The sequence below is a fragment of the Parasteatoda tepidariorum genome, chromosome 8, assembly GCF_982258835.1.
Source record: "Parasteatoda tepidariorum strain Cologne lab strain chromosome 8, Ptep-v5.0, whole genome shotgun sequence".
Lineage (NCBI taxonomy): Eukaryota > Metazoa > Arthropoda > Arachnida > Araneae > Theridiidae > Parasteatoda > Parasteatoda tepidariorum.
In genome coordinates this window covers 53,305,524-53,449,702 of record NC_141762.1, presented here as the reverse complement: position 1 = coordinate 53,449,702, position 144,179 = coordinate 53,305,524, and the positions used below count along the sequence as shown (strand labels likewise).

General features: G+C 31.8%; 3 protein-coding genes and 3 long non-coding RNA genes across 7 annotated transcripts; 2 read left to right on the top strand and 4 right to left on the bottom strand.

Moving 5' to 3' along the window:
- Positions 1 to 1,029: 1,029 nt before the first annotated feature.
- Positions 1,030 to 11,297, bottom strand: LOC147806162 (uncharacterized). Its single transcript, XR_015428741.1, has 3 exons — positions 11,083 to 11,297; positions 6,725 to 6,739; positions 1,030 to 1,165 (listed from the first exon to the last, which is right to left on the bottom strand). It is a non-coding gene; the product is annotated as an uncharacterized LOC147806162 (long non-coding RNA).
- Positions 11,298 to 27,086: 15,789 nt separating this feature from the next.
- LOC107440202 (uncharacterized) lies at positions 27,087 to 29,836 on the top strand. Its single transcript, XM_043057127.2, has 2 exons — positions 27,087 to 27,511; positions 28,225 to 29,836. The coding sequence occupies exons 1-2, from the start codon at positions 27,087 to 27,089 to the stop codon at positions 29,834 to 29,836; spliced, it is 2,037 nt and encodes a 678-aa protein (XP_042913061.2).
- Positions 29,837 to 29,885: 49 nt separating this feature from the next.
- Positions 29,886 to 30,478, top strand: LOC139427317 (uncharacterized). Its single transcript, XM_087149566.1, has 2 exons — positions 29,886 to 30,393; positions 30,459 to 30,478. Exons 1-2 carry the CDS (start codon positions 29,886 to 29,888, stop codon positions 30,476 to 30,478), a joined length of 528 nt encoding a protein of 175 aa, XP_087005692.1.
- A 31,939-nt stretch (positions 30,479 to 62,417) lies between these two features.
- Positions 62,418 to 68,741, bottom strand: LOC147806161 (uncharacterized). Its single transcript, XR_015428740.1, has 4 exons — positions 68,601 to 68,741; positions 68,432 to 68,449; positions 64,823 to 64,928; positions 62,418 to 62,541 (listed from the first exon to the last, which is right to left on the bottom strand). It is a non-coding gene; the product is annotated as an uncharacterized LOC147806161 (long non-coding RNA).
- An 8,712-nt stretch (positions 68,742 to 77,453) lies between these two features.
- On the bottom strand, positions 77,454 to 103,211 carry LOC147806160 (uncharacterized). 2 transcript variants are annotated; one of them, XR_015428738.1, is made up of 5 exons: positions 103,028 to 103,211; positions 84,649 to 84,663; positions 81,761 to 81,775; positions 79,808 to 79,822; positions 77,454 to 77,602 (listed from the first exon to the last, which is right to left on the bottom strand). It is a non-coding gene; the product is annotated as an uncharacterized LOC147806160 (long non-coding RNA). The 2 variants fall into 2 exon arrangements; XR_015428739.1 differs by lacking the exon at positions 81,761 to 81,775 and having other exon boundaries at positions 103,028 to 103,210.
- A 37,590-nt stretch (positions 103,212 to 140,801) lies between these two features.
- LOC147806159 (protein FAM200A-like) lies at positions 140,802 to 141,629 on the bottom strand. The gene has a single exon (XM_087149565.1). It carries the CDS (start codon positions 141,627 to 141,629, stop codon positions 140,802 to 140,804), a length of 828 nt encoding a protein of 275 aa, XP_087005691.1.
- Positions 141,630 to 144,179: the final 2,550 nt, after the last annotated feature.

Here is a 144,179-nt window from a genome sequence, read left to right as displayed (position 1 = left end):
AAACTATATGAACCGTAACTGCAACATATATTCAGAAACGTTTCAGATTTTTTTAAAATTTTTTTGCGGTGTATCTTTTATTGCATAGACTAGATACAGCCCAAAACCGCGAATTTAACTGTCGGACATAAAACCAAATTTAAAATCCTAATAAATATATTAAATGTTTTCAAAAAAGTCTTTTAATCATCAATACCTTCAAATTTTTTTATATACTTTATTTATAAAGTCGAGTTTCCTCCAAAAAAAAAGGTTGATTTTTTCCCCGTTCCACTGCCGAAAAAAATTGAGAACCGCTGGAGTATTTCTCGGAAACTTTGACGAGACAGACTGCACCGCTATTTTTAACATTGACAAATGAATAACAATCTGATACCAACTAAAATTATTTTCTTGCCAATCGAATATTTATTTGCTTTGATATTGGATGGTTTTTCAAGCATAAATCCATCCACCTGAGAGACCTATTATAGTCAACTGGAATATATGTGAGTTAGATATATTTATTTATTTCCAATGGCAGGCCAATTTAAATGAACAAAAAGGATAAAATAACAAGAAAAACAAGGTAAAAAGAGATAAATAGAATAGAATGCATAGTGACATGCTTAGCCCATACGGGCCCTAGCCTCCCAGTAGCGTCCACACACAGTAGTGGAGATGAGTGCGGGACAGACGGAAATATGGGGCAAATCCATGTCTTCCCCAAGGCGACAGCATTTAGGACAGTCAAAAATGTCGAGTTGGAAATATTGATTTATATTTTATTATTATTTAGTATAACAGTTTCACAATAATTAAATAATTTCAACAGGAATAGTTTTTAACTTATAAGTCATAAAAATAACTGATAAAAGGCACCATTTGGCAACGCTAGAAAATTTTATAAGCAGGCGGTCGTAGCCTTGATAATTTTTAGCTTTGCAGCGAGTATATGTAGATAGATAAGGAAACATACTTATTTTAAATAACTTTGCTTTACTGGATTTCTTTCAAACTTTGACTTAATACTAAGTTATAAAAACTTTAAGTTAAACTAAACATTTAATAGAAATAAAATATAGATAAACACTATCACAATATTAATAGAAAAATGGCATGTAGAAAAATACATAAAAAATAATTATATTTAATGTATAACAACAGCTGATATACTTACCATCGCCTGTAAAAAGGAAAACAATTAATTAAAAAAGTGAATAATAATAAAAATATTTCTATTATAATAACGAACGAAAACAATTATTATATAATACATTATGAGCTTATATTCAAAAAATTTTATGGACATTGTGTATATATTTAAATAAATTCATAAATTCATTATTATTAAACATTAACGCAGCATTAGAAAAAATAAGACAAATTTTTAAATAGTGCATTCATAAAAAAGTTCACTTCAAATATAATAATCAGGCTTTCTCGTGTTTTTAAGGAGTTCGTACACAACAAGAAAAGTTAAAAAATTGGTCCTGATTTAATTGATTTAAAAATATTAAATTTTATTAAGTTTGAAATTACCAGAATATTTTATTTTAATGCTAAGTAAATATATGTTATTCCAAAGATCACAATATAATAGCACTAACGGCAAATAATTAAAATGAATAGGTAGGTGCCAACAAGCAGAAACTTAATAAATAACAATCTCATTAAATCATCACAATATGAATTTCAAATTTACAATGAAGGCTAATAGATCAGTGTTTTAGAGCAGTGGTGCGCAAACTTTTTTCGACTGCGACCCCTTTTGTAGAGAGAAAATTTTTGGTGACCCCTAGAGATGAATGTTCACAAATGCGATGTATATTTCGCGCATTTCTTTCGTTTCATCGAATAAAAACGTCATCATATTTGACTCATATTAATTTTATTTATAATTTTAATAAAATACTTTTTGTATAACACAAAAATCAGTAAATTGCCCTTTAATGAGATGTAGGCTACAAGTTTCTAATTATCTCATCGATGTTTGGATGTATGTTGCTAATTGCAATTCGCATATCATCTTCAGGGTTTAAACGCGAGCGGTATTTAGTTTTTATTGAAATTAGTTGGCTAAATCCAGTTTCACATAAATACGTTGATGCAAATTGTATTAACACTCTGATGGCATTCTTGCATAAAACGGCATATTGTTTTTCCACGGATAGCCAACATTTTTGGCAAGACTGAGTCTTAAATTGATTTCGAAGAGTATGATCACTAATTAGATCTATCAATTGCTCTTTCTCACTAATTTGAAGAGTTGAACTGCATATGTCAAAGGATCACGAATCCAACCAAGATCGTTTTCAAGAAAATCTTCGAATCTTCTCGAAAAGAAATTTTTTAACTTTTCAATGTGATTGGAAAGGATGTTTTTAAATGTAAATATATCTATATTATTTTCCTTGATAAAATCGTTAAGGCAAGGGAACATGTCGGTGTTGTTTTTATTCAGTTCAGTTTGCCAAAGACTAAGCTTATTCTTAAAACTTGAATTTTACTGGCTGCAGTTATGATAGTTGAATTCTCACCCCGCAAGCTCAAATTCAAGTCGTTAAGTTTTTCGAAAATATCAACTAAATAGCTCAGCTTCCCTAGCCAAACTTCATTGATATAATAACTTGCCAATCTATGTTTCTTTTCGATTAAAAACATGTACACTTCATTTCGCAAATCAAATATCCGTCGTAGTATTTTCCCACGTGAAAGCCATCTGACTTCGGTGTGTAACAGTAATCTCTCATACGTTGAGCCCATCTCATTGCAAAGTATTGAAAAGAGACGGCTGTTGCATTTAATGTAGTTAATTGAACTAACAGCGTCTTGTAATACGTTGTGCAACTCTTCATCCATATCTTTTGCAACAAGAGCTTGTCGATGAATCATACAGTGATTAAATGCCATATGAGGAGCCACTTTCTGAATTAAGCCTCTGAGCCCTTTATTCGAACCTGTTAATGCTGCAGCACCATCGGTACAAACCGCAACACAGTTTGCCCAGGTAAGGGACTTTGTTTCAAAATATTCATTTATTACTTCGAATATTTTTTCTCCAGTTGTTTTTCCTTCCAAACTTTTGCAACATAAAAACGTTTCTGTTATATCTTCATTAAAAATAAACCTAACGTAAAAAATTAGTTGTGACATTTTAGTAATATCGGTAGTCTCGTCTAGTTGTAAAGCAAATACAGATGAATTTTGTATGCGTTTTATGACTTCTGACTCGATATTTCGGAAATCCGCCGAGACACGGTATCTCTTGATAATGGTAGGGGAGAGTGGGGTCAATTGTAACATTTTTTACTTAACTATTTTTAACTAACAAAATATTCAATATATTATTAGTATTAATTGACAGACGAGTAAAGTAGACTATCTTCTACTAGAAAAAAAAATAAATACCTTATTTTAAATGTTATTATATTAGTTATTAACAATTTTCGACAGTCGTGCACTTGTTATGATTGTCCCCACTTACGAGGTCAATTGTAACAGTTCATAAATTTAACTAAAACATAGTTAATTATACATATTATCATATTTGTGACATATTTTTTTATTGATCAAAATAGTAGTGATATTTTAGGAGTAAAAATAATAATGAGCAGAGACCTAAAGGGTTAAACTTCTAACTTTAAGGGGTTAAAAATTTTAATTTATGCTGCGGAAGGTAACAAATAAAATAATGCACATGCAACATTATATAAATGCTATAGGAAACTATTGGTGCTTCTTAAAGAGTTAAGTAATGGTTTGTAAACATAAGATTATTTATTTTCAGCTGTTACAATCGTCCCTTTACTTATTGTTACAATCGTCCCCAAAACGCCATTTCAGCTTCATTTGTTAAAAACAATGCAAGTTAATTAACAAAACTAATCTTTTTTTTGTTGAAATGTTAATTAAGATGTCCACTTACATATTCGGTTAATAATTTTTATTTGTTTAAACAAAATTACTTTGTTACAATATAATATTCTAATACCAAAAAAAGTACTTACGTAGCGTGAAAATATCTTTTGTGATGTAACTCTTTCAAAAGTACATAAAAATGGTTGCCAGCAGGGGTTTACATGTAGATTTATTAAATACACCATGTGAGTCACCTAAGAACCAAATTTAGAACCCGGCACTCGAAATTTTTGCTCTGTTACAATCGTACCCTGTTACAATTGACCCCACTCTCCCCTACTGTTTTTTGTTCATTTCCATATTTATCGCCATGCATAATTGATGTCATCTTAGTTGCTGCAGGAAGGATAAGGGATTCTCCAATTGTATGGGGTTTCATTGTTTTTCCTATTAGATAAGAAACTTCTAAAGAAGCTCGTAATACTTCTTGAGGTATTGTTGTAAATTTCTTTAAATGTGCACTTTGAATTTTCAGATTTTCAGCTCGTCTTAGAAAAAAATCGGCATATTTATTTTGAAGTTCTTTATGTTTAGTTTCCAGGTGCCTTTTTAATTTAGCTGGTTTCATGGTCTCATTTGCTAATTTTTTGTTTCAAATGACGCATATCGGGCGTTCTTCATCATCAACAACACAAAATGTAAAACCATACTTAATAAATTCCTCATTGTATTTTCTTATTTTTTTAGATCGGGCATTTAGTTCAGTATTTTGCGACTCTTCATCAATATTTGTTCGCTCATTGTATTTTCTTATTTTTTTAGATCGGGCATTTAGTTCAGTATTTTGCGACTCTTCATCAGTATTTGTTCGTTTGTTAGCTGAAGATGTACCTGGTGTACGTATTACCCATTTATCCATTATGAAGATAGGGGTTAAATTATTTAAAGTAAAACAAATAATGTATAAAATTTTATAATTTTTTTTCGTGAAATTCAATAAAATTAACAGAGATCTTTCTCTAATGATAGTACATACCTGATAACAAAGAGTAGCAAAGCCCGATAAAAATATAAAAAATCAAAATTACACATCGTCACATGATAAAACTCGAGGATAAACTAAAACAATTGCAGGCCAACTGCTACATGCTACAACTTCATACGAACACTTCACGTCTTCACTCTGACTATCAGATACACCGCGTACCTCGCCATCTGATTGGCTGATCACGGAAGCGAATTTTTGTCCTTTCCCTGCGGTTAACGTCTAGTCAAATAGGCGCTTTTCAGTAAAACTGGCGAATTACCGCGAAGACCGGAGTAAAAAACTTGCGTCTTCACACTTTACATACATTACGCATTACGGTCAAAGAAAGAGTGGACAGCATGAAATTGCAATTAAACAGTGAGTGACGGCGCTTCACTCATTATATGTACACTGTATGGTATGCAGCATGCAGGGATTTCATAAAAATTTGGCGACCCCCAAAAAAAATTCTGGCGACCCCTAGTCTGCGCACCACTTTTTTAGAGAACAAATAATCACTTTGTCCAACAAAAATTAGCTAAATTTAGAAGAGAAAGAAGAAGCTATGTTTAATGTTAAAATCAAAATCTTGGCTGACTTCAATGTTCTGTTGGATGCTGTCCGTCATTGCCGTCGTTCAAACTTAGCGTTCGATGACTTATGCTGTCTAACTCACAAATTGACCAATCAGGGGTTAGAGCTCGCTTCAAGCTGACGTTTTGTAACGCCGATCTGTCACAAGAAAACAGGCCTTAAAGCGTCATCTTTGACGTCAAACTCAAAATTTGCATACAGCGAAGTTCGAAAATAATAGAAATTCGCATTTGTGACCCCCTTCTTCCATTTTATGCAACAACAAACAATGTCGCTTATACTATTAATTTGTACAATAATTCAAATGTTTTATCTTTTAAATGTTTTATCTTACATATCTTTTAAATGTTTTGAGCAGTGTATTGAGAAACGTTTTTGAAAACTATATAAACCGTAACTGCAACACCTATTTAGAAACGTTTCGGATTTTTTTCTTCTTTTTAACAGTGTATGTTTTATTGGATAGACTAGTTACAGCTTCTGAACCGCGAATTTAACTGTCGGACATAAAACCAAACTTAAAATCCTTATAAATATATTAAATATCTTCAAAAAAAACTTTTAATCTTCAATACCTTCGAATACTTTATTTATAAAGTCGAGGTTCCGTAAAAAAAAAAAAAAAAGATTTTTTTAGCGTTCCACTGCCGAAAAAAATTGAGAGCCGCTGGAGTATTTCTCAAAAACTTTGAAGAAACAAACTGCCCCCCTATTTTAAACATTGACAATTGAATAACAATCTGGTTCTAATAAAATTACTTTCTTGCTAACAAAATATTCTTTTGTTTTGATATTGGCTGGTGATTCACGCATAAATTCATCCACCTCAGAAATCTAATAAAGTCAACTGGAACATATGTGAATTGGAAATATTGATTTATATTTTTATATTATTTAGTACAACAGTTTCGCACTAATTGAATAATTTCAACAAGTAAAAAGCACCATAAAACTAGTAAAAAGCACCATAAGATAAAAAGCACCATTTGGCAACACTGGAAAATCTTATAAGCAGGCTGTCGTAGCCTTGATAATTTTTAGCTTTGCAGCGAGTATAGGTACATCGTTAAAGAAACATACTTATTTTAAATAATTTTCTTTCAAATTTTGACTCAATACTAACTTATTAAAACTCTAAGTTAAACGAAACGTTTAATTGAAATAAAAGAAAAAAATTATCACAATATCAATAGATAAATGGCATGTAGAAAAATACATAAAAAATAGTTACATTTAATATATAAAAACAGTTGATATACTTACCATCGGCAGGCTTGCCTGTAATAAGGAAAAAAACTAATTAAAAAACTGAATAATAATGAAAATATTTTAATTATGCTAACAAAAGAGAAAAATTGTTATACGTTACATTATGAGTGGAAATTCAAACAATTTTATGGACATTATGTTTACATTTGAATAAATTCATAAATTCAATATTATTAAACATTAACATCGCATTAGAAAAAATAAGACAAATTTTTAAATAGTGCATTCATAAAAAAGTTCACTTCAAATAAAATAATCAGGCTTTCTCGCGTTATTAAGGAGTTCGTACACAACAAGAAGATTAAAAAAAACTGGTCCTGATTTAATTGATTTAAAAATATTAAATTTTAAAGTTTGAAATTACCAGAATATTTTATTTTAATGCTAAGTATATATATGTAAATCCAAAGATTACAATATAATAGCAATAACGGCAAATAATTAAAATGAATAGGCAGGCTCCGAAAAGCAGAAACTTAATAAGTCTCAATTAAGTCTCAATAAAGCGTCACAATATGAATTTTCAATTTACAATGAAAACTAATACTACGAAATTTTCAACTTCTCTCTTAAAAAGATTGATACCAGTTTTTAATCTTTCAAGGCGTTTGCGAATCCTTGGTCTTTATGTTTTCAGATACAATCTTTATAGTATGAGGCAATAATTTTAGATATGCCACTTATTTTGAATTAATTTATTGATTAGGTTACCACGAACAATAAACTTATATTTAAACGTATGCTTAGGACTATTTACTCTGACGTCATCATAATGCTTTTTTTTTTTTTTTTTTTTTAAAGTTTTGCGAGACCTTACGGGCCCCCCACCGTTCTCTAGCAACACTTAAAAGAAACAGTTCATTGATACAGTAAACAGTAGTTGACACTCTACGATAAGTTATGTACATTTTTTTATTCATTTCTGTACGATTATATTTGTATCATGACTAAATAATAAATCTTTGTGATTATAATCATAATTATTTGTTTTAGAGATCAGTATTTGTGCTTTTGAGATTTTTTCACTAGTACATTGATATCGAAACATAAAATTTTTGAATTTATTCTAAATCTTTTATTTTAGATTTTAAATCCATTATACGTAAAAAGTGAATTTTTTCATGTTTGTATTTTACTCCAATATGTTTTTATTTTGTATCGTTAAATTCCAGAAAGAGAAAATCTACATTAGTCACGATTTTTCGTTTTTATTCTTCCATTAGTTTAAAATAATTAATGGTGCCTGTCATCCATGTTATTAAGTATTAAATTCAAAATTAAAATAAATGTAAAAAAATGACAAATGATTAAAATTTTAAATCGTCATTTACTTCAGAAAATGTGTTTATCTTACAAAACACCCTATATTCTTTAAAAAGAATTAACGTTTAAGCACTTCTTAGAACTAAAATAGAGCAAATAACCAAACGATTACAAAGAAATTCATAAATTTAAGTAAAATATAAAATATTAAAAAATTATAACTCATCTATCTAATTAATTGTTAAGCTTATTGCTGTAGCATGGCGATAAAGGCGCTACGACAGAGTGTTGCTTTTTTGTGCGCCTTAATTTTACAAAAAAAAGATAGAAAAAAAAACGCGTAGCCTTTATATATGCTCTAGCATTGGAGTGGAAACTATTTCTCTGTATAAGTTATTCATAAAGGTGAAAATATACGGTTACTGTTATTTACGGATTTTTTTTTTTAACGAAAAGTTTACTATGTATCGACGGGAAACAATTTATGTTGGCGTTACTTATGAATGAAAATCGTTTACATGTATATATTTGTTGCTGTTTTGAGGCGTCTTCTGTCAAACTTTCTATTCAAACCATTGTTTATTAGACTTATTTAGATGTATTTCTTCACGTCAATACTAACAATTCACTTCATAATTGCTCCAACTAATATTTTTTATGTGATTGTAGGCTTCATTAGTTTTTAGATCTTTGCCCTTCCCGGCATATTTTTTTTTCTTTACTTACATAAATTGTTGCTCTAAACATTACTTTTAGAGAACTGTTCAACTTCCAACCGATTTCTCTAAGTTACCATAATTACTATTAAACACTTATTTATTGTTTTGGCTGATGTCTTCGTGTCTTGGTGCCACTTCTAATTCATTCCACTGCCGATTTAGGTATCGAAACTCAATAAATGTTATTCTTCTTTTCCCTCTACAGACCTTTATATCAATCTTTTAATTGTTTATTTAATTATTAATTGTTTTAATCAATAAATGTAAGCCTGCTGCATTGCACTCCTCTTCAAATTAAATAACTTTTTTAGATGTTTTTTTAATATTTTTTTATATCATTTAAAATTAAATAAACAACTCATATCTTTTTAAAGGAAAAACGAGGTTCAGGATTGGCTATAGGGAATCCGAGTAAAGCAGCGATTTCGTTAGTGAAACCCAATTTTTGAGAGCAGTGTAGTTAATGCACTGTATGCTGATATGCTGATAATGCATAATATGCTAAGTATAGTTGCATAATATGCTGATTGATGAGGTTAAAGCAACCTATCTCCGATTCGGTAATTTTTCAAATGTAGTTTTCTATATAATATTTATTAGGTGAGCAGAATCACTTAAAAGGTTGTATTGTTACAGTTAGAATAAAATTAATCACTGCAGCCGAAAGAACTATTTTTTTTTCAGCGCAAAATCAACTAGAAAAACTCCGAGAGAAAAGAAAGCAAGGATTGTTCTTGCTTTTTTAAATTAAAAAACGAATAAATTCTTGGCAAACTTTGAATTTTAAATGCAGTTTAAATTACTGTCATTATTATTAACTTTAAATCAATGGTACAGGATTAGTATATTTTTTTAAATATAATTAAGTGTGAAAACCATTATACAGTACACTACGTTCCTCCAATAACTGTTAGGTAAGAACATCGGATTATAATTAATTCTCACATTCTCTAAAATTATCATGTTAGTTAACTTTAAATCAATAGAGCAGGATTGGTATAGCTGTTATTATGTAATTTAGTGTAAATACCATTATACCGTTCCTCCAATAGCTGTGTAAAAAAAGCATGAATAAAGAATGAGTGTTTTACTTGTTATTAATATAAATTGTAAAGTTATTAATGCGCGAAATATTTTGTATTTTAAGGAAGTTCAATATGAAAAAGTTATAACACTTCTCGTATATAATAATTTAAGGAATAGTTTGTCTGCTTGTCTGTGTAAGCGTCTCTACTATGACTCTACTCCTGTAGTAAATGGTGATTGGTGCACATTAAATATGTCGGTCACAAAGTCCTCCATGTTCCTATCATAATAACAAAACAAAAAAATATGTATATATATATACCTCGGGGGTACTGAATTGAAGATTGACATTAGAAACAACAACAATAACACTACGACTCCAAGCTCGTTTGTGCTATAGTCATTACTAATAGCAAGTGCAAGAAACAATTTTAACACCAATCTGAAATATCGTTCAAAAATTTCAATGAGCTCGTTCGGGATGGATGTTAGAAAAGGCAGTTTTTCTCTTTGCTTTTTAATATTAGATATTGTTACAAATAAAACTGTCGACTATTCCGTTTCATTTTCTCTCTTTTTCAAATATTTAAAAAATATCATTAGCTGTATTTGTTAGCTTATTACTCTGTCTAATCACGCGACACGGTAGTTTATTACCCATTCTTAAATAATTAATTATTATTTATAGTTTATGTCGGGTGAGCTCAAAAATCAATGTGGATGGCATGTGAGAATTACGTCACTGAACAATTGTATCTAAGCACATGCTTATACTGTTCACAGTTATGCTTTTGAAACGTGTTTATATAATACTAAATAGTTTAATAGTTAATTTGAATGAAAATAAAATTAAATTAGTTACAAAAAGAGCAGAATTAATGATGAAATTTGCTTGATAGCGAAAAATTTTGATTAGTTGTTCAATAGCATCATTTTCAGAATCGATTAATACTGAGTTAGACTTTATTAAAATGAGGTTTACCTCTAGTGTAAAAACGTGTTTTACTAAATCTAATAAAGTTAAGGCACCAGGAAGAATAACAAATAATAGTGAATAAATAAATTCTTATTATTATAGCTTTATCAACGGTATTAGTACAGTTTTTCTGCGTTTTTTTCTTTTTTAATGATTTCGTAATGTTGATTAATATCGATTGATTGATTATTTCCTTTTTCTTTTCTCTGTAAGTACCGTTAAAAGCTGAAAAACGGAAAATAAAAATGAGAGCTAAAGTGTTAGAAGTATGAAATGTAAAAACTGCTACTATTTAATAGAAAATAGAAATTGAACTCACAAACACTAAAGTTTCTTAGAAAGTATAAAGTAAATAGATTTTAACTTACATTCAGTTAGACATACAACGGTGCACACAACCAAGAAAATCAGAACAAATCTAGACATATTGAGGTTATATTTAAAGACTAATCGTACCTGATACAGTACTACTAAAGCAGCTGTTTTAAATCGCAGTGAAATTTACCACCTAAATTTTCTCTTTTATTCTATAAGTTATGAGTCATTTATAATCTTTTAGTTTGCTTTGAAACAGCTCATTTTTAAAAAGTTTATCATTAATTTCGAGACTTAGAGATTTTTGAACGAGAAATTTTAAATCCATTTTTCAGTCAGCTGCTCTTATATCAATGCAATATCAATAAGACTTCTACATAAGCGCTGTTATAATCTGCACCAAGAATAATTCCTACGACTTATTTAATGCGTGCATCATTTTGAGATAAGGACCAATTTTTCTTTTATTATTTCAGATAAAATCTCTCAAGGTCATGGAAGCGGGATTGAATATATGTGCCAACAATTGTTTAAAATTGTTTTTAATGTAATTTGCAATTACCTTGTTTCATGATTTCAGAATAATCACTAACATTTCTATTAATTTCTTATAAAAATTAAATTAAAAATGTTAGAAATTATTTTAAAATCATGAAAGTAAGTAATATCAAACTTTTTTTTTATGAGATTCAAATACTTTAACATAGACTAGTTAGTTTTGCCCTTAGCGCTAACGCTGGTAAACCCCCCCCCCCGTTGCAACCAGTGTCTCAGTCTAATGGATGGGGCTTTAGTGTTTAAATACCCCCATAAGTCACCCTTAAGAATTCAATCAGTTAACTTAAGTAAAAAGTAGCGTGAAAAAAGCTCAAATGTACATAAATGGACATACTATAGTTTCAGTTCTGTAGATAAGTAACCTTCCTCAGTGTGAACTTTCTAACACTGAGAAAGGTTCATGTTTACAGAGCTAAAACTATAGCATGTCCATTTATATACTTTCATTTGTGCTTTATTCTCGTTGTGTTTTGCTTTATACAAAGCACAAATATCCCTTAGGAAAATTTGCCATAGAGAAGCCTATGGTAATCTATGGCAACCTATGATTACCATAGAAATTTGTATGGCAAGATACCATACGCCTATGGTTACCATAGAGATTTGTATGGCACAACCCCATAAGCCTATGGATACCATAGAAATTTGTATGGCAAGATACCATACGCCTATGGTTTCCATAGAAATTTGTATGGCAAAACCCCATTAGCCTATGGCTACCATAGAAATTTGTATGGCCAGATACCATAGGCCAATGGTAACCTTAGAGACCAGTATGGCATTTATATGGCACGTCACCATTCTCCTACGGCAACCATAAAAATTTGTATGGCAGTATACCATAGGCCAATGGTAACCATAAGGATTTGTATGGCAGTATACCATAGGGATGATGGGATCTAGTTCCCACACAAGCAACATCTCTATTCGGAGCTCCAAAAAATCGCTAATAAAAGCGTCAAATATCTATTTGTTCTACCCAATTCTTAATAAAAACAGCATGTAACACCCCAAGGCATCCCTGGTGAGTCTTTTCCGGCCTCTGGGAGGCCCCCTTTTCCGTTTTCAAGTTTTAGATTTCCGATGTTCCATTGATTTAGGCTTAGAGTGTCAGATCGCATACCTGCCAACTTTCACTCTTTTCGAGAATGAATTTTCAGAGTGGTTGTAAAACAATAAACGAAAAACAATCTGACTCAAAAATATATTTATATTTTGATCCCGTTGAAATTCGCTTGCGCAAGTATATTTATGCTTCGATATATTTATTGTAATTATTTATATGCAGTGGTGGTCAACCTCATTTATAATTATCATTATAATTCAAAAAGTTAATTGGAATAACCTGAGTATTGCTACCACTTTAAATATGAAAATAAAATCTTCCGGAAAATCCGGAAGAGTTGGCAGGTATGAGATCGCCATTTTAACATGTCATCCACTGCAAGTGGTAATCATTGCTATCTTTGGCTTAAATTTTCATTAACTTATGGACTCTTTTCAAATTTAAAGCATTTCATTTCAATCCTCCATGCGATTCTCTGTTCAAATATATTAACTTTTTATTTTCCAGTGGTCTGGTACTCTAATTATCAGTATCTTTAAATTTTTTGACGCTCCTAAGTATAGGCTATCGCTATGTTAAAATTAGTATTTTGTAAACTCTGACTTTGGACCACTCAAATTTTTATCTTAGCGTTTTTATTTCTATCTAAATTTTTTATATGTTGTTCCCCCAAATGTTTTCAATTGTCCGCCACCCTGTTCTTAATTTTTCATCCATCCTTTGACTTTATATTAAATTTCAAAGAGACATCACTTTCCCATGTTAATGGTGTTCTATTCCCCATAACAAAATGTAAACAATTTCCATGATCGCAAACACAGTTAAGTTCTTTAAATTACACCATATTCATAATTCTTTAATCAATTAAATTTATAATCGACATTATTCATTTTAATAGCTTTTCCTATTCCATGCTGTTTTTAAGTTAATACCAGAGTCATTGTTTACAAACCTTTATTATATTGATTCTATCATACATTGTTGTCTTAGTTCATTTTTTATTTCTTTTTACATAGATTAGGGCCATTTTTTTTTATCTTTAAGTGTTTTTTTTAATTATGTATCATTATATTATTGTCTCCGAGTGCTTTATTTTGATTTTTCTTTGCATTTTTACAATGTTTTTTCTCAAACAACAAAGCTCAAGTTAGATTTACATACTCATATATAGCTTAAGGTCATCTAGCAATATTTTGCATCAGCCTACCAGAAGATTTTGGATACTACCAACCAATGGAATACCCAGGTCAACTCATCAACAGTAGTACTCATTAATACTTCGGTTTGTTTACTCTCACCACTTTTAAGCACTTAGAAATTGTTTGTTAACATAGCGATGGCCTATCCTCTCTTTATTAGTACATTTATTGATATAACTTTTACCGGCCTAGTACCAGTTGTTATCTACTGTTGCATCTTATCTTTTTAGCACTAAATTTGATATATAGTTAACTGTCTTAAATTATCGCATGTTTCTAGTTAAATTTTCATTAGGCAACTTTTAGTACTTGTATGCCATCGCCATTGTATCCATTAATGACTGATCATTCTGCTTCAACCAATTAAGTTTCCTCACTCTGTCTAGAGCCGCCTTCATTGTTTCCTGCATTCTATCAGGTTTTCAGCACATCTAATACGCATTTATCCTCCCACACCTCTTTTCTCTGGCGGTGACATACCTTATCAATGGAGCATCGGTTCTCAATTGACTTCTACTCTGGGTTTTCTCAGGGGCCAGGCTTTGACTCACTTTGCCACTCTTTTTAATTTGTATTTTTACATTAACTAACGTTTTTAAAGAGCTCTATTTACCCTTTCTGCTTACATGTTGACTACCTTCTTTCATGGCTAATTCACAAGTTACAGACAATTTTCAAAATCCTGCAAGATCAGCAGAGTTACACAAAACTTTCAAAGAGTTGACTATAATATCTCACTCACAGAAACTCCTTCCAGATCAAAAAATTCTCATCGAAAAGATAATAAAACCATACAATGTCCTGATACTAATACATCACCTTCAGTAATCTTTGATCTCACTTCTGTCTATGAACATACTTCTCCGGTAACCAACGACTGCATCATCAGTGATACTCCAACTTCTACCAACAAAAATGCCTCCATCATGTCACAGACTACAACGGATATAGAACGCCTTCTACATATAATAGAGAAAAACATCAACTACAGCAATCATAAGAAAATATTCCTTCCGCAAGAACCACGATCTGCTTGTATCAATGCAATTCAACAAATAAGGAAGATAACTTCGGAACAAGAAGCTCATAACTTGATAAATTCTAGAAACTTCCAAACATCTTTGGACAAGAAAATTGACTATATGCGAATAAAATTTGATGACTTTTCATTAAATGTTCACTCCTCAAACCCACTAAATCAAATTGAAGAGAATCTAAAGACCATCAACGCAAGACTCGAAAAATTAGAAAATACCACCTCTATCAATGTTGATGTTCCACGAGTAATAATACCACCAAAACCAATAATAATAAAACCACAAGAAGACTGCTCCACAACTGATATTGTGGAAAGGCTGATTCAGGAAGAACCTAAACTGCCCGTTAAAAAAGTCTATAGAAGCAGCAAGATGCTAGAACTAAAGTTTCATAACAATCAACGTAAGGAAACGGTCCTCTCAACCTTACAAAAGACAGGCATCCAATATCACGACAAAGACGTAAAGTTGTTCTCTCTAATTCTTCTTAACACACCTGTCACATTCACAGAAACTGAGATTATTAACTTGATAAAAATCAATGGTAATTTCAACCCTGCCTATGATATCATCAAACTGACTAAAGAAATCCCACATAAAAGAGATAATTCTAAGAGACACATCATCATAAGAGTCAACAGAAATTTCTCCATCAAGCTTTTGAATCTTAATTATTTCTACGCTGGTCTACAACGTTGCACAATTAAAAAAAGACTGGTTTTATTAAGGTGCAGAAAATGCCAGACAATAGGTCATCACCAAAACACATGTATTGAGTCATACTGTTATTGTGAGAAGTGCGGATACAAGGGTCATAGTATCGAAAATTGCACAGAAAAAGTAGAATTCTGCATAAACTGTCACTCATCCAACCAAGACTCCAATTTAAATCTGAACTGTAATCACAGAGCCTCCTCACCTTCCTGCCCAACTTACTTGCACGATCTAAAAGAGCTACGTCAATCCAATCAAGTCTATACACATCCCTACTAAAAAGACATATATATATATATATATATTTGTTTATTAAGATTTCTCTATATCTAGTAATACTTTCATCTTTATTAGTTTTTTTAACGCTATATTTTTTTTTCTCTTTCTTTTTTATTAATTTATTTTATTCATTTCTTTTTACTAATTTCCATTTCACATATATATTTTTTTTGTCTTATTTCTTCCTTAATTCCACACTTTAAGTAAAAAAAATATATATATACATATTTTTTTTAAATATCATGTTATGTAGGCTGGAGTGGAGCTGGATTAGTGGCCAAGTCTTGGGCTATATGGTTAAGGGTTTTTCATAACCTAGGTACATGCCCAAGGCTTGGAGGAAAGAAAAGAAGAAAGAAAGTATACCATTGGGAAAAGCTGATCTAGATCCCCACCAACGAAACAACATCTCCTATGGAGCCCTCAAAAATATCTTCTAAAAGAAATAAATATCCATTTTTTCACCCCGAAGTTAATTAAATTCAACATGTAATCCCACAAGGCATTCCTGGTGAGTGTTTTCCGACCTCCGGGGGGCCAAATTTTTCCATTTTTGAGTGTTTGAAATCCGATGTTCCATTGATCTAGGCTTAGAGTATCAGACCGCAATATTAACGTGTAGTCCAATACAAGTGGAAACTTTCGCTAACTTTGGCTACTTATTTTTAATATTTTTTCAATCTCATTCTTGGTCAAAAACATTTTATTGCAAACGCGTATGCGATTATTTATCTGAATTTATTAAGTTTTTAATTTCCGGCGGTCTGGTACTTTTATTATCTGTATCTTTTCAAAATATGTCGCGATTGGGTATAGTTTTTAGCTATGCTAAATTTTGCCATTTGTTAACGCTGACTTTGTACACTTTAATTAATATCTTGCTGTTTATATTTTTATCTAAAATTTTTATATTTCTTTCTCCCAACTATTTCTGTTTAAACGACATCCTTCTTTTTATTTCATCCCCTCCCTCTGATTTTATATAAATTTTTAAGTCACATCACTTTTCCCTTATTAATAGTGTTCTATTCCCCATTGCAATTTGTAAACAGTCTTTATGATGAAAAACGCAGTTACGTGCTTATCATCATGCCAGATCGAACATTTCTCTAATAATTAAAATTGTTTCATTCTTTTAACTTGTTCGGTGACAATTTCATATTATTGCTGTCATGTATCAATATCTAAGTCAGTGTTTACATTCTCATTAGTTTTTGATTTTAATTCCACTTAGGTTGTTGCAATGCTGCTTTACATTATCTTACATATGTTAGGGCTTTATATTTTTATTTTGTGTTTAATTTTTGATTGCTATTAAATTTTTTTTATCATGTCTCTGTGTTTTACTATCTTACAACGAATATTTCTTTAGTATCCACATATAGTTGTACAATGTTCTGTTACAAATTTATACATATCTTAGGGTCATCACTTAACTAGATTTGCTGTATTACTGGTTGATTGAGAAAAAACAATATTTTTATTACATATTCATTATTATATTCATTACTATAGATTTTATTGTGCTATTACTTTAACCATATCACATTTTTCATTTGATTGTAAAAAACACAACAAGATTTAAAAAGATATCTTTTTTCCATACGTATATGGTAATTTTTGCTATACGCGTATGGCAAATTTTTGATATACGCGTAAAAAATAGGCAAAACCCCAAAGGAATATCCTATGACATTTTTTATTCCAAAACTATGGCAAATTTTCCAAAAGGATTACATAAAAATGAAACTTTGGAGCCTATTCACAATTTAATAAATGTCTTTCCAAACACAGGTCCTTCATTCTCAAAACTTGAAACTATACACATTCCTTGCTTGTAAGGTGTTCTTGAAACTAGTACTTTTCAAGTGTGAAAAAACTGTTTATAACCTTCTGGAATTCTGGTAATTTCGGCAGAATAAATATTTTTACCAATAGGTTCGGCACTGATTATAACAATATTTTTTCCTAAGTCTCTTTCTTAATTAAAAACATTGAAGTTGTTGGTGTCGTAGTGCTAATAATTATGTAATATATGCTAATAAATTATACAGAAGAAACAAAATAAAAACATAGAACGATCAATCAAAGAAAGTCATATTTTATAGTTACTATTTCTAAAATACAATTTTTTTTAAAAATTGAGAAATTGTAGCTCTCATGTAAAAAAAAATGTTAAAACATTTCACTACCTAAGAAAAAAAATTTTCGAGATCAACTATTTACACGGGGGAGGGGGTAAGCCTCTTTTCACCCACAAAGATCCCGGAAAGGAAAGAAAGATTGACAATGTGACAACTTGCATAAAATGATAGCAAGCTTCAACAACGAAATCGTGCATCTTGTCAACAGCTACAAAGTAAGTTATCGGTCAAGGTTAAAGCTCGTGCCTCTCATAGTACGAAAGTTTGGTGCAATCGATTGCGCAATAAACTCATTTCATGATCATATTTACCAATTTATGGCGCAACCTAAATAAAATAATTTTTCATTTATCCAATTTATGGTACAATTAGAAACTTTGCACCAAATACTGGTTAAACATTAACCGAAATTTTTTACACTGTAGTTTTCTCATTTTTGTGTCATTGGTAATACAAATTGGTGGTAAAGGCCATGTTTTTTTAATATTGTGAAAAACAATATGTTGTGAAGCCTGTTATAGTTCTTTTTGTCAAATAAAATTATTGTTTTCGTTGCACCAAATCGCTGTCGATGCGATTTTCTGTGGTCCAGTTTTTTTTTTTTTTTTTTTTTTTTTTGAATTTACAGATCCTTAACGTTATTGGGTAAATAACTAAATTATTTAATTTCTTCCTTTTTATTCCTGATCAGAATTTCATGATGTAAATTTTTTTATGAGTTAAGGGGATGCATATGTACAGTCCGTAAAAAAAAAAAACGAATCACCCTGAATAACTTTCGTTCTAATGATCGGATTTTCACGAACTAAGCGTCAATCTTAATGGTTCCTGGGATTGACCTCAAATATGCTAATTAATTAATGCTAACTACTAATTAATATATGAAACCAGACACAAAAACGTACTTACTCTGAATTAACATATAATTTTTTTTACATATTTGGAATCTAGACACTTGAATTTTGGGGGGTAGACAAAATTTAAAAAAAATTGGATCGTAAATTGGGTTGAAATAAAGGTTTATATATTTGGTGATAGTCCAGAAAACTGCCAAAAAAAGTCGCCTGCGCAAATGAATATTTTAAGATAACCCATTGACTAATTCAAAAGAGGAATGCTTAATTTTACTAGGTTGCTAGGCAACCATGCTATGACTGTAAAAAAATTGAAATAATGTTTTGTGATTGCTCAGAGAGGTTTAATTCAATGTTAATAGAAAATATCTCGAAGTTTCTAGGCAATGGACAATTTTTAAACTGATTTCTGTCTAAAAAGCAAAAAGAAAATTTATTTTAATGTCCTTTGAAAAGAAAATTTGAATCGATTTATAAATTATTTATGATTTTCTAAGTTTTTAGAATTTAAATACATGAACTTTTTATCTGATATTGTTTAGATTATGCTGTTTTTGCTAAATTTATTCGAGGATTTCATACTAAAATCAAATTAACATAACTTATTACAGCCATATACAAAATTTTAGGGATGATCATTTTTACAGCTTTGACCCCTTGGGGACGGATGATTCATGAAAGCATTCGTACAAAATCAGAATCATTAAGTAAATAAATAAAAAACGGTAGCTTAAATGCAGGCGTTGCTAATTTCCCAGACTTACTTTGCCTTGAATTTAATTATTGTTAGTTTAATCATATATATAATCAATGTTAGTTCAAAGTATAACTAAATAATTTTATTTTAAACTAAGTAATGGTGAATTAAATAAATCAAACAATTATAACCCCGCCCACAAATAAACTTCTAAAGAATTACTTTGATTACCAGTTTTATCTTTTCACCCTGGTTGATACTGTTTTATGCTGTTACGTATTTGTGACAGTCGGCGCGAAAGGGTTAATCGAGTCTTCTAGGCAAGAAAGTTTGAAGAAAAAAAAAGTGCTTGAAAAATAAAATGTAGATTGTATAGTAATTCTAATGCACATTCACAAGGCTTTCTGTAATTTACGATATTTCTTTTTTCTATAACTCAAGGAATTGCTGAATGTTTAGTGGCATTTTAAAGACATTGAAATGTGTTATGTTTAAGAATAAGATATTGAAATAATATGTTGCATATTGTATTAATTTACGATATTTCTTTTTTCTATAACTCAAGGAATTGCTGAATGTTTAGTGGCATTTTAAAGACATTGAAATGTGTTATGTTTAAGAATAAGATATTGAAATAATATGTTGCATATTGTATGATTCGTTGTTTATAAAATCCCTTCATTCTGCTAGATATTTAGGTTACATGGTTTTCTTTGGATGCAGATGATTAGCAAATAGAATCCTCGTGTTTCGATGCATTCTGAAACTTACGTTCGCAAATTCACCATACAATGTCGCACAGCATATTCTTCAATTACGATAAGCTACATTTACCACCAAATACTGCTACTATGATTATTTATGTTTTCTTATATATATCTGATACTCTCTTTTTAAACAGAGTTCGTAAGATCCTTAAGATACTGAAATGGGGGCACAAAAATTTAAAAGATAAAATATTTAATTTCATTAACTCAAAATATCCGGTCTCAAAATTTTAATTTTTAAGTTAAATATAACTTTTACAATATTAATGCTCTTACGTTTTTAAAGACCACATGAATCCTGTTAAGATATTAAAATGCATATGTTTACTTTAACGAGTGTAAAATCCTTATCAAAATAATGATCAAGACCCAAATGTAAAACAGTATAATTGAGGATAAAAAATCAACTGGCTTCAAAACATATGAAGAGGGAAGTAAAAGTCGACATGCTTCCAGCGTTCAAATATAATCGTCCATTCTCAAGACTTGTCAGGCTTGAATAACTTGTGACTTTCATTATTGGACGCTCAAAACATGCCTACTTTTATTATCATCTATTATTTTTTTAAATCAATGAAGTTTTTATATTTTCGATTCAGTTTCTTGGGATTATCCATTTAGTTACACAACATATTAAATTATTTCACTCGATATTAAAATAAGTTTTGAAAAGGTATTTTTTATATATCGATGCCAAAGTTTATTCTACATATATTTTAGGGTATACTTTCGGAGTATTTTGATCGAGTTTATTTTTACACCCTTCTTTACTTAAAATTATTGAATAATTTGCTTAAAATAAATTATTCAAGCTACATGATTTAATGCATTTATAGTATAATAGTAAACGGGGCTTCCATCGCATATTCTTAACCTTAATACCGCTATCATTAAATAAATGGAATAAGCTTAGATAAATAATAAAAGCTAATTTTTTCCTCGTTTTAATTTTCAAGGAATAATATGTTTCGATCAAACAGATTTCATTCTGGAAATAGCGAAATTATTGAGTAGGTTCCTTGGAGCAATATCATTCTTATCCTCTTTTGACGAAATATAGGAAAAATTAGTTTTTACAGTTTCTGTAAGAAGTATGTTAACCTTCTTGCCACGTTTTTTTATTTCTTTTTAGTAAAATAATTTCGGAAATTGCGTATTTCTTATAGCATTTTTTTAAAATCAGATGACTCTAAAATTGGCACGGTTTCGGAATCTTCTTACAAATTTCACTTTTTAGTATTTCCTGCTTAACAAGATAAGGCATTTTCCTGATAACAAATTATACTACTATAAGATGTTGGGAATCATGCTAAAGTAAAAAATTAAACAAAATAGTTTAGTATATTATCAGGAAAAAAATCTACTTGGTATCATAAAGAAAGAGTAAAAGATATAATGAAATGATTAGTGAATCACACGTGGTCAGATAATTGAAAATTTTATTTCACAACTAAGATGTTAGGACTACATTTAAGATACTGAGATATTTTAAAACGCTTAAAAATTTGGCTACGTATTCGACAGCTTTTTATGTTCTGCATCTTTATATTCTTTGTAGTGACTTATAAAGCATCAAAACTACTTTAGATAATCTATGTTGAAGTCACGAGAAACAAAGAAAAAGACAATCAATAATTTATACTCTTTTTTTCAAAAAAAATAGTATGCTTAGTAAATAATCAGCTGTTTTGCATTAAATAATTTTAAACAGTGGAATGTTTTTAATTTCTTAACAAGGTTTTATTCTTAGCTAGCAGACAATAATTCTTTTTAAGAAAACTTGACTATAATTTAGGAAGGAACTTTACTTTAAAGAAAACATAAGTTAAAGAACTGAAAAAATTGATTAATATATTAATGAAGAAATAATAAACGTAAAAGGGTAAAGAATAAGATTTTTAAAAATTTTAAAATTTAATTAAATAGTTGGTAAAATAGTTCAGAGAAACACAGCGTTGAGAAATTTGCGATGATGTGAGAGATGCTTAAAAATTTTAACTACTTATTTTTATTAATATTTATAAAAAATATATTCAAGAAATTGACAAATATTTTATTCCAAATCTATTCATACGTATGTATATTATTGAAATTCGCGATCGCAACGAACTATAGGGGGCGTTGTTGTATGAGGCTAATACCTGCGATTTCTATATGAACAGTCATTCAGTTACTCTGGAGACGTCGTTAATGTAGCACGTAGCATTGCAACGTTCCTTCTTTATTGTGGCTAATTAAATTTAAAAAAGAAAAATGCTTGATATTCTTTCTTATGCAAACGAAAACAAAATGGTATCTCTTTTTATTAGAGAAGGAATATCCAAAACACATCGGAAAAATATTTGTACATTATAAAGGAAAAATATTTGTATTGTATTTTATGAAATTTAATTTTGTAAACAAAGTTTTTTGACAACAATTTTTATCAAAAAATTTCAAGTTTCAATAAAAATCATTATTTAGAAACTAAGAAACGTAAAATAAAGAATGCTGACGAAACAAAAACAATTCTTTTTTGTCGCCATTTTTAGTGCTACGAAAATTCGTCTTTGGGATTTGCCAAAAACAAAACAAGATGCAATTTTATTTTTTCAGGAAGGAAATATTTTACCGAAAAAACGAAAATGTACCAATTCCCACAACATGAAACTTTATCTTGGTAAACGTATGTTTTGGAAATGTTATTTCATTTGGAATCTTATTTATCAGAGTTCATATGGCGATATGATTGTTTGGAATCTATGCTAAACTCTATATCGGCTCATTTTCCACCGAAATCCGATTGACTATTTTGATTTTAAATAAAGTGTTTTATTTTATGAATTGTCGCAAAAATTTTAAGTGTAGATTGACAGCACTTAAAAACCGCCAAATCTGTAGCGGCGGTGGCGTTAATACGTAAGTACTGAGTTTTTATTCCATACTTTTCTGAATCATATTACTTCAAACATTGGAATATACAAGAAGTATACCTAAACACATAATGTTATACCATTTAATTTTTCAAAAAAAGTATTTTGAGAACAGTTTTTATCAAAAAATTAAAAACAAAAAAAATTTGAAAATAAAGAATTCTTAGGATAAAAAAACGATTTTAAGAATTCTTTACATTGAAATAAAAACTTTCATATTGTTTCTTTTTTTATTATTCTTATAGTTCTTAATCAGACGTAAAAAACCATTCTGTAGAGAACCATCATCAAATGAAAAAAAAAATTTACAAGCAAATTTTTTATTGTAAAAATCATTGCACTTACCTGATTTATAATTCCCGGAGAATTCCAAAATGATAAGTTCCTTGTTTGAAAACTTTATTCTCAAATAATAGATACATAGTTTATCCCTTCATTACTTTTAGATAACATACTACACAGCAAAATTTTATAATTGATATGAATTTGAATATGTAGCTAAAAACAGAATAGCTGAATTCTAGTTGAACTTATTCTTTCAAAACTAAAAAATACTTACCAAGAAAACAATTAAAATTAATTAAGAATCAGCACAAATGGCACTATTTCAAGTAACTTGGATAATTTTTTATTGTTGTTTTCCGAATTATATGGATACAGAAATATATACTATTCTATAACGAAGAAAAATATGCTATAACTATTACAATTCTGTATGTTCTGAATTGGGTATAATATGAAAAAAACACAACTACTTCGATTTAGTAGGAACAACATATGACGCAATGCTAAACGAATGGAATTTAGTTGTTGTTTATTTAGTTATTGTTATTAGTAGTTGTTGTTATTTGTTTTAGCTGTTGTTGTTTATTTAGTTGTATTTAGTTTCAATAACTTTTCTTTATAATGCAATAAAATCTGGCGAGCAGCTATTTAAACGATCGAACACTTCGTTTGTTTATTTGTGGCTTGAAGTTAGGCTCGCAGAAAATGCCGTTCATGGGTTAAATTTAGTAGGAACAACACAACCTGTGACGTAGGCTATATTATACCCAATTCATATTTATTCACTGGAATGACGAAAGCAATGTTGACTTCACTTTAATTCGTAATGAGTTGAAGACAGAAGAAATGCATTTTACCTTAATACACACATCTGTAATACTATCCGAAATCGGAAGTCATCAGTTGCAAGTTTGTTGATAATAGAAATTAAAAATTATTGAGGAATTTCTCTTCAAATGTTTGGCGTGTTCTGTTCCTGAAAGATTTACTAATATTCTGGAGATTTTTTTCAAGTTCTTCGGCCTTTTCCTTAGGGAAATTTTGTTTCTTATTTGCTGCTAAAAAGGGCGTCTGATTCTGTCAATGATTTTGGTGGAACTAAATGAAAACGTGATAAATTAATGTCTGATATTTACAGGCTCCCGCTAGACGGCGTACTCGAGCGTTGCGATCGCGAATTGTATCAGTTATTGAGAAGAAAAAACTAAAAAATAAAATAATAATCGCTTTAAATAAGCACAATCTGGTGTACAAGTATAATCATATTCAATCAGAAGCATGCTTCTATAAAACTCGACATTCGTTGAATAAAATGTTTTTCATTCAATAAAATGTTCTATTCAAATTTCTTTACTAAATTGAAAACAGAATTTTAGACGACTAAAAAAGAAACATCGTATTTTATAGTTTTAAAAAAATAAAAATAAAAAGATTAGCAAACGATTATTAGGGGAAAAAATATGAATGAAATTTTACGCTACGCGCGCTAAGTCAAGTTCCTCGTAAGTTTATCACATTTTAATATTAATTGCCTCATTTAATCATTTCTTTATTGTCGCCAAATAATTTTTTTAAAAATAACTCATTTTAATTTTTCTCAGCTTCTAATAAATAAAAACAGTTGAAACTTTAGATTTTTCAATTGAAAAATATGTAGATTAATATGGTATGAAAAAAATTCATACCTTATAATTCAAAATTTTTTCATCCTCAATTTAATTAAATAATAAAAAATAATTAATAATTATAAAAAATTATTTTTTTTCTTGAAATTATCTTTGAGTAAATTAGTTTTATGAGTGGGTGCAATTTTCTTTAAATTGCTTTATTAGTTTTGAAAATATGACTAAAAACGTAAAAAGTGAGATTAACATTAAGGGGTACGAACTTTGGATCGCTTTCCTGACCAAACTATGGGGACCATATTTCCCAGATTGCGGCTAAGGTTAAGAATCCAAATATGTAAAAAAAAATTATGTTTATTCAGAGAAAGTACGTTTTTGTGTCTGATTTCGTAACTTAATTACTAGTTAGCACTAATTAATTAGCATATTTGAAGTCACCCCCATGAATTATTAAGACTGACACTTAGTTCGTGAAAATCCGATCATTAGAACGAAAGTTATTCAGGGTGATTCGTTTTTTTTTTTTTTTTGCGGACTGTACATCCACGCGTCAGTACCTATTTCTTTTGATTTCATATTCTCCTTTTGGTTTTAAGCTTATTATCTTTTTATTAATTATTGTTCAACATTTCACCGTTTTTCTTATTTCTTTTATACTCTAATTATTATTGTCTTCCTTTTACTTCACCCTAAAATTGACCGGCAAAAGAGTATCACGGTAATTGCTCCATGACTCTCTGTACCTTCCTTAAAATTCATTATTTACGGACACGAGTTGATCTTATAACTATCTGTACAACCACTTCTCTTAGCTCTGTACCTTCCCTTTGAAACACTAATTAATTAATATAATTTCTTTCTCAATAAAACACGCTAATTATTTTAAATTTTAAAATCATTTTCTTACTGTAGCAACAGGTATGCATAATTTAGGTCTGCAGTTTCAAAATGAATTTTAATTCAAAGTATACAAAACAAGTTCAAAATAATGTTTTGCAAATATTTTAGTAAATTTGTAGATACTGTTCATACTAGGTCTATCACCTATACATCAATTTTTGACATCAATTTAACCCAGCTTAAAAAAATTCATATATTGAGAGAAATGATAACAAGTTCCTACAAAAATGGATAAATAGTCAAAATTTAAAGCAGATAAGTAGCAACAGAGGACGCAATGTTTACACACAAAAGCGTCCGCAGAGGACCTAGTGGTGTTTTTAGCTACAACTGTAAGATTTAGTAATTCTCTAACTAATAATCGAGTGTTTGATTTTTCTCTTCCTTCATTCACATTACTTTTATGTTCAATCGTAATTTCAAGTTTTATCTTAAACTTTTTAGTCAACGGAACAAAAGAAAAGTTTTACATCCATAAAACTAACAGCGGAATCACTTGCGGTTTTTTTTATTTCGAGATATTATATAGGCGTGCAAATCTTCGAAAACTTGAGAACCAATTTCAAATCAATTAACCATTTGATTTTTAATATAGTACTTGTACAACTTTAGATACGAGTTAATGATTTTTTAGGGGGGGAAATATAAATATTGCCACTTTGCTTCAATATCGTCAACTGGACAGTCCCTGGCCATATCATCTGCTGCTGTTACCAAAAATGCTTTTAACAATTTAATCTTTCCTTAGGTTTACAACTTTTTCGTCATAGTGACTCCCTATACCCAATTAATTTTTATTTACTATCCTTGACCAAGTGTCAATTTGTACATAACAATTATTAATTTTACCATTTTTAATCATGTCTTAAGCATATTTTGTATTTACCAATGTTTCTATATTACGTTCACTTTTCTAACTGTGCATAACACAACACAACATAAATTTTCTGAGTTTTATATCCCTCACTAGTAGGGGATCAACTAATTTAGCCTGTTTTCTATTCTTAGCTTTTCATAGTAATGGAACAATTAGATGGTCTATTGAGGCAAATTAACCCTTTTGCTGCATCATATCTTCAGATGCATCAGTTTATTCAATTAAACCCTGCAACAGATGTAAAATTAGTTTTTATGGAAGATCCCTCTTCAGATTTGAGACGGTATAATGCTCCCACATCAAAGACAGAAGTTGCTGCCATATTCGTTGGAGACAATGGGGAACCTCCATCTAATCGAGATTTGTGCATCTGTCCTGTTGCAGACTCTTACAAAATTATTTCTCCTATGAATCCATGCATTGATCCAATGGTCTATCCACTTCTCTTTCCACAACGAGATTGTGGTTGGCATGCTGAAATGGAGAGTGGATGTACAAGAGCGGCGTACTGCCAAGCGTATCCGTGTAACCCAATTACAGTATTATGCTTACAGACTTGCTATCCGCAGTGAGTTCAGCCTTCTTCATAGCAGTGGAAAGCTCTTTCAGCAGTTCATCGTTGATGTTTATGTCAGAACAGAAGGTTCAAGATTGAACTATTTAAGATTGAACCAGAAAGATTTACGTGTTGAGTTATATCAAGGTCTTTTGGACGCTCTTCAAAGTGAAGCTCACTCAAACAATGTAAAGTTAGGGAAGTTGATCATTTTGCCATCACCTTTCAAGGATCTCCTCGCTCCATGCAACAAAATTATCAAGATGCCATGGCAATTGTTAGAAAATTTGGGAGACCAGATATTTTTCTAACTTTTACATGCAATCCAGCATGACCAGAAATAGTGAGTGCTCTACAAAGACACCATCGTCCTGAAAATAGAACCGATATCATTGTTCATGTCCTTAAATTGGAATTGACGGAACTTTTGGATGATATTTTGAAACGTCATGTATTTGGTAAGGATATTTCATTTATTTATGTTATTGAATTCCAAAAACGGGGTTTACTACATGCCCATATGCTGTTGACATTGGATTCTGCTGCTAAAATTCGAACTAAAGATGATATCGACAAATTTGTGAGTGCAAAACTGCCCAATAAAACTCTTAACCCTAGACTTTATGATATTATTACAAAATATATGATTTATGGTCCCTGTGGCATACTTAATCCAAATTCTCCTTGCATGAAGGAGGGTTTGTGTTCTAAAAATTTTCCGAAAGATTTTCAAGAGACGACTCAAGAAAATGTGAACGGTTATCAGTTTACCAGAGAAGTATTACAGAACCTATCAAGGTAGGTAAATATGATATTGATAATCTTTGGGTTGTGCCTTATAACCCTTGGTTATCTAAGAAATTTAATGCTCACATCAATGTTGAGATTTGTGCTTCGGTCAAAAGTGTGAAATATCTTTACAAGTATGTTTACAAAGGCCATGATGCTGTATCTATTAAATTGCAGCTAAACGATGATGTAAATCACGATGAGATTATGACATTTCTAGAAGGACGCTATGTCAGTGCTCCTGAGGCAATGTGGCGGCTAAATGAATTTCATACGTCTGAAAAATCCCACACTGCTATGAGGTTAGCTGTTCACTTACCAAATCAACAACAAGTAATTTATCAGAGTGGTCATGAAGTTGAAGCTGTTGCTCGAGCCTCCGCCAGATATACGACTTTAACAGCATGGTTTCAATTAAACCAAACTGATGTTGATGCCTGCAGATATTATTATTCTGATATGCCTCATTATTATGTTTTTGATCGTAGTAATAATCGGCGGAAAAGACGTCAAAGGGGTGGGGATCAAATAATAGGCAGGATGCCCGTTGTCAGCATTCAAGATAGCAAACGTTATTTTTTGCGAATGTTGCTGCTGCGGAAACCTGGTGCCATTAGTTTTGAAGATTTAAAAACATCTAATGGAAATGTCTGTATCAGTTTTCAGCAAGCATGTAGGGAGCTTGGCTTTCTTGAAGGAGATGAGCATTGGCATGATACTTTGCGTGAGGCTTCACTAATTCGAATGCCACAACATTTGCGAATGCTTTTTGCGGTTATTTGCGGATTTGGTGAAGTAGAAGATATTCCTGCTCTTTGGACACAGCATAGAGATCTCCTTTGTAAAGATTTTGCGCACCAGCACTCGGAGGAAACAGCATATCAGTATGCTCTTGCTGAAATAAATGATCTATTGCTAGTTTATGGGTTACATCTGAAGAGAGTAAGACTTCCAGAGGTTAACTTGCCTCATATTAGCCAACTTTTACCAGCCTATGATGTGGTAGAAGAGCAGACAAAAGGTCAACTTAACTATGGAAAGCTAAATATTCAACAACGTGCTGCTGTTGATAAAGTTGTGAGTGCCATTTATAAGAATGAAGTTGAAAAACTTTTTTTTTTAGATGGGCCTGCCGGCACTGGAAAAACTTTTATCTATTCAACTTTGTTGCACTTAATCTGTGGAAAAAGTCATACAGTGACTCTTGTAGCATCAACTGGAATCGCGGCTGCTCTTTTGAAAGGCGGAAGAACTGCTCATTCCATATTTAAAATACCAATTATTTTAAACGCTACTTCTACATGCAATTTAAAACCTACTTCTCCAGAAGCTATTCCATTATTTAATTCTAAATTAATTTTATGGGATGAAGCTCCGATGACGCATGTGCATGCATTTTTAGCTGTAGATAGATTTTTGCTGGACATAATGAGCTGCTCACATCCTTTTGGTGGGAAAATTGTGTTGATGGGAGGAGACTTTCGACAAGCTTTGCCTGTCATTCCTAAAGTTTCCCGTTCGCTGACAATTGATGTTGGGTTGACTTAAAAAACGTCCCCTTTGGACTAAATTCAACTTCTTATACCTTAATCAAAATATGCGGGCACTTTCAACTGAAAAGGCGTTTGCTGAATGGTTATTGGATGTTGGAAACTGCAAAGATGGTGAAATGATTAAGTTGCCTGGTATTTTTTATCCATCTAACCAAGACCCCATTAAGCAACTATATTCTGATGCAGATTTTAACACTGTAACTCCGTGCCAACTCAAAGGTAGGGCAATTTTAACAGTCGCCAACGATTTATCAATACTATTCAATAATGATGTGCAGGAACTACTGCCAGGAATTACTAAAATTTATGAAAGTGTGGACACTGTCATTAGTGATGATCCACAAGATCAACTAAGCTACCCTGAGGAATTTTTGAACACCATCACTCCTACAGGAATGCCTCCCCACAAATTAAAGATTAAGAAAGGTGACATAATAATGTTACTGAGAAATTTAATGCCATCTAAAGGACTCTGTAATGGCACTAGATTAATTGTTACAAACTTGCAGCGTAATTTAATTGAAGCTAAACTGATTGATGATGATGAAGCAGGTACATTTTTCATTCCGAGAATACCTCTAATCCCCTCTGATAACAACATGCCGTTTTCTTTTAAGAGAAAACAATTTCCTATTAGGCTGGCCTTCTCCATGACTATAAATAAGTCACAAGGTCAGACTTTTCAGAAAATCAGTTTAGTATTGACTAAACAAGTTTTTAGTCATGGACAACTTTATGTTGGCCTGTCAAGAGTTAAGTCATTTGACAGCCTTTCAGTAATTGCTCCAAGATGCCAAATCTATAATTGTGTTTTCAAAGAAATTCTAAATGCTTAGTGTTAATTTCTTAGAGTTTTGCAGAAAAAAATGTTTTTTGGAAAAAATTTAATTGAAACTTCTATTGGCAGTAGGCAAGGGGAGCTGCCAAAATCAAAACTCCCCGATTAGAAATGCAGCATGGCGACCGCCACGTGATATTTCTCGGGTAATGCTAACAGCCATGCATTTTAATTTATTGTATGTAAAACATCCTTATTTTGTTCTAAAATGTTATGTACTTTATCACAAATGTTAATTAATATAGAAATTGATTTCAATAATGCTGATCACCAAAAAATATTTCATTTGGCGATAAAACAAATTTTTGTGTTCTTGAAAATGAAAGACTTTTTGAGGGTTATTATCTTACAAGGAAAAGTTAGGGTTTAAAGTTTATATTTTTAAATGATAAAATTTTTTTCTAAAACTTTCAGAATTTCTAGCATTAACTAATTTATTATACACATTTAGTTGAATTTAGGTGAGTAACTGCAATATTTGATAATTTATTTTGCTAATATGTTTCTCATTTAGCTAATGTTTTGATTTTTTCACCATGTACGATCTAAATAGTTAATATACTTTTTTAAAAGCCAATAAGAACATTGATAGAATTCTTCTGTTGTTGTTGTTTCTAATCCCCAAGAGGTCCATCCCAATTAGACCAATTCCATAAGTCCAAAAATGTCCAGGAAGTCTAAAAACAGATGAGGTCTTGAAAAAACCTCGTCGATCTTAAAATCGATACAGTTTAAAATATGCTCGGGCGAAGCCTGAGCAGTCCTACATTTAGTGCAAAGTCCAAAAGTCTTTTGCCCCTGAACATACGAGAGACACCTCAAGTGACCACTTGCAAAGCGAGATAAACAAGTCTGCTGGCTTCTAGGTCCCTCAAAAAGCAGGGCACTTCCAGGTCGTTTTCCGAAATACCAACTATGCGGAGGAGGAACCCTCCAGAGGTCCATAAACATTTTTTTGCACTCTGAAAAGACCTCGTTGAAAGTGGAAGGTAGATCTGGCTGTAGAGGTTCCAAAGAAGCATCTTTAGCCAGTGAGTCCGCCATCTCGTTACCTTTGATTCCAACGTGTGATGGAATCCATTGCAAGTGTACTCCAAAGTCCGCAGAGAGCCTGAAGAGCATCCCCAAAATTGAAGCCGCAGCCCTGTCTCCAACATTCCTCCAGTTGCTAAGGTGTTGGATTGAAGATTTGCTATCCGTCAGTATCCATATATGCTTAAAGTCAGGCTCAGCAATATTCTCAACATGTCTTAGGCCATTTTCAATCGCAATAAGCTCAGATCTGAAAACTGAGCAAAATTCAGAATTTCTAATTTTGAGACTCAATGTGTACGTGGGTGTTTTAATAAAAACCCCACTACCTGAATGACCTTCGTCGCTCTTGCTGCCATCTGTGTATAGTTGTAAAGCATCTGATGGTATTTGGCTAATAGTTTCAAGAGCCATTTGTTTCATAAATTCTGGGTTGTCTTTACTTTTATAGGCCGGGTACAACAGCTCCGTATGGAAATGGATACCTGAAAAATCAGTAACAGGGCTAAAACGTGACCTCAAGGAGTGAGGCTCAATTCGGCAGGGATATTGCAAGTCTACAAGATGAATTGAAACAGCCAAAGAGAAGGGACTGTTTCTCTTCAGTCTATGGTTATTTTTCCAATTTTTGAGATAGTAAGAGGTTCTGTTCTGGTCACCAAAACTGATGAGCTTATTGTAGTATTTCTTGAGACTGGAGTTCCTTCTCATGTATAACGGTTGGAGGTCAGATTCAAACAGAACAATTTTATCTGGACAGCTACGCCTCAAACCTGTAATAATTTTTGCAGCACTAATTTGGACTCTTTCCAATCTATTCAGGTTTGTCTCTGAAGCACAGGAATAAATAGGTGCCCCATATTCCAGTATGGGTCTAATAAGTGCAGTGTAAGTTAATTTCAAAGTTGTAGCATCTGCTCCCCAGTCTTGCCCAGAAATATATTTTAGGATATTTAACCTCTTTCTACACCTCGATTCCAGCAGTTCGATGTGCTTATTGCCAAGAATCTCCTGGTCCATAATAAAACCCAAATATTTTGCATTCTTTTCGTAAGGCAAATTTTGACCGTTAAAACAAATAGTAGGTTTATAATTGTATATGTGCCTATTGGTAGTATAAAAACTAACAACAGATTTAGATGAGTTAAAAACCAGTTTGTGTTTTTGAGCAAAGTCACTCACATCTTTTAGAGTGAGGTTGATATTGTCTTCAATAGTCTTAATGTCAGCGCCAGAGTGCCAGAGGACGACATCATCGGCGAAAATACCAACATTACATCTCTTAGATATCACCCCTTCGATGCCAGCAAAAAATAGGCAAAAGAGCAGAGGCCCCAAGACGGAACCCTGGGGGACTCCCTGGCTGAGTCTAAAATTTCTTGAGAGGGTCTGATTAAATTTAACTCTGATGGTTCTGGCCCTTAAATAATCAGAAATCCAAGGGAGAGCGTTACCTCTAATTCTAAAGTCATCAAAAAGCTTGATTATTAGTTTATTTCGCCACACTCGGTCAAAAGCCTTTGTTAAATCCAAGAATGCAGCCACAGTATGATTAGTGGGCCGCATGTTCTGAGCGTCTCTTACACTCTGGCAAAAATATAAGATTTGGTCAATCGTACTATGGCCTTTTCTAAAACCGTACTGCTCTTTTGGGAGCAAGTCGTTTGTTTCGAGATAAAAAATAAGCCTATTTAATACCATTTTCTCCATTATTTTACACGGGATGCTAGTCAAGGAGATGGGACGATAACTCTCAGGAGATCCAGCATCTTTGTCCATCTTCCTTATTGGGATGACAATCGCCTTTTTCCAGTCAAGTGGTATACGACCTCTTTTCCATGACTGATTAATTATATCCAATAATTTGAGTTTGCCATTTGATCCAAGATGCAGAATCATATGAGCATGTATGTTATCGGGACCAGGGGATTTCTTTGGATTTCTTTGGACAGAATTCTTCTACATAAGTACAATACTATGTCTTTGATGATAAAATACTATGTCTTTGGTGATAATATGCTATGTCTTTGTGATAGAACATTGTGTTCATTGGCGAGCGAGCGCAGCGAGCCATGGTTCACGGCGTGAACCACATATGATTGCGTAGCAATTCTCGGGGGTTGGCGAGCGTTAGCGAGCAAGGGGCGGACCCTCCTAGTTTCGTTTAATTCGTAAATAATTTGAGGTATTTACAAACATATTCAGCGCTTTCTTATTAAACTTATTAAACGCAAGAGACAATTTTAGTTTCGTGTACACTTTTTTTAAAATTTTTCCGCTCAACTCCAACACTTATACAAGGTTTATTCAGAGCAACGATTTCAAACTTGGAAGGAAATTATAGAATAGAATAGCAAACATGTTCAAAGATTTTGAAGCACGTGTGGCCGCTTTCTAATTATGGGCTGGCTGCACCTGCACTTTTAAACCTCTACTTTTTATAAACTCTGAATTAAATTTAGTGTTTCCCGATAACTATTGTCGAAAATAGCTTTCAAATAGATTTAAGCAATCTGTTTTAGTGTAGTTCATAGATTTTCCGATTAACTGGCAGAGAGCTCACGAAGTAAGTTAATTACGCTAAAAGAATCAACACTGGCTCTGTTTAAATGTAAATCTCAACAATATTTATTCTAGAACATAAAACGAAGAGAATTTAGGCGAATAAAAGAGCTGGTTCGAAAAGTTCGTGGAACGTTTATAATATAGAAACGTCCCAAGTGGTGTGCTAATACGTTACCTCCTTTGAGTTGCTGTGAAATTCTCGTTTCTTTTAATTTTCCCTTCAAGTTTGTAATAACTGAGTTGAATCACCAATTGTATATGACATCATTTTTAATTTGATTACTTTTTTTTTCTATTGTATGTGAATACCTGAAACGCATCAGTAATTCTGTCCGTAAGTATATTTGTTTAATCGCATGCTCACGTTTTCGGTCATGGGATGCTTGTTTCTTTTGATATGTCCTATTTTCCTTCAAGTTCAAAACCATTCATCTGTATCTTTATAAGTATTAACTTTAATCTGATTACCTTTTATTCTTATTGTAGTGAGCCAGCTTGCCCTTGGTAAGTATATTTGTGTCCTCTTACAATGAAATTTCCGAGCATGTGTTGCTGTATAGCTATTCCTTATGATGTGCCCGAGGAGTAAAAAAAGGGTAGGAGATAGCTTGGCGATCAACAATTTGCTGTTTCTCCATCAAATCACTATTGCGCCCAAAAATGCGGACTTTCCTCACACAAATGCACTAAATTTCATTATTAAAATAATTAATCCGGGGTGACTTAGGGGATAGAGCTCTAGTCTTCCAATGAAGTGAACCGCGTTCGAATCCCAGCCATTTCTGGCCGATACGGATTCCGCACCTGGTTAGCACCGACCACGGTATTGACGTAAAATACTCTCAGTGGTAGTCCAATCATGGGTTAGAGTCTCTTTGCTGTCAGGTTAAACATGGGAGGTGTTAGTGGTTTTCCTCACCATGTAACGAAAATACGGGTTAGTTACATCAAAAATTCCTCCATGAAGGCGAATTTCTCCGTAATTCTTGATCCAGAAGTTCCCTTGTCTTCCGGATTGGGTTCAAAATTCCAAGGCAAAAATTAAACACAAAATAAAAATATAAAGCCCTAACATATGTAAGAAAATGTAAAAAAGCATTGCAAGAACCTAAGTGGAATTAAAATCAAAATCTAATGAGAATGTAAACACTGATTTTCATATTGATATATGGCAGCAATAAAATGAAATTGTCACGGAACAAGTTAAAAGAATTAAAAAATTTTAATTATTAAAGAAATAGTGGATCTGGCTTGATGATAAGCACTTAACTGCGTTTTTCATCATGAAGATTGTTTACAAATTGCTATGAGGAATAGAACACCATTAATAATGGAAAAGTGATGTGACTTTAAAAATTTATATAAAATCAGAGGGAGGGAATAAAATAAAAAGAAAGATGTCCTTTAATCAGAAACAGTTGGGAGAAAGAAATATTAAAATTTTAGATAAAAATATAAATAGCAAGATATTAATTTAAGTGTACAAAGTTAGCGTTAACAAATAGCAAAATTTAACGTAGCGAAAACCTATACCCAATTGCGACATATTTTGAAAAGATACCGATAATAAAAGTATCAGACAGACGGAAATAAAAAACTTAATAAATTCAGATAGATAATCGCATACGCGTTTGCAATAAAATGTTTTAGACCAAGAATGAGATCGAAAAAAATATTAAAATAAGTAGTCAAAGTTAGCGAAAGATTCCACTTGTAGTGGATGACACGTTAATATGGCGGTCTGATACTCTAAGCCTAAATCAATGGAACATCGGATTTTAAACACTCAAAAATGGAAAAATTGGCCACTCAGAGGCCGGAAAAGACTCACCAGGAATGCCTTGTGGGATAGCATGCGGAATTTAATTAACTTCGGGATGAAAAAATGGATATTTCTTTCTTTTAGAAGATATTTTTGAGGACTCCATAGGACACGTTGTTTCGTTGGTGGGGGATCTAGATCAGCTTTTCCCTATGGTATACTGCCATACAAATCTTTATGGTTACCATTGGCCTATGGTATACTGCCATTCAAATCTTTATGGTTACCATTGGCCTATGGTATACTGCCATACAAATTTTTATGGTTGCCGTAGGAGAATGGTGACGTGCCATGTAAATGCCATACTGATCTCTATGGTTACCATTGGCCTATGGTATCTTGCCATACAAATTTCTATGGTAGCCATAGGCTTATGGGGTTGTGCCATACAAATCTCTATGGTAACCATAGGCGTATGGTATCTTGCCATACAAATTTTTATGGTAACCATAGGTTGCCATAGATTACCATAGGCTTCTCTATGGCAAATTTTCCTAAGGGATATTTGTGCTTTGTATAAAGCAAAACACAACGAGAATAAAGCACAAATGAAAGTACATAAATGGACATGCTATAGTTTTAGCTCTGTAAACATGAACCTTTCTCAGTGATAGAAAGTTAACACTGAGGAAGGTTACTTATCTACAGAACTGAAACTATAGTATTTCCATTTATGTACATTTGAGATTTCTTCACGCTATTTTTTTCTTAAGTTAACTGACTGAATTTTTAAGCATAACTTATGGGGGTATTTAACCACTGAAGCCCCATTCATTAGACTGAGACACTGGTTGCAACTGGGGGGGGGGGGTACCAGCGTTAGAGCTAAGGGCAAAACTAACTAACTAGTCTGTACGAAAGTAATTGAATCTTGTAAAAAAAAATCTGATATTACTCACTTTCATAATTTTAAAATAATTTCTAAAATTTTTAATTTAATTTTTAAGAAATTAATAGAAACGTCAGTGATTATTCTGAAATCATGAAGCAAGGTAGTTGCAAATTACATTGAAAAGAATTTTAAACAATTATTTGCACACGTATTCAATCGCACTTTCATGATCTTGAGAGATTTTATGTGAAATATAAAAAAAAAAATTTAGTTCTCATCTCAAAAAGATGCAAGCGTTAAATAAGTCGAAGAAATTATTCTTGGTTCAGCATATAACGTAGCTTATGTAGAAATCTTACTGATATTGCATTGATATAATTGTAGCTGTCTAAACAATAGATACAAAATTTCCTGTTTAAAAATCTCTATGTCCCGAAACTAATGATGAAATGATTGAAAACGAGTTTCAAAGAGTTTCTAATCTGCAAACTAAACTCTAAAAGATTATAAATGAGTCATAATTTATGGAAAAACAGAGAAGATTTATCTGCTAAATTTCACTGCGAATCAGAACAGCTACTATAGAAGTACTGTATAAGACACGCTTAGTCTTAAAATATAACCTCAATATGTCTAGATTTGTTCTGATTTTCTTGGTTGTGTGCGTCGTTGTATGTTTAACTGAATGTAAGTTAAAATCTTTTTATTTTTATACTTTCTAAGAAACGTTAGGGCTTGTCATTCGAATTTCTATTTTCTATTACATAGTAGAAGTTTTCACATTTCATACTTCTAACACTTTAGCTCTCATTTTTATTTATCGTTTTTCAGCTTTTTAACAGTACTTACAGAGAAAAGAGAAAGGAAATAATCAATCAATCGATATTAATCAACATTATATTTGTTACTCTTCCTGGTGCCTTAATTTTATTAGATTTAGTTGTTGTTGTTGTTGCTAATTCCCATCTGGTCTGACGGGGTCAGACCAGATCAATGAATCCGTTAACATTGAGAAAATCCGAAACCAGAATGGGAGAGGAATAAATATCGTTCCAGTCCAGCCCTAAACAGATCAAGATGTGCTCAGGTGATGCCTGGTTTTGTTGGCATTTAGGGCAAAGAGGAAAGATCTTTCACTGGTAGGGTCTCCCAAGCTGGACAGGCCGAAGGGTAGGTGCCAGACTAAAAAGAACACCACCAGGAGCCAAGACAGTCTTCTACCTCACGGTGCTCCGGTCTTTGGACAACAGAAGCTGCATACCCCCTCCCATGAATCAGTTGACAATTAGATTTAGTAAAACACGTTTTTACAATAGAGGTAAACCTCGTCTAAATAAAGTCTAACTCAGTATTAATCGATTCTGAAGAATGATGCCATTTGGCCAACTGAAGACTATCAAAAGTTTTCGCTATCAAGGGAATTTCTTCTTTAATTTTGCTCTTTTGTACGTAATTAATTTTATTTTCATTCAAATTACCATTGATTTTAAACTATTTAGTTTTGTATAAACACGTTTCAAAAGCATAACTGTAAACAATGTAATCACGTGGTTCCAGATATCCTTAGATACACTTGTTCAGTGACGTAACTGTCACATGCAATCCACATTGCTTCTTGAGGTCACCCGACATAAGCTATAAAACATAAATTAATCATTTAAGAATGGGTAATGAACTACCGTGACGCGTGATTAAACAGAGTATTAAGCTAACAAACACTGCTAATGTTCTTTTTTTAAATACTATTTGAAAAAGAGAGAAAATGAAACGGAATAGTCGGCAGTTTTATTTGTAACAATATCTAATATTAAAAACCCGTGAGAAGAATTGCCTTTTCTAAAGTCTATCTCGAATGATCTCATTGAAATTTTTGAACGATTTTTCCGATCGTTGTTAAAATTGTCCCTTACACTTGCTGTCAATAGATCATGACCATAGTACAAACGAAGTCATAGTGTTGTTGTTTTTTCTAATGTCAATCTCCAATTCAGTACACCCATAGGTATAAATTTTTAATGGCAACACGGAGGATTTTGTGACCCCACATATTTAACGTGCACCATTCACCATTTACTACACGGGGGGAGTCATAGTAGAGACGCGTACACAGACACGCAGATAAACTATTCCTCAAATTATTCTATATGAGAAGTCTTATAACTTTTTCATATTAAACTTCTTTAAAATACAAAATATTTCGCACATTAATAACTTTACAATTTATATTAAAAACAAGTAAAACACTCATTCTTTATTTATACTTTTTTTAACACAGCTATTGGAGGAACGGTATAATGGCTTTTACACTAAATTACATAAAAACAGCTATACCAATCCTGCTCCATTGATTTAAAGTTAATATTAGATACAAAGTTATAATTACAGTAATTTAAACTACATTTAAAATTAAAAGTTTGCCAAGAATTTATTCGTTTTTTAATTTAAAAAAGCAGAAAATAATCTTTGTTTTCCTTTCTCTCGGAGTTTTTCTAGTTGATCTTCAGCTGAAAAAAAATTAGTTCTTTCGGCTGCAGTGATTAATTCTATTCTAACTGTAACAATGCAGCATTTAAAGTGATTCTGCTCACCTAATAAATATTATGTAGAAAATTATATTTAAAAAATTACCGAATCGGAGATAGGTTACTTCAACCTCATCAATCAGCATATTATGCAAAAATACTTAGCATATTATGAATTATCAGCATATCAGCATTATATAAGCATATTATGCATTAGCTACCCTGCTCTCAAAACGTGATTCTCACTAATGAAATCGCTGATTTGCGCGGATTCCCAATAGCCAATCCTGAACCTCGTTTTTCCTTAAAAAAGCTATGAGTTGCTTATTTAATTTTAAATGATCTAAAGAAATATAAAAAAAACATCAAACAAAAAGTAATTTAATTTGAAGAGCAGTGCAGTGCAGAAGGCTAACATTTATTGATTAAAACATTTATTGATTAAAACATTTATTGATTAAAATAATTAATAATTAAGTAAACAATTAAAATTGATTGATATCAAGGGCTATAGAGGGAAAAGAAGAACAAAATTTATTGAGTTTCGATACCTAAATCGGCAGTGGAAGGAATTAGAAGTGGCACTAAGACGCGAACAGATTAGTCATCAGTCAAAACAATAAATACGTGTTTAATAGTAATTATGGTAACTTAGAGGAATCGATTGTTAAACATTTTTCTAAAAATAATGTTTAGAGCAACAATTTATGTAAACAAAAAAAAAATATATGCCGGGAGGGGCAAAGGTCTAAAAACTAATGAAGCCTACAATCACATCAAAAATATTAGTTGGAGCAATTATTAAGTGAATTGTTAGTATTGACGAGAAAAAATACATTAAATTAAGTCTAATAAACAATGGTTTGAATAGAACGTTTGACAAAAGATGGCTAAACAGCAGCAAATATATACATGTAAACGATTTTCATTCATAAGTAACGCCAACAAATTGTTTATCCTTGATACATAGTAAATTTTTCTTTAAAAAAAAATTCGTAAATAGCAGTAACCGTATGTTTTCACCTTTATAAGTAACTTATACAGAGATATAGTTTTCACACCAATGCTAGAGCATACAAAAAGGCGACGCTTTTTTTTTTTTTTTTTTTCGTAAAATTATTGCGTGCAAAATGACAACACTCTGTAGTAGCGTCTTTATCGCCATGCTACAGCAATAGGCTTAACAACTAATTAGATAGATGAGTTATAATTTTGTAATATTTAATATTTTACTTCAATTTATGTATTTCTTTGTGATCATTTGGTTATTTGTTTTATTTTAGTTCTAAGAAATGTTTAAACGCTAATTCTTTAAAGAATATAGAGTGTCTGGTAAGATAAAAACACATTTTCTGAAGTAAATGACGATTTAAAATTTTAATCTCTTGTCATTTTTCTACATTTATTTTTATGTTGAATTTAATACTTAATTACATGGATGACATTCACCATGAATTATTTAAAACTAATGGAAGATTAAATACGGAAAATCGTGACTAATGTAGACTTTTTCTTCTTTTCTTTGCTGACAATGGAATTTAGCGATACAAAATGAATAAAAATATGAAATCGTACAGAAATGAATAAAAATATGAAAAAGAAAATATACATAATTTATCGTAGAGTGTCAATTACTGTCTAATGTGTATCAATGAACTGTTTCCTTTAAGTGTTGCTAGGGAAGGCTGAGGCCCGTGAGGTCTGGCGAAACTTCAAAAAAAAAAAAGAAAGAAAAAATTCATTGTGATGACGTCAGAGTAAATAGTCCTAAATATACGTTTGAATATATCAGTTTATTGCTCGTGGTTACCTAATCAATAAATCAATTCAAAATAATTAGCATGCTTAAAAATATTGTTATCATACTATAAATAATGCATCTTAAAATAAAACGACCAAGGATTCACAAGTGTCTGGAAGGATTAAAAACTGGTATCAATCTTATTCAAAGAGAAGTTGAAAATTTCGTAGTATTAGCATTCATTGTAAATTTTAAATTCATATTGTGACGCTTTATTACGGGCTATCTACACTTCTATCGAAAATTTTAGTAGCATAAGGGAGGAAAGGGGGTTGAGATGAGTACGCAAGCGTACTTATTTGATAATGGATTGACGGAGGCAAAGCACTTCTTCATACTTCAGAAGATCTTGTAGTTCTTTAACTAAGGAGACAAGTCTGTGAGCAGAAGACGCTGGGATGCTTTTTTCCCTCGGTGACTTTTTCTTCTGGAGCGGGCCTCGTCCCAGAGAAGTTGGATGTGTGGGCTCTACTGCAGTTGCAACAAGTTGCAGGGGTGTCCTTGCTTCTCCTGCACAGATAGGAAAAATGCCCTTCGGCTCATTTCATGCATCTTGGTTTATCAGTGCAAAAACTCTGTGCATTCGTGCAAGATTGATATCAGTGCAAGAACTCTGGTTGGTAGGGCGCTGGGCCCATGTCCAAGATTTCGAGGGTTCGATCCCCGCAAGCCGAAGACTCCCCGTGTAGTAAATGGTGACTGATGCACTTTAAATCTGTCGAGTCGCTAAGTCCTCCATATTCCCATAACAAATCAAAACCTCTGGGGGTACTGATCCAGGAGTTTCCTTGTCTTCTGGATTGGTTCAAACTTACAAGGCTACGGAGTTGAACATAAGTAGTCGTAAACCCAAAAATTGGGTCGGCTGTTCAACGACGGATAAAAAATAAAATAAAAATATTCGGGTAATTTCAAACGTAATAAATTTTAAAATCAGTTAAATCAGGGCCAATTTTTTAATTCTTCTTGCTGTGTACAAACTTCTGAATAGCACTAGAAAACCTGACTATTATATTTTAAGTGAATTTTTTTATGAATGCACTATAGCAACCTTTCAAAAATTTGTCTTATTTTTTCTAATGCTGTGTTAATGTTTAATAATATTGAATTTATGAATTTATTCAAATATATATTATTTGAATTTAAACTCATAATGTAATGTATAATACCTTTTTTCATTCGTTAGTATCATTAAAATATTTTTATTATTATTCACTTATTTAATTAACTTTTTTCCTTATTACAGGCCAGCAAGACGGTGGTAAGTATATAAAACTGTTTTTATATATCAAATATAACTATTTTTTATGTATTTTTCTACATGCCATTTATCTATTGATATTGCGATAGTTTTTATCTATATTTTATTTCAATTAAATGTTTAGACTAACTTAAAGTTTTGATAACTTAGTATTGAGTCAAAGTTCGAAGGAAATCCAGTAAAGCAAAATTATTTAAAATAAGTATGTTTCTTTAACTATGTACCTATACTCGCTGCAAAGCTAAAAATTATCAAGGCTACGACCGCCTGCTTATAAAATTTTCTAATGTTGCCAAATGGTGCTTTTTATCAGTAAATTTTATGACTTGAGAGTTACAAATTATTCTTGTTGAAATTACTTAATCAGTGCGAAACTGTTATACTAAATCATAATAAAATGTAAATCAATATTTACAGATCATTTCTATTCTAGTTAACTTTAATAGGTTTCTAAGGTGGATGAATTTATGCTTGAGAAACCAGCCAATATCAAAACAAATATTGGGTTGGCAAGAAAGTAATTTTAGTTGGCACCAGAATGTTCTTCATTTGTCAATGTAAAAAAATAGGGGTGCAGTCTGACTCTTCAAAGTTTTTGAGAAATACTCCAGCGGTTCCCAATTTTTTTTTTGGCAGTGGAACGCTAAAAGAATCAACCTTTTTTTTGGCGTTACTTCGATTTTATAAATAAAGTATATACCGAAAAATGTGATAGTATTGACGATTAAAAGACTTTTTTGAAAACATTTAATATATTTATAGGGATTTTAAATTTGGTTTTATGTCTGACTGTTAAAATAATGGTTCTGGAGCTGTAACTAGTCTATCCAATAAAACATACACTGATAAAAAAAAGAAAATAAAAAAAATCCGAAATTTTTCTGAATATGTGTTGAAGTTACGGTTCTTATTATTTTCAAAAATGTTTCTTAATACACTGGTCAAGACATTTAAAAGATATTGTAAGTCTTGTACAAAGTAACGGTACATGCTACTTTGTTTGTTGTTGCATAAGATGGAAGAAGGGAGTCACAAATGCGAATTTCTCTTATTTTCAAACTTCGCACTATGCAAATTTTGAGTTTGACGTCGAAGACGATGCTTTAGGGCCTGGTTTCTTAGGACAGGTCGGCGTTACAAAACGTCATCTTGAAGCGAGCTCTAACCCCTGATTGGTCAATTTGTGAGTTAGACAGCATACGTCATCGAACGCTAAGCTTGAACGACGACTGACGTCCGAATCAACTAATGTGGGTGTCGCGTAAAGAATTTGTAATGACGTGATTATTCATAATCTGCAATATTTTATTCATTAGTTTAATACTTATATGAATTCGTATGGCAACAGTCTATCAGTTTATGTTTTCCTGGAGAATGTTAAGAATGTTTATAAGCGATAAGCAGAGAGCTCGCCCCACTTAACTGTACTCAATGTTAAGAATAAAAAGTGGATCACTTTATAACTTGTAAATATTGTAATAAAGGTTTATAGAAAATTAGTCAGAGTTTTACGATGCATCTGACATTGTGGTGAAAACCGAGCGTGATCGTTTGCATTTAATCGACATTTAAGTCAGATATTTTTATACTCTTATTTGAAATTTTTTCAAGCATGGAATTCTAAATGGATCTGCTCATAGTGAAAAGAAAGTTAAGCTAAAGTAAGAGCTTCTTTTACTCGCTTATATAATATTTTAATTGCAGCTCTCGATAAACCTGAATTAAATTTTGAAGATTTCGAAAGTAAATGATCATCTTTGGAAAGAATTTCGATTGATTTATCGAAATTAGATGAAGATATATGTAACGCCATTTTGATAGAAGTCACCAAAGCAGACGATTTTGAAAAAGAATACTGTATCATTGAAGAATACAGAGAAAAGTTAGATTCTGTTCGTGTTCGTGTAAAAAGGATTTTTAATTCTCGTGAACTAATTGATAAGAAAGATAATTCGGATAAAAATGAAAAAACTAAACAAAAGTTTCCGAAAATAGAACTTGTAAATTTCAGTGGCGAGGTAAAAGATTGGCTGCATTTTTGGAGCTAATTCAGTAGAATACACGAAAATAAATTGATGGACAATGAAGATAAATTTCTATATCTTATTCAATGCGTTACAGCCGGGGAAGAGCTCGTGAAATAGTGGATAGTTACCCGCCGCCGGCCGATAATTATTGGTAAGTTTTTGAGAGTTTGAAATCAAGGTTTGGAAGAGAGGAACTTTAAATTGAATATTATGTTCGGGAATTGTTGGCTCTTGTCGTTAAAAATGCAACAAATTTAAAGAATAAGATAAATATTACACAATTGTACGATAAATTAGAATCCCATTTGCGATCGTTGGAATCCATTGGCATAACATCTGACAAATATGCCGCTATGCTATTCCCTTTAGTGGAGTCATGCATCCCCGAAAAAAATCTATGAGTTTGGCTTAGAAGTCCCTTAATTAACAAACAAGAGAATTCATACCAAAAATTTAAAAAATAAAAGAGAAATTTCTGTGTCCAAACGAAGTTCTCACCACTGAAATGCAACTGTTATAGTGGAGTGGAAATATGACTTGCTGATAGCACCATTTTAAATTAAAATACTTAACGCGAGTTAATGTTCGATATTCCAATTTGTTCAAAATTTGAACAACGTGATTCGATTTAAATATTCGTTACCCATTGTCTTAAAAAATGTATCTATCTCGTAAGTATCATTTCTTTCTTGCCTTGATGTCAAAAGTAACAAAAAAAATTGATAAATAAAATAATAAAAATAAGAGAACTGCTCCAGAGATTTATTCGTAAAGTCGCTTAGATCATAATCATTCGAGATTTCTTTTTCTTATTTGCATAGCATCTCCTGTTTACACACTATCAACATAATCCTCCTTCAAAAGTCATTCTAATCTTCGAATGCGTGGAGGCTCAAATAGTCAAGCAATCGATAACTTTCTGAACTAAAGATTTTACTTAACAAAAATTTAAAAAATAAAAGAGAAATTCCTGTGTCCAAACGAAGTTCTCACCACTGAAATGCAACTGTTATAGTGGAGTGGAAATATGACTTGCTGAAAGCACCATTTTAAATTAAAATACTTAACGCGAGTTAATGTTCGATATTCCAATTTGTTCAAAATTTAAACAACGTGATTTGATTTAAATATTCGTTACCCATTGTCTTGAAAAATGTATCTATCTCGTAAGCATCATTTCTTTCTTGCCTTGGTGTTAAAAGTAACAAAAAAATTGATAAATAAAATAATAAAAATAAGAGAACTGCTTCAGAGATTTATTCGTAAAGTCGCTTAGATCATAATCATTCGAGATTTCTTTTTCTTATTTGCTTCCTTTCTTTCTCTTGCTCTTTTTCTTTCATCTCCTGTTTACACACTATCAACATAATCCTCCTTCAAAAGTCATTCTAATCTTCGAATGCGTGGAGGCTCAAATAGTCAAGCAATCGATAACTTTCTGAACTAAAGATTTTACTTAACAAAAATTTAAAAAATAAAAGAGAAATTCCTGTGTCCAAACGAAGTTCTCACCACTGAAATGCAACTGTTATAGTGGAGTGGAAATATGACTTGCTGAAAGCACCATTTTAAATTAAAAAACTTAGCGCGTTCGATATTCCAATTTGTTCAAAATTTAAACAACGTGATTTGATTTAAATATTCGTTACCCATTGTCTTGAAAAATGTATCTATCTCGTAAGCATCATTTCTTTCTTGCCTTGATGTTAAAAGTAACAAAAAAAATTGATAAATAAAATAATAAAAATAAGAGAACTGCTCCAGAGATTTATTCTTAAAGTTCCTTAGATCATAATCTTTCGAGATTTCTTTTTCTTATTTGCATAGCATCTCTTGTTTGCACATTATCTATCTTTCAAAAGACATGCTAATCTTTGAATCCAGGATCATAATGCGTAAATGCGTTGATGTTCAAATAGTCAAGCAATCGAAAAATTTCTAAACTAAAGATTTTAAATAAATTGTTACTGAAAATTTTAAAAATAACAGAGATATTTCTGTGCCTAAACGATGTTCTCACGCTGAAATGTAACTATTATAGATTAGAAATTTGACTAGCTAAAAGTGCTTTTTTCAATTAAAAACTAAAGTTGAATTTATTTTCGATATTACAATTCGTTCAAAATTTTAACATTTGTTTTAAATATTGATTATTCAATATGTTCAGTTTTGTATGCGAGCAGTGCCCTCTGTGTAGGTAACGAGAAACTAGTGTGTGTATTACCAACCTCGAAAGAGGCAAGTGTGTGAATTCAATGTGCAAATAAAAGCGTTAATATGTGTTTTGAGTCTTGTGTTAAGAGAAATAACAGTCTTTGCAATTATGATTTTCAGACCTTCCCATGATAGTTCAACCTAAGAGCGTCTGCACAGCAACAAGATCAGATTTTAAAATTTACGTTTGACCTGTATACAATTTGCCTGCAATATCTGCTCCAATTAGGTCTGCCAAAGGTCCCAAAGGTCTGCCTTTTCCACGGTCTGTTATCTGGATTCCCAAGTCTTCTAACTCTTTTAAACAAGATACATCATTTATTCTTGGTATCATTCCACAAATGGTTGGTTGGTTGGTCTAAGACTTGCATCTCGCAAAATTTGTTTGCATGAACACTGCTTACATTTAATTTATAGGCATTGTGTTTAGATCTTGTTATATAACCACCAAACACCAAATGATTCAGAGTTTCAAACCCTACAGGTTTTAATTTCATTCGTTCTACTATGGATTTTAATACATAAAAGCGCTGTGAGCCAGTATCGATTAAAGCTCTAGCGATACTACGTTTTCCCCCATAATTTATCACAACAAGCAAAGTCTGCAGCAAAACTTCTTCTGAAACGTTGTGATTGGCTAAAGCAAGATTTTGCGGCACTTCTTGACTCTCTTGAATCGCCACTTTCTGACTTGACGATAAATTAGGACACATTATTACCCAGTGTCTCTTTCCGCAGACCATGCAGCGTACAATTAATTTGCAGTTTCTCGATAAATGCCCTGGTTTCAAACAAAAGAAACAGCATTTATATTTTCCAACTGCTTCTCGCTTTACTTCTAATGACAGTTTCTGTCCCTTAAAACAATCCTTACTTTCATGTAATTTGTTACAAAATATTCAGTTCAACTTTGTCTTTTCTTTAAACCCAGATATTAAATCATTGGCCGTAGGCGGATAAAATTCTGTTTCACTGTGTTTTTGTCTCTTTTCAACTATTTCAGTTTGTTTAACACCAGTTTTTGATAGAGCAATCCGTTCTTCACCCTCTACTTCCCTTCTTAGAAATGTTAACAGTTGAGCCAATTTATCGCTATTAGAATTCTCTTGTTCATTAATTAAGGGACTTCTAAGCCAAACTCATAGATTTTTTTCGGGGATACATGACTCCACTAAAGGGAATAGCATAGCGGCATATTTGTCAGATGTCATACCAATGGATTCCAACGATCGCAAATGGGATTCTAATTTATCGTACAATTGTGTAGAATTCATCTTATTCTTTAAATTTGTTGCATTTTTAACGACAAGAGCCAACAATTCCCGAACATAACATTCAATTAAAAGTTCCTCTCGGCCAAACCTTGATTTCAAACTCTCAAAAACTTACCAATAATTATCGGCCGGCGGCGGGTAACTATCCACTATTTCACGAGCTCTTCCCCCGGCTGTCACGCATTGAATAAGATATTCAAATTTATCTTCATTGTCCATCAATTTATTTTCGTGTATTCTACAGAATTGGCTCCAAAAATGCAGCCAATCTTTTACCTCGCCACTGAAATTTACAAGTTCTATTTTCGGAAACTTTTGTTTAGTTTTTTCATTTTTAACCGTATTATCTTTCTTATCAATTAGTTCACGAGAATTAAAAATCCTTTTTACACGAATACGAACAGAATCTAACTTTTCTCTGTATTCTTCAATGATACAGTATTCTTTTTCAAAATCGTCTGCTTTGGTGACTTCTATCAAAATGGCGTTACATATATCTTCATCTAATTTCGATAAATCAATAGAAATTCTTTCCAAAGATGATAATATACTTTCTAAATCTTCAAAATTTAATTCAGGTTTATCGAGAGCTGCAATTAAAATATTATATAAGCGAGTAAAAGAAGCTCTTACTTTAGCTTAACTTTCTTTTCACTATGAGCAGATCCATTTAGAATTCCATTCTTGAAAAAATTTCAAATAAGAGTATAAAAATATCTGACTTAAATGTCGATTAAATGCAAAACGATCACGCTCGGTTTTCACCACAATGTCAGATGCATCGTAAAACTCTGACTAATTTTCTATAAACCTTTATTACAATATTTACAAGTTATAAAGTGATCCACTTTTTATTCTTAACATTGAGTACAGTTAAGTGGGGCGAGCTCTCTGCTTATCGCTTATAAACATTCTTAACATTCTCCATGAAAACATAAACTGATAGACTGTTGCCATACGAATTCATATAAGTATTAAACTATTGAATAAAATATTACAGATTATGAACGATCACGTCATTACAAATTCTTTACGCGACACTCACATTAGTTGATTCGAACGTCAGTCGTCGTTCAAGCTTAGCGTGCGATGACGTATGCTGCCTAACTCACAAATTGACCAATCAGGGGTTAGAGCTCGCTTCAAGATGACGTTTTGTAACGCCAACCTGTCCTAAGAAACCAGGCCCTAAAACATCGTCTTCGACGTCAAACTCAAAATCTACATAGTGCGAAGTTTGAAAATAAGAGAAATTCGCATTTGTGACTCCCTTCTTCCATCCTATGCAACAACAAACAAAGTAGCATGTACCGTTATTTTGTACAAGACTTACAATATCTTTTGAATGTTTTGACCAGTGTATTAAGAAACATTTTTGAAAATAATAAGAACCGTAACTTCAGCACATATTCAGAAAAATTTCGGATTTCTTTTATTTTCTTTTTTTTATCAGTGTATGTTTTATTGGATAGACTAGTTACAGCTCCAGAACCATTAATTTAGCAGTCAGTATAAAACCAAATTTAAAATCCCTATAAATATATTAAGTGTTTTCAAAAAAGTCTTTTAATCGTCAATACTATCACATTTTTCGGTATATACTTTATTTATAAAATCGAAGTAACGCCAAAAAAAAGGTTGATTCTTTTAGCGTTCCACTGCCAAAAAAAAAAAATTGGGAACCGCTGGAGTATTTCTCAAAAACTTTGAGGAGTCAGACTGCACCCCTATTTTTTTACATTGACAAATGAAGAACATTCTGGTGCCAACTAAAATTACTTTCTTGCCAACCCAATATTTGTTTTGATATTGGCTGGTTTCTCAAGCATAAATTCATCCACCTTAGAAACCTATTAAAGTTAAGTAGAATAGAAATGATCTGTAAATATTGATTTACATTTTATTATGATTTAGTATAACAGTTTCGCAATGATTAAGTAATTTCAACAAGAATAATTTGTAACTCTCAAGTCATAAAATTTACTGATAAAAAGCACCATTTGGCAACATTAGAAAATTTTATAAGCAGGTGGTCGTAGCCTTGATAATTTTTAGCTTTGCAGCGAGTATAGGTACATAGTTAAAGAAACATACTTATTTTAAATAATTTTGCTTTACTGGATTTCCTTCGAACTTTGACTCAATACTAAGTTATCAAAACTTTAAGTTAGTCTAAACATTTAATTGAAATAAAATATAGATAAAAACTATCGCAATATCAATAGATAAATGGCATGTAGAAAAATACATAAAAAATAGTTATATTTGATATATAAAAACAGTTGATATACTCACCACCGTCTTGCTGGCCTGTAATAAGGAAAAAAGTTAATTAAATAAGTGAATAATAATAAAAATATTTTAATGATACTAGCGAATGAAAAAAGTTATTATACATTACATTATGAGTTTAAATTCAAATAGTATATATTTGAATAAATTCATAAATTCAATATTATTAAACATTAACACAGCATTAGAAAAAATAAGACAAATTTTTGAAAGGTTGCTATAGTGCATTCATAAAAAAATTCACTTAAAATATAATAGTCAGGTTTTCTAGTGCTATTCAGAAGTTTGTGCACAGCAAGAAGAATTAAAAAATTGGCCCTGATTTAACTGATTTTAAAATTTATTACGTTTGAAATTACCCGAATATTTTTATTTTATTTTTTATCCGTCGTTGAACAGCCGACCCAATTTTTGGGTTTACGACTACTTATGTTCAACTCCGAAGCCTTGTAATTTTGAACCAATCCAGAAGACAAGGAAACTCCTGGATCAGTACCCCCAGAGGTTTTGATTTGTTATGGGAATATGGAGGACTTAGCGACTCGACAGATTTAACGTGCATCAGTCACCATTTACTACACGGGGAGTCTTCGGCTTGCGGGGATCAAAGTCACGAACTCTTGGACATGGGCCCAGCGCCCTACAGACCAGAGTTCTTGCACTGATATCAATCTTGCAGGAATGCACAGAGTTTTTGCACTGATAAACCAAGATGCATGAAATGTGCCGAAGGGCATTTTTCCTATTAGTGCAGGAGAAGCAAGGACACCCCTGCAACTTGTTGCAACTGCAGTAGAGCCCACGCATCCAACTTCTCTGGGTACGAGGCCCGTTCCAGAAGAAAAAGTCACCGAGGGAAAAAAGCATCCCAGCGTCTTCTGCTCACAGACTTGTCTCCTTAGTTAAAGAACTACAAGATCTTCTGAAGTATGAAGAGGTGCTTTGCCTCCGTCAATCCATTATCAAATAAGTACGCTTGCGTACTCATCTCAACCCCCTTTCCTTCCTTATGCTACTAAAATGTTCGATAGAAGTGTAGATAGCCCGTAATAAAGCGTCACAATATGAATTTAAAATTTACAATGAATGCTAATACTACGAAATTTTCAACTTCTCTTTGAATAAGATTGATACCAGTTTTTAATCCTTCCAGACACTTGTGAATCCTTGGTCGTTTTATTTTAAGATGCATTATTTATAGTATGATAACAATATTTTTAAGCATGCTAATTATTTTGAATTGATTTATTGATTAGGTAACCACGAGCAATAAACTGATATATTCAAACGTATATTTAGGACTATTTACTCTGACGTCATCACCATGCATTTTTTCTTTCTTTTTTTTTTGAAGTTTCGCCAGACCTCACGGGCCTCAGCCTTCCCTAGCAACACTTAAAGGAAACAGTTCATTGATACACATAAGACAGTAATTGACACTCTACGATAAATTATGTATATTTTCTTTTTCATATTTTTATTCATTTCTGTACGATTATATTTGTATCCTGAATAAATAATAATTCTTTGTGATTATAATAATAATTATTTGCTTTAGAGATGAGTATTTGTGCTTTTGAGAATTTTTCACTAGTACATTGATATCGAAACATAAAATTTTCGTATTGATTCCAAATCTTTTATTTAAGATTTTAATTCTATTATATGTAAAAAGTGCTTTTTTTTCATGTTTGTATTTTACTCCAATCTATTTTTATTTTGTATCGCTAAATTCCATTGTCAGCAAAGAAAAGAAGAAAAAATCTACATTAGTCACGATTTTCCGTATTTATTCTTCCATTAGTTTTAAATAATTAATGGTGAATGTCATCCATGTAATTAAGTATTAAATTCAACATTAAAATAAATGTAGAAAAATGACAAGAGATTAAAATTTTAAATTGTCATTTACTTCAGAAAATGTGTTTTTATCTTACCAGACACTCTATATTCTTTAAAGAATTAGCGTTTAAACATTTCTTAGAACTAAAATAAAACAAATAACCAAATGATTACAAAGAAATACATAAATTGAAGTAAAATATTAAATATTACAAAATTATAACTCATCTATCTAATTAGTTGTTAAGCCTATTGCTGTAGCATGGCGATTAAGACGCTACTACAGAGTGTTGTCATATTGCACGCATTAATTTTACGAAAAAAAGAAAAAAAAAGCGTCGCCTTTTTGTATGCTCTAGCATTGGTGTGAAAACTATATCTCTGTATAAGTTACTTATAAAGGTGAAAACATACGGTTACTGCTATTTACGAATTTTTTTTTAAAGAAAAGTTTACTATGTATCAAGGGTAAACAATTTGTTGGCGTTACTTATGAATGAAAATCATTTACATGTATATATTTGCTGCTGTTTAGCCGTCTTCTGTCAAACGTTCTATTCAAACCATTGTTTATTAGACTTAATTTAATGTATTTTTTCACGTCACACTTCACTTAATAATTGCTCCAACTAATATTTTTGATGTGATTGTAGGCTTCATTAGTTTTTAGACCTTTTCCCCTCCCGACATATATTTTTTTTTTGTTTACATGAATTGTTGCTCTAAACATTATTTTTAGAAAAATGTTTAACAATCGATTCCTCTAAGTTACCATAATTACTATTAAACATTTATTCATTATTTTGGCTGATGACTAATGTGTTCGCGTCTTAGTGCCACTTCTAATTCATTCCACTACCGATTTAGGTATCGAAGCTCTATAAATGTTATTCCTCCATAGTCCTTTATATCAATCAATTTTAATTGTTTATGTAATTATAAATTGTTTTAATCAATAAATGTTAGTCTACTGCACGGCATTCCTCTTCAAATTACATTACTTTTTGTTAAATATTTTTTATATTTCTTTAGATCATTTAAAATTAAATAAGCAACTCATATCTTTTTAAAGGAAAAACGAGGTTCAGGATTGACTATTAGGAATCCGCTCAGAGCTGCGATTTCTTTAGTGAAAACCACGTTTTGAGAGCAGACTAGCTAATGTATAATATGCTAATATAATGCTGATATGCTGATAATGCCTAATATGCTAAGTATAGTTGCATAATATGCTGATTTGTGAGGTTGAAACAACCTATCTCCGATTTGATAATTTTTCAAATGTAATTTGCTATGTAATATTTATTAGGTACGTAGTATCACTTTAAATGTTGTATTGTTACAGTTAAAATAAAATTAATCACTGCAGTCGAAAGAACCATTTTCTTCAACGGAAAATCAACTAGAAAAACTCCGAGAGAAAGGAAAACAAAGATTATTTTTTGCTTTTTTAAATTAAAATACGAATAAATTCTTGGCAAACTTTGAATTCGAGATTGGCATTGGAAGCAACAACAATAACACTATGACTCCAAGTTCGTCAAAAAGAAGTTAGAAAGTAGAAGAGAAAGTTTGAAGTAGAAGTTCGTTTCAAAAAGAAGTTATTAATGTTCAAATTTTAACTATACAAGATAAGTTCAAATGATGGTTTGCAAATTTTTTTAGTAAATTTGTAAATACTGTTCATACCAGGTCTATCACCTTCTTCTTAATTTATAGTTTTTATTCAATAACTGTTGTTAAAAGTAGTTTTTTAATGTCCTATTTTGAAAACTAATCTTTCGAGAATTTATGATCATTAAAATTATTAATTTAAAACCTCGACCTTTTTCGTTTCCAATCATATTCACATTCGTTATCCGGCTATCAGAAGAGCAGATGTGTTGATAACTCTTTCAGGGGACACACTATTAGGTGTACACATGTTACTTCCACAGATAGTACAGATAAGACAAATAGTACAGGGAAAAAGGAAAAGACATCCATGCCGCTGACCAAGGTTCGAACCCGGGATCTTTTTAACAAGAGGTTAGCTCCCTGATCTGATCACCATAGAAGCCGGTCAGCCGAAACCTTGACCAAAAAAATGCTCTAACTGTGCAAATTTGTAAGATTCGTTTAGCGAACCGAGATCACTTCGCTAAACGAAGACCTGTCTGGATTGCGTACTTGTATTCCTAGTACTATTTTGAAATGAAACTGATTTCAGAATAGAGACCTTTTTTTTTCTTCCAAAGTGAGCTTCGCAAAATCTATATATTCCTAAAGTGAAACTTGTATTTTCAACTCTTTTTGATGGAACTAACCCGCATTTAAGTTACATGAAGAGGAAAAAACCACGAAAACTTTCCACGGTTAGCCTGACAGCAAGGGGACTTATGATCCGTCTGCAGCTGAGGATATTTTGCATCAGCACCAGGTGCGGAATTCCTATCGATCGGCCATCGATGGGCTTCGAACTCGAGTCAACCCACTGGAAAGTGACTGATCTATCACCTGAGCCACCACTGCTGAAGCCACAACAATTGAACATTTTGTTCAGTCCTTCAAAGATTTCAAAATGTTCTTCTCTGTGGCCGATTGGTCCACCAGTTTTCAATGAAGCTGACTGAAATTATAATCATGGAGACCAAATCAATCGGTTTCAAATAATGCTTCCTCGTGATTCAAGTAATCATATGTTTGCAAGAATCTAAGAGACCAAGCTGTTTCAATGACTGCATAAGCACAATTGAATCAATTTCTAAGATTTCAACACTTAGGAGGGAAAATTTCGTTGCTAAACCAGATGTCCTTACAGCAACAGTGCTTTGTAGCCCTTACAAAAATTAATTTAAGCTATCGATTGAGCTTATAAACTCGCAAAAGAAAAAGTTAAAGAGCTTGGAGAGGAATATAAAATTAGAGAAGTTAGATAAGAAAAAAACACATATTCAGTTCAAAAAATCATAAACAGTAAATTAAAATAAAAAATAAATAAACATCTCCTCGAAACAAGGAATCGAAACATGTAAGTTGCGTATTAAACCAGTGTTTCCCAAAGTGTGGTACGCGTACCCCCGGGGGTACGGGAACTTTTTAGCTGGAGTATGCGTTTTTATGCGAAATATCTTGCAACAAACGAAAATTTCAAAATTTTTTTATTTAAAAACAAAGTTAACCATGAAAATTTACGATTGCGTATTTTTCTATTATCTATGTTTTGCAGAGCTAACAGTTAATAATTAGTGGCGTCAACAGCCAGTTGTGATTTTTAACTTTATTATCCATTCTAAATAAACATTTTTTAAAAAATACATTCATTTTTTTATTAGTGGTACACAGCGATATGAAAAATCTAGAAAGGGTACACAATAGTCATAAATTTGGGAAACACTGTATTAAACCAAAGATCTATTTCATTACTGGATGAAGTGATCATTGAAGTTAATGATGAATGGTTTTCTTGGTGTGTGAGGGTCATTCAGTTGATATGGTGCAATGTTTGCTGCGTGGAACTTGGATTCATGAAAAATAAGCCGGTCAAAATTTAGAAGAAGAAAATACCCTTGTACATTGTACCTAAAACATAACTGAACTATATACCTATTAAGTATAGAATCTAATGATTTGTTTCAAACGTAATGATTATTTTATAATTGTGTCATACTTGAGTTTTCTAGTAACAAATTTTCATGTTTTTTGGCAACTTTTTTGACTTATTGTACCATTTAATGAACTCGTAACAGTTCAGTAACTCAGTACTTAATTGCAACAGTTCAGTACTAAACTTTTGTTTCGGATTATTTATTGTCTATTTATTTGTTTAGTAATTTATACTCAAATTTTCTAGGTCGGTACAATGTAGGGAGCTGGTGGCACGAATTAGGCAACTGGTTTCCTAAATCGTGTCACGCGACGAACTTGTAGAAAAAAGAATTTTTTTTTCAGTACTTACTACACAAATATTATTACCAAAAAAATATATATAATTAGTTGAATAACTACATTTTATTATTAGAATGTTTCGAATGTAATCGTCAGTTATTTGTGACTGATAAAAATTAAAATGTTAAAAGTTGTACGAGTTAGGCAACTCTCCTCTATACTAATTCTAATGTTATGGGTAATATTCTCCCGTTTTGAAGGAATGAAAAAACACACATTATTGCTTTTGTAAATTATCGTCGAGATTTACAGCAAAAATACAATAGGATCAATTAGTCAAAAAGTTAATCTAATACGCGATTCGAATTTCTCACATTATATAAAAGTGAAAACTAAAATGAGTGATTTAAAATTTTTGTGTGCTAAGGTCATATTTAAAATATAAAATACATTTTATTTCAAACAAATAAAAAAAGAAAGGAGAAATATACCGCAATGATTTATTAGTTCTTTTGTTACAAATCTGAATTTGTAACAAAATCCCTACTCATAGTCATAGTTCACTAAAATATAAAATAAAATATTCAATAAAAGCATTTCTGGAGCGAACTATTTTATAAATTTTCGCGGTTTCGGGGAATTACTTTTTGTATTATCAATTTGATGTCCTAGCTAAAGGGTTCCTTGGGGTATTCATCCACTTTTCCTTCGAGGTTAATATCTTCCTTACCTGTACTATGCATGATTCTTTATCGCCTTACGAGATCATCGCCAACAAAACCAATTATTTTTATTTTTTGAAATGCAGGATGCTATTTAGGCAAAGTATGAAATAAACGTCCTGATGAGGTTATTATGTAAATGATGTGCATGTTATTGTGAATGACCGAAATCGGTGGTTGTTGACTTTCACCGGTGAATGTTGCCAATCACATAATCGCTTTGGTGAATGTCCGAAATATTTATTACATCTTATTTGATATTAATTTATTCTTGGATATAATTACATTTATTCGATATTTTAATGCTTACTGACGATAGATTAGAACAAACATCAGTGTAGGGTATACCGGGCAAATGTATACCGGGCAGTGGCACTTGACCTTAAAAAAACATCAGTGTAGTGCATACCGGGCAGTGGCACTGAACTTTAAAAAAACAACAGTGTAGGGTATACCGGGAAAATGTATACCGGACAATGGCACTTGACTTTAAAAAAACATCAGTGTAGGATATACCGGGCAAATGTATACCGTGCAATGGCACTTAACCAGACCTAGTATGACTAGAACTTTGGTAAATGTCCGAAATATATACTACACGTCTAGTGCCACTTTTGCTATAGCTTAAATATTAAAAAAATTTAAACAAAGCGTCTGAATTAATTTTAAACTGATAACGAAATTATTGCTTTAAAATTAAAAAAATAATAATAATAAAAACTGCGCTAGATAAGAGCAATTGAAGTAGTTGCTTTATACAGCGCATGTGAGGAAAATAATTTTAAAAAAAATTATTCAGCTGCATCTAAAAGTGGATGAATATCCCAGGACACCTTGCTAAAGCCATCATTGCAGATTATTTTTTTTTTCGCAAATGAAAAGAAGAAGAAAATTGCGTGCGTTTCTTCCGTTTTCGACCAGCGAGAAAAGCTTCTTTTGAAAATAAATCTGCAGAAAATAAAAATAAAAAACATCATCCGAAACATTCTGCGGAACTTACGAAATATAAGAAACAGATAAGAAATTCTTCCATTAATTCGCAAAGGCTTGATTTGTCCAAGTGTCATTAGAAACAACAGCATAAAAGGAATAAATAGAAAACGATTTCATTCAGAATTTCGCTGTATGCGTTTCAGCTGACTCCATTATTAAAAAAAAAAAAGAAAAAAAATATTTAAACATAAAGGCTATCATTTAACCACGATGAATTGGTGACTGGGATAGCGTAGATTCTGAACGCATTTCTTTTATCACTTATTTCAAATCGGCATTCCGTTCCAAATATGGTTCAGTAGAAAATTAGTAGTAAACACTAGAAAACTCCGCCCCTGTTCACTACTTTCACCAACCCCCGTAATTGTTTCCTGGTCATCAATGAGTTTTTTTTTTTAGAATAATTTGAAAAAATAAATTTGCAAAAATAATATTAAACAAAAAAAAAAACTTAGCAAAAATTTTGTTATTATAATATGAGAACGATTATGGTTAATGTGATAATCGAAATTAAATGAACTATCTCCAAATTTTGAAAAATAATCAAATGTAGGTACTTGAAAAAATTAACCTTAGAAATAACGACTGTGTGACACTATAATAATAAGAAATATATTGACAGTGATTGAACACATTAACCATCTAAGCCATCTAATATGACCTTACATTACACAGTTTGGAAAGAAAATGGTTTTTATCTTTAATGAATTAAGTTTTTTATAATTTTAAAGATTTCTAAATGAATGTTGAGACTTATATCTGGGAAAATTTAATCTTTGCGTCTTTCTCTCTTTATTTATTTATTTATTTTTTTACTTTTGACATCAATTTAACCCAGCTTAAAAAAATTCATATATTGAGAGAAATCATAACAAGTTCCTACAAAAATGGATAAATAGTCAAAATTTAAAGCAGATAAGTAGCAACAGAGGACGCAATGTTTACACACAAAAGCGGCTCTTTAAGCAAACCAAATTCCAATTCTGTAGTTGCATTTCCATAGGCCGCAGAGGACCTAGTGGTGTTTTAGCTACAACTGTAAGATTTAGTAATTCTCTAACTAATAATCGAGTGTTTGATTTTTCTCTTCCTTCATTCACATTACTTTTATGTTCAATCGTAATTTCAAGTTTTATCTTAAACTTTTTAGTCAACGGAACAAAAGAAAAGTTTTACATCCATAAAACTAACAGCGGAATCACTTGCGGTTTTTTTTTATTTCGAGATATTATATAGACGTGCAAATCTTCGAAAACTTGAGAACCAATTTCAAATCAATTAACCATTTGATTTTTAATATAGTACTTGTACAACTTTAGATACGAGTTAATGATTTTTTAGGGGGGGAAATATAAATATTGCCACAATTCAAGTTATTTACCTTCATTCACTTCAAAAAAAATGTTTTAATTTAGTTTGTGAAAATTTGAAATAAAAATGCGTTAGATGGTTAGAGCTAGAGATGGTTAGAGCTGGCCGAATCAATAAACATCAGACTTTATTCGGAAGAAATCACTACTTACCTATCGATTTTGGGCGGAATTATTAAACCCCATAGTTAGTTTCTTTCTTTCAAGTTATTCTATATATGATTCCTTCAAAATATTTAAATATTACTAGAGTTTGTTGAATTAATTTATAAACACTAAGAGGATCCACCGTATGCTCTCTCCTCTCGCCAACCACCGTGATGGCCTCTCATACATCTTTGTTTTTTTTTCTGCAAATTTGATACTTTAAAAAAATTAATTATTTTGTTTATAAAATAAATATGTAATTATTATAATTATTTAAGAACGTTTTGTTAATATGCTAATCGTAAGAAAATGTGCGATTACTTGAATTTGAAAAGTAATCAACTAAATATTAAACTTAAATATTTAAACTTAGGAATATAGGACATATTGTGACAAAATCAGAATGAGTGACACAGTAAGAAGTAATTAAATTGTTAAATGTTTCATGAGAGACAAAAACTGTTAGCAATTTAACTGTTGTACAATATGAGGTTATCGTTATACATAGATTGTTAATAAACAAAATTACTCCATATTTATGTCACACATTCGATTATATGTCCTATATTCCGAAAGTCTAAATATAGTCTTAAGTTTAAATATTTAAGTACAGTTGATTATTTCTCAAATTCAAGTAATCTCTTATTTTCTTACCATTAACATATTAATAAAATGTTCTTCAATAATTATAATAATTGCATATTTTATAAACAAAATGATCATATTTTTTTTGAGAAAAGCTTCGAATTTACAGAAAAAATTTCGAAATAAATTTTACGATTTAAATCTCGAAACATCTGATAGCTTTCTCTTATTTTTATTATTTTATTTATCTAATTTTTTTTTTGTTACATTTGACATCAAAACACGAAATGATGATAACGAGGTAGATACTTTTTTTTAAAATATTGGATAATCAATATTTATGAGAGGTAAATAATCATTTATTTATAACTTATTAGATTTGTTTACTTATATATGTAGTATATAAACGATATTAAGTTGTTAGAATTTGTATTTGAATGCTTGTTTTCATCTATTTTTTTTAAAGTGAATAACTTTTAGGGTTATTTGAATTGTACAGTTTTAACTATGTACCAAATATAAGAATTTTCATTGAAAATTTCATTTATTAAGTATATATTTATTTAAAATATGACTTTTAAGAAACATTTATTGATTTATTTAGCAAATTTTAAGTGTTTATGTGCAATAAAACCAATAAATAAAGGCAAGAGATAGGCTGAATAAGTTTTCGCCAAACATATTTCAGAATCGCCAAGTTTTGTATTCACTTTAAAGTATTTCTTTTTGTTGAAAACAAATATTTACCTGTTTCTATTGTATTCCTTTTTATTTCACTAAGATCAAGTAGTTACTTTCTTAATCCTGGCTAATTTAAGTTTGTTTTTAGTTATTTATGGTAATATATCGTCTAAAGTTCAAACGATTTATTTACATTTATCACAAGAAATCTATTTCATATGCGATCTTTCATGTATTTTTGGATCTACCAATGTTTTTTTTTCTTTGTAATTCTTGTGTTAAATTGCTAAAATAATTTGTTTCTGTGTTAGAAAATTTCATGGCAGTATGTTCAAAAATAGTAAATTCTCCATTTTTTTAATATGATTTAATTTAAGTATGAAAATAAAAAAAGTATTCTAACTATTTTTTGCAGTTTCATTTTGAAGAATTCCAGCCAGAAATAAATAGAAATGCTAACAATAAATTAAGACCTGATGCTATTCCAACAATTTTCAGTGTTCTAAATTCCATAAAAATTCCCCCAAAAGGGCTGAAAATAATAGGCTGTCCCAAACCAGGATCAATTTTAGATAAGCTTAAATCTAATGCAAGTATAAATTTACTAATTCTTCTCGATTCGCTTAATTTTTATTGTTTTTTTTTAAAGAGCCAAAAATGTGTACAAACTATTTCTATCTAGTAATGAATAAGAGATATATTTTTTTAAACTGTATTCCTTATTTGTGTATTACTTATTTAAATAAATGTTGTGAAAATGTTATTTGAAACAAGATGTTTATTTAAATAAATTATTTAAAAATTTGTCATGCGTCGTTTCTTACCCTCCCAGAAAACTCTAGCTTTTACAATATTTATTTTATTAATTCTATTTATATAATAATAATAGCTAAAAATCTTAATTCGTCTTGTCCTTTTATGTGTTGAAGAAAATTCAAAATCTTAATTGAATAAAACTAATTTAAAATTAATTCTTGATTTTTAAGCAAAATTTGTTACTTCTCATGATTGTATACACTTACATTTAGAATATTGCATTATAAATTTAATTATTTTGATTACAAGAACATACTTAAAAATATTTCACGTCAAAACATGTTTTTTTTCTATTTAAATTTGTTAAAAAAAAAACCTGAAAATAAATTAGAAAAACCCAGATCTAACAGAAACATGAAATTTAATGCCAAATTTACTTTGAAATCATTAAGAAAAGAAAAGATTGATGTAACTGGCATGCAAAACATATACAATTTTTTATTTAACACTTTTAATCGATAATAAAATTTGCACTGAATTTGTATAAGTATTAAAAAAAAGTTTCCAAGAAACAATGTTAATCAATGAACGCTTTTCTTACTGATTATTCTATAGTTGAGGTTAACGTCGTTCGTTGTAGCCAAATCTTGCAGTTTATTGGTGGAAAGGTTTTGCCTCGAAATGAATGATAAGTCAGTCTCTCTAATTTAGGGGCTCTGCCATGAACAAAATTAACACGTGGTTTCAGGTAACCCTAGGATTAATAATGTCTTGCCGTAATATTTTGCCTACGCTATCACAATCAACGAATACTATATAATTAAATATTACAGAATGTGCAATGAAATTTTCTGAGTAAAGCTAAGCTGAAAAAATACTGGTGTTGCCTTTAAAGAAATTTTTTTTAAAAATAAATAAAACACCGAATCATTTGTTGCATATTTTAAAAAATTGCTTACGCTAAGCAAAGGAGAAAATACCCTTTTTTAAATATCTCTGAATTTACAATATAGCTAAGAAAGAAAAAACCATGCTACGTAATTTGTTTAGAATTGTACTTATTTAATGTACCATGTTGAATAATATATTTTAAGAGCTTACATTATACCCGCAATCTGGTATACAGACAGACAAACAGGTATACAAATTCTTTATTTTATTAAATGTTTAAAATATTAGATTTATTAACATAACAATCAAAACAGGAGATTATATCATTTTTGTCTTTCCAACATTAGTCCGTGATTTCTGCATTAGCTGAAAAAGAAATACCAGAATTATAAAACAAATTTTTCATAGAGTACTCTCGCAAAAATCAAATATGGCCTATTGTTACTCGGAAAGAAAAATATGTGGACAAAATATCCATGACGATCACTATTCATTAACATTTATAATGTATACAAGTTTGCTAACTGTTACGCTTTTCGCTAAGTATTTTAAAGTGTGGTGAACCACTAAAACCTTCCAGGATTTTAGCCAACACTTTAGAATCATTAAAGACGCTAACTGCTCCGCTTAATGCAAAAATTTTAATAAATTTGTTGTGAATTATGTAGGAAAACTTCTGTTGAACAAGAATAATTACGAATTAAAATTAGAATTTTAAAAGGTTACGACAAGATAACTGCAATGAAATTGCATTTCATACGATACTTTGAATTTTCGATATGCAGTGGTGAAAAAATTATTTAAACTAAAGGTAACTTAAAACTTAACCACTATGAAATATTTTTTTACAAAGCAGAGCAAGTTGGCATCTCCACAAGAGAGCTGCGTTTCATATGAACTTTTCAATCATTTGCATGCAGTGGTGTAGAAAAACTTTAAAATGAAATTTGCAAAACAAAGAATTATGCCTTAAAGTAGGGCTGCCAAGTTTCTATGCTTTCAGGGAAAATTTCTTCTAATGGTAGCTATGTTTATGTTTTAATGTATTATTTGTTTCGTAAATTTGTTTTAAAGTTATTTTCAAAAACATTACATGTACATGATTCAAAAGTTTGTTTCAGTTCTTTCGTGGTGAGTCTTTTCAAAATGCCAAATACACTATCTGGAAGAAAGTGACGGGACAACTGTAAAGTTTGGTGGAGGAGGATTGATGGTATGGGTCTGTTTCTCCTGGTATGGGGCTGGCCCACTGGTGAAGGTTGATGGTATGATGAATGCCGATGGATACTGTGATATTCTCGACAATCATGTCCTTCCTACCTTGTGGGCAACGTACAGTATGGATGATTGCTTGTATCAAGACGACAACGCAAGATCCCATGTTGCAAGGAGGACTCTTGATTGGTATGTGAACAACAACGTTAAACGCATGGAGTGGCCGGCGCAGAGCCCTGATCTTAGCCCAATTGAACATCTCTGGGACGAATTGAACTGTCGGTTGAGTGCCTGCAACCCACTCCCCAAAAGCAAGCATGAACTATGGAACTTCCTGTTAAACATTTGGAAGGAAATTCCTCTTGCCACTATGGCTTATTTAGTAGAAAGCATAACCCAGAAGGGTTGCAGCTGTGATCACAGCCAAAGGAGGCCCTACCTCCTATTAATTTTAATAAATATGGGCTTATATCGTTATAGTGTCGTGTCCCGTCACTTTCTTCCAAATAGTGTATGTTGACAACTTCAAATTTTAACTGTCTACAGCTCTATAAAATATTTTGCAATATTCTCAGAGGTTAGTAGCCTGCATTTAAAACTTAAACTTAGCTGCCAACTGTTCCATGTTTACTGGAAGATTTCATATGTAAAGTGATAGCGATTATGATTTTCAACTTGAAAATGAATTACAAGCCTTCCTTATAAAAATCAGACAAGTGTGCAAATGAAGATTGAAGTTGTCAGCACAGAATAATTCATATATTTGCAATATAACACTTTATGGTCACTAACATTTTACTACTTACGAAAAGTAGCTGGGCACCTGAAAATTTTGTTCTTTCACCAGGTAGTAATCAGCTCTATATGATTACAACTGCTTACATCACAAAAGCACATTCTTAAAATTTTGATTCTTAGTTGAACCATTACATTAAATCATTAAAAGCAACATTTCGTAACGACTGAAAAACTGCTTTCTGAAAAAGTTAGAGAACATTTGTGCTTTAAATAGAGACGGGATATTTTTATAATTCACTACCATGATTAGTTTGCGGACAGGTGATTTCAGATCTCAATAAAGATAATGATTGCTTTCTGTGTTATCTCGTGGCAGAGATGGAAGTATTTTTATACTGTTTCCGAACTCATATTTATGGAGGTTTGTACAATTTAATTCGTCTTGCGAAAAAGATTTTAAAATATTACAACCAAAGGCTGATCGTAAATAAGATCCAAAAGAATTTTGAACGCACTACTTATACACATTTGAAACATCGACAAAATGTTCGATCGTTAAAAGATCCTGATCTCGATTACTGACAAACGTTCTCATAAAATATCTATTTGTTTTAAAAAATTTACGACAAAACATCAGATGTTAGAAATGGCGTGGATAGTAATTTCATTGCAAAGAAAGGAGAAAAACTCTTACTTTCCTGGAGCTGCTGGTTGGAGTCCTGATATTATGTTGGTCAGAAGGGAGAAAATTTGTTGAAAAATTGGTACGAATGGTTCAAAGAAATTGGTGAGAAAAGCAACTGAGTAAAAATAAATATGATTAATAAATTGATAATTTGAGCACATTTAATAGCATTTAAGTATGAATACATGTGGAGCTGCAGTAAACAATTATATAAAGGAATACAAATTGTTAATATTTTTTTAGTTTCTATATCTGCATTTTTCCACCCTTAAAAAAGAGGAAGGGATACTGATGTTTTTCTCCCAATATTTAGTCATCCTTAAAATTCAACAAATGGCAATCCAATCATAGTTTTTGAAAAAAAAATTACATAATATACCGTTCTTTCCTCTTGATCTTCAATGATGAATAAGAATCAATCACGGGGGTTGGTGAGCGAAACGAACATAGTGTCTAAATATATACTCAAAGTATCTAAAATAGAAAAAAATCAGCTGCGCGACAGCCCATAGAGGGCCAAGGCCTACTGTGCCCATCTCAGTTTTCTTGACCTTGGGCTCTGGGGTGCAGGAGCAGATCTTCCGATTAGGTGGTCAGCCGAACGCGAAACCCCCAATGTTTCGTTCCCAAGCATGCTTGGTACTCATTTATCGACCCACTGAAGGGATGAAAGGCTGAGTCAACCTTGCCCGACCCGAGGATCGAACCAAGGACCCGTGGCACAGAAGCGCGAAGCGCTACCACTCAGCTACCGTGCGTCAGTATCTAAAATAATACCTAGTAATTTCCATAAAAATATTATGGTAGATTGAAACTTTAAAATTAAGGCATTTAATAATTGTTTTACAAATTTGTATATTTTACAACGAGCTGGAAATGATATTAAGTGTATGAAAGTGTATAACAATAAAAATAAATTCAAATTACTAATAATCCATCTTTTTTTTGCATTGATTTTTACATTTACTATTACTTTAAAGTTTATTTTTGCAAAAACAGTAAGTAATGAAATTTGAACGCACCTTTTTTTTTTTTTTTTTTTTTTTTTTTTTTTTTTTTTTTTTTTTTTTTTTTACAGAATACTAATTTCTTATAGCAAACGATTTCCCTTCCCCGTCATTTAAATGGAGAATTTTCCAAACAAGCCACCGGGGGTAAATTTTCCTTTCGACCAATCAAAAGTAGTCTCTCTCTTGATATCTCTCTTCTAATCTAGTCAAAATCGCCGAAAGAGATCGAGCAAGGGACAGAAGGAACTCTAATGTGCGAGATGAAAAAGTAGAGCGGTACGCTTACTTTTGCTCTATAGTTGAAACATCGATTTTTGCAACCTTAACAATTTTTGAAGTTTATGAAGTTTTTATACTCTAAAATATATTTCATTTCATTTTGTTATAACTGTTATTATCGTTATAACTGTATTAATCGTGAGTTTCAAATTTTTTTCCAGATATTTTTTACTTCCGAAAAAAACTTTATCGAAATTGTAATGGTTTTTTTATTAGCTTTTTTCTCGATCTACACAAACAGTACTAAACCAAAAAATATATTAATCACATATTTATTGTATTATTGCATTGTTATTACATTACAAGTATTTATCATATTATAAATATTTATTACGAAATACATAAAAGCCCAAATTTTGTTACCGCTGAAAAATCTTTCTAACCACCGAAAAAAGTTGGAATCTCTGTATATGTGAGAAAAAAATTAAACTTTTTGAAAGAAAATTCAAATATTATTTTTAAAAAAGTTTTAAAATAGCGGATTCCATTACTTTAACTTATACCACAAATCTAAACCATGTGAAATTTTTCTGAACAAAACCGAAAAATTATTCAAAACACCTAGAGATAATTAAAGGAATAAACAACGATTAAGTTACTCGATATATAAAAAATTATAACACTCAAGTTTCCTACGATTCTTGATTTACGTTTTTTCTTATGCTGAAGGAACTAACTCTATGTTAAAAAAAATTTCATTTAGCAGTAAATTTTACATAGCTAAACACTTGGCGCAATTTGAAAGCTTTTTAGAAATGGTAACTTTATTGCCCCATATATATTTTGAATCAATCAAAATGAGAAGTTATGTCTAGCATAAATATCAATCTATTGGATCGAGATATTCAAATAAGACTGATTTTAGAATTATAATGGTATCAAAGGGAGAGAAAAATAGTGCGTGGAGTCCCTCCACGCGGAAGAAGTTAAACTTCGCAACCTGCGACGTTAATTGTAGAAGAATCAGTAGTCGTAGAAGGATCACAAGTTCTATTCAACGACTCTTTTTCCTGCTCCGCTCGCTTCCGTGCTCCGTAATCACGGTAATATTGTGCATTTTTCCCTCGTGGACCTCTTGAACCTGTGGAAGTGCTTGTAGTTGCCTCATCATCTCGCCATGGAAAATGTATTTGTATTAATGTGAATGCGTCGTAATGTAATTTCAGAAGAGAAACAATCAATTGATATTCACAAGAGACGTACCTTGACATAACTTTAAATCCGTCGCATTGTCCGTGGGATTGTTTTCACTCATTTTTTACAATTGTTATCCACTAAGTTTGAAAATAAAAAATACTACCCTATTAAATGATATTGAGTATTGAGTATAGTTAAGTGCGGCGAGCTCTCTGCTTAATTATATGCGTATCAAAACAAACTAAAATATTTATCGAAAAACAATGCTTTTATGACTTTTATGAAATGATTGAGGGAAAACTGGATCCTACCACGTGATTTCCCGGCCAATAAAAATGTATCGTTAAACGTTTAACGCAACCTTCTAGGAAGTCGCATAAGAAGTATAACTTCAAAAAAGTTTTTAACTTTCTACGTTCATTTTATTGTTAGTCGAGACAAATTTTCCACGAGTAAAAGTGATACAATTTTTAAAAGCTACAAGCATGATCTTTGAAATTGTTTCGCCACGTAAAATCTTTGCAGCTGAAAGAGAGGTTGTTTACCTGGAGTTAGTATAGAAGTGCTCGCATTGTTTTGTTCCGTACCTGTATAGAAAAGCAACGACTCCAAACGAACAAAAATTGGTTTATTTCAAACTTTTCAAGGAAATGTCAAGTCAATCACTTTAATATTTTATATTTCATAACAGTCGTTGAGCAACCGACCCAATACCGGGCTTACGACTACTAATGTTGAACTCCGTAGCCTAGGGATTTTGAACCCAATCCAGAAGACAAGGAAACCACGGTAAACCTGAAGGCAAGGAGACTCTAACCCAGGATCGGACTACCACTGAGGTTATTTTACGTGAACACTGTTGTCGGTGCTAGCCAGGTGCGGAGTCCGTATCGATCTGCCATGACTGGGATTCGAACGGGATTCACTTCATTAGAAGACTAACGCTCTGTCAACTGAGCCACCACGGATTAATTATTTTAATAATGAAATTTAGTGCATTTGTATGAGAAGAGTCAGAAATGTTGGACGCAATAGTGATTTGATCGAGAAACAGCAAATTGTTAATCTCCAAGCCATCTCCTACCTTTTTTTTTTTTTTTTTTTTTTTTGCCCCTTGGGTACATCATAAAGAATAGTTATACAGTAACACATATTCGGAAATTTCATTATACGAGGAAACAAATATACTTACGGATACTATCCGTGGCAGCTACAATAAGAATAAAAAGTAATCAGATTAAATTTAATACTATAAAGATACAGATGAATGGTCTTGAACTTGAAGGAAAATAGAACATATCGAAAGAAACAAGCAATCCATGGCCAAAAATGTGAGCTTGCGATGAAACAAATATACTTACGGGCCAAGTCTGAAAATGTTGCACCCTGGCTACCTACAATAGAAAAAAAGTAATAAAATTAAAAATAATGGCATGTACATTTGGTGATCCAGCTCAATTATTGCAATCTTGGAGGGCAAATTAAAAGAAACTAGATTTTAACAGCAACTCAAAACAGGAATTGCTTATCACACCGTTTGGGAAGTCTCTTTATTATAGACGTTGTAGGAACTTTTTGAACAAGTACTTTTATTTGCCTAAATTGTCTTAGCTTTATGTTCTCGAATAAATATTGCTGATATTTGCATTTAAGCAGAGCCAGCGTTGATTCTTTCAGCTTAATTTAACTTACTTCGCGAGCTCTCTGCCAGTTAATCGGCAAATTTATTAAGTACACTAAAACAGCTAGCTTAAATCTATTTGAAAGCTATTTTCGACAATAGTTATTGAAAAACATTAAATTAAGATAATTCAGATTTTAAGAAAAAGTAGAGGTTCAAATGTGCCAGCCCATAATTAGAAAGCGGCCACGCGTGCTGCAAAATCTTCGAACATGTTTGTTATTCTATTCAATAATTTCCTTCCAACTTTGTAATCATTGCTCTGAATAAACCTTGCATAAGTGTTGGAGTTGAGCGGAAAATTTTTTAAAAAAAAGTGTAGGTGAAACTAAAATTGTCTCTTGCGTTTAATAAGGTTACGACTACTAATGTTCTAATTGTTCTTACGACTACTAATGTAATTTTAAATCCCATCTAGAGGACAAGGGAACTCTTAGTTCAAGTAGTTAAAACAATTGTAAAACATATTTTTCAAACTGCTCAACAAAATTTCGAAATAATATTACGCAGGAATTGTTTTTGCTCCAAACGTATTTAACATTTTCAAATTGGTGTATTAATTTTATTTTTATAACCCTCGTTGAACGCAGCTGACCCAATTTTTTAAGTTTACGCCTACCGATGTTTAACTCCGTAGCCTTGTAATTTTAAACCTAATCTAGAAGACAAGGGAATTCGTAGTTTCAGCATTGGGCGTAATTTGCCTTCATTGAGGACTTTTTGATGGAACTAACCCACATTAGCGTTACAGGGAGAGGAAAACCAAGAAAACTTCTCACGGTTAGCCTGGCGACAAAGGGACTGTAACCCATGATCCGTCTACCACTGCAGATATTTTGCGTCAGCACTGTGAATCGGTGCGATCCGGGTGTTGAATTCATATCGACCAGCTATGCCTGGGATTCAGACCCGGTTCATCTCAATGGAAGGCTGGCGCTCTATCCCCTGAGCCACCATGGGTCTGGCGGTTGACATTGTGGGTAGCCTAGCCCCACAAGGGTGACTCGTTGACGTGATTTGAACACGCCGGAAGTGATCAACACGCCTACCTCGACTGAAACATCTACTTCGATTTAAACACACCTAGTTCGATGGATGGTTCATTGCGAATAGTTAATTGACTTGCTATCTGTGATTGCGACATTGTCCTCCTCACGCTGTTGCTACCCAGTCTCGATCACACACAACGGGGGTCTGTATACACTCAACTGCTCATTGCAACACAGAAGTGACCATGCCCACTACCGGAATCTTGATTCAGCTCTCACGACCAGCACTCAAAGTCAGGTGATCTTAATACAGCTCTCTCGGTCTCTCGCAAAAGAGCAGTTCAGCAACTAATGGTATCCATTCATCGACTTCTTTCATAGAAAAAATTCCAGTCGGGGTTGTAATGTAGAGTTGCCATCACTACAACTATTAAATTTCAATTTACTAGTAAATAAGCCATTTTAACTCAATGTTATCTCGAAATGCATTTTGATAGATGATGACTGACATTGTTGTTAGCCTGATCCCACAAGATATTTTGTAATACTCTGTTCAAAACAAGGATATTGAGCTTGTAAATTGATCTGGCACCTGGAGAATTGTTTGAATGATAGATACATTATCTGCAGACGTGATAGGCTATGTGAGATAAAAATGACGTTTGTTTGACAGAAAAAAATGCTTTTAGTGAGATTAGCCTACAAAATGAAGAAAAAAAAAGGAATTTGTGCATATGAGATAAACAATAAAAAAGGTGTTTCCTTAAAAGAAAACATTTTTTAGTAGAGGGTGTGGTTTTCCGAACTGCCAGCAACGTCGAACATCTTTGAGACACCGAGACAATGAGGTTGGTTATTAATGAGGGGCTGGGGTATTCCGTCCCACTCCTCCTAAAACGTTCTTTCCTGTTCTTGGATAGTTTATAGGGATGGTAGGCGTCCAGCAATTTGCCTAAAATGTCCCAAACATGCTCGATTGGGTTCATGTCCGGAGATTCCGCTGGCCAATCCATTCGTACGATTTCTTCTTCCAAAATGAAATCATTCACCAAGTTAGCAAGATGTGGCCTGCAATCGTCGTCCATTAACATGAAGTGCAATTGTTGTAGCGTAAGGGACTACAATAGGTCTTAAGATCTCATCCCCAGATCGACTCGATCATTTCGAATGATATGGAGATCGGCACGCTCATCAATGGAGATGCCAGCATAGACCATCACTCCCCAACCAACAAATCTTACATTTTCGTCCCAAAACGCAGGGATCACAATATTCGAGAGCCACGTTCCCTCCGGATGAAAATACACCGATTATCAGGATGAACAGAAAAACGGGACTTGTCAAAAAAAAAGAATATTGAGCCATTTATTTCTTCTCCAGTTAACATGAGTTCACTTCCTGTTAGCGCGACTGTATCTTGCTGTTAAAGTGACACACACCATTGGTCAACGAGCCTACAGAACTACAGCATGAAGACAGTTTCGGAGAGTTTACGTCGAAACTGTGGAGCCAGTAGCCGCGTGAAGGTGCTGTTGAAGAAGAGTAGCATTCATATTACGATGTCTCTGAGCAGTTAGCGTTAAAGAATGGTCTTCATGGGGTGTTGTTGCACGTCTACGATCATGCCCGGATCTTCGGTCTGCATTTTTAGTCTCTAAAAACGGTTTCAAAATCTAGAAATCATACTTTGTGAAACTCTAATGGCTTCTGCTACTTCGGCATGTGTTTGGTCCCCCTCTACTCGCCCTACTATTATCCAAGCTTCTGTTTCGGTTAAGTGAATTCGTCGATATTTCGCGTTCATCAAAACAACGTGCTTGCTGAATGTCGATCATTCTTTTCCGCTTTGTCTTCCATTAAGTTGAAAGCTAAATCAAATTCGCTGCCACTTAAAAGGCCTGGTTTCTTAAGACAAGCGACTTCTCTGGGCGTCAGCGGGAAGTTGTCGTACCGCTGACGCCAACAAAATACTATTTTCTTAGCTCAGCGTGAGCAATCGGTACAACGCAGACATTATCTCGCATTGCGCATGCATTAATAATGTAAATAAATATTTATTTTGAATTTGTATTGATTTTGTTTTTGTTAATCAGTGCTTTAGAGAGCAAATAATCACTTTGTCCAAGAAAAAACACATTATAGCGTAGCTAAATGAAGAAGAGGAAGAAGAAGCTATGTTTAATGTTAAAATCAAAATCTTGACTGATTTCAATGCTCTGTTGGATGCTGCTCGGCATTGCTTCTGTCACTAACGTTACGTTGTAATCCAACATTAGTTGATTCGGACGTAGGTTGTCGTTCGATGACGTATGCTGTCTAAGTCACAAATCGACCAATCAGGGGTTAGCGCTCGCTTCAAGCTGACGTTCTGCAACGCCAACCTGTCCTAAAAGACAAGGCCTTAAAGCGTCGTCTTCGACGCCAAACTCAAAATCTGCATAGTGCAAAGTTTGAAAATAAGAGAAATTCGCATTTGTGACTCCCTTCTTCCATTTTATAAATGGATGTAAAATTTTCTCGACATATTGTTTTACAATTCTTTTGTTTTCAAGATCTAGCGGCAGAATTCCATAATTTAGGTAGAAAACTAAACCAGAAAATTTGTTTTGATAAGCAAAACTTGCTCAGTTTCAAATTGATAATGATATATATACCTATTCAGAAGAAGCAAAATAAGGAATTTGATATCATTTTTAATTAGTCATGAGTAGAAACATTTGCAATATATTTGTAAAATGTTGCTGCGGTCATCGTTTCATTTCATGAATCGCTTTTTCCAAGGAAATATATAGCAGGGACTGATTCCGTAATATCTCAAAGAATTCTTCAGTAAGGATAAACTACCAATGGAGGTACTTTTTCTTTCCTAGGTACTTTAGAATATAAATCCTTATAATTTTTAGGGCCAAATGTTTTTCCCGTTTAAGGGCAGTATTCAACTTTTGTTTCGTTCGCATTGTAAATGCAATCACTTTTTAAAAGGATGCCAGGGCTACTTCCCTCCTAAGGATTCTTCTAAAGTTCTTAAAACCAGTATTTCGAATATTATTCTAAGGGAAGTTTTGCCTTTTGAAATTATCTTCGTATTGCACTGAGTTATCGGTGGATGTCACCTTAAAAAAAACTTCACCCATTTTTCACCTCGATGATTGTCTTTAAATAGATTGTTCCTACCAGTTCCCGTCAGTACGTGAAAAACCGCAATAAGATAATAATTTAGATAATTATTGGCACAAAAGCCCGCAAAGAAATTTTCTACTCAAGCTTTCGTTATTATATTTAGTTGTTATATTTAGTCAGTAAACATAGTTTATTAAGGTGTCTAAGGTATGATGTAATAACTAATCACTACAATCATAAAGATAAATAATAAATAAATTATTATTATAATTCTTTAAATAAATTTAGCAATTAAATTTGCATTTTGAATAGGAACTATTCATACAACATTTAACTGAATTTTAGGTGTCCTCTATATCGCAGAACTACTAATTATCCATGTAAAATCATATTTCACACATACTGTTCATTCACTGAGAAATCCATTCCTAGTGAAGGAACGTGCCTGTTTCTTCACTGGCTAGAAGGTTTTTTTTGTATTTTTAACATAATTTTGATGTATAATATGAGTAAAATTACAAGAAAATTAAAAAATTTCTTTTCTTTTTAGAAAACTTGAAAAAATTCCAGTAAAGGAACACTTGTTCAATCATTGGAGTTTCATCGTTAGGTAATCCAGCTAATAAACACTTCCTAATCTCAGTACTTGCTTATGTTATGATGCTTAAAATAAATAAAACGTAACTTCAATAACCATATTTTGAATACTCTTTTTCACAATGAAAAAAAAAGCATTATTATATGCAATTAATTGTACTTTAAACGGATAACTACAAACACTGATCTTAAAATTTTGTCAAAGAAACAAGGCGTTGAACAGATACTAACAAATTCAAAACTTTTTCCAGAGAACACACTGAGACCAGGTAACTCAATGCATTGTTAGATGACTTCCTATTGTTAGGTAGTAAGCTACTGTTACCAATCAATCTAAATTAAAACGTTTAAAATCTTATTTTTAAAAAATATTTATGAAATGTTCCTTCACTGGGGTGTGTTCCTTCACTGGTTGGTTTACCCTATATCATCTTAATCTTAAAAGAAATTTACAGAAGTGTTTCGCAGAACTATTTTACCAACTACTTAATTAAATTTCAACATTTTTATAATCTTATTCTTCACTCTTTTAAGTTTATTATTTCTTCATTAATATACCAATCAATTTTTTTAGTACTTTAATTTAGGTTTTCTCTAAAGTAAAGTTCCTTTTTAAATTATAGTCCAGGTTTTTTTAAAAGAATTATTGTCTGCTAGCTAAGAATAAAAACTTGTTAAGAAATTAAAAACATTCCTCTGTTTAAAATTATTTAATGCAAAACAGCTGATTATTTACTAAGCCATACTATTTTTTTCGAAAAAAGAATATAAATTATTGATTGTCTTTTTTTGTTTTTGTTTCTTGTGACTTCAACATAGATCATCTAAAATAGTGTTTATGCTTTATAAGTCACGACAAAGAGTTTAAAGATACAGAACATAAAAAGCTGTCGAATACATAGCCAAAATTTTAGCTTCTTAAAATATCTCAGTATCTTAAATGTCGTCCTAACATCTTAGTTGTGAAATTAAATTTTTAATTATCTGACCACGTGTGATTCACTAATTATTTCATTATATCTTTTACTCTTTCTTTATGATACAAAGTAGATTTTTTTCCTGATAATATACTAACTATTTTGCTTAATTTTTTACTTTAGCACGATTCCCAACATATTATTATAGTATAATTTGTTATCAGGAAAATGCCTTATTTTGTTAAGCAGGAAATACTAAAAATTAAAATTTGTAAGAAGATTCCGAAGCCGTGTCAATTTTAGAGTAATCTGATTTTAAAATAAATGCTATAAAAAATACGCAATTTCCGAACTTACTTTAATAATAAAAAAAAAACGTGGCAAGAAGGCTAACATACTTTTTACAGAAATTGTGAAAACCAACCTTTGCTATATTTCGACAAAAGAGGATGAAAATGATATTGCTCCAAGGGACCTACTCAATAATTTCTCTATTTCCAGAAGGAAATCTGTTTGATCGAAACATATCATTCCTTGAAAATTAAAACGAGGAAAAAATTAACTTTTCTTATACATCTAAGCTTATTCCATTTATTTAATGATCGCGGTATTAAGATTAAGGATATGCGATGGAAGCCCTGTTTACTATTATACTATAAATGCATTAAATCATGTAGCCTGAATAATTTATTTTAAGCAAATTATTTAATAATTTTAAGCAAATAAGGGTGTAAAAATAAACCCAATCGAAATACTCCGAAAGTGTACCCTAAAATATATGCAGAATAAACTTTGAAATCGATATATAAAAAATAAGTTTTCCAACAACTGCGAGTAGGACAAAAACGCTAACTTGTTTGAAATAGTTGTCCATGTAACTATTTAATTTCGATTTCTGGTGCTAGGGGACATTCCATTTTCACAATCGACTTTTGAAATTTCAATTGTAAACGGAATTTTTTTATGTCCTTAAATTAAAATGTTAAGGCTTGCAGCAAATAAAAAAAAATTGTACTGCATTGATTTTTTTACAAAGTAAATATTATTAAATTATGTAAAGCTTATTTTAATATCGAGTGAAATAACTTAATATGTTGTGTAACTAAATGGATAATCCCAAGAAACTGAATCGAAAATATAAAAACTTCATTTATTTAAAAAAATAATTGATGATAATAAAAATAGACATGTTTTGAGCGTCCAATAATAAAAGTCACAAGTTATCCAAGCCTGACAAGTCTTGAGAAAGGGCGATTATATTTGAAATCTCGAAACATGTCAACTTTTACTTCCCTCTTCATATGTTTTGAAGCCAGTTGAGTTTTTATCGTCAATTATACTGTTTTACATTTGGGTCTTGATCATTATTTTGATAAGGATTTTACACTCGTTAAAGTAAACATATGCATTTTAATATTTTATCAGGATTCATGTGGTCTTTAAAAACGTAAGAACATCAATATTGTAAAAGTTATATTTAACTTAAAAATTAACATTTTGACACCAGATATTTTGAGTTAATGAAATTAAATATTTTATCTTTTAAGTTTTTGTGCCCCCATTTCAGTATCTTAAGGATCTTACGAGCTCTGTTTAAAAAGAGAGCATCAGATATATATAAGAAAACAAAAATAACCATAGTAGCAGTATTCGGTGGTAAATGTAGCTTATCGTAATTGAAGAATAGGCTGTGTGACATTTTATGGTGAATTTGCGAACGTATAAGTTTCAGAATGTATCGAAACATGAGGATGCTATTTGCTAATCATCTTTATCCAAAGAAAACGATGTAACTTAAATATCTAGTAGAATAAAGCAATTTTTTAAACAATGAATCCTACAATATGCAACATATTATTTCAATATCTTATTCTTAAACATAACATATTTCAATCTTTTTAAAATGCCACTAAACATTCAGCAATTCCTTGAGTTATAGAAAAAAGAAATATCGTAAATTATAGAAAACCTTGTGAATGTGCATTAGAATTATTATACAATCTACATTTTATTTTTCAAGCACTTTTTTTTCTTCAAACTTTCTTGCCTAGAAGACTCGATTAAAGCTGTAAAAATGATTTTTTCTAAAATTTTGTATATAGTTATAATAAGTTATGTTAATTGATTTTAGTATGAAATCCTCGAATAAATATAGCAAAAACAACATAATCTAAATAATGTCAAATAAAAAGTTCATGTATTTAAATTCTAAAAGCTTAGAAAATCATAAATAACTTATAAATCGATTCAAATTTTCTTTTCGAAGGAGATTAAAATATAATTTTTTTTGCTTTTTGGACAGAAATCAGTTTAAAAATTGTCTATTGCCTAGAAACGTCGAGATATTTTCTATTAACAATTAATTACACCTCTCCGAGCAATCACAGAACATTATTTCAATTTTTTTTGCAGTCAGAGCTTGGTTGCCTAGCAACCTAGTAAAATTAATTATTCCTCTTTTGAATTAGTCAATGGGTTATCTTAAAATATTCATTTGTGCTGGTGGCTTTTTTTGACGATTTTCTGGACTATCGTCAAATAAAGAAACCTTTATTGCAACCCAATTTACGACCCAATTTTTTTAAAATTTTTTCTACCCAGCCCCACTAATTCAATTGTCTAGACTCCAAATATGTAAAAAAAGTATATGCTTATTCAGAGAAAAAACGTTTTTGCGTCTGATTCCATAACTTAATTAATAGTTAGCACTAATTAATTAGCATATTTGAGGTCACCCCCAGGAACCATTAAGATTGACACTTAGATCGTGAAAATCCGATCATTAGAACGATAGTTATTCAGGATGATTCGTTTTATTTTTTTGCGGACTGTACATAGTTAAAGAAACATACTAATTTCAAATAATTTTGCTTTAATGGCTTTCCCTCAAACTTTGACTCAATACTAAGTTATTAAAACTTTAAGTTAAACTAAGCATTTAAGTGAAATAAAATACAGATAAAATCGATCAAAATATGAACAGATAAATGACAAGTAGAAAAATACATAAAAAATAGTTATATTTAGTACATAACAACATTTGATATACTTACCACCGTCTGTAATAAGAAAAAAAATTAATTAAAAAAGTGAATAATAATATAAATATTTTAATTATACTAACGAAAGAAAAAAATTATTATGCATTACATTATGAGTTTAAAGTCAAATAGTTTTATAGATATTATGAATATAAATTTGAATAAATCATAAATTCAATAATATCTAACATTAACACCGTATTAGAAAAAATGAGACAAATTTTTAAAACGTAGCTATAGTGCAGTCATCAAAAAATTCATTTAAAATATAATAGTCAGGTTTTCTAGTGATATTCAGAAGTTCGTGCACAACAAAAAGAATTAAAAAATTGGTCCTGATTTAAATGATTTTAGAATTTTAAATTTTATTACGTTTGAAATTAAAAAAACTAAACTCAGTGGCGCGACAGCCCATAGAGGGCCAAGGCCTACTGTGCCCATCTCAGTTTTCTTGACCTTGGGCTCTGGGGTGCAAGAGCAGATGTTCCGGTCAGGTGGTCAGCCGAAAGCGGAACCCCCGGTGTTTAGTTCCCAAGCATGCTTGGTACTCATTTATCGACCCACTGAAGGGACGAAAGGCTGAGTCAACCTTGCCCGGTCCGAGGATCAAACCAGGGACCTGTGGCGCGACAGCGCGAAGCGCTACCGCTCAGCCACCGGGCAGTAAAGATATGTAAATCCAAAGATCACAATATAATAGCACTAACGAAAAATAATTAAAATTAATAGGCAGGCGCCGAAGAGCAGAAATCTAATAAATAACAATCTCATAAAAGCATCACAATATGAATTTCAAACTTACAATGAAAGCTGATAGATCAGTGCTTCAGAGAACAAATAATCACTCTGTCCAAGTTAAAACACATTATAGCTTAGCTAAATTAAGAAGGGGAAGAAAAAGCTATGTTTAATGTTAAAATCAAAATCTTGGCTGATTTCAATGCTCTGTTGGATGTTGTCTGAAATTGCTTCTGTCCTTAACGTTACGTTGTAATCCAATATTAGTTGATTCGGACGTCAGTCGTCGTTCAAGCTTAGCGTTCGATGACGTATGCCTTCTAACTCACAAATTGACCAATCAGGGGTATGCGCTCGCTTCAAGATGACGTTTTGTAACGCCGATCTGTCCTAAGAAACCAGGCCGTAAAGCGTCGTCTTCGACGTCAAATTCAAAGTCTGCATAGTGCGAAGTTTGAAAATAAGAGAAATTCGCATTTGTGACTCCCTTCTTCCATTTTATGCAACAACAAACAAAGTAGCATATACCGTTATTTTGTACAAGACTTACAATATCTTTTAAATGTTTTGACCAGTGCATTAAGAAACATTTTTAGAAATAATAGAAGCCGTAACTGCAACACATATTCAGAAACGTTTCGGATTTTTTTTATTTTCTTTTTTTTATCAGTGTCTGTTTTATTAAATAGACTAGATACAGATCCATATACAGATACAAATAGTTATAAATATATTAAATGCTTTCAAAAAAGTCTTTTAATCGTCAATACCTTCACATTTTTTAGTATATACTTTACTTATAAAGTCGAAGTTCCATCAAAAAAAAAGGTTGATTCTTTTAGCGTTCCACTGCAGAAAAAAATTGGGAACCGCTTGAGTATTTCTGAAAAATTTTAAAGACACAGACTGCACCGCTATTTTTAACATCGACAAATGAATAACAATCTGGAGCCAACTGAAATTACTTTATTGCCAACCAATAGTTATTTGTTTTGATATTGGCTGGTTTTTCACGTATAAATTCCTCCACCTTAGAAGCCTATTAAAGTCAACTGGAATAGATGTGAGTTTTAAATATTGATTTATATTTTATTATTATTTAGTATAACAGTTTCGCATTGATTGAATAATTTCAACAACAATAATTTTTTAACTCACAAGTCATAAAATTTACTGATAAAAAGCACCATTTGGCAACACTAGAAAATCTTATAAGCAGGCGGTGGTAGCCTTGATTATTTTTAGCTTTGCAACGAGTATAGATAGATTGTTAAAGGAACATACTTATTTTAAATAATTTTGCTTTACTGGATTTCCTTCAAACTTTGACTCAATACTAAATCATAAAAACTTTAAGTTAAACTAAACACTTAATTGAAATAAAATATAGATAAAAACTATCACAATATCAATAGATAAATGGAATGTAGAAAAATAGATAAAAAATAGTTATATTTAATATATAAAAACAGTTGATATACTTACCACTGCCTTGCTGGCCTGTTATAAGGAAAAAAATTAATTAAAAAAGTGAATAATAGCAAAAATATTTTAATGATACTAATGAAGGAAAAAAATTATTATACATTGCATTATGAGTTTAAATTCAAATAGTTTTATGGACATTATGTATTTTTTGAATAAATTCATAAATTTAATATTATTAAGCATTCGCAATGCATTAGAAAGAATAAGACACATTTTTAAAAGGTAGCTATAGTACATTCATTAAAAAGTTCACTTTAAATATAATAGTCAGGTTTTTTAGTGCTATTCAGAAGTTCGTGCACAACAAGAAGAATTAAAAAATTGGTCCTGATTTAACTGATTTTAAAATTTTAAATTTTATTACTTTTAGATTACCAGAATATTTTATTGCAATTCTTGGTAAAGATAGGTAAATCCAAAGATCACAATATAATAGCACTAACGGCAAATAATTAAGATGAATAGGCAGGCGCCGAAGAGCAGAAATCTAATAAATAACAATCTCATTAAAGCATCACAATATGAATTTCAAATTTACAATGAAAGCTGATAGATCAGTGCTTCAGAGAACAAATAATCACTCTATCCAAGTAAAAACACATTATAGCTTAGCTAAATTAAGAAGAGGAAGAAGAAGCTATGTTTAATGTTAAAATCAAAATCTTGGCTGATTTCAATGCTCTGTTGGATGTTGTCCGAAATTGCTTCGGTCCTTAACGTTACGCTGTAATCCAACATTAGTTGATTAGGACGTCAGTCGTCGTTCAAGCTTAGCGTTCGATGACGTATGCCTTCTAACTCACAAATTGACCAATCAGGGGTTAGCGATCGCTTCAAGATGACGTTTTGTAACACCGACCTGTCCTAAGAAACCAGGCCATAAAGCGTCGTCTTCGACGTCAAATTCAAAATCTGCATAGTGCGAAGTTTGAAAATAAGAGAAATTCGTATTTGTGACTCCCTTCTTCCATTTTATGCAACAACAAAGTAGCATATACCGTTATTTTGTACAAGACTTACAATATCTTTTAAATGTTTTGACCAGTGCCTTAAGAAATATTTTTAAAAATAATAGGAGTAGTAACTGCAACACATATTCAGAAACGTTTCGGATTTTTTTTTTATTTTCTTCTTTTTTATCAGTGTATGTTTTATTAAATAGACAAGATAGAGCTCCAGATACAAATACTTATAAATATATTAAATGCTTTCAAAAAAATCTTTTAATCGTCAATACCTTCACATTTTTTAGTATATACTTTACTTATAAAGTCGAAGTTCCACCAAAAAAAAGGTTGATTCTTTTAGCGTTCCACTGCAGAAAAAAATTGGGAACCGCTTGAGTATTTCTCAAAAATTTTAAAGACACAGACTGCACCGCTATTTTTAACATCGACAAATGAATAACAATCTGAAGCCATTTAAAATTACTTTATTGCCAACCAATAGTTATTTGTTTTGATATTGACTGGTTTTTCACGCATAAATTCCTCCACTTTGAAAGCCTATTAAAGTCAACTGGAATATATGTGAGTTTTAAATATTGTTTTATATTTTATTATTATTTAGTATAACAGTTTCGCATTGATTGAATAATTTCAACAAGAATAATTTTTAACTCACAAGTCATAAAATTTACTGATAAAAAGCACCATTTGGAAACACTAGAAAATCTTATAAGCAGGCGGTGGTAGCCTTGATTATTTTTAGCTTTGCAACGAGTATAGATAGATTGTTAAAGGAACATACTTATTTTAAATAATTTTGCTTTACTGGATTTCCTTCAAACTTTGACTCAATATTAAATCATAAAAACTTTAAGTTAAACTAAACACTTAATTGAAAAAAAATATAGATAAAAACTATCACAATATCAATAGATAAATGGAATGTAGAAAAATAGATAAAAAATAGTTATATTTAATATATAAAAACAGTTGATATACTTACCACTGCCTTGCTGGCCTGTTATAAGGAAAAAAATTAATTAAAAAAGTGAATAATAGCAAAAATATTTTAATGATACTAATGAAGGAAAAAAATTATTATACATTGCATTATGAGTTTAAATTCAAATAGTTTTATGGACATTATGTATTTTTTTGAATAAATTCATAAATTTAATATTATTAAGCATTCGCAATGCATTAGAAAGAATAAGACACATTTTTAAAAGGTAGCTATAGTACATTCATGAAAAAGTTCACTTTAAATATAATAGTCAGGTTTTTTAGTGCTATTCAGAAGTTCGTGCACAACAAGAAGAATTAAAAAATTGGTCCTGATTTAACTGATTTTAAAATTTTAAATTTTATTACTTTTAGATTACCAGAATATTTTATTGCAATTCTTGGTAAAGATAGGTAAATCCAAAGATCACAATATAATAGCACTAACGGCAAATAATTAAGATGAATAGGCAGGCGCCGAAGAGCAGAAATCTAATAAACTAGTGGGCTGTGCCCCCTGCTCGCTAAAGCTCGCCAACCCCCAAATATTGCTACACAATCTTATATGGTTTGCTTCGCAAACCAAGCTCGCTTCGCTCGCTACTAACTTGGTACATTGCAAATGCACAAAATTCTAAGAATTCAAAACAATCATTCAAATCCATATAACAACTTTTTTTTTTTAAAAAAAAAATTACATCTTTTTAGTAAATACTAAGTCATTAAAATAAATTTGAATTCAAATAAATGACATGTAATTCGTTAAACCTATTAGAAATGTGCTATAGTATAAAATCTTAAGATAAAATTTCTAAAACTGATATCTCTTTAAAAAGGTTAAAATTTTGGCTATAATTAAGTCTATTAAAAATTGAAATAAGTGAATTGCAATGGAAAAACCTGCATAAACAAAACATTGAATTTTGGAAGAAATCTCATTTGGTAAGAATGCTCTCTCTTGTCAAAAAATACAAAATAAACTAACCTCAAATAAAACTCCTTGGACTTCGAGTCAAATAACTAAGGAAACTACTATCACGTTTAATATAAAAGGAAGATTTATTAACTAAACAATAAAATTACAGCATCGCAGTTCCAAAAAACAAATCTCACACTCACTCAAAAAAAACAATTTACATTCTAATTAGTCACCATAGCAACCACAAAACTCTTCTCGTTACCATCTATAAACTGATATATAATAAATAAATTTTTTAACAAAAAATACGAAGCGCATAAGCACATAATATTTTACACTCTGGTTATTTCAGTTTCGGTTTTTATAAGCGCTATATGTTGAGCCACCAAACCTAGATTTGGCATGTGACATTTTTAGCAGCAATTATTGGTTGATTTTCTAGCGTTGCCATTCGGGGAGTTGTAATGAGGCTTTTTTTTATCGCCGTGTAAGAGAAATATATATATAGATAACAATCTCATTAAAGCATCACAATATGAATTTCAAATTTACAATAAAAACTGATAGATCAGTGCTTCAGAGAACAAATAATCACTCTATCCAAGTAAAAACACATTATAGCTTAGCTAAATTAAGAAGAGGAAGAAGAAGCTATGTTTAATGTTAAAATCAAAATCTTGGCTGATTTCAATGCTCTGTTGGATGTTGTCCGAAATTGCTTCGGTCCTTAACGTTACGCTGTAATCCAACATTAGTTGATTAGGACGTCAGTCGTCGTTCAAGCTTAGCGTTCGATGACGTATGCCTTCTAACTCACAAATTGACCAATCAGGGGTTAGCGCTCGCTTCAAGATGACGTTTTGTAACGCCGACCTGTCCTAAGAAACCAGGCCATAAAGCGTCGTCTTCGACGTCAAATTCAAAATCTGCATAGTGCGAAGTTTGAAAATAAGAGAAGTTCGCATTTGTGACTCCCTTCTTCCATTTTATGCAACAACAAACAAGGTAGCATATACCGTTATTTTGTACAAGACTTACAATATCTTTTAAATGTTTTGACCAGTGCCTTAAGAAATATTTTTAAAAATAATAGGAGCCGTAACTGCAACACATATTCAGAAACGTTTCGGATTTTTTTTTTATTTTCTTCTTTTTTATCAGTGTATGTTTTATTAAATAGACAAGATAGAGCTCCAGATACAAATACTTATAAATATATTAAATGCTTTCAAAAAAATCTTTTAATGGTCAATACCTTCACATTTTTTAGTATATACTTTACTTATAAAGTCGAAGTTCCACCAAAAAAAAAAGGTTGATTCCTTTAGCGTTCCAATGCAGAAAAAAATTGGGAACCACTTGAGTATTTCTCAAAAATTTTAAAGACACAGACTGCACCGCTATTTTTAACATCGACAAATGAATAACAATCTGAAGCCATTTAAAATTACTTTATTGCCAACCAATAGTTATATGTTTTGATATTGACTGGTTTTTCACGCATAAATTCCTCCACCTTGAAAGCCTATTAAAGTCAACTGGAATATATGTGAGTTTTAAATATTGTTTTATATTTTATTATTATTTAGTATAACAGTTTCGCATTGATTGAATAATTTCAACAAGAATAATTTTTAACTCACAAGTCATAAAATTTACTGATAAAAAGCACCATTTGGCAACACTAGAAAATCTTATAAGCAGGCGGTGGTAGCCTTGATTATTTTTAGCTTTGCAACGAGTATAGATATATTGTTAAAGGAACATACTTATTTTAAATAATTTTGCTTTACTGGATTTCCTTCAAACTTTGACTCAATACTAAATCATAAAAACTTTAAGTTAAACTAAACACTTAATTTAAATAAAATATAGATAAAAACTATCACAATATCAATAGATAAATGGAATGTAGAAAAATAGATAAAAAATAGTTATATTTAATATATAAAAACAGTTGATATACTTACCACTGCCTTTCTGGCCTGTTATAAGGAAAAAAATTAATTAAAAAAGTGAATAATAGCAAAAATATTTTAATGATACTAATGAAGGAAAAAAATTATTATACATTGCAATATGAGTTTAAATTCAGATAGTTTTATGGACATTATGTATTTTTTTAATAAATTCATAAATTTAATATTATTAAGCATTCACACTGCATTAGAAAGAATAAGACACATTTTTAAAAGGTAGCTATAGTACATTCATTAAAAAGTTCACTTTAAACATAATAGTCAGATTTTTTAGTGCTATTCAGAAGTTCGTGCACAACAAGAAGAGTTAAAAAATTGGTCCTGATTTAACTGATTTAAAAATTTTAAATTTTATTACTTTTAGATTACCAGAATATTTTATTGCAATTCTTGGTAAAGATAGGTAAATCCAAAGATCACAATATAATAGCACTAACGGCAAATAATTAAGATGAATAGGCAGGCGCCGAAGAGCAGAAATCTAATCAATAACAATCTCATTAAAGCGTCACAATATGAATTTCAAATTTACAATGAAAGCTGATAGATCAGTGCTTCAGAGAACAAATAATCACTCTATCCAAGAAAAAACACATTATAGCTTCGCTAAATTTGAATTTGCCAGAATATTTTATTTTAATATTTTATTTTGCCACGTTTGAAATTGCCAGAATATTTTATTTTAATGCTAAGTAAAGATATGTAAATCCAAAGATCATAATATAAAGCGCTGAGTTCGTGAACTGATAAACCAAGATGAAATGGGCCGAAGGGCATTTTTCCTATCAGTGCAGGAAAAGCAAGGACACTTCTGCAACTTGTTGCAACTGCATTAAAGCCCACACATCCAACTTCTCTGGGTACGAGGCCCGTCCCAGTTGAAAGAGCCACCGAGGGAAAAAGAACACCCCAGCGTCTTCTGCTAACAGGCTTGTCTCCTTACTTAAGGAGCTACAAGATCTTCTGAAGACTGAAGAAGTGCTTTGCCTCCCTCAATCCACTATCAAATAAGTACACTTGCGTACTTATATGATAATGGATCTCATCTCAAACCCCTTTCCTCCCTTATATTACTACAATTTTCGATGGAAATGTAGATATCCCTTCGAGCTAGGAACGCTGAATTCCAAAGCTTGAATTGGTAAATCACAACATAATAGCACTAACAGCAAATAATTAAGATGAATAGGCAGGCTCCGAAAAGCAGAAACTTAATAAATAACAATCTTAATAAAGCATCACAATATGAATTTAAAATTTACAATGAAAGCTAAGCCATTTGTCTAAAATTTGTTTATTGTTTAATTTTTAAAAAGCGTCTTTGCTTTAAGATCCGATGATAATTCAGCAATCTCATCTTGCAAGTTGATGTCCACGTTTTCAGTTTGAACAGAAAATGTTGCTGTTGTTGTTACACATCCCCCTAGAAAAGAAAGGTCTAGATCAGGTCCAGAAGGCCCCGTCGCGTCAGTTCCCCATATATCTGCAGAAAGTCCTGATCAACCAGCAGCTGCTTATAAGAAGCGCCAAGGCAAAAAAGAAGGTGATCAGGACTAGCAGGTTGTGAGCAGGAACAAGGTTGGAAAATCTTCTCCCCATTTTGAAACCTTAAACACTTAAGATGGCCACTACGAAATCTGGCCATGGCCGATTGGAAAGGCCGAGGGCCGCTGCATGTTAATGATAGGCCAGGGCGGTGGCCAGCATACCATTGATGGGATGGAGTACGGCGCCACACAGGAAGCAAACGATGTTTTCCCAGGGAGTGGATCTCAGTGGCAGTAAGACGGTTCAAACAGTCCATAGGAAGATCACAGTCATTCTTGGCGAGCACATCGGCTGTCTCATTGTCATGTACCCCGACATGCGATGGGATCCATTGGAGGCTTATTGGTGTCTTCAGGCCTATCTCAGATAGAAGCTTCTTAATCTCCTGGCCAGGAATATCCAATATTTCCGGCCAGTTCTTGAAATACTGAACAGCACTCCTACTACTGGTCAATATCCAAATGCAATTATTATCAGTTGTCTGGGCATAATTCAGGGCAGTTCCAATAGCCATGATCTCAGTTCCAAAGACTGAGCAATTGTCAGGCTTTCGGATACTGATCCTGACTTCACTATCATTGCTGTAGACAAAAACACCACTCCCGGTTCTACCGTCCTCCATCTTGCTACCGTCAGTGTAGATGACCAAGGCTCCAGAAGGGATATTATTGACAACCTCTAGGGCCAACTGTTTCAACAGGTCTGGATGATCCACCTGTTTATTGGCTTGAGATCTCAGATTGTCATTAAAACTGATGCCCCTAAGGGTCACCGTAGGAGGCAAACAATTTAGAGAGATCGAAGGAACGACCTCAAATTCAATATACCCCTCCTTCTTAACATATTCCAATGGGGTGTCTCGTTTCAAACGCTGACTACCTCTCCAATTCAAGATGTATGCAGCTGTCCTGTTAGAATAACCAAGGCTCATTAGTTTATTAAAATAATTAAAGGAGCCAATCTTGAATCTCATTGCCAGAGGCATAATATCTGCTTCATATAGTGCCACTTCATTGGGGCAGTTATTCCTTAACCCAGTGATTATTCTAGCTGCACTCGATTGGACACGATTCAGGATCTTTAAATTAGAGGCAGAAGCGGTTTGAAATATTTGATAGCCATACTCAAGAATGGGCCGCACGAGGGAACAATAAGTAGGTCTAAGAGTAGAGGCATCAGCGCCTCAGTCTCTACCCGAGATATACTTCAAAATTCGTAGGGGCTTTCTCGCTTTGTCTCCTATTTTCTCAATATATTTCCTACAATTTATTTTAGGATCCAAAGTAAAACCCAAGTAACTTGGATGTTTGTCACAGTCCAGTAACTGATCAGAAAGATATACAGCAGAAGTATAATTATAGAGGCGTCTATTTGTGGTGAAGAAGCTACTAATAGATTTTGAAGGGCTAAAGTTTAACTTGTGGGAGAGCGAAAAATCCCTTACAGCCTCCAAGGAATCGTTAATTTTAGATTCCAATTCGCCTATGTCCGAACCACTAGTCCACAAGACAATATCGTCCGCAAAAATGACAATCTGACATGGAGAAACAGTTTTTTCGATTCCCGCAATAAACATAGAGAACAGAGTATGACTGAGAACGGATCCCTGAGGGATTCCTTGGTATGACTTGAAAAATCCTGACTGCCTATTTTGAAAATTTACGTAAAAATTTCTATGATATAGAAAGTTTGAGATCCAAGGGAGAGCTCTACCTCTGATGTTAAAGTCATTGTAACACTTGTTTAGTAGTCTATACTTCCATGCCCTATCAAATGCCTTAGTTAGGTCTAGGAAAACCGCCAAAGTGTGATTCGTGGGTTTGTAGTTTTGGGCATCTCTGACTGAATAACAATATCTGGTCCATTGTGCCATGGCCTATTCGAAACGCATATTGCTCAGAAGGAATTAAGTTATTCCATAAGAGGTGGTCTTCTCAATATTATCCTTTCCATAAGTTTACATATAATACAAGTGAGAGAAATATGACGATAACTAACGACCGAACTGATTTTCTTCTTGGGTTTACGAATGGGGATGACTATGGCCGATTTCCACTGTACTGGAAGTTTCCCAGCCGACCAAGACAAATTGAGGAGGTGAAGGCGCCTATTTTTGCCCTCAGTGCTCAGATGAGTAAGGAAATGACCTTGAATACCATCTGGTCCAGGAGATTTAGTCAGATCTTGGTGTTGGAGAGCAAATGTTAGTTCCTCTGCTGTGAAATCATCATCAAATAAAGGGTTATCAGCCTTGGCATCACGGCAGGATTTCACCAGATTTCTTGTAATTCTGGCCAGCCTTCTGTCCGTTCTGCTAAATGTTACCTTGCTGTCCTTGGCATAATGCCGGGCCAGAACCTCAGCTGCTTCTTGATCATTTACCGTGGTAGAACCGTCATCCCCAACGATGGCATTGGTATCATCGATGTTGACTGGCAATTTATCAATACTTTTAGTCATTTTCCACAGCCTTGAATTTGGGGCTCTATGATCTAGTTTTTTACATGTGTCCTGTCAGTTAGTACGCTTGATCTCCCCCACATATCTTCTTTTAATTTCTGCATTTTTATTTAGTTCGATCTTTTTATCCATACTAGATAACAGGGAAATCTCCCTTTGAAGTTCCGCTCTCCTTTGGAGAAGCGGTCACGTTTATGTATAAATTGGTGTTTCTTCCCTTTATAGTTTCCACGGGGAATGGAAGCCTTTGCGGCAGAGAATATAATGAACTTAAAGACGAGACCACTTTTTCTCCACATCCTCTGAAGGAGAGGTCTGGGCTACCATATCTTCAGACATCTTTTCATAAACAGTCCAATTAGCTCTACGAAAGTTCAAGCGGAGCCGACTATCTCCCTGAGTTTTCCCCCTGAAATCGATTTCTATAAGTATTGGAAGGTGGTCACTACCCACCCCGTCAAGAACCCTCCAGGATAAGTAGGGAAGCAAGCCGGGACGCGATTTTCCCTAATGTCGACTCCCGGACACCTCCACTCGCAGCGGTTTTATTTGACAACTGTTTCATCGCCTTATCTATCCTATGCTCGCCTCAATACAGCACTCGCAAAATTCATAAACGAATCTTCGCGCTCATGGATATTTTTAAAAGATGCTTGTTGATTAAAGTGAAAATTTTATCCTCGTTTAAGACTAGAAAAATTCAAATAACGAGAAAAAATCTTCGCCCTTCTATAAAGAAAGAGGAAGAAAAATTTACATACACACAATTATTTCAGTTAATTACATAAATATTATCTTCAGAATAATCAATTGCTTTTGAATACCTTAATTAATAAACTGAGTTTAAAAAAATAATCCCCTATATATATCATCACATTATTAAGTGTTCATATTTTAAAGAAAAAAGTATCACAAATTTATTTACGCAGTTTGAAAAGAAATTCTTTTCATTTCTTTCATTTTTACCAGGTTTTTTCAAATTATTTCCATTTTAGAAGAAATTTGTATTCTTCAAAATGCTTACAATATCTTGAAAAAAAATTGCATATATTTTATACTGAACAACTTTTGATTGACAATATTTTCTTCATAAGAGAGTCTTTAAAAAAATTTGAAAATATTTTCATTAAAGTTGTTCAAATATTTTCTGTAAAATGCGTGCTATTATGAAAACACGGGGGAAAAATATTTTTAGAAAAGCCATGACATAAAGAAACAAATCTATGATATATTCACTACTATTTTCGTATAGTTAATTTATTTTTTATAACATCAAATCATATTTATTAAAATTTAAAATTGTGACTGCTTAACTTTTTTTAATGTTTCTTAAATTTGTCAGGGATAATTCCGATATTTTCCAATACTCTTGCTTCCATCACTATTATTTGTGTATATCTGAAATTACTCACCTGCTTTTTAATTGTTTCCTAATTAATTTTATCATATATTTTGCTATACATATTTATCCTTTCATTCTATGCTTCATTAATTTCATAACTTATCCATCTTGTAGTTTTTTATTCATAATTTTATAACAACTTTAGCTTATTAGATTCTGTAACTCAACAATTGGTCTACATATTTTATAATTTTTTTATTCAATCTTTGAACTTTTAAATAAGATATTGAAAAAATACTATGAAAATTATTACAGTTATTGCCAATCTAAAATGAGGCCTTTTTTTCCTCCTAAGTACGAAAACACATTTACTAACTTAAGGTAACGTAATTTAAAAAAATACGATTCATCTATTTTAATAAGAACGATTCAGAGAAAAGCAGGATCAGAAAAAGTGAGATGCGTATTTTAATTTATATTCTGCTTCAAAATGAGACAAAAGAGACACAGAAAACTCAGGGCTAAAGAGAGAATAGAAGGGCTGGTTCACTCCTTTGAAGAAACTCTCGCCGAGCCAAAGTCCCGATTTTTCCCTGTGACGTCACGGTGGCGCAAAGCTTGAACTTTTAATTCAAGAACGGAGTGTTCGGTCTAACTAGCTCTAACTACACTGCTCAAAAAAATTAGGGGAGCAAGCAAAGAAAGTAAGAAAGTCGTGCGAAACATCCACAGAGCTGCATGAAATGGATAGTGCATACGTATCAATGCACGATACAGAAAAAAAGACGTAAAAACATATGGAATTAATCTTTAATTCATGGAAACTATGGAAAAAAAAAACAAAAAGCTGATTTAAGGCAACAATTGGTTTACATGTAAACGATAAAAAAGTAATGTTTGGAAGTGATGCAGTACTGTTAATAACGCATGTGGTCTCCTCGAACAGCTAAGACTGTTGCACACCTGTTTCCCATGGATGCGATGATGGTATCGATGAGAGTTCGGGGAATACAGTTCCACTCCTAAAGAAGGGCAATCTCCAAGTCACGGAGAGTTAATGGAGGGCTTGGTCTCGCAGCAATGCGTCGCCCGAGCACGTCCCAAACATGCTCGATTGGATTCAGGTCAGGAGAGGGTGTAGGGTATTCCATACGTTATATTGTTTCAGCTTCCAGCATGCTCTTCACACGATGAGCTGTATGTGGTCTCGCATTATCATCTTGTAAAACAAAGGAATCACCAATGGCTGCTGCGTAGGGTATGACATGAGGTCTCAATATCTCGTCTGCATATCTGCGGGCCGTCAAAGTACCGTTCCGAATGATATGCAGGTCCGTACGTCCACCTATGCTTATTCCACCCCACACCATCCAACCAGCTCGTCTGTAGTGTGACCTTTCACGAATGAAAGTGGGGTTATTTCGAGTTCCCCTTTCCCTCCACACCAAAACACGTCGGGTGTCACTCTCCAGACTGAATAGAGACTCGTCTGTAAACAATACATGGCTCCAATCACGTTGCTCCTAATCTTGATGTTCAGCAGCCCATCTTCTGCTAGCCGCACGGTGACTCGAGGTCAATGGAATGCAGACCATGGGCTTACGAGCATAGAGATCTCCCTGATGGAGCCTATTCCGTATTGTTTAAGTGGAAAATCTTCGTCCTGTTGCCACGAGAAACTGTCTTTGCAGCTGAGTAGCATTGTCTGTTCTGTTACGACGAGCTGTTAACTGTATATACCGGTCATCAGCTGCAGTTGTTGCACGGTGCCGACCTTGCCCTGGACGACAACTCACATTTCCAGTCTCCTGGAATCGATTCCATAGCCTTGCAACGACACTTCTGCTGATTCCAACAGCGTCCGCCACGCTGCGTTGTGTTTTCCTGGATTCCAGTCTGCCGATGATGCGCCATGCAATGGATTCAGGTAAATCACATTGTTGAGACATTTTCAAGTCACCATTTCTCAAAAACAATAACTGAGAAATTATCTTTCTGAATTACGGCAGTGAAACAGACGTCTCTGCTACATCCCAACTTCTGCTCTTATCTTCTTTTCTGGTTTGTGACGTCATGAACTTTTATTTGCATATGAAGTTTTCTTCCTCTTTTTCCTGCTCGGTCTTACATTATAAATGATTACTTTTTTGTTACTTATCGGTGTAAATATTTGCGTAATTTCACTAAAACTATGTGCTCCCCTAATTTTTTTGAGCAGTGTAATATTGAAACATTCCTTTATGTGACATATTCCAAGACATTCGCTGCTTTCTATTATGATTTTCCTCAGCTTTTTGTAGTGAATTACAAAAATTTAAAATTATTAACGAAATGCCAGTTTGCACGATTGAAACTTGTAAAATTTCTAAAAGAAACACAAGAGGAAAAAAAATTTCCACGTGTTCCCTAAAGTAAATGAACAACTATGTAAAGAATGGCTTCAATGTTTGAAAACGAAATAGCCCAGTTAATATAAAATATGCACGAATATGCAATAAGCATTTCTTGAAAGAAGGTTATGAAGATGATATGAGAAATCGTTCGCTTGAATTGCCGATTAGAAGGATTTTAAAATCTACTGCAATACCGAGAGTAAAATTGTCATTTTCTTCTTTACAAACAAGTTCTTCTTGGCACAGCAATATTTTTATTCTGTCGTTAAAGAACTTTTATAAGAATTCGCCTTATAAATAAAAACCGCCCCGTTACTTCAAAAAGAAAGGCAGGCAAAAAAATTAGAAAATGGATAAAGTAAAAGAAAATAAAAACTTTAATGAAAAGTATAAATAATTAATAGTTAAAATTCTCCTAATTTCATAACATATTTCTTTAATGCAGTTATTCTAAATATTTGATTTTTTTATTTATGTTCCCTTAAATTTAAATATCTATAAGAAATTGTAAAATTTCTATTATTATTATGAACCTTAATTATTATTTTGTTTCAGTAATTAGCGTTTAAGGTTGTTGTTTCCTAATGATTAAGAGTAAGCAAATTGCCATTAGCAGCATGTTTTAAAATCAGGATTCTAAATTTAACCCACCTTTACAAATTATTGTTATCCAACAATATGTAGCTAAAAAGTGTCGATATATGCTTCAATTTTTTAATAATAAAAATTAAAACTGAAACTTTAAAAAAAAGGTATTTAGCGTGTCATTTACGTCAACTAGTGAAACATTTTTAATAGCTTAAAATGGTATTTTTTATTTATATCATGGACAAGAAAAATTTTTGAACTAAGTTTTTGAACGAAATTAATATGTTAATTGTGTAAAGTTTGAATGCTAATATCAAGAAAAAGTCGAACTTATTTTTACAGAGAGAATGGTGCATAGTTTCAATTATATCTTTGCTTGCGATCTCACAGATCTGTGAGCAGCGTGACGTCATGAGGAGGGAAATCGTAGCTTCAGCTCAAAGAGAGGAATGAACCAGCCCTTCTCTTATCTTTTCTGCACAAAACTTTTCTGTTATTATTTAATAGTATTCATTAGTCTTCAAAATTCGAAAAGAATTTTTTAGTTGCTCGAATCATATAATAATCTCATTTGTAACAACTTGTTTTTTAATTATTTTTTTTTACACAATAGCTTTTATTGTTTGTAATTTGCTTTAGAAGTTCAAACATTTATTCTTAGATTGCAATGCATTCTGTGTGTCTGAAAACTGTATGACCTATTTTATTTTATCTGTCCCTTGCAGAATGGTAATAATTGTTTCTTATTTGGTAATAAAAATCTTACTTTTGCTGTGATAACTGATCTCAAGAGTTTTGTTTTATTATCATAACATCGATTAATTGTTTTAGAGAAAAGTGTAAGTCCTCAGCCTTTCAACCCAAGTGCTTTAAAACTACTTTCTTTGTTTAAAGTAAATTGTTAAATTTAAAAATTGTTAAGATTCTCTTATCTGACTCAATATCTTGTCTTTAATGAATCAGAAATAAATAAACAGATTGTCCTTAAATTGTTATACAGTTATGATATGAGTATGTCAAACTTGATGCTTGCTGTTTACATTATATTTTTATTTTACAAATCATAAAAAGTTTTCTTTAATCAAAATTGTGTTCACCTCATGAATATACTTTAACTGCTACAAATTTTTAAGTCTTGGCGACCAAAGCTGTGGAATTGGCTAATACGTATAAAGGAATTTACCGTTTGGGACATAACATTTGCAAAAAAGTGTCAAATCTAAGTGCGATCGTTTGGACGCAAATACTATTGGCACTGCAAATGGGAATCATTACATCAAACTTAATCATAGATATCAGTGTCAGAAAAGTAAAAAAGAATAAGTTCATATATAAAGCTGACAGCAACAATCTCCTCATCATTACGCGTATATAAAAAGAAAATGCTTAAAACTCATAAATTGTGTAGTTATTTAAATTAAAGGTTTTAAAAACTAAACAATAAGGTACAAAACCCTGCTGCATTATTGAATATTGCGTCCACATACTTGGTAAAGACACCATAAATTACTTGAAATAAATTTATAAAAATAATTAAAAAGCTATTCCCTACTCATATATCTTACACCCACAGCAAAGCTTTATTCTAAAAAGGAAACAAAAAAGTTAGAAATAAATAGGTGTTTCAGGAAATCTGAATAAAAAGAGACTGATAATACACAAAAACTTTTGAAAGCAGCTAAATTTATTCACACTTCATATTCACTCATGCGTTTTTTAAATCGTATGTTGCAAGTGAAACATGCGCGAATTTAGTATTCGAAGATTTTCGTGAGAAAATTTGAAACCCGACATGGCGAATATAACATTGGCGAATTTCAAAATACGGTGCCAAAGAAGTGCCCGGGAGTCGACAATGTGTAAAGTCGCAGCCGGGACTAATCATAGAGATATCTAGAGCTTCTGTCGCATTGTAACTATGAGAGTGATAGCTGTGGCCCCCATCATTAACAAAAAGAAAAGCTTTGTCATTTGCCAAATTCGCAAGTTCAGTTCCCCTATTGTTGGAGGTATGAGAACCCCATTCAGCATGTTTTACATTTAGGTCTCCGAGAACCAGCGTGTTGTTTTCAAGAAATCCCTCCATCAAGCCAACAGGGAGTCCAAGATTGTTAGGAGGGTGGTAGGTGTTTATGATATCTATATTACGATCTTCGGAAAGAATCTTTAAGCTCTGATATTCCAAGGCACCGGATGATCCGACGACATCAAGGGTGGTCTTAAAATGCACATTTCTAACAAGGGACATAAGTCCGCCACCTCCCGCAACTCCAGGGCTCGAAAAAACTCAGAAATTTTACCCGTCACCGAGGACGGCTTGTCCAACAATATACCCTCTGAAACTAACCCGTAGCTTCTAAAAAAATAAAAATATAATTTTCTCTTATTTATTACAAACATTTATATAAATTGCACAATGAATTAGTAGTTGCTAGGATTACATTATACAGTAATAAAAGAAATACCAGGTTACTAATAGTAACCTAGTATTTCTTTTATGAAATAATTTATTTTTTTTATGAAATACTTTAAATGACAAAGGTCAATTTATCTGGAATGTCAATTTATCCGAGGGTGCTGCGTTTTTTTTAAATGAATCAAATATGACGTTTGCCAGTTCCACAATCAAGCCAATGATTTACAGAGGTTTCTGCATAGAAATCTGAAAGGGATTTTTCATTTAGATAGATGTTCTTAATTGCGTTAAACGCTTCTTGTTTAAGACCAGCACATAATGCGTTTTTTTTTTTTTTTTTTTTTTTTTTTTTTTTGTAAGTTCATTGCTGAAAAGCTCCTTTCAACCGCTGCAGTACTCCCAGACAGAGAAAACATCAATTCCAAACATACGCAGTATGTTGCTGTATTTCTAGATTAGAGTGTCATTTTAGAAGTGAGTCGCTAGACTCTTGTAAGATAACAAAAATTGAAAATGTATCACGAACAATAACGGGAAAATGGCCGTCCGCGGGGACGTCGGATTCGAGAAATTCGTTGTCCGCGGGGAATTTTTGACCGCCGAGGACTGGCGGACAGGCTGTTTTTCAAGCCCTGCGCAAGTCTATTCTTTCGAATAGTATTATAGCCCTTGACTTTGAACTGTCTCATCTCTCCGAGTTTAGTTTCTTGAAGTGCTATTACCTCTACTCGATGCCTGTCTGCCAAATCTAAGATCTGGTCAAGTTTAAGTCCAGTTGCAGAGAACTAAGACCATTTATATTACACTGGATGATACGAAGTCTCTTTGTAGAATTTCTAGAAATTTGGGGAGACTGTAGCCAATTTTTCGGACGGGATCCTCTGCCTAAATCCCGAGCGCGTCCCGGATTAACCTGCGAGACGAACGATAAAGTATGAGAATCATTATGCGACTGAAATATCTGACTAAGGGTTGTTTGCAGCTTCTTTTTAGTTAGAGGAACCAATAGGGCGAAAGACTGACTTGACCTCTGGATTTGCCTGCAGTCGTTAGCTGAGCACAGTGGAACGGCCATCACGCCTTGGGTGGCCCTACCAGTAGAATATTCTCCCGACGTACTTCACCCGTTCCGCCCAGGGACACCCCCTCGCCGCGGTGAGGCCGACTGCAGGACTTGAGGGGGTGAAAAGAAAATGGCATAATAATCCAATCAGGGATTTCAATGATTTCCAAATCAACAAAGCGCGGTATAAAATCGTCGCTCAATTTTTGAAAATGACCTGTATATATTTCCAAGTCTTCTTCTTTTATTTCTAATTGTCTCATATTTGAAAAATACTGATAATCCTTACGTAGCAATGAAGATCTAAATAAATTTAATTTTACTTTGGAAGCCTAACAGTATTGTTCGAGCTTCGATAATTGTTACATCCTTTCCTTGCAGCTTTGTTTGGACATCATTAAATTTTCCAAATAAGTCCACTAAATAAAAAATATGGTTCTTTTTGTTTTGGAGTTCGTCACTCAGAACAGGGTTTATTACGCTGAGAAATTCGGTCGTGCAGTCAAATCACTCAACGAGTCTTTGCAAGCATACACCTCTAGACAACCATCTAATTTCGGTGTGTAGAAGTAATTGGTTAAATAACTCGTCGTTTTTCTCACAAAATTTGGAAAATAATCTTGATTTAAGTGGTTGGGCTTTAATTTGACTGATATACTTAATACAAACTGTAAAGCTTTATGTATCTCTGGACTCAGATACTTTGCTACTAAGTTGTTTCTATGATACACACAATGAATAATACGTATACCGGGCACGTTCTCTTTTAGAAATGTAGCAAAACTTCGGTAACGCCCTACCATAGCAGGTGCCCCATCTGTTACTAACCGCTATTATATTTTCAAGAGGAATATCATATTTATTTAAATATTCTTGTAAATATCCAAAAATTGTCTCTCTTTTTTCATCTGTTTCAAGATATTTAACAAGTAAAAATGCATCAATGATTTGTCCTTTAATTTTACTGAAATATCTAACGTACATCATAAGAATAGCAGAAACGCCGAAAGCAGATTCATCAAGTTGAATAGAGAACTTGAAATTTTTTAGCTCTGAAATTATCGTAGTTTCTATTTCTTCAGCCATTTCGTCGATACACCTTTTTACAGAATTTGCACTTAATGGTAATTACAGAATTTGCACTTAATGGTTTTTACAGAATTTGCATTTAAAACATTAACGGAGTTTTTTTTCATTACATTCTCAATGACTTCTTTAATTGCAGGTATAACAATTTCTTCATTGATTGTGTGGGGTTTCCCCCTCTTTGCAATATTAAGCGAAATCTTGTACGAAGTTATTAATCCTCCTTCAGTATCAACTTCAGTAGACTGCTTCATAAAACAACTTCTTATAGTTGGTCGACATGTGAATTTTTCTTAAAGTTTTTTGAAAAATTTAAGTTTTTTATTTTTTTTTTATCTGAGTGAACCCTGTCAGGATGTTCTTTCACTTTTGACGGTTTCATCTAGTCATTTCCAAAAGTTTTTTCGCATAGAAGACGTATAGGAATCGTTTCATTTATTGTTGAACAAATAAATTCAAATTTCAAATAATCCAATGAATAATACCGATATTTCTTTTCAGAAACTGAAGCTGCCATTTTTAATTAGGGTTCTTTAAATAAATTAAAAATTAATTAGTATAATATAGGGGAGAGTGGGGTCAATTGTAACAGGGTACGATTGTAACAGAGCAAAAATTTCGAGTGTCGGGTTCTAGATTTGGTTCCTAGGTGGCGCACAAGGTGCATTTAACAAATCTACATGTACACCCCTGATGGCAACCATTTTTATGTACTTTTGAAAGAGTTACATCGCAAAAGATATTTTCACGCCACGCAAGTACTTTTTTTGGTATTAGAATACTATATTATAACAAAGTAATTTTGTTTAAACAAATAAAAATTAGTAACCGAATATGTAAGTGGACACCTTAATTAACATTTCAATAAAAAAAGATTAGTTTTTTGCTAATTAATTAGCATTGTTTTTAACAAATGAAGCTGAAATGGCGTCTTGGGGACAATTGTAACAATAAGTAAAGGGACGATTGTAACAGTTGAAAATAAATAATCTTGTGTTTACAAACCATTACTTAACTCTTTAAGAACCACCAATAGTTTCCTATAGCATTTATATTATGTTGCATGCGCATTATTTTATTTGTCACCTTTCACAGCATAAATTAAAATTTTTAACCCCTTAAAGTTAAAAGTTTAACCCTTTAGGTCTCTGTTTATTATTATTTTTACTCCTAAAATATCACTACTATTTTGATCAATAAAAAAATATATCACAACTATGATAATATGTATCATTAACTATGTTTTAGTTGAATTTATGAACTGTTACAATTGACCCCGTAAGTGGGGACAATTGTAACAAGTGCACGACTGTCAAAAATTGTTAATAACTAATATAATAATATTTAAAATCAGGTATTTATTTTTCTTCTAGTAGAGGATAGTCTACTTTACACGTCTGTCAATAAATACTAATAATATATTGGATTTTTTGTTAGTTGAAAATAGTTAAGTAAAAAATGTTACAATTGACCCCACTCTCCCCTACAGACTAAACAACGACAAAACTATAGCACTCTTAGTATTTTTTTACGAAAATCGCAAATTTTTTATTGTTGTTTACTACTAACTGGAAATTAAACTAAACTTATATGATACAAAATTGTTATTCTTAAGAACAGTTAAAGACACACATCAGTTTAAAATAATAATATTTTCAAAACTTTTGTAATTTTCGTAAAAAAATACAAAGTGTGTTATAGTTTTGTCGCGGGCTGTACTAATCCATATTATTAATGCTTACCTTCTTTTTTACATATATTGATAATTAAAATTGATATCTAAACTAAACGAATGGTTTTATCGAAACAATAACTAATTTTCCAAAACTATAAAAGTCTTAATAATGACACTGCAAATATTCAACACTGTTCACAGTTTGCAAAGGTAGCTGAAACTGCGTATGATATTTGCGTTTTTAATGTCAATGCTCGTCGCACATGACATCTGGACAAGAGCACATATGCATATGACTTATAAACCAGAAGTGCAGAGTTCGTGCCACTCCGTACATGTTTCAGCCGAATAAATATACGTTTATTAATTTATGTTCTATAAAGAAACTGATATTAAGTCAATTATAAAAAAAAATCCCAAATTTTGCATACTCAATTAGGTATGTGTGATTTTTTTTCGACCCCCAATCGACCCTTTCGATTCGGACGAATCGACCCCAGCTTTTGTTAAATAGACCCCTGGGGGGTCTATATAGACCACTTTGCCGACCTCTGCATTAGACAAAAGTTGACACTTTACGATAAGTTATGTATATTTTCTTTATCATATTTTTATTCATTTCTGTATGATTATATTTGTATTCTGAATAAATAATAATTCTTTGAGATTATAATAATAATTATTTACTTTAGAGATGAGTATTTGTGCTTTTGAGAATTTTTCACTAGTACATTAATATCGAAACATAAAATTTTCGAATTAATTCCAAATCTTTTATTTTAGATTTTAATTCTATTATACGCAAAAAGTGCTTTTTTTCATGTTTGTATTTCACTCCAATCTGTTTTTATTTTGTATCGTTAAATTTCATTGTCAGCAAAGAAAAGAAAGAAAAAAATCCACATTAGTCACGATTATCCGTATTTATTCTTCCATTCGTTTAAAATAATTAATGATGCGTGTCATCCATGTTATTAAGTATTAAATTCAACATTAAAGTAAATGTAGAAAAATGACAACAGATTAAAATTTTAAATCGTCATTTATTTCGGAAAATGTATTTTTATCTTACAAAACACTCTATATTCTTTGAAGAATTAACGTTTAAGCATTTCTTAGAACTAAAATAAAACAAGTAACCGAACGATTATAAGGAAATACATAAATTTAAGTAAAATATTAAAATTAACTCATCTATCTAATTAGTTGTTAAGAGCATATTACTTGGGAGCTAAGAGTGCTGTCATTTTGGTGAGCATTAACTTTTAAGAAAAACGCGTAGCCTTTTTTATGCTTTAGCAAAGGAGTGAAAGCTATTTCTCTGTATAAGTTACTTATAAAGGTGAAAATGTACTTTTACTGTTATTTACTAATTTTTTTAAGGAAAAGTTTACTGTGTATCAACGGGAAACAATTTATGTTGGCTTTACTTATCAATGAAAATCGTTTACAACTATATATTTGGTGCTCTTTGGAGGCGTCTTCTGTCTAGAACGCTCTAATCAAACCACTGCTTATTAGACTTATTTTGAAGTATTTTTTCACGTCAATACAAACAGTTCACTTAATAATTGCTCCAACTTATGTTTTTGATGTGATTGTTGACTTCATCAATTTTTAGATCTTTGCCCTTTCGGACATTTTTTCTTTTGTTCTTTGGTTTCATAAATGTTTGGTCTAAAGATATGAGAAATATTTAGCTTCCAACCCATTCCTCTTAACTACTATAATTACTATTAAACACTTATTTATTGTTATGGCTGATAACTATCGTGTTCGCTTCTTAGTGCCACTTCTAATTCATTCCACTGCCGATTTAGGTATTGAAACTCAATAAATGTTATTCATCTTTTCCCCCTACAGTACTTTATACCAATCCATGTTAATTGTTTATTTAATTATTAATTGTTTTAATCAATAAATGTTATCCTGCTGCACTGCACTCCACCTTAAATTAAATTACTTTTTGTTTAATGTTCTTTTTATGCTTCTTTAGATTATTTGAAATTAAATAAGCAGCTCATATCTTTTAAAAGGAAAAACGAGGTTTAGGATTGGCTTTTGGGAATCCGCGCAAATCAGCTATTTCGTTAGTGAAATTCACGTTTTGAGAGCAGGTAGCTAATGCATAATATGCTGATAATGCATAATATGCTGATTGATGAGGTTGAAGCAACCTATCTTCGATTCAGAAACTTTTTAAACGTAATTTTCTTCACAATATTTATTAGGTACACAGAATCACTTTAAATGTTGTATTGTTGTCAGAATAAAATTAATCACTGCAACCGAAAGAACTACTTTTTTCCACTGACTAAATGTTGTCGCTGGAACGAATAAATTGTTGGCAAAATTTTTAATTTTATTATTAACGTTAAGTCTGATTTAACTTTAAATCAATGGTACAAGATTGGTATAGTTTTTTTTATGTAGTTTAGTGCGAAAACCATTATACAGCACACTACGTTCCTCCAATAGCTGTGTTAAAAAAAAGTATAAATAAAGAATGAGTGTTTTACTTGTCATTAATATAAATTGTAAAGTTGTTAATGTACGAAATATTTTGTATTTTAAAGAAGTTCAATATGAAAAAGTTATAAGACTTCTCATACATAATAGTTTAAGGAATAGTTTGTCTGCGTGTCTGTGTAAGCGTCTCTACTATGACTCCACCCGTGTAGTAAATGGTGATTGGTGCACGTTAAATATGTCGGATCACAAAGTCCTCCATGATTCCATTAAAAATATGTACCTTTTGGAGTACTGAATTGGAGATTGACTTTAAAAAACAACAACAACACTACGACTCCAAGTTCGTTTGTACTATGATCATGATCTATTGACAGAAAGTGCAAGGGACAATTTTAGCACCAATCTGAAAAATCGCTTAAAATTTTCAATGAGCTCATTCGTGATAAACGTTAGAAAAGTTAATTTTTCTCATTGATTTTTAATATTAGATATTGTTACAAATAAAACTGCCGACTATTCCGTTTCATTTTCGCTTTTTTTTTTAAATATTTTAAAAAGAACATTAGCGGTGTTTGTTAGCTTAATACTCTGTTTAATCACGCGTCACGGTAGTTTATTACCCATTCTTAAATAAATTATTACTCTTTATAGTTTATGTCGGGTGAGCTCAAGAAACAATGTGGATGGCATGTGAGCGCGTTACGTCACCGAACAAGTGTTTCTAAGGTTATCTAGAACCACCTGTTTACATTGTTTACAGTTATGCTTTTGAAACATGCTTATACAAAACTAAAAAGCTTAAAATCGATGGTAATTTGAATGAAAATAAAATTAAGTTACGTACTAAACAGCAAAATTAATGAAGAAATTTGCTTGATGGCGAAAACTTTTAATAGTCTTCAGTTGGTGAATAGCATACTTTTTAGAATCGATTAATACTGAGTTAGACTTTATTTAGATGAAGTTTACATTTATAGTAAAAACGTGATTTGCTGAATCTAATAAAGTTAAGGCACCAGGAAGAGTTACAAATAATAATAAATAAAAAAAATTCTAATTATTTTAGCTCTATCAATAGTATTGGTACAGTTTTTCAGCGTTTCTTTTTATGATTTCGTAATGTTGATTGATACCGATTGACTGATTATTTCCTTTTTCTTTTGCCATTAAGTACAGTTAAAAAGCTGAAAAACGGTAAATAAAAATGAGAGCTAAACTGTTAGAAGTATGAAATGTAAAAACCGTTACAACTTAATGGAAAATAGAAATTCAAATGACAAACACTAAAGTTTCTTATAAAGTATGAAGTAAATAGATTTCTACTTACATTCAGTTAGACATACAACGGCGCACAGAACAAAGAAAATCAGAACAAATCTAGACATATTGAGGTTATATTTTAAGACTAAGCGTATCTGATGCAGTACCACTATAGTAGCTGTTCTGATTCGCAGTGAAATTTAGCAGCTAAACCATCTTTTTTATTCTATAAGTTATGACACATTTATAATCCTTTAGAGTTTAGTTTGCAGATTAGGAACTCTATAAAACTGCTCGTTTTTAATCATTTCATCATTACTTTCGGGACTTAGAGATTTTTGAACAGGAAATTTTGAATCTATTGTTTTGTCAGCTACTATTATATCAATGCAATATCAAAAGGATTTGTACATAAGTAAGGTTATAAGCTGGAATTCCTACGACTTATTCAATGAGTGCATTTTTTTAAGATAAGAACCACATTTTGTTTATATTTCAGATAAAATCTCTCAAGATCATGCAAGTGCGGGTGAACATTTGTGCAAATAATTGTTAAAAATTGTTTTTAATGTAATTTCTAATTACCTTGTTTCATGATTTCAGAATAATCACTGACGTTTCCATTAATTTCTTATAAAAATGTTAAAAATTGTTTTAAAATCTTGAAAGTGAGTTATATCAGATTTTTTTATAAGATTCAATTACTTTTATATAGACTATTTAGTTAGTTTTGCCCTTAGCGCTAACCCTGGTACCCCCCCCCTCCTGTTGCAACCTGTAACTCAGTCTAATGGATGGGACTTTACTGGTTAAATACCCCCATAAGCAGATCCGGATTATACCTTTCGTAGGCCCTAGGCATAGCCGTTTTTGGGCCCTCCCCTCCTTCCCCACTCCTCCCATCTTTTCAAAATATATGCCAAAATTTTCTTGCAATTTTTTTTTTTTTTTACATTTTTATTAATATGGATTTTAATTTACGAATTTGTTTATTGAACTTTATCTGCAATACCGACATACTGCCAATATTGCAGTTGATATCGATAATACCATTATGATTAGTTCGATCGATAACTATGTAAACACTTCACGTCAACAATACAACAACAAACCAGCAAAGAAAACTGTGAAATTGATAGTGAGATTAATTACAAGAAATATTTATACAGTAGAGAACCAATTATCTGGGATGCTCGGGACCATCGCTATCCCGGATGTCTGAATTTCCCAGTTTTCTGGATCGACCAAAAAGTGTCATTAATCGATGTTTTATCGAACCCGAATTACAAGGAAATTACACAAAAATTTGTCAGAATCTGAGATTAAACTAAAAGCGCAAAATTTGGTGAAAATTTACTCATCCGATTTAGAGAAAAACTTTGCAGATGAATTTTTACTATTTTCAAATTTATATGAACATAAATCTGCACAAGAAATGCTGAAGGCTCAAATTAAAGATAAACTTGTGAATACTTTTCCTAACGTTCACATTGCATTAAGAATATATTTGTCGATTCTTGGATTAAATGCAGAAGGAGAAAGATCTTTCTCCAGATTAAAATTGATAAAAAATTATTTGCGTTCAACAATGAATCAAGATCGTTTGACATCGCTCGCACTTATGTCTATTGAATACGACATTTTGCGTAGTTTGGAATTCGACAGCATAATACAAGATTTCGTTGAATCCAAAAATCGCAAAAAAGTAATATATTATATCATAAGATTCTGCAAAACAATTTATTACCGAAAAATATTATATTTTTATTTGTATCTTCATAATTTTGTGCAAAATACACTTGTTGTTTTTAAAGCTAAATTATTTTTGTCAACAAATTTTTTTTCTCCCAAGTTTTTCGTAGGCCCCTGAATTTCGTAGGCTCTAGGTACGTGCCTAGTGTGCCTATAGGTTAATCCGGCCTTGCCCATAAGTTATCCTTAAGAATTGAATCAGTTATCTTAAGTAAAAAATAGCGTGACAAAAGCACAAATGTATATAAATGGACATACTATAGTTTCAGTTCTATAGATAAGAAACCGTCCTCAGTAAGGACTTTCTAACAATGAGAAAGATTCATGTTTATAGAGTTAAAACTATAGCATGTCCATTTATGTACTTACATTTTTGCTTTATTCAAGTTGTGTTTTGCTTTATACATAGCACAAATATACCCTATCTTTTGTTGCAATTCAATCAATTGCGAATGAATAAGAAAAGATATTCGATTCATAAGAAGTTGTCAAATGGTAATAAGAAACGTAATAAAATAACAACAGTGCAACAAAAAAGCCAAACGGAAAAACTGAGAAATATTTAAATAATAATTATAATAAATTAAGTAAAATAAAGTGATATAAAAGTGCATACGCTCCCAGTGCTTATTGATACTATCTTTGTGTATCAAGAAGCCGCAGGACATTAAAAAATTGCATAACGATGATCAAAACAGCTATTTATCCAAAAAGTACAAAAATCTTTAACAAAGGAAAAGTATGAAGATGATAAAAAGAGCAAATAAAAAACGAAAGTTAAAGCAAGTATGCATAATTCAGGTCTGCAGTTTCAAAATGAAGTTATAAAAGTTCAGATTTTAATTAAAAGTATACAAGATAAGTTCAAAATGATGCTTTGCAAATTTTTTTAGTAAATTTGTAAATACTGTTCATAACAGGTCTATAACTTTCTCCTTAATTTATAGTTTTTATTCAATAACTGTTGTTAAAAGTAGGGTTTTTTAATGTCCTATTTTGAAAATTAATCTTTCGAGAATTTATGATCATTAAAATTATTAATTTTAAAACCTCAACCTTTTTTGTTTCCAATGCACAATCATATTCACACTCGTCATTCGGCTAACAGAGGAGCAGATGTTTTGATAACTCTTTCAGAGAGCACAATATTAGGTGTACAAATGTTACCTCCACACTAAGAAGGACAGATAGTACAGAGAAAAAGGAAAAGACATCCATGCCGCTGACCAGGGTTTGAACCCGGGATCTCCCTGATCTGATCACCATAGAAGCCGGTCAGCCGAAACCTTAACCAGAAAAATGCTCTAACTGTGCCAATAATTACTGTGCAAATTTGTACAGTTCGTTTAGCGAACCGAGATCGCTTCGCTAAACGAAGACCTGTCTGGAATGTGTACTTGCATTCTTAGTACCATTTTAAAATGGAACTGATTCCAGAATAGAGACCTTTACTCTTTTTTTTTTTCAAAGTGAGTTTTGCAATATCTACATATTTCTGTCGTGAAACTTGCATTTTCAGCACTTTTTGATGGAATGACTAACCCGCATTTGCGTTACATGAAGAGGAAAAACCACGAAAACTTTCCACGGTTAGCCTGACGACAAGGGGACTCTAACCCACGGTCCGTCTACCACTGAGGATATTTTACGTCAGAGTCGGGTGCGGAATTCTTATCGATCAGCCATCGATGGGATTCGAACCCGAGTCATCCCACTGGGAAGTGAGTGATCTATCACTTGAGCCACCTCTGCTGAAGACACAGCAATTGAAAATTTTGTTCAGTCCTTCAAAGATTTCAATGTTCTGCTCTGTGGCCGATGTGTCCACCAGTTTCAATGAAGCTAACTTTTGCTAGCTGAAATTATAATCATGGAGACCAAATCAATCGGATCCAAATAATGCATCCTCGTGATGCAAATAATCATATGTTTGCAAGGCTTTAAGAGACCAAGCGATTTCAGTGACTGCATCAGCACTATTGAATCAATTTATAAGATTTCAAAACTTGTTAACGAAAACTTTGCTTCGAAATCAGCAGTCTTTACAGCAACAGTGCTTTGCAGTTCTTACAAAAATTTAACTTGAACTATCAATTGAACTATAATTCGCAAAAGAAAAAGTTAAAGAGCTTAGACATGAATATAAAATTAGAGAAGGTAGATCAAAAAACCTCATATTCATTTCAACAAAATCATAAACAGTAAATAAAATTTAGAAAAAATAATCATCTCCTCGAAACAAGGAATCGAAACATGTAAGTTGCATAGTAATTAAACCAAAGATCTACTTCATTACAGGATGAAGTGATCATTGAAGTTTATGATGAATGGTTTCCTTGGTGTGTGAGGGTCATTCAGTTGATATTGTTCAATGTTTGCTGCGTGGAACTTGGGTTCATGAAAAATAAGTCGGCCAAAATTTGGAGAGAAAAAAACTTGTATGTTGTACCTAAAACATAACTGAACTATATACATATTAAATATAGAATCTAATGATCTGTGTTATGAGTAATGATTATTTTATAATTATGTCATACTTGAGTTTTCTAGTAACAAATTTTCATGTATTTTGGCAACTTTTTTGACTTATTATATCATTTCATGAACGCGTAACGGTTCACTAACTCAGTACTTAATTCGTAACAGTTCAGTACTAAACTTTTGTTTCGGGTTACTTATTGTCTCGTTATTTGTTTAGTCATTTATACTCAAATGTTCTAGGTCGGTACAATTTAGGGAACTGGTGTCACGAATTAGGCAACTGGTTTCCTAAATCGTATCATGTGACGAACTTGTAAAAAAAAAAATTTTTTTTTCAGTGCTTACTGCACAAATATTATTACCACAAAAATGATGTAAGTAGTTGAATATCTACATTTTATTATTAGAATATTTCGAATGTAATCGTCTGTGATTTGTGAAATTGAAATGTTAAAAGTTGTACGATTTAGGCAACTCTCTTCAATACTAATTCTAATGTTATGGGCAATATTCTCCAGTTTTGAAAAAGGAAAAAACACACATTATTGCCTTTGTAGATCATCATCGCAATTTACATCAAAAACCAATCAAAGAAACGATAGGATCATTGAGTCAAAAAGTAAATCAAATACGCGATTCGAATTTCTCATATTATATAAAAGGGAAAACTAAAATGTGTGATTAAAAAATTTCTGTGTGCCATTGTCACATTAAAAATATATTTTTTTTATTTATTTAAACGACTTAAAACTCCTCATGCACCACAAAGTATAGCATGAGGCTTACAGTTGTAAGTAGAAAACAAAAGGAGAAAAATTTACAAATTTACATTAAAAACAAAATTCCGCAAACCCGCAAGACTTTCAATACTTTTGACCAGTTCTGATAAGACAGGTGGCCAACGAATTGAAAGACGCCTCAAATCAGTCTTTAAATTCATTCGGGCACTCACATACAGACTACAGTGAAGAAGAATATGTTCAGCATCTTCATCAGCATCACCGCAAGCACAAATTCCACTGGTCTGCAGATGGAAACGAAATAAATATCTCTTAAAATTTCCATGGTTTGTTAAAATTTGGGTCAATTTAAAATCAATTGCAAAGAATTTACATGTATTTACATTAAAAATGTTGAATAGATTTTATTTTAACCAAATAAAAAAAGAAAGAAGAAATACACCGTAATGATTTATTAGATCTTTTGCTACAAATCTGTAACTGTTTACTGTAACAAAATCCCCACTCATAGTCATAGTTCATTAAAATATAAAAGAAAATATTCAAAAAAGGTATTTCTAAAGAGAAGTATCTTATAAATTTTCGCGATTTCCGAGAATTACTTTTTATAATATCAATTTGATGTTCTAGCTAAAACCATAATTACGAATTTTTTTACCCATTTGCAAAATGGGTCTTGGTTTCGATTTCGTGGCCCCCTCATTTTTCAACTACAATGATCAAGAGTGTTAGTAAGCAGTGTGCATCCGTTGCAGTTTGATAATTTTTTTAGAATTTCTTTTTTTCACTTTTAATTTTGTTATGCATTAGGTTGGTGAGTTTATTTTTGAGATATGGGACCAGAGAGATGCCATAAATACTTCTTGAGTTGTGAATAAAAGAGAATTTCGTCATTTGAATGACATTTTAGTTTTTATAGTTTTAATTAAGAATCAGAAATTCTAACCTACAGTTCAAACTAGATACTAATTCAGGTGAATATCACAAATAAACAGAGTCCAAACTGATTGACACGGTCCTAAAAGTTAGAGTTGAAGCAAGAAAAAAAAACGATGCCAAGGCCTGAACTTACCAAGACTGAAAAAGCCAAGAACGTAAACGGGAAAACCTTATGCGTTACCCACAAACGGAAAAACGAAAGGATTCTGTTAGCAAATGCAAGCATGAAACCCGTCCCTCATAAGTGGTTGAGAGAATTGAAGCCTACCGAAGAGTCAATGGTGACTCTCCGAACCCCTTTCATGCAAATACGAGAACTTCGAAATCATCAGGGGTTAGGGATAAAAGGATCCATTGTCAACGAACCCAATAATTGCACAAGATTATAGACTGTCTTACGCACAATATAAACTATTCATTCACTGTTTGTGTAAAATTGAAAAAAAGTCTAGCTTTCAATTCATATTTTATGTATTAACTTGAGAATCCGAAACGGGTGTATAATGCAGCTTACAATCTCCATCAAACACCATTGTGCCAATCCGAAAATGTTAATATTGATCTCGATTGGCTGTTCAATGTTTATTCAGTCATGAAAAGCATTTTCACAGAATGTGTCTGAGCTGCATTTAAATATGTCTGCGAAATTGTGTACCGAGTAGTTCAGGATTAGCAGTTAAAGATGTCCAAGATGAAAACACAATAAAGTTTCTTTTCCAAAAAAAAAATTAAGCAAAAACCATTTTGCCAATGGGCAGCATTTCCACGCTTGAAATTGAGACAACCCTTAACGCGTGACAAACGCAAACAGCGAATTCTTTGACAGTCGCCTACTTCGCTTTATCCTCGGCTATTATATCTTTCGTTACTCTGGCTAATTAAATATATTGCAGCAAAATGCCTCGAAAAGGACAAACTTTTTTTGGAGACGTTGCACCAGGCAGTAGAGGCGTACGTCATGATAGGACGTATCATAGAGGTATACAGGAGTTTTTTCAGTTTTAAACTAAGGTGTCGGTTATGGAAAAGTGTTTGAAGTTTGTTGGTTGCTGCGTATACTTTATTTTAAATGTTTTTTACTTGATCAGTCCATGTGAGTTTTTTAATTAATGGTTAAGCCTAAATATATAGCTTTATCAACAATGGGTATGGTGCTGTTGAAGAGAACTAGTTGGTATTTATTAGAGTAGGACTTTCTATTCTTTTGTATTATTAACAGTTGCGATTTACTAGTATTTAGTTTGAACTTCCAATTTAGGCACCAGTTTTCAACATCATATAACTTGTTCTGTAGTTTTTGAAGTGCGTTATCTGGTTTGAGAGATTTCTGCAATATTCCAGTATCGTCAGCGTAAAACGTCGTGATACTGTTGTGATCGTCGAGAAATATGGGGAAATCGTGGGTATAAATAATGAAAAGTATCGATCCCAGAATGCTCCTTTGGGGAACACCAGCATTTATTTTTCTCCTGGATGAAACAACACGATATAGATTAATATTAAAGGTACGGTTTGATAAGTAGTTATGTATTATTTTTACAATGCCACAGGTAAAGTTTAAATTAATTAGTTTGTGCCCGATACCAGCATGCCAAACACGATCGAATGCTTTGCTGATATCGAGCATGAGAAATGCAGTTGTCTGTTTGTTGTGCAGGCCTTTACCAATGAAATCAATGATTCGTAGGAGTTGTTTGGTGGTATATAAGTTTTTTCTGAAACCGTACTGCTCATTAGGCAGACAGCCTAGAAAAGGTTTTATTCTGTTATAAAGTATACGTTCTAGAATTCTGCAAAAAATACACAGCAGGCTGATTGGTCTAAAGCTCTCGGGTAAGGTTAGGTTCTTATTTGCTTTGGGAATCAGAATAATGGTTGCATTCTTCCAGTTTGTGGGAAAATAATTTAAGCGCAGACATGCATTGTAAATATCTGTTAAGGTAGAGATGTAAGTATTTGGTAAAAGTTTAACCATTTTATTTTTTATATTGTCAGCACCTGGTGCCTTCTTTGATTTTAGTTTCTTGATAATATTTTGTACTTCATAATTATTGGTAGGTTCAATAGGGGTGAGTTGGGAGTTAGAGACTAGGAAGTCCGAGACAGTGGTATTGACAATATTATGTGTTCCGATATCATAATCAACATTAAGGCAGAATTGTTTAGCCATATATGTGGCAAAGGCTTCTGCCTTGTCAGTGTTAGCACGGTCAGTTCTGAGGGCCTTGGCCATTTTCCAGACTGAATTGTTTTCAGTTGTTAGATTTTTGATCTTGTCACTCCACTGTAATTTTTTATGCTTTCTAGTCTCTTTGTGAATGATTTTATTTCGTTCGAGCATCTCTGTTTTATAATGCAGGTCACAGAGTCCTTTGAATTTTTTCCTACACCAATTTCTAGTTTTCACTAGGTTTCTAATTTCCTGAGGCAGTGTGAGAAAATTAATTTTATATTCTTTTTCTATGGAAGCTTCCTCGTATGCGCCAGTGATGATGTTCTCAATGCTAGTGATTTGATTGTTGATGTCATTTGGGTTGTTTAAGTCTAGATTGGGAGGCGGTTTGGTAGTAAGGATATTTTAAAAAAAGTCCCAGTTTGTGGTTTTAATCAACTTGGGCGTGTGAATTGCAGATATGCCAGCATTTAAGAGAACAGGTCTATGGTCTGAGGTTATTTCATTAATAACCGAGTTGCTCATCGGTATTTTAATATTGGTGATAGCAAAATCCAGAATGGCAACGGAGCAAAAGAAAAGTTCAACACCCATAAAAATAACAGCGGCAACACTTGCGATTTTTTATAAAGAGATATTATCTAGGCATGCAAATTGGATTTTTTTCGAAAACTTGACAGCCATTTTCAAATTAATTAATCATTTGATTTTTAATATACTTGTACAGGTTTAAATACTAGATTATGGCTTTTAGGAAGAAAAAAATAAAAAATATTGCAACATTTCAAGTTATTTTACTTCATTCGCTTCAAAAAAAAGAAATGTTCTAATTTAGTTTTTGAAAGTGTGAAATAAAAATGCTTTAGATAGAAGATGAAAGAGGTACACGAGCTTTACATTTATAAGAGCTGGTCGAATCAATAAACATCAGACTTTAATTGGAAAAAATCACGACCTACCCATCGATTGTGGGCGGAATTATCAAACCACATAGTTAATTTTTTCTTTCAAGTTATCCTATAGATAATTCCTTCAAAATATTTAAATATTACTAGAGTTTGTTGAATTAATTTATAAACACTAAGAGGCTCCACCGTATGCTCTCTCCTCTCACCAACCCCCGCGGTGGCCTCTCATTCATCTTAGTTTTTTTTCTGAAAATTCGATACTTTAAAAAATATCATCATTTTGTTTATAAAATAATTATGTAATTATTATAATAATTTAAGAACATTTTGGTAATAGGTTAATGGTAAGAAAATGTACGAATTTGAAAAGTAATCAACTGTACTTAAATATTTAAACTTAAGAATACATGACATATTGTGACGGAATAAGTAGTAATTTTTCTTATAAATAAACTATGTATAACGATAATCTTATATTCTACAACAGTTAAATTGCTAATAGTTATTGTCTCTCCTGAAACATTTAACAATTTAATTATTGTACAATCTAAAGCTGTTGTACATGAATTGTTTATAAGCAAAATTACTCCTTATTGTGTCACACATTCTATTATATGTCCTATATTCCGAAAGTTTAAATATTTAAGTATAGTTGATTATTTTTCAAATTCAAGTAATCGCTCATTTTCTTACCATTAAAATATTAATTAATTTTCCTAAATAATTATAAAAATTGCATATTTTAGAAACAAAATTATCATTTTTTTTTAAAAAAAGTATCAAATTTACGGAAAAAAATTCTAAATAAATTTTACGATTTAAATCTCGGAACATCTGATATTTTCTCTTATTTTTATTATTTTATTTATCTAATTTATTTTGTCGTTACATTTGACATCAAGACATGAAATGATGATCATGAGATTGATAAAAAAAATTTAAATAGTAGATAATGAATATTTAAGTCAAATTACGTTGTTTAAGTTTTGAACAAATTGGAATATCGAAAATAAACTCGCCTTAAGTTTTTAATTACAAATGGCGCTCTTAGCTTGTCAAATTTCGATTCTATACTAGTTACATTTCAGTGGTGAGAACATCGTTCAGACACAGAAATTTCTCTTTTATTTCAAAAGATTTCAGTAACAATTTATATAAAATCTTCAGTTCAGAAATTTATCGATTGCTTGGCCATTTGAGCTTCAACGTATTTACGCATTATGACCCTGGATTCAAAGATAAGCATGTCTTTTGAAAGAAGATTATGTGTAAGCAAGAGATGCTATGCAAATAAGAAAGAGAAATGTTCGAATGATTATGAATTAAGCTGTTTTTAAGAATAAATCTCTGGAGCAGTTCTCTTATTTTTATTATTTCATTTATAAAAAAAAATTTTACTTTTGACATCAAGACAAGCACGAAATGACGTTTACGAGATAGACACATTTTTTAAAACAATGGATAATGAATATTTAAATCAAATTACGTTGTTTAAATTTTGAACAAATTGAAATATCGAACATAAACTCGCGTTAAGTTTTTTAATAGAAAATGGCGCTTTCAGCAAGCCGTATTTCTACTCTATATAACAGTTACATTTCAGTGGTAAGTAAAATCTTTAGTTCAGAAAGTTATCCATTGCAGTGGCGTACCCAGAATTTTTTCAAGGGAGGTGTTCATAATTTTCTGAAACATAATTTACAAAAAGAAATTCGAGTATGTAATAAAGCACTATTATTTCCCTAATTTAGACAGTTTTGACTTTTTATTTTGACAACATTGTTTAGTTAAATTTTGATTTGATTTTTTTAAATTTAAGAACATAAAGTAATATCTTCTGAAAACACTCCAATGTCATATGGGTGGGAAGTAACAATTTGAGGGCCACTTTCACATTCATCAGATTTTGTTATGCTAGAAACGTTTTCTTCAACGGAAATATCACATTTCTGTACAACAGAAAAACTTATATTGGTACTAGATGCTATCACCTTACTAATTTCAGGTCGTGATTTTTTCTCAAAATAATTAAAAATGTTAAATTTTTGCATTAAATTTTTGCATATATATATATATATATATATATATATATATATATATATATATATATATATATATATATATATATATATATATATATATATATATTTACACAGAAATATCCGCTATGCTACGATTTCAAAGTTTCGAGCTGGAATGAATAACTTCAACGAGCACAGTATCTCCAATGGTATTGTTACTGATTTTTTCACTAGTCGAAATAGTGGCGACGACGGGTTCGGCGATTGAATGAACTTTTTAAGAATTTCATAAGAATAACTTTTGAATGAATTTTTGTGAAGACAAAACAAAACAGATTTAGCGACAAGCTCGGAAAGACAAACGGCAGAAATAACTCTTTGTCTGACTAACTAACTCCACTGTACTCCGTTCCCCCTTTTATGTAATTTTTTACCGCATCTCCAAAATTCTCGAATTGTCTCAAAGACAACAGAACGTCTAGGATTCCAGAATCATCGCTTAAAGACCTTGCGAATGACAGTCTCGAAAACTATCGCGACTGGCAGAACAAAAAGGAACCAGTCCGTAACAGTAACACGTGAATTTGGTTTCAAAAGAAAAATACAACCCTATTATAGTAAATGTTTTTTCAGTATTCTGAGAAATAAAGTGAGAAAAAAAAGTAGGCATAAGGCAAATAAAAATATATAGTCTTAAAAAATAATAGCCCGCATAATTTCTACTAAAATTTTTATTTTTGCCATTTTATCTGAGCTCAAGGGGGGGGGTGTTTAAACCCCTAAACCCCTCCCTTGCGTACGCCACTGATCCATTGCTTAACTATTTGAGCAACATCATTGGCGTCAATAATAATGTGGCAATTTTTTACGTTTCATCTAAACAAATAAATACAACATTCCCATTAATTTTGCCTTTAAATACATAAATATTTTTTTCTATTTAATTACCGTTGATTTTAAATAAGTAGCTTTTTAAAAAGCATTTTAAAAGAAATATGAATAAGAAAAAAGTGCTTGGTATCAGACAACTTTAAGAGTATAAATTTAGTGACGTAGTCCTCGTGTGTTGCAACATCATTGAATTTATTTGATATGGCGAATATAAAATAATTCAATATTTAAATACGTGCAATATATAATTTTTTTTTTATCAAATAGAGCTATAAGCTAGATATTATCACTGATGTTATTCTTAAAATATGTGAAAAACTGAATTATCTGTAGTGAAATTTAAGACAATGACTAACGTCTAACCAATCTGAAAATTCCATTGCGTTTTTCGTTCATCCGGTTGGAACGATTAGTCGTTTCATAGAATGTTCTAATGTATACAGTGACCTTCCTATTGCTTCAAACTATCTGTATGCCAAGTTTCATTGATTTCGGTGGGATGATTTAAGATTCTATAAAGGACACACCCACACACAGACATTCATTCTTATACGTGTGTTCGGATACATGTGCTCCTTTTCCGTTCTCAAAATGGTACTTACCTGTTTCTTCCACTAAGTTTTTGAATTAATATAGCTAAATCAATTTCAATATTTTTTATTTAATGTTATATGTTGCAATCTTTGGTGGCTTTACGTTATTGAAGTAAGAAGAACTCTTTGTTTGTAATTCATAATTCATAAAGATAAAATGTATTCAGCATTTCCTGACATGATGCTATTGTTCGCGGCCGATTCATGATAGTTAAAATTTACCATTATTAACTGATTTTTTCAGGTACATATCCCTTTCGAGGGGCAGTAAAACACTTAATTCTAATGTATAGGTACTTAAACTGATTGGGGCAGTTTTAAGAATCACCAAATATATCAATATAATATTTTATACCTATATAAGTATATTTGGTACTTATTACATAACCCTTCAACTTTCGAGTTTATACATATTTGCCAGTGGCAGCCTTTTAAAACCGAATTTTTAAGAAATAAATACACATTAGAACTTCATAAGGATTTTGGAGCATGACCATTTCTCGAGCTGACCTTTAAATATTTATAAGTAGTGGTGAAAAAAAGTTCTTCTAATTCTAATTCATTAAATTATTAATACAATATCTTAGCTACCACTGGAGAAAATATTTTCTGAAACTACTGAAAACCCCTTGTAGAATTCTCATTAAAAATTCGCCATTTAACATAATACCAGTAGAACATATTACCGTCAGGGATACATATGAATTAAGCGTCATCTGTGAAGGGCGATATTTTAATGTTTCTTAATATTTATTTTAAAAAACATCTTTGTTGTTGCCATTATTGCATCGAATTTCTTCACTGAAGAATTTAACATTTAAACAATTTTTTGTCCATTACTTTTTGTCCATTACTTTCTACAGTAGCAGCATAAGGGCGTATAATGCGTGCATACACTGTTTCTGAAAAGTATTATTTCTTGCTTGTTTAACTTCGTTTTTTTTTTTTTTTTTATTTAAGCAGAAAATTTCGGGCATCTCCCGAGATTAGCGGGATGGTCAGCACCGCAACTTGAACAGTTAGGGGGTTCATCGTTTTTTTTTTTTTTCATTTTTTTTCTGGTAATCACTTGTTAGATGAGATTGTCCGCATTTAACACATTTTGGAGTATATTTACAACCACTTGGGGGGCTGTAAAATTCGGGTTGCTGGTAACCATTTTTATTGGAATAAATTATATTTTTAAGACATATGAAATTCATTTTCAGAAATTTTTTTTTTTTCAATTTCAAAAATTAATTTGAATTATTATTTTTTTGCATCTGAATTTTCTTACATTTCTAAATTTTCTTGCATTTTAAATGCATTTTCTGAAGAACGTTAATTTTGAGTAAATTTCTTTACAGTAACGCACATTACAAAACAGCTTTTTATAGAATTCTTTGAAATTTTGTATAATATTAGAAATGTTTAGGGAAAAAAAATAAGGTCTGAGAGCGAATTATTTTTGTCAAGCTTTAATAAGTAAGAGTAGTTAGAATTTTTCTTTAAAAATTGAGTATTAAACGATATATTTTGTTCCACTTTACCTGTTCGAAATTTCTTTAAGTTTGTAGTTCAAATCACAGGTAATCACGCATAAAATGTAAAGAAATATTAATATATATGACAAATATTTTATAAATTTTTAAGCTTTAATATATAGCAATTCCATAACTCCTTGCCAAAGATAAAATTAAAGCTTCAATTAAAACTTTTTGAAAATAAAGTTACCAAACTGTTGGATACCTTAACACTGTCCAGGAAATGGTTTCCTAATATTTATTTTTGGACATTTGATCTTCTCTTTTTTTTTCTTTCTTGCTTTTTTATTATTATTAAAAGTTTTATGTATGATATTTTGCTGCTAAAAGAAGAATCGTATACATAAAGTATATAAGTTTTTATATTTTCATCGAATCCTGTATATCGTCTGCGCAAGCATTTATATCAGTGTTTAATTGTATTAAAATAGAGGCGTCTTTGAGAACTGGTTCCGGTAAATAGTAACGCCTACTTTTTTTCTCACAGCTTAATTCGCTATTCCTAACTTTGAATAGCATTGTGTGTATGGTAATAAATGATAATATCTTGTAAAACTTGCATGAGAGAAATATAAAATAATGAATTCTAGAAGTAGTTAAAATTTTAATAGTTTGAACAATTTGAATATCTTATTTACTTATTCATCTATTTATTAGGCTCCAGTGTAGAATCGGAAAGCTCTTGGTTTGGCGATAAATTTCGCTCAATTTTGCTGAAATCCCATTTCTAGTTACTATTATATAATTTGCAGTCCTTGCTTTCAATGACGTCACCTTCAGGTTACTGCAACTTTTGTTTTCCATTATGTGATTGGTTCATGGTTTATTTACATATGTTTTCGTTTTTTGCTGTTGCCATTTATTATTTTTTAACTTTTTTTTTAAATTTTTGTTGAAGTAGTGTAATTTTTTAGAAGACCCGACATTCCTAGTGGTAGCATCAACGTCATTCGGAGATTAATTCTCGTGCAGCCAGCTAGGTAAACCTACTCGGAAAAAAGTTCCGCGACACCTTGTGACAAACACCATTTTCATCATAAAGCGTTTATATTTTTTTAAAAATTCGCATTAATATGTATTAAAATGTATCGAAATAACCTTAATCCAGCTTTCACATCGCATCCTTATTAGATTTAAACTTTATTTGTCTATTAAAATTTTAAAAATTTTTTTTTTTTTTTTTTTTTTTTGTTGTACCACTAAATACTCTGAAATAAATTTATTAGATATATTTCTTTCTTCGAAATCGTTCCTTTAATAAAGTGAAATTGTTTGAAACAGTCTCGCTACCTACTGCATTAGCAGTACATGGAAGTGGGACAAGTTCTCGAAAATCATGATCGTCTAAAAAAATGTGAGGCCTATAATGGGTGCTTATTGTTCGCCTCCACTACTCCTCAAGGGTGGCAAGAGATTCTAGGGAGAAGGCGGAAATCACTGAGGATTTTTTGCATTCTTTTCACTCCTTGTTGAATTTGCTTCGTTTTAAACGAAATTATAAACATTCCTTTCTAAAGCATGCATATTTAGATTACTTGATGTTAAATATTTTGTGTTCTTTGCTGTCACAATATAGAATGGAAAGTGTGAAACATAAATGTAACAAAATATATTCAACGAGTTCTAATTTGTACAAATATATATATATATCAAACGGTGGCAGTCGTGTGAGCAGAACAAACAGGCACATGATTTTAAGAAGAGCAGATTAGTTTTATTAAATCATTATGTGATGATGGGAATGAGAGAGAGTGACGCAAAATCGTCGTGCTGCTCCATAAAAGTTAGGGAAAATCTTGCAGAGAAAATCCATAAGATGTCTCGTTTTAGGGAATAAGGGAAATCTTAGTAATTGTAATTGGTTTTTTAAATAGGTCGCGCGATTCCCACAAAGAGCTAAGGGGAAAATGTCTTACTTTTAATTAATGCATGTTTGAACCAAAAATAGATTGAAGGACAGGAAGTGAATTTAAAAGTGAGAGAAAGCGTTTCGTTGTAAATAATAAATTAAGAAAAGGATAACATAAAAAGATTAATTGAAGCTTTTTATGTTACATCCCCCCTCCCCGAAAATTTTTAATTACCATCTGAAATTTTTTTTTTTAAATATTATTTATTTGCAAAACTTTCTCTATGATCGAAGCGCAATCAAAATGAAAAGAATAAAATTCGCAATCTCACATTACATTCAATATATAAAAATAGTATGCATTACAAAAAACACATTTAAATAAACAAGATAAAATTTAACACACTGCACAGTGGGCCAGCATCCAAGGTTTCGTGGCCAAAATTAGTATTTCGATAAAATTTGTTTCAAAATTTGGGGTTTTTTATTTAGGGCTTTCATGTGCAGGTAAATTGAATTCATAGTTGAAATTTTGAAGTACGCTAAAAATACTAACAAAAAAACAAGATGGTGGCTGAAATATGGCGAGCCAAATATATATATATATATATATATATATATATATATATATATATATATATATATATAGTACGTTTAAATAATTAAATATAGAAATGAAAATATAATAATTTTCGTAATTTTATATTAAAAATGAAAAGCGAATTATATTTCCGAAGTAATATTACAAGATAACACGAATTAATTAGAAAATAACGCGAAAACATGATGGAAAAAAAAAACATAATTTTTGTTTTTCGGTACATTTAGTCCACCTTTGCAATATGGGCAAAATGGGGCAGGTTTTTTCGAAAGAAGAAACATCAAAGGAGACAACCAAAAAAGTTTAGCTAATTACCTCGTGGAACTTTTTGGAGATAAGTTTCGAAAGTGATTCAAACATTGTAAAATGACAAATGATTAGATATAAACTATAAGTTTGTCAAGAGTATTAACTAATCCAACAAATTGAAAAATTGTACTATAATTTCAGACTAATTACTTTGATAAAAATGTAACAGAAAGGTGAAATTCCTATATATATTTCTGAAATATAAATTTAAAAGTTAAATTTAAAAAAAAGAAAATTAACATATTTTTCACTACATTGCACTCTCGTCGGTTCAAAAAGTAAATTATAATGTTTGGAATGATCATGAATTTGGGCGATATTAAAGCTGCCTAAACATATTTTAGTTGAAATTTAATTTTTGACTTTTGGCCAAAGATCATGGTCTTCTGGCCCACTGTGCACTGTTACTAATTTAACACATAATTCCCTGCTAAAGAAGTGTAGAAAAGTAGGCCTACTTTTTAATTAAAATGTTTTAATGCTTTTTTTGACTCTTTGCCAGTTTAAAGTTCCTTGTTCGAAGATTACAATAAAGTTATTTACCAAGTAGTATTATTCCTCATAATCACACAATTTAAAAAAAACTCTTCAATCGAAATGAAAAAATTTTATAAACATTTCTAGAAATGCAAATATTCAAAAACATAAAAGATAAAAATATGAAAATACAAGTGATATGAGATATGAAAACACAAGTTGGCACTTTTTTGTTTAAAAAAAAATTTAAATCCGAAGTTTTGACTTCAGTATTGTTTATTTTGTTAGAGAACAAAATTTTTCAAAAATGACCTAGTGGTCGTTATACTGAAGTTTAAGACTTCAGTATTTTTAGGGGCATTTTTGCTGGATAAGGGGCTGTATTCCCCAAAAGGAGGAAAACAGTCCTAAATCTCAACAATGTTATACTGGAAGATCCTGGTCTGGTCTTGTTGGTTGGTCGGGGTCCCTGAGGCCAAGATGGCGCTTTACCCCTTCATCATGAAGTAAGGATCGATGAGGTGAAGCCTTGTGGTGATAAGCATAATGCTAAAGTTGAAGCGGGGAGAAAATGGCACATTGCCATGGTGCAGAAAAGCTGTGGTGACTTGAAAAAGAGTTGAGAGTAATCAACAAAAATGAAGTCTACTGTGCTTTGCTTGAGGAAAACATCCCGCTGTTTTTAAGATTACTTATCTCGAATTCATAATTAACATCTCCAGTCTCCGCTAGTAACTAAACTGGCGAGGACCCGAGGGACAATAGATGTTAGTAAAGCCAGACTCCTACTTGCGAAACATGCTTCGACCAGTCGGTTTCAATTGCAAATGACCGCCATTAACATGTCGGACAGGCCTAAATGCTACTAACGAAAGGTCAATGCAATCATCACGTTCACGTACGTCGAGACTAAACAAGTTACTACTGCCGCTTACACGGTGTGTTCACGTTGGCTGGATTTGAAAACTATTTCATCTTGATGTTCTGTCTTTCAAACATTGATCAGTGATCGACGTCGCAGAAGAACTGCAGTCATCAGGCCTGCATCAAACGCTCACGAAGAGAGGAAGAGATCATCGCTAAGGCAGGGAGGTGGTGACGACTGGCTGGCCGGAACACATCGTTGGTCATCCCGCTGACTGGCGACCGAGCCCCCGGCTCGGAGAACTCGCAAGGCACGTCCGTCTCCTAAGGTGTCTTCATCGTATCTTTATAAAAAAATTTATCTATTTGTGGTATTTACCTCAAACAGGGAAAAAAACTACCCTCGCCCATATCAATGGGTAAACACTGAATTTGAAGAAAATTTGAATGGTCGGATCTTCCAGAAAAAAGGGAACATGTTCCACTGAACCATGTGTATTGTTAGGTCATATTCGGTAGATTTTTCTACTAATTTAATTTTACATTAAATTTAGAAAAACCATTAAATTTAATATAAAATTAATTATATTATTAAACCACAATATTATTTAAAGTATTACATTTGTTTATTATTTACCATTTTTATTTGCTGCGTCAATAGCAAAATATTTGATATATATATATATATACATATATATATATATATATATATATATATATATATATATATATATATATATATATATATATATATATATATATATATATATATATATATATATATATATATATATATATATATATATATATATATCAATTTTTGAAATTATCCAGTATAATATTACCTTGCGCACATCCATTTCGGGCCCATCCTTGGTAACTAACAAATCAAAATTCAAAATGACAAATCACTTCAGCAGTGCAGTAAGAACAACACTTTAAAACCCTCTTGTTACACTCTATTTGCGCTTTTGTTTTCATCTTTTGTTTTCATATTTTGTAATCTGGCAATCTTTCTGCAAAAACATTTTTAAATCATTCTTGAAAAATATCCGTCCAAGTAAGTTGTTATGATTTTGCTACTCGCTTTATAGTCCCCCCTTTTTAATGTTTTTACTTTTTATTTTATTTTATGATCTGTTTCTACATGTTATTTTTACTTTTTATAATCTATTTTTATGTAGTTTTTTATAAAAAATTTTTTGAGTGCTCCTCACACTATTGTATTAATATATTTTGCTTTGGCTTTATTGATACAATATCAGAAAGCACTCTGTTTTGCGGATATAATCGTGTGGGCTGAAGAAAAGATTATATCTTTTTTTTTCCGGTTTTTTAATTAACATTTCACTTTTTATTTTTATTTTTATTTTTTTTTTTATTTTTTTTTAATAAAATGCTGTTTGTTATTTTTTTACTTATTATTTCCCACCCCCTTTTTTTCATATGTCTTTAATTTTTCTTTGTTTTATTCTTCATTTTGAACTTATATATATATATATATATATATATATATATATATATATATATATATATATATATATATATATATATCAAACATTAGTCACATCAATGTGACCACCACCTACCTTCAACATCAACGTGAAATAACCAATCAAAGAAGGCAGGTGGCAGCCTATTACAGTAGAGTGTGTATAAAGGATGTCCTAGGGCAGTGTTCCTCTAACTTTTTATCACCGCGGACCTGTCAACGTTTGATAATTTTACCGCGGCCCGCTGGGTGGGGGAGGGGGGCGTAGATTGTTTATATTTTAGATTATTTTGATTTATTAATTTTAATTTAATTGTATTTAAACATGCCATCAAAATAAATGGTTACATCAAAAAATACATATAAAGTGTATAATACTTACTTAAATCATTTAGTCACGATCGAGAGAGAAGACGAAGTTCCTCATGAGTTCTAATATAAGTTTCGCGCCGCGCTTTCGTGTTTTATTTATGATATTTATTGTTATAATGATTGATTTTTTTTTATTAAAACTGATTGAGAGAAAATAGTTGCAGTGATTTTCTTTTTCTTTCTTTTTTACTTTTTAAAACATTAAAAAATTTATGTCACTACCTTCGGCGGCGTCTTTTTTTAAAATAAATAAAATTTTAAAGGAACTATTTTTAATCTGGGATTTACTTTTATTTTGGGGTATAAACCTAGGTATTTAAATTCAGTTTCAATGAAATGGGCAGGCCCGGTAACATTTGATCCACGGACCGGTACCGGACCGGGGGTTGGGGAACACTGTCCTAGGGCATCGGAAAGCATTTCAAGCGTTGGCCTAATGCAAAAACGTAGCGATTTATCGTAATGCAAAAACGTACGCATCTGCCCTTGCGGACCATGTCCACCCCTACATGCGAATGATTTTTCCTTATAATGATGGCATCTACCAGCGGGATAAGGCGAGGTGTCATACGGATCACAGTGTATGTGCGTGGTACGAAGAGCACAAGGATGAGTTTACCGTACTTCCCTGGCCAGCAAAATCACCGGATTTAAACTCAATCGAGAATCTGTGGGACCACCTCTATCGGGTTGCTCGCGCCACACATCCTCAACCACGTAATCTAGCGCAGCTGGCTATGGCACTGGAGTCGGCATGGCTCAACATTCCAGTGAACACCTTCAGAAACTTATCTGACTCTCTTCTTGCACGTCTCGCAGCGGTCCACTCTGCCAAAGGTGGTTATTCTGGCTTTTGACAGGTGGTCACATTAATATGACTGGACTGTGCACACACACACACATATATATATATATATATATATATATATATATATATATATATATATATATATATATATATATATATATATATATATATATATATATATATATATATATATATATATATATATTTCGCAAAAATTTCCTAAAGTTGGGAATTTTCTTTTCTTCCTGGATTTGCACATTTCTGTCAACATGATTTTGGTAATGCTGTACACCATTATCCCTTTCAGTCTCAAGAATATTAGAAAATTCAAGAATATTTTCAATTTTGCTATTTAAATCTTTATTTTGTTAGTCCATATTTTACTTTGTTTTTCTTTAAATTCACTTTGTTTACATTCTTGTTATTCTCATTTTTTTATATCCAAAATATTAGGTTCTTTGAAATTTTCATTATTTTGTTGTTCTTATATTTAACATTTTTTTCTTTCTTTTCCTTTCTTTCTTTCTTTTTTGGTATTATAATTGTAAACATTAACCAGAAATTTAGGAGAAATGCGTAAGGATAAGTTGCTTTTATAATCAGAAAGGGTGATCAGTCTTCTCATATATTGCATTACAACCTGTTTAACACAATTAATCACTAATTGAAATTCAAAGCAAGCTGCCAAATTTAGTATGGTATATGGTAAATCAGTTTTTAAAATTTGACTGACCTAGCCAGGGCCGGATTTAAGCTTGGTGGGGCCCTAAGCTACTGAAAATGATGGGGGCCCTTATAAGTTCAATTCCATTTCTATACATCTATAGTAAACTGTCACAATTTTTTATTGTTGAGTATTAACATTATATTATTAAAAAATTTAATAATATTTCTTTATTGTTAAATATATTAATTGTGATGAGACTATTATGTAGATCCTTTCTTTTATTGCACATACTTTTTGATCGAGGGGAAAAAGTTACAAAAGAAACACATTTTAAGCACAGAGTAAAAAATTTTCTTGCTGGGCCACTATATATTTAGTTTTATTATATATTAGGTTTTTTTTAGATTCATTTTGAATATATTTTATTTGTAATTTTTAATGATTTTTTCGCGAATTTTTTTCTCAATTGTTATTGTTTCTCAATTGTTCAATTGTTTCTCAATTGTTTTTCTCTTTACGCTACAAAATCTATGAAATTTTGAATGTGCGTAGAAAATATGCAAAGAGTTAGAAAGAAAACAAGAAAATACAATTTGATTATTAGTTTTATTTTTTTTATGACCGCCGTTGAACAACCGATTCAATTTTGAGTTCACGCCCTATCAACCAGGCTATCCCGGCCAAATTTATTAGTTTATTTTATAACAGTCATTGCACAGTCGACCCAATTTCGAGTTTGCGACTACTAATATTCAACTCCGTGGCCATGTCATTTTGAACCCAATCCAGAAGACAAGGGAACTGTTAGATTAGTATCCAGAGGCATTCATTTGTTATGAGAACTTGGAGGACTTTGTGACCCCTACAGATTTAACATGCACCAGTCACCATTTTATACATGGGTATTCTTCTGCCGGCTGGTTTCAAATTCCCATTCTCACGAACACGAGTCCAACCACCTATCAACCAGGCTATCCCGGCCAAATGTATTAGTTTATTTTATAACAGTCATTGCACAACCGACCCAATTTCGTGTTTACGACTACTAATATTCAACTCCGTGGCCATGTCATTTTGAACCCAATCCAGAAGACAAGGGAACTGTTAGATTAGTATCCAGAGGCATTCATTTGTTATGAGAACTTGGAGGACTTTGTGACCCCTACAGATTTAACATGCACCAGTCACCATTTTATACATGGGTATTCTTCTGCCGGCTGGTTTCAAATTCCCATTCTCACGAACACGAGTCCAACCACCTATCAACCAGGCTATCCCGGCCAAATGTATTAGTTTATTTTATAACAGTCATTGCACAACCGACCCAATTTCGTGTTTACGACTACTAATATTCAACTCCGTGGCCATGTCATTTTGAACCCAATCCAGAAGACAAGGGAACTGTTAGATTAGTATCCAGAGGCATTCATTTGTTATGAGAACTTGGAGGACTTTGTGACCCCTACAGATTTAACATGCACCAGTCACCATTTTATACATGGGTATTCTTCTGCCGGCTGGTTTCAAATTCCCATTCTCACGAACACGAGTCCAACCACCTATCAACCAGGCTATCCCGGCCAAATGTATTAGTTTATTTTATAACAGTCATTGCACAACCGACCCAATTTCGTGTTTACGACTACTAATATTCAACTCCGTGGCCATGTCATTTTGAACCCAATCCAGAAGACAAGGGAACTGTTAGATTAGTATCCAGAGGCATTCATTTGTTATGAGAACTTGGAGGACTTTGTGACCCCTACAGATTTAACATGCACCAGTCACCATTTTATACATGGGTATTCTTCTGCCGGCTGGTTTCAAATTCCCATTCTCACGAACACGAGTCCAACCACCTATCAACCAGGCTATCCCGGCCAAATGTATTAGTTTATTTTATAACAGTCATTGCACAACCGACCCAATTTCGTGTTTACGACTACTAATATTCAACTCCTTGGCCTTGTCATTTTGAACCGAATCCAGCAGTTCCTGGAGCTGGTGAGGGCCGTTATATTAATACTGTTTGTAAAAATAAAAAGAACATTACGTAAGCTGATATTATTTAATTGATGTTTATATTGAAAATATTTCTTCATTATTTTTGCTTTCTTTTTAATTATTTAAAGTACATTCGTTAAATTTTAGTGCAAGAAAAAAAATTGTCATTATTTATGTAAATTTTTGGCTCATATTTTTAAGGATTTATTAAAGGGTCTATTAAATATCAGAGAGAATAAATGTTATACGGGTTTAAAGTATCAGCTCTGCTCTTGATGGTGTAGAGTGGCTAGGATGTGAAAGAGCAACAGTCCCGGGCATCCAGCCAAAACGAGCATTCAACATATCAATGGAACACACTAAAGCTTTATATCAATTAGCAATTAGTTTTTGATAATAACAATTGTAGAATAATTATCTTATTATAGAATGAAATGTTTTAAAAGACAAATATTTGTTAATGTTTAACACTTAATCAACGAAAAAACAGAACCAATATTGAAATCTAACGAATTTATTATTTTTATTTACTGATAAAGTTTGTGACAGAAAAATAAATATTAAAGCCTGATAGATTTCAGAATTTTAGAAACACCTTCTAGTTATACTATTCAATCAAATAGGTTTCGATGTCTTTCATCCCGGTCTCATTAGTGATTCAGCATATTTCGGTATCATTTTTGTTTCGTTCTTACTTAATATTAATTTGTTTGCGACAGTTAATTTGTATACCTCTTTTACTACATTTTCGAGTAGTTTAAAAATATAATATTGAGGATTTTAACTGAAATGAAATTTGCTTTTTTTGTATGCCTCTTTTATTACGTCATCATCACACCCACGCGCAACTGTCTACTCTAAATAATGCTATATAGAATGAGATAGCAAAACAAACGTGTGTAGTTATTTAAATTCTTATTCAAAAGTATTAGTTAATTTTTCTTTTGAACTGACAATTTCTGTCCTTTTTTTAGATATTTTAAAATGCCATCTAAAACAGCTGCATTTCACATGAAAGCATTAAATATATCATGTGTACAATTTTACAGTAAAATAAAAGGGAATTCAGATCCTTAGAAACAGATATTAAATAGCCTGATGATCGAATCATGGGGCAAAAAAAAATTTTTACCTTTTAAACTAAAAAATTTCTTATTTATAAATAATTTATTAATACTCAAATTGCTTGAAAGATGATATGTTCCCTACTAATGACAACGAAGTTTTTTGTTTTATTCAGTCATTTATTTGTATTTATTATGTCCGACAATGTAAAAAAGAAAAAAAATGCATTTTGGGCTTCTGAGGGCCCCAGCTCCGCATAAAACTTTAAAAAAAGAGGGGGGAAAGTAGGATCTGGGGGCCCTTGTCATCTCGGGGCCCCAAGCTACAGCTTATTTAGCTTATACGTAAATCCGGCCTTGGACCTAGCTATTTTCCTTATATTTAATCTAAAGTACAAGTTTGGCTAATTTGCAAATTACCTTTTGTTTGTTTTCATTTATATCCTTTTTTTCGCTTTGGGCATATAATTTTTCGAAAATATTTGTTGGGATAGTATTTAAAGTACTATTTGTGTTGACTTTAAATAGATAGTCTATTAGTCACAATCAGGTATTAGTCATTTCTAATGTTTTTATTTCCATTTTGAAAATATTTTGAGTGTATTCGGATACTATTCATTGTAAATTTGTGTTTCTCTCTCACTCTCTCTCTCTCTCTCTCATTAAGAGTGGCGAGATTCTTAAGCGCGCAGTTTGAGCCATGTCCCGTTTTAAAATCTCACCGTTGATTCAAATGGGCATTACTGTTGTAAATTTTAATTCGTGACATTGATAGAACATACGGGTGCAACACTTCTGAAGAAAAACGATTATATTTTAGATGCTCAAATTGCACATAATTTGATGCCCACACACACAAAAAAAAGGAATTTTTATAACAAAATAAAATTAAACGTTTCGATAAAAATAAATCTCAATTGCATGAGGTTAATAACAGAAAAAGTTAAAAAATTACTTAAGATATTAAATCCATTTAAGAAAGAGTTTGCAGTAGAGTAAGAGTAATTTTGCATTGGCATAGAATATTTAAACTTTATGAAGTAAATTAGCATTGTCATATAGAAAATCATGAATAAGGATTTAAGTTTTTTCCGAAGAAAAAGATAAGAAAAAAAGCATATATCTGAAGCAGTCTATATCTTTTCATCTACCAAGTTATCTTTTAGATATTTTTCAACATATCAGATGTTCAAATAATGATCTTCAGAAAGCTTTTAAGAAACTTTTATGAATCTCCATAGCCAAACTTTCTTTCATACTCATTGTCTTATGTTCATATTTTGTAAATTTATTTTTTCACCATGAAACCCACTTTCTATAGAATAAAATATTTACTATGTTGCATTTAGTTTTTTATTTGAAGGAAAAATATGTATAGTTAAACTATTTTTACATGCTGATTAATTCGATATGGTGAAAAAATCTTCGATCTTGGTTAATCCTTGACCATGCATTCAAATTTTCTCGATTGAAAAACAATTTTAAAAGCTTTTTGTAACTTCTTATTAGAAATGGTTACTCCTGGAAACCATTTTACTTTTCAAACCTTTCTTTTCTTTAGAAAAATTTAATTATATAGACAATCATTGAATAGATATTATTAGTTCCGTTTTATTCCGTTATCAAATTATACAAAGATGCTTTGAAAACAATATAATAGGTTTTAAAAGTTTAACACGTCGGACAGATTTTAATTTGTGCTATCTCTATATGGGTCATTCTCACGAAAACTGTCATTTTTCAGTTCATAAAATCCCAAAAAAGTAAACTGAATAAAAAGCTCTAAAACTTTTTATATTAATAGAAATATGTAATGGCATTATAAAGAAAGTATATATCCTATAAATTATACTTAATATTTAAATTAATTAATTTTTTAAATAATTAATTTATAATTAATTAATTTATAATAATTAATTAGTTAATTTAATTTATAAATAAATTGATTTAATAAATTAATTTATTAATTTTTTAATTTATTTTTCAAATTAATTAATAAGTAAATTAATTATTTTCACTATTTAAAAAGTGAGGGAATGACACTAATAGTGAGGGAATGATATTTTATTTTAATACATGTTTTTATCTAAGTTACATCTACCTAAAGTTTGAAAATGATAACATACTAAGTATATCTAATATTTATTATAATTTAGTCTTATATATTTAATAGTTTTTACAGGTTTGGGAAATAAAATTGGCTGGCACGATTAAACAAAAAAAAATTTGATAATATACCCATCTTGAATCATTCCCTCGCTTCAGCGTCATTCCCTCACTTTATACACTAGTGAGGGAATGACGAATTCAATAAAATTTAAAAATAACAGTTAGGCCTAATTAATTTCTGAAGTCAATCGCATACAATTATATTCATACAAGAAAGCAACATATAATTATCCACTTTCTCGATGAAGTTGTATTTTATTTTACTCTAAAAAATGACATGAGGGAATGACAAATGTAAAAAATTTTACCTGGTTTGATTCATTCAAATTTATTCCACAGCAGAGCTTCTTTAAATTGAAGATGGAAACATACTGCAATTTTGTTCTATGATGCCAGTTGTTAACTTCTGAAGTTTTTATTAAAATATTTTTATTCTAAGAAGATTGCAGGTGATAAGAACATTGTTGTGAGGGAATGACGCGAAACACTGGGGACAAAGTTTAAAATAGTGCTGTGTTAATATTTTTATCAGAAATTAAATTTAAAATTGATTTTCTGAATTCTATATTTCAGTATTCTGAAATAAAAAATTTTGTAAAAAAAAATTTTTATTTCAGAAACAATTTTTTTCTTTTTTTAAATCAGCAGTGGGGACAAGTGAGGGAATGACATATTGGTATATTTTAGTTACCTAAAATAAATAAAAAATAATAATTTATAATTTTATTTTTATTCTTTTGTTAGCTTGCATTCTGAAGGACACTTTCCCTGAATTTTTTTTTTTTTTCGTAAGCTGTAAAACAAACATAAAATATACTGGGGACATGAAAATGACTGTTTTTGTGAGAATGACCCATATATATGATAGAATTATTTTTTTGGAAAAAAGGGTCTAGTTTCGTTATCTTACTGGAATCCTAGACTTAACGACATATTTCGACAAATAAGGATCCTTACTTGAAAACGAAACAACTAAATAATGTTGCAAGAGCATTGGATTTATTTGGACCACTAAAAATAGCGCGTCTTGAGCTGACATGCCCTTAACAAAAACGAATTTTTATTTTTCTTTCGCTTAAAAAAAATCGTTTGCAAGAAACAATGTGTATTATTCTTTCATCAGTTTTTTTTTAAATGCGGACAGAAAAACGTATAGTTGTTACTATTTTTGGATATAATTTTTATTAATTCTTATTACCTGTTAATTGATTATTCAATAAGTTTCGTTTTCCTCATTTCACACGATTTAAGAAAGCAAGCGAAAGGAAGGCTGTGCAATATCGTTTCTAGAGTTGACGATTTTTATATATGTTCGCGCTGGAAATTTGGCCTCCATTTGGCTTTGTAAACCACAGATAATTCTTCACAAAAACATGATATATATAGTTAAATCATTGTTTTGTTTTAAATGTAACACATTTAAACTAAGCTATTCTGTTTTCTTTGACCCTAGAGCTTTGAGAAACCATGTTAAATAGAAGAAACTATAATAATAGTAAGAACAAACTACTTGGCGAGTTTTTAGAATTTTTTTTTATAACAATTGCTCTTTTTAACTTCACATTACTCGCTAATTTTTAAACGATATCATGCTTTTAGGTATATCATTTGCTTCTTTTGTAAAATAATTGCCTTCGTAAGATAAAAAAAAGTTTGAGTTATTTTAAAAAACACCAAAAAATGACCGAAATGTTTGAAATTTCGTGGTATCAAACTTGAAGTTCTCTAAGTAGAGAGGGAGAAGCAACAAATTATTTTAAGTAGATTTAGATACAAGTAATTAAAACAATTTCCTACTTTCCGTCAATTTTTTCCAAGGAGAGTCCTATTTTTTTTTTCCTTTTCTGGACTATTAGTTATTGACAAAAAATATATCTAATAATAGCATGAAAAGAACGAATAAGAATTCTCAGTTTGATAATCTAGCTTTTGACCGTTAAACTATTATTATTTTATAATTGAGCACCTCGTATTTTTTTAAAAATTATTCTCACAGTCAAAATTTGCAATATAGTTTTGATAATATATATATATAATATATATGATAGTTTTGATAATATATATATATATATATATATATATACATATATATATATATATATATATATATATATATATATATATATATATATATATATATATATATATATATATATATATATATATATATATATACAGTAAAACTTGTGTAAGTTGACCACTTGTGGTGCATTGTTTTAGTGGTCAACTTAGACAAGTGGTCAACTTATAGGGGGGGGTCATTGTTTACTTTTTCGTTTCCTATATCATGTTGCTATATATTAAATTTTTTTTTACTTGACTTAAAAATTTTATTCAGAAAATATGCAAATGAATATGTTAAGAAATGTGTTTAAACCTGAATGAACTTCAATTTGATACATATAATTCTAATATTTAACTAATTTTTTTTTTAAAAAATTATTTCGTTAGTTATGCATGTGAAGTGTTTAATAAATATAATTTCTTAAAATATCAGAACACGAAAACATGTAATTTGAAAACTTTAACAAAATAAAATTATTTGAACACTTTAAAATTTATTAACTACACTTAAAGATCAAAGACCATAAATAAAAGATTAAAGCATACTTCAGAGCATTCATTCATTCAAATGCTCACTATTGCAACAGGAAGAGCAACTTTTCAACTAACACACCTGTTTTCAATGAACGGATGAAAGAAATGGTAAAAAGCTGACCCCTTACAGTTTCCCCTGATGGTCAACTTACAAAAGGGTTTAGATTAGCTTTTTACACTATTTCACCAAACAAGTGAAACCAAACAAAATGACAGAAAATTTTCTGAATTTTCTTTCTGGTCAACTTATGAGGGTTTTAGAATAGAGTTTCATAATACTCTTAGACAAAATTGACTTATTTCAGTGGTCAACATACAAGATAGACAAGTGGTCAAGTTACAAAGGTTTTGCTTCTTTATATTATATAGGAAAAATTCCGTTCTTGATAATTGAGGTCAACTTATGCAGGTGCCCAACTTACAAGGGTGGTCAACTTGGCAGGTTTCACTGTATATATATATATATATATATATATATATATATATATATATATATATATATATATATATATATATATATATATATATATATATATATCAGGGTTTCCGCTACGGTAGCTTTTTTCGCAAAATGCGAAAAGACCCCTCAAAAATGCTAAAATTCAACAAAGCATTTTCGCATTTTTGCTAAAGGATTTTACTAAATTCCATTCACAAAAAAAAAGCTTCCGCGAAAAACCATGACACTAACATCCATGAAAAAAACTTGATCAAACAAGAAGGAGAAAAAATCTAAATATCTTTCGCAAGAAGAACCATGACGCTAGCGTTCACGAAAAAAACGTGATCAAACGAGATGAAGCATAGCGATCAACAAAAATGGTTGTTATCAACAACTCGGTGGTTGTCTTTGGGGAATTCAGTTACAGCTCTGGATTGCAACTGGCAAGCTCTTGTTAGTGTTTTAATGGAAGACAAACGTCCTGTTGCTCAAGGGCTGTTAAAAAATATAACTACTTTTTTGTTTTTAGCAACCACTGCCATCATGAATGATATCATGTTCAACATTAATAAATTAAGCCTCATATTTAAAAAATCTAATTTAAATTTTGAATATGTTCAATCAAGTGTGAAGGCTTGTATTTCAAGTTTAGAAGAAATAAAAAATGGCACCGGCACTCATTATATGAGTTTTTTAGATGATGTGCCTAAGAAGGAAAGTGAAAAATTTGAGTTTCAGAGCCATATAATTTTAGATGGACTGAAACAGAGGGAAAGATTCCGTAATTTGATGCACAATTTTTTAAACTGTATCATTGAAAATATTACTGATAGATTGGGAGATTTGGATAAAATCGAAATGTTCAATATATTTATACCTAGCAGGATGCCCCATAGTTCGGAAGAATTACAGCATTATGGTGTAAAGGAAATCCGTTGCATTTTCAATTTGTTTTCGGAATTTCCCAGAAAAGATTTTCAGTTTACAGAAACTGAATTACTTTGTGAATGGGGATTATTTAAACACATCTTAATGCAACGATGTAAAAACATGTCATTTAATGAATTACTTTTATTTTTATATACCAATGATGTGTCTGAACAGTACCCATTAATAACTTCTGTTATAGAGTATTGTGCAACAATACCAATGCACACTGTTGACTGTGAAAGGGGCTTTAGCTGCCTTAATTTGATTAAAACTAATATTCGAAACAGGTTGTTAATCAACCATGTAAACAATTTGTTAATGATTAATATTGAGGGCCCTGAAAGTGCATTTAACTTTCAAGAAGCATTTGTAAAATGGGCAAACATGAAAGAAAGGAAGATTGTTAATTATAAACCAAAATGTTTTGATAAATAATAAATGTGTTTTTTTTCTGTTATAGGTATTCTTTTTGATATTCTTGTACATTAAGCTATTCTTTGTCAGATAACTTACAGTACTTGTTTGATATAAAGTAATTTTATAAGCCTAATGGCATTTTAGCATTTTGCTAAAACTTTTTTTCAGATTTTAGCTTTTTTGCTAATGAATTTTTAGACTCAGCTTAAACCCTGATATATATATATATATATATATATATATATATATATATATATATATATATATATATATATATATATATATATATATATATATATATATATATATATATATATATATATATATATATATATATATATATATATATATATATATATACAAAAATTAAATACTTTTGCATTAATAAAAGAATTAAAACTCTTTCGTTTTCATAAAAATGTCTTTGTTAAAGAATAAGCGTAGAGAGATTCTATTTTGGGAATTCAAGGCTGAAAACATACCATTGAAATATAAATAGATTTATATTTCATAGGAAGAGTTATTTTTAGAATCGTTCCCTTTTTCAATTCCATATAAGGAAGCAGAAATTATTTTCCTTAATGCGTAAGGTTACAAGGAATGTACGAAATGTGCCTTTTTACTTCAAATCTATGTTGGTATAAAACGTAAGAACGCATTGTTTTGCGTGTCCTTTTCATCATGATGTGATCCAAATAAGCTGTTCGGAATTGTCCGGAGTCTTGTCCACTCCCCCTCCTTTGCAGGAGTGGGGACGTGACTGTTATCAATACCAGCCTACATTTAAATAAACCTGTTTAGAACGTCTGATGGCTTAAGACTGCAATTATTTCAAGCCAAATACAACACTGATAACAGGGTTGTAGCCCTGTTACTACATATATATATATATATATATATATATATATATATATATATATATATATATATATATATATATATATATATATATATATATATATATATGTAGTGCCAGTTCCTGTGCTGTAAGCTGATCTAGCTAGAAATCCAACCAGATTATGTAAGCTGCATGTTAGACCCCGTGCGAATTTCCCAAAGACACGGGAGCGCCGCGTTGTGGAACTAACCAAAAAGGAGACGCTTATGGATTCCAGAGAGGAGTAGCAATGATAATTTTCTTTTAACTTTACGAAGACAAACTCTTTTATTTTGGTGTTATTTATGTGTTTGTTTATCGTCCATTTTTATGTAAATTTAGCGTTTAATATATGTTAAAGTACAGTGTCTCTCATTTTCAAAGACGACCACTCATGCCGTCCCCACAAAATCAGAAGTGGTTTCGAGAACAAATTGATGGTGAAGAAATTAGATTGAGAAAAAATTGCTAGTAAAAAAAAAATTATTGGCGAAAAAATTGGATGCTGAATGGTTTAATTCTTGTGAAAGTAAGTAACGGAATGGCGTTGTGATGAAACTTTCGTTTCTTTTTTTTATTTCATCTCTGCAACTACAATTGGGGTACGTAGACTTTTACTCATTAATCAAAAATGATTCTTAACGATATTAAGCAAGTAAGCAAAGCATTGAAAAATTTTAAGAAAGACAAAATAAGACTTCTACATAAATTTATTTTCGATGTAGAAGGCGATCGTTCAAACAGAAAACGATTAAGAAATTTTACTGGTTTCAATTTTACTTTAGACAGCGAAGAATTTCAAAATAAATTAAAAAATATTGAAAAAGAATTCACTCTTAACCAACTTATAACTCTTTCCAATATTCTAAATCTTTCGTACGAAGGCAATGAAACCGAAATTGCAATAAACATGTTGACGTTATTAATGGATTTGAATAAACTGGCAGAGCTCGCTAACAGCGCCAACGCGTCTAGTTCAGAGTCGGACGAAGACATAAGCAATCCTCAAAGTGAAACTGAGCCTTTGAATAAAGAGAAGGAACACAATTTTCCAGTGCTGAGCAATGATGAAAATAAAAACAGTAATTCGTGTTTAGACTCGTGTCGTGACTCAGACCATTACATGGTAATGAGCAGGATCAAGGCCAAACTATCTAATGCACGTAAATGTCATGGGAAACGTCTTGAGAAATTTGACTGCGAACAATTAAAGACCCCTAGAGTCAGGGATGACTTTCAGTCACAACTAACTATGAAGCTTGATGAAAAAGCAATCGAAAATATTGATTGCATAGATGGAAAGTGGACTTCTTTCAAAGAAGCCCTATTGGACACATGTGATAATGTAATAGGCAAAATAAAAAGAGCTGAGAAAAAGGATTGGTTTGATACAGAATGTCGCAACGCGACCCAAAGAAAAAACGATGCATATAATATGATGCACAGTAAAAAACACTCAAGAGCATCAGTAGAGAAATACAAAACTGCAAGAAGAGAAGAAAAGAAAGTTCATAGGTTGAAGAAAAAGTTTTTTCACGAAGACCTCTTTAAGGATGTCGAACATCTCCGAGGGTCTAATGAGAGCAGAGCTTTCTTTCGTGGCATTAACTTTGGTCGTCAAGAGTTCAAACCTAGAACTAACCTTTGCAGAAATAAAGATGGAGATATTTTAAGCGATAAAACAGACATTCTCAATAGGTGGAATGAACACTTCGACAACCTACTTAATGTAGAGTGCGTTCAGACAGAGTCCTGTTCACCAAACGTTAACCAAGAGTGTATAGCACCTCTTTCAATGATTGAGGTTGAAGAAGCAGTTCAAAAACTTAAGAACAACAAGGCTCCTGGCCCAGATTTGATATCACCAGAATTCTTAAAAAACTCAGGACCAGATGGGTTAAAGGCCATACATAATATTCTAACATCAGTATGGGAAAAAGAGATACTCCCGGAAGAATGGAAACACAGCACTGTTTGTCTTATACACAAAAAAGGAGACATTCTTGAATGTTCAAACTACCGGGGTATCAGCATGCTCTGCACTGCATATAAAGTCTTTTCAAAAATTCTATTTAACAGACTTAGCCCCTATGTAGAAAACATCATTGGTGAATACCAGTGCGGCTTTAGGAGGGGCAGGTCTACAACTGACCAAATATTTTGCATAAGACAGATTCTGGAAAAGACCAGGGAATTTGGAATTGGTACCCACCACCTATTCGTGGATTTCAAAACTGCTTACGACAGTGTAAACCGGAAGCGACTCATTGAAGCTATGCGAGAATTCAATATCCCGGACAAGCTTGTACGACTCACCACACTTACACTGTGTAAGACCATGCAGAAAGTTAAAATCCAAAATGACTTCTCGGAACCAATGGAGGTAAAAAATGGTGTAAGGCAAGGCGATGCTTTGGCATGCCTACTCTTCAATTTGGCATTAGAAAAAATTATCAGAGATTCAGGAATCAATACCAGAGGACATATCTTTCATAAGTCTGTCCAAATTTTCGCTTTTGCCGATGACATTGACATCATAGCTCGAACACAATCTGACTTAAAGCAAGCCTTTCTATCCATGGAAAAAGAGGCAGAAAAAATGCATCTCACTATTAACCAGGAGAAAACCAAGTACATGCAATGCACCAAAATAACTGATTCTACAACTCACTTGCAAATTGGTGAATACAAGTTTGAAAAAGTAAACAGTTTTGTTTATCTTGGTTCTGAAGTCAACGTTAATGGCAATATCGCACCCGAAATACAAAGAAGAATCAATAGTGCAAGTAAATGTTTCTATGGATTAAAAAAATATTTAAACTCAAACCTACTAAAAAGAGATACTAAACTGTTAATTTATAAATGCTTGATCAGACCTATCCTAACATATGCCTCAGAAACTTGGACAACAACACAGAAAGATGAGAATTCCTTGGGAATCTTCGAACGTCGGATCCTAAGATCCATTTTTGGGGGCAAACAAGTTGATGGTACTTGGTACAGACGTTCAAACTCACAACTCTATCGGGCCCTTAGAGAGCCTGAAGTTGTCAAGTACGTAAAAATTCAAAGAATTAAATGGGCTGGTCACATCATTCGGATGAACAGAGAGCGTCCGACAAACATAATCTTTTCGGCTCAGCCTATCGGATCAAGGCCCAGAGGTCGACCAAAGCTGAGATGGGCCGACTGTGTGGAAAGAGACTTTTCAGTCTTAAAAGTCTCAAACTGGAAGACAACTGCCAGGCAGAGACAGGCCTGGAGGAAGTTGATTGAGAAGGCCAGGGCCCACCCGGGGCTGTCGTGCCATTGAGGAAGGAAGGAAGGAATTCGTGTTTAAAAGATAAAAATAATTCCTGTAGAAATTTTGAATTTCAAAATGTTGCTATTAATTATTCTGATATCGAAAGTACTATTTCTAAGTATAATGCAGGATCGCATGAAAATATTGTTCATTGGATCGAACATTTCGAAAATATTTCAAAATTTTTTAATTTGTCAGATTTACAAAAATTTATTTTTGCCAAAAGATCTCTTGGTGGTAACGCCTCTTTATTTGTCAGAACTCTACCGGAAATAAATTCATGGCGAAAATTAAAAGAAGCTTTGATTGATGAATTTTCTTTTGAAATTAATTCTGCTAATTTGCATGATCTTTTAAGTAGACGTAGAATGAAGGATTGTGATTTGGCTCAAGAATATTATTTAAAGATGAAAGAGATCTGTAATTTCGGAAAAATAGACGATGCTGCTTTTATGCATTATGTAATTAAGGGGATTAACGATAAGCATGAAAACAAAATTGTTTTGTACGGCTACAAAAATTTGTCCGAATTTAAAGAGAAACTTAAAGTTTATTAAATAATAAAAAGTGATTCCGCAAAGAGTAAAAATGCTTTCGATAAAATCAAAACAAAACATGACTTTGATAGTAAATGTAATTCTTATGATAGAACAAAAGCAAAATATGATGATAGGTATAATGTAAGAAAAGATGTATCAAATAGGAATAAATATGAAAATAATAATGAAAAGATAAGGTATAATACTGATGTTGAAACTTTTAATAATAAATTGTGTTACAATTGTGGTTCAAGAAATCATATTTCAAAATATTGCATACATAAAGATAAGGGTTTAAAGTGTTTTAAATGTGAAGCGTTTGGACACAAGGCTTCGCAATGTCCAAAATCAAATGCAAAAACGGAAGTTGCTACTTTAAATGTTAGTGTAGAGCCAAAGTTGTTTTAAATGGTAACGGTTGATAACTTAACTGTGAAGTCTTTGATTGATACAGGAAGTCAAGCCACTTTAATCAAAAGATCAATTTTTAATAATTTAAATTCCAAAGAACTATTTCCATTTAATTCTACTCTAAACGGATTTGGTAAATCAAAAGTGACTCCGTTAGGTTATTTTAAAGAAAGTATTAAAATTGACGATTTCAAATGTTTGGCTGAAATATGTGTTGTAGAAAAGGATAGGATGCCGTATGACGCTATTATAGGCCTTGATGTCTTAATGCACCGTGAAACAATAATCAATGAAAAGGGTATCACAATTAAAAATAAAATTCCGTGTTTTGATGAAATAAACTATTTGTCTATTTTACCAATCGATCTTACTATATCTGATGAGGTTGAAATTAACATAGATCCTTGTGTTCCTAATGTTTTAAAAAATAAGTTACAAAAATTAGTTTTAGATTATGCGCCAGATAAACTTAAGACAACTAATGTGGAAATGAACATTTTGGTTAAAAATCAGGAACCGATATTTCACCAGCCACGTAGATTGCCGTTTTCTGAAAAGAAGACTGTTGAAGCTCAAGTCGTTGAATGGTTAATACAAGGAATAGTGGAGCCTAGTTCTTCCGAATATTGTAGTCCCGTTGTAATAGTTAAGAAAAAAGACGGATCTCCTCGTATTTGCATAGATTATAGAAAATTAAATAAGATAATTGTCAAAGATAGATTTCCTCTCCCATTAATTGAAGACATTTTAGATAGACTACAAGACTCGAAAATTTTCAGTACAATTGATCTTAAGAACGGATTCCTACAACTCGATGTAAATAAAGATAGTAGAAAATACACTTCATTTGTGACACATGAAGGACAATATCAATTTCTTAAAGTTCCTTTTGGACTATGCAACTCTCCCGCTGTATTTCAAAGATACATAAACACCATTTTCCGAACTTTGATTAATGAGGGTATAGTTTTACCATATTTAGACGACATAATTATTCTGTCTTCCTCCCTTGAAGAAAGTATTGAACGACTTAATCGGGTGTTGAATATTGCTAGTGAATATGGACTTGATATTAATTTCAAGAAGTCCCATTTCTTAAAGAAGCGCATTGAATTTTTAGGTCATGTGATAGAGGATGGAAAAATATTCCCATCTACCTTGAAAACCAAAGCAGTTCTTAACTTTCCGGAGCCAACAAATTTGAAAAAAATTCATAGTTTTTTGGGATTGACCGGATACTTCAGAAAATTTATTCCGAACTATTCTAGAATAGCTAGACCACTGAGTGACCTGCTAAAAAAAGATCATAAGTTTAAGTTTAGCATTGAAGAAAAGAAAGCGTTTAATCAATTAATACAGTGCTTTCCAAACTTTTTGTACCTGCGTCCCCCTCTTTGGAAAAAAAATTTTTTGTGCCCCCCTTAATTTTTCTAACAATCCAATTTCATAAACACTCATCTGATATTGTAATTTATTTAATGGGCTACAAAATAATATTCAATATTATGTATAAAAATGCATAAAAAATAATTATCTATTTTAAGAAATAATAATATAATGTAATAAAAACAAATCTTACAAAAGTACAAAAAATAGAATTCAACATTAATACAACATTATAAAAATTTAATGTGAAGGGTGAGCTTGTTTTTCAGCACAAATTTTGTCAAACCGTGGTATCATTGAAGATATCGCGGTTCTCAGTTCCTTTTCAATCTTTAAGCAAGATCGATACTTTGTCTTTAAGACAGCTACTGCAGAAAACCCAGTTTCACATAAGTAAGATGTTACAAAGGGCAATAAAATTTCTAAAGCTTTATTTGTTAAAGTAGGAAACTCGTCCTTTACTCGTAACCAAAACGTGACAATATTATTTTCGTGTTGAAACATCTGCTTTAATGTTCTGTCACTAGATAAGTCAATTATCATTTCCTGCTCTGCTGTCGTAAGGCCAAAATCATCATATTTTTCAATCACAAACGGGTTTCTAATCCATTCATAATTGGACATGTCAAGATCTTTAAAGTAAAACGAGAATTGCTCCCTTAAACTGGTCAAGTGTTTATTAATAAGAACTTTACTTTCTTCTATTTCATCTGCAAGACAGGTAATTTTAAAAGTGGGAAACATGTCAAAGTTATTATTTTTCAAACTTATTATCCACAGTTCCAATTTTCTCATAAATGCAGTAACCTTGTCTTTCTGGACAAAAGCATGAATTTGAGGCCCTTGCATTGATTTATTTAAAGCACTGAGTCTTTGAAAAATATCCACTAAATACGCAAGTTTTACAAGGAATTTCGTGTCATAAAACAAGTTTGCTTCATCTCTATTATTATCAGTAAGGAATATGGCGATCTCTTCTTTTAGCTCAAACACCCTTTGAAGTACTTGGGAACGAGAAAGCCAACGTGCCTCACAATAATATAGAAGTGATGTATATTCTGAACCCATGTCATTACACAATTTTGCGAAAAGCCTTCCTCTTAATGGGCTGTTTTTGATAAAATTTACAACTCTTATTATAACTTGAAATACTGTTAGTAAATCTTCACCCATATCTCTTGAAACAAGTGATTGTCTATGAATCATGCAATGCGTCCAACTTGCCCGAGGAGCCACCTTTCGAACTAGTGCCTGTAGACCAGCGTTTTTTCCTGCCATAGATGGAGCTCCATCTGTGCATAGTCCAACACAGTTCTCCCACAGAATGTTATATTCATTAAAAAATTTATCAATCATATTAAAAACTTCACTTTCTGTAGTATTGCCTTCAATAGGTCTACAGAATAACATGTCTTCTCTAACATCAATTTCCACAACATATCTTACATATGTAATCAAGTGTGCATCCTTAAGAACATCTGTAGCCTCATCTACTTGCAACGCGAAAGAAGATAGTTTTACTTTTTCTATTAATTGATCACAAAGATCTTCAGATATATCTGATATTCGTCTTCCCACCGTATTATCTGCAAGTGGAATGATTTTAGTTGATCAGCATATGATTCACCTAGCATCGTAGCTACCATGTCAATAGCTGCAGGTAGCACTAAAGTTTCTCCTATTACATGGGGTTTTTTGCATTTAGCAATTCTATAAGAAACCTTATAAGACGCAAGCAATGCTTTTTGTGTAACAGACATGGTCTTTGAAAACATTTCTTTTTGTTTATTTAAATTCTCCAATTTTCTTTGGAAAAATTCTATTGTCTTGCCAATGTGATCTGCATGTACGTTTTCGAGATGCCGTTTTAATTTATTTGGTTTCATGCTGTCTGAGGCCAAAGTATTCAGACACAGTAAACACATTGGTCGTTCTTGGCCATTAATGACTTTACATGTAAATCCAAATGATAAGTACATTGGATCATATTTTCAACATTTAAGTTTACTATTTTGCGAAGATGTTCCGCTATTTACGTTACCTCTTCTTTTGCCGTCTGCTTCTGCTTCATTCAATTTTCTTTTCAACCCAGTTACGTATTTATCCATCTAAAAGGGTTATTATTTTAAATCAAATAAAAATATTTTATAACAGTTTTGAAATTTACCTCAATATTAATTTAGAAGTGTACCAAAGCGAGTTTGTAGACAATCTGCGTGGAAACGGTCGAGTTTAACCAACGTTTCTTAACGAAATGCCGCGTGTCTGCTCTCGTCTGGGTGCACGCATCCAGGTGTAGTCGCGTCGTCCGAGTTTGAAAAACCCCGCAGTCGCGCGCAATTGATGATAGTTCCACACCAGATGTAATGAGCGCTAACGTCGTCGAATTAACGACGGCCTTGGCTCATAAGCCTTGTCGGGGCCTGCTGCCTGCTTCTGTTTACTGAAGTTTGGCGGGAGTAACCCCGAGAATACCCGGGATGATCCGAGTGCTTGTCTAGTGTTTCCTCGCGCTCGGCTCCAAACGGGAAAGCAAGATGTTTTCGTTCCAGTAAGAGTATGGATGGATTTTTCAGCATTTATACCCGAGAAATTCGCGGCGAGCTTTGTGGATTACGTATAACCGTTTTTCTGATTAATTTTTTTGACACCTATTCGACTTTTTTGGTTTGTATTCGAAAATGATATTTTGGAATCAGCTGCGTGCCCCCCCCCCTGCAACAGTCTCGCGCCCCCCTATGGGGGCGCGCCCCACAGTTTGGAACACACTGAATTAATATCTTTGTTAGCCCAAAATCCTGTTCTTTCAATATATAACCCTAAATACGAAACCGAGTTACACACAGACGCCAGCTTAGAAGGATATATGCTGCCATTTTAATGCAAAAACGCCCTGATGAAAAACATTTTCACCTCACTTACTATATGAGTAGAAAAACGACTGATGCTGAAAAAAAGTATTCCAGCTACGAACTTGAAGCTCTTGCTATCGTAGAAGCCCTCAAGAAATTTCGCATCTATCTGTTAGGTATTCCATTCAAAATAATTACTGACTGTGCTGCTTTTGAAAAGACTATGTCAAAACGAGATTTGTCGACTCGTGTAGCTCGTTGGGCACTTTTGCTGCAAGAATTGAACTACATAATTGAGCATCGTTCTGGAAATAAGATGGCTCACGTAGACGCCCTTAGCCGATCTCCAATTAATGTATTTTGTGTTACCGTCGATAATATTTTACCAAGACTCAGGTCAGCCCAAGATAAAGATACTGGAATTAAGACTATAAAAGAACTACTTAAAATTTCGAATTATGAAGATTATTGCAATAGAAACGGAATTTTGTATAAATTTGTTGATGGCAAAGAATTGGTGGTTGTGCCAGAAAATATGCAAATCGAAATTATAAACTGCTGTTTGTAGAAAATGCAACTCCATGAAGGAATCATCAGAATCAAATGAAATTCGCAGCAAATGTCAATTATAGGATATTATGCAAATTAATAAAGTTTCAGAGCCATCGCGCGTGCGTGGCGCGCGCAGCGCCCTCTGAATTGATGCTGAAAGCGTATAAATAAAGTGCTGTAGCGGGACGTTGAAAATAGTCTATGATTATTTGTT

Excerpts from the sequence above, each read along its gene's own strand:
- LOC107440202 (XM_043057127.2), top strand. The coding sequence starts at position 27,087 with ATGGAACAATTAGATGGTCTATTGAGGCAAATTAACCCTTTTGCTGCA. Across the intron at positions 27,512-28,224 it reads TTACAGACTTGCTATCCGCA|ATTTTCAAGAGACGACTCAA; the intron begins GTGAGTTCAGCC and ends ATTTTCCGAAAG.
- LOC139427317 (XM_087149566.1), top strand. The coding sequence starts at position 29,886 with ATGCGGGCACTTTCAACTGAAAAGGCGTTTGCTGAATGGTTATTGGAT. Across the intron at positions 30,394-30,458 it reads GATTGATGATGATGAAGCAG|AGAAAACAATTTCCTATTAG; the intron begins GTACATTTTTCA and ends TTTTCTTTTAAG.
- LOC147806159 (XM_087149565.1), bottom strand. The coding sequence starts at position 141,629 with ATGGGTTCAGAATATACATCACTTCTATATTATTGTGAGGCACGTTGG.